Source organism: Sapajus apella, unplaced genomic scaffold (assembly GCF_009761245.1).
Source record: "Sapajus apella isolate SASKATOON/1434 unplaced genomic scaffold, GSC_monkey_1.0 scaffold64, whole genome shotgun sequence".
NCBI classification, from domain to species: domain Eukaryota; kingdom Metazoa; phylum Chordata; class Mammalia; order Primates; family Cebidae; genus Sapajus; species Sapajus apella.
The window spans coordinates 8290766-8407690 of record NW_022437004.1 but is presented as its reverse complement, the minus strand read 5'-3'; the positions used below and the strand labels follow the sequence as shown (position 1 = coordinate 8407690).

The window sequence follows — 116925 nt, the reverse complement described above, 5'->3', positions numbered from 1 at the left end:
AAACTTCATATGGAACCAAAAGAGAGCCCGCATAGCCAAGTCAATTCTAAGCAAAAAGAACAAAGCGGGAGGCATCACACTACCAGACTTCAAACTATACTGCAAGGCTACAGTAATCAAAACAGCATGGTACTGGTACCAAAACAGAGATATAGACCAATGGAACAGAACAGAGGTCTCGGAGGCAACACAACATATCTACAACCATCTGATCTTTGACAAACCAGACAAAAACAAGGATGGGGAAAGGATTCCCTGTTCAATAAATGGTGTTGGGAAAGCTGGCTAGCCATGTGCAGAAAGCAGAAACTGGACCCCTTCCTGACACCTTACACTAAAATTAACTCCAGATGGATCAAAGACTTAAACATAAGACCTAACACCATAAAAACCCTAGAAGAAAATCTAGGCAAAACCATTCAGGACATAGGTGTAGGCAAGGACTTCATGACTAAAACACCAAAAGCATTGACAACAAAAGCCAAAATAGACAAATGGGACCTAATCAAACTCCACAGCTTCTGCACAGCAAAAGAAACAGCCATTAGAGTGAATCGGCAACCAACAGATTGGGAAAAAATTTTTGCAGTTTACCCATCAAACAAAGGGCTGATATCCAGAATTTGCAAAGAACTAAAACAGATTTACAAGAAAAAAAGTAACAAGCCCATTCAAAAGTGGGCAAAGGATACGAACAGACACTTTACAAAAGAAGACATACATGAGGCCAACAGACATATGAAAAAATGCTCATCCTCACTGGTCATCAGAGAAATGCAAATCAAAACAACATTGAGATACCATCTCACGCCAGTTAGAATGGCTATCATTAAAAAATCTGGAGACAACAGATGCTGGAGAGGATGTGGAGAAATAGGAACACTTTTCACTGTTGGTGGGAGTGTAAATTAGTTCAACCATTGTGGAAGACAGTGTGGTGATTCCTCAAGGACCTAGAAATAGAAATTCCATTTGACCCAGCAATCCCATTACTGGGTATATATCCAAAGGATTACAAATCGTTCTACTATAAGGACACGTGCACACGAATGTTCATTGCAGCACTGTTTACAATAGCAAAGACCTGGAACCAACCCAAATGCCCATCGATGATAGACTGGATAGGGAAAATGTGGCACATATACACCATGGAATATTATGCAGCCATCAAAAACAATGAGTTTGGGTCATTTGTAGGGACATGGATGAACCTGGAAACCATCATTCTCAGCAAACTGACAGAAGAGCAGAAGATCAAACACCACATGTTCTCACTCATAGTCGGGTGTTGAACAATGAGAACACATGGACACAGGGAGGGGAGCACTACACACTGGGGTCAGTTGGGGGGAAATAGGGGAGGGACGGTGGGGGGTGGGGAGCTGAGGAAAGATAGCAAGGGGAAAAATGCCAGATGTAGGTGATGGGGAGGAAGGCAGCAAATCACACTGCCACGTGTGTACCTATGCAACAATTTTGCATGCTCTTCACATGTACCCCAAAACATAAAATGCAATAAAATAAATAAATGGGGAAAAAAAAAAAGAAAGTCATGTGGTAGGTAAATCTATATAGTGTTTATGTCCCAAACATGAGACACCCCATGGTACCTGATCCAGGCTGGCTAGAAATCTATATTTCCACCCAAATAAGTGAGTAGGGCATAATGTTTTGTTGCTATACAAGTTACTATTAATCATTTTTAAAATAACTACCTCACTCAAAGATAGGCGAGTGATGTAGAACAAGGTAACCATAGTAAATAAAATTAAGAAGAGGCTCTCAGACATCTTACTCCATAAGTCATGATCTCTTAAGTAGTTTCTTTTTCTTTTCTAGTATTTTATTTTTCTGATGCTTCTCCTTTTATTTTTCTGAGGCTTCAATATATTGTTGACCCTGGCTTAAATTAATACATCAGATTATGTTGAAGAAGGCAGAGATTTACTGGAGAGGGACTTAAGGAAACTTTTTATTGTTGATTAAAATGCTCTATTTCTTAATTGGGGTGGTAGTTACATGAGTTTAAGCCATTTAACTGTACTTTTAAGATCTGTACAAGTTACTTTATGTAAATCTCATTTTTTAAAAAGTATTGGGAGAAAAAGACAGGTTAGCAAGTTCATAATATTTTCATAAGATTCCTGGGATTTTTCTGAATTTGAGCTGAATATGCTCTCAGCTTAAAGATTGAAGGGAATTTATTCTTTTATAAAATATGTAAGCCTTGTTACTGCTTTATTTGTATAACAACAAATATTGGCAAGGAAAAAATATAGGTTTCAAGTGTCTTCAAATGGCACCAACCTGTCTCTGTGAATGAAATGATAACAGAATGGAAGAAAACCAAATCTTCACTTAGGAAAAATTATTTTTAGCCTAAAAGCTCAGCCTACCATTGTCTGTTAATATTAGCCAAAAGAAAAAAAAATGATCAATAATTCAAGTACATCTCATTTTATACAGAGTGAGTAGTTACTCAAATATATATATATTTTTTGAAACGGAGTCTCACTGTTGCCTAGGCTGGAGTGCAATGATGTGATTTCAGCTCACTGCAACCTCCACCTCCTGGGTTCCAGTGATTCTCTTGCCTCAGCCTCCTGAGTAGCTGGGACTACAGGCATGTGCCACCACGCTTAGCTAACTTTTTGTATTTTTAGTAAACACAGGGTTTCACCATGTTGGCCAGGCTGGTCTTGAACCCCTGACCTCAAGTGATCCGCCCATATCAGCCTTCCAAAGTGCTAGAATTTCAGGCATGAGCCACTGAGGCCAGCCGTTATTCAAATAATTTTTAATGACTAAACAAACTCACTATTTCAAATAATTTTATGATGATATTTATTTTTGGCAAAGTGAGGGACCTGTAGTGATAGGGGCAGTCTAGTATTCTTTATATATCACTTTTATTTTATTATTATTATTTGTAGAAACAGCGTCTTGCTATGTTGCCCAGGCTGGTCTCAAACTCCTGGCCTTGAATAATCCTCCTGTCAGCGTCCCAAAGTGCTGGGTTTACAGGTGAGCCACCATCCCCAGACTGTATATCACTTTTTAGATGCACATTTTTAAAAATATTGTAACATCTCTGAAATCAAGATGCTCCATACCATCAATGGCATCTTACCTTGGCATTAGCCAGGCAGCAGACAGGATGGCTTGCATATGCATTATTTCATCATTTTCCTTGATGACTTGATTTCTGAGATCATGAAGGCCCCAGCATGAAATCTTATAGAGTGGCAGAATGACTATTAACATCTTGGAAAGAAGTCCTGGAGGTATTAGTAGAGTTTTTGGGGGCAGTTGTTTATTTGTTTGTTTGTTTCTTAAAAAAAGCAGTTTCACCAATGCTGTCAAAGAAACAAAGGATATACATATGGAATAATACGGACACCCATGCCTCTGAGCTGAAACGTGGTTCACAGACATGGAATGTTAACAAGTTTTGATAATACTTTAGCTAAGTATTTGACTGATATCTTCCTTTCTATGTATCAATAATAATGCCATTTGATCAAATACATCTAAATAAATCTAAAAGAGATTTTTCAAGAAGTATAAAATAAAAATTTCAAATGATAAATAAGCCAGAGTATAATCGACAGCTATTTTCTTTTGTAGAGCTATATAATATAGTGGTCCATCTCACAATTGATGGCATCTTAGATTATATGAAAACTTACATTTGTCAGTTGGCTTTGTGTCTGTTGGCTTTTCAGCCAGGGCTATGGTGAAAGAGTAGGGAGGAAAAACTTGTAATTAAATAATATCTTAAATGTCTAACAATAACAGTACCATTTATTGAGTAGTTCCTATAGGTCAAGTTATGCTAAGAGCATTATGTACATTATTGCATGTTATTCTCCCCAAAAACCCTGAAAGGCAGTTATTATTGAAACTTTATTCCTTGAGGGACATTCAATAGCATGTTCAAGGTAAAGTTGCAAAGAAGAATTTGAATGTAGTTTTGAGTGACCCCCCCCAAAGCTCTTAATTTCTGTACAGTAACTTCCCTTACCCCACCACCAACATTCCTAGTAGTTCAGTGAAAGCTTAAAGAAGGTGCTAAGAGCTAGAAAGAGATAGAGAGAATGAGAACCCCAGCAACGCTCTGTCACTGTTCAGGTTGTTCTTAAAGTCAGCTTTATCCTTGATTTGGTGGTGCAGCTCTTTCTTCAATTATGTGAGATACGTTAGAATCCTAATATCAAAGCATCCTCTTTTTTTTGCCTTAGCGAGTTCTATTTGGGATTTTATCCCTTGCAACCAAAAGCATATCATTGTAATCATTCACAGTTTTAATACATCTATATATTTTACTAGTAATAATAAAATATTACTTTTCACACACCTCTAACAGCCAGATTTGAGCCCTGCTGTATCAATTCTTTAAAAGTGCAGAATGAAGCTGGCTATTTCCGTTACAAGTCTGTGGCTTTGGAAGCATCTGATTCTCCGAAGGATTAAACTTGCCCTAATCAAAACTGGGAAAGAAGCAGTAAAATAAGCACAAAGAACTTGGACCATGAGTCAGCTCAGTTTTCCCGAGCAGCTCTGTTTTAGTGCAAATTGCTTAACTTTGATGGAACTCAGTTTCCTCCATTGTAAAAGATGTAAAAGATGCAAATTGCACAATGATTTCTGAGAACCTTCCTGGTTTTTAAAATTCTTTCCTCGTGCACAGACTAAAGTCATCCAGACATTGCATGTGTTACATGTGAGTATATCCGGTGGATTTCATGGTCCATTTCACTCCCAGCTTGTTTGATCATATGTATTTTCTCCTTAATAGAATTCAAATTCAGTATTATCTAGTGATATGTTTAACAAAATTAAATGAAGACAATGCCATTTTGCTCAGTGGTGAGAATTTCTAAGAACTACAAAACACCTATGGATGAAATAAAAGAATAAACTGATGTTTTAAATCTTATCTCCAGGAACTACCTCATGGTAGTTTTTCTACTACAAGACTTGTGACTGGGGAAAGGAAAAATCGCTAAGTTCTGAAATGGTGCAGAGAGTTTCTGTTCTTACCCCAGAATAACAACATATTTCCCTGCAGTTGAAGTCAGGTCTTCAAAGCTAGACAATGAGAAGGAAACTGAAATGTTCTTGTTTTTCCTTATGGACTATGGATTTTAATTTTTTTTGTTTTGTTTGTTTTGTTTTGTTTTTTGAAATGGAGTCTCGTTCTGTTGCCCAGGCTGGAGTACAGTGGCACAATCTCAGCTCACTGCAATCTTCCCCTTCCAGGTTCAAGCAATCTCATCTCTCAGACACCTGAGTAGCTGGGATTACAGGCATACACCACCATGCCCACTAATTTTTGTGTTTTTTGTAGAGACAGGGTTTTGCTATGTTGGCCAGGCTGGTCTCAAACTCCTGACCTCAGGTGATCTGCCTGCCTCTCAAAGTGCTGGGATTACATCAGGCGTGAGCCATAGCACCCAGCTTGATTTTAACTTTTATTACCAAATCGGATGTGTGATTGCTTTTGTCACTAAAATAATGACCTTTTTTAGGCCCACATTATAAGTAATTTGAAATTATACAAAATGTTTGTGTACTCAATCTTAGCCAATTGATACAATTTTACAAATCAAAAACTAGATTCCTTAGCTAAAATGTTGACTTGGAAAAACAAAGCATAGGATGCAATTTGGAAATTATTATATTATTGTTTCTCTCAAAAGCACAAATCATTTTTTCCAACAAAAGTAGAATTGATTCAATAAAGTACCTTAAAGTTATAATTTATTTGAGGAGATATGACTCAATATATTTTTATATTTAATGGTATCATGTAATTTACTGAAAGAACCATTTCCAAAGTCAGTAACAAATAGGGCTTGGAGTTTTTTATAGCTTTGTATTATAACCTACTTATAAGATGTTTAACCTACTTATACTCAAGCAGATATTCAGGGGTATGATTTCCGTCATGTGTTCATTACTTTGGGTAACACTTTAAGAAAGGGAAAGCAAGGAAAATACAAAACTACATTTACTGAATGCTAATTATGTCCACTGTTTTAACTGTTTGCACCAGCAGATGGGCGTCCACAGAATGAATACAGGAATGTCTGTCTGTCTGTGTATACTCTGTGAAGGGATACACCAGCATTACCTGCTGATTCAGGATAGCCAGTATGCCTTCTGTAAGAGGAAAGTTTGCATTTCAAAATCCACCGTGGTAAATCCTTGGCTGCCCACACTCATATCCTCAGACATCAGGGAATGTTCGTCATCCACATGTAGTGAGTCCTGGCTATGGTGCTAGTTCCAACAGTATGTACATGGCTGTGACTGCCGGGAGAAAGCTGACTCAGCATGGCTCTCCAGTCGCTAGCAGTGGTGATATTCACAATATTGAACAGCGAATGCAGCTTGGGGCCTGACCAATCTAACAAACAGAGGTATAAACATCTCTGCCGGCTGCCGGAGTGCACCCTGGCTGAGTGTCAGCCCCAGCAATTGCATGTCAGCTTGAGCAACCAGTGCAACTTTAGAGTTTACAAATACACTTAAAAGCATATTATCTCAATTAGTGCCCCAGAATTCTATTATATAGGTATTATTACTTTTCTCAATTTATGGATGAGAAAATTGAGGCTTACAGAGCTCAAGTAATTTGCCCTAGGGTCACACAACTAGTAAGTGGTAGAACGTACATGGACCATGGCTGACCAGCACAACCAATTTGTTTTCTTCTGCAGTTTCTCTTCCATTCACAATGCTAATTATAGAGAAAAGAAACTCTATACTACCTATTCAGAAGTCAGAAAATGAAAAGTCACAATTAGACCAGGTGCAATGGCTCATGCCTATAATCCAGCATTTTGGGGGGCTGATGAAGGAGGATCACTTGAGCCAAGAAGTTCAAGACCAGCCTGAGCAACACAGCAAGACTCTGTTTCTAAAAAAAAAAAAAAATATTAAAAATACACATACACCTGTGGTCTCAGCTATTCAAGAGGCTGAGTTGGGAGAATCACTTGAGCCCCAAAGGTTGAGACTGTAGTGAGCTGTCCTCACACCACTACTCTCCAGCTTAGCTGGCAGAGCAAGACCCTGTCTCAAAAATAAAAAATAAAATAAAATGTTGATCCAGTACTTCAGCTTTGTGTTATTCAAATCACTCAGTTACGAGGAGTTTCCACTATATGACTTTTTACTTGGCCTGTGGAAATGTTAATGACTGTGCAAAGAAATATGTGAATAAGGCACTTTCAGTATTATTTTTGTGAGGCTCTTCTCTGCTCTCAACTTCTGCTGCTGTCAGCATGTTAATCTGTATTGAAAAAAATGAACCAAATAGCTAGCTTCCTGGATAAAATTTATCCTATGAGTTTAATCTTAGTAAGCAAGGCGTGAAGTCATTCAGTCTTTTTAAGGATTAAAAATCCATTTATCCTGAGGAGACAACATAAAACTCTGATGCATAAATATTCCAAATAATTTATGTAGAACCTCACCCTCAAGGAGGTCGAGTACAATTGTCCACTCCTTAAGGACAGGCTTTACATGGTGGCTTCCATCCATGAGGACAGTATGAAAGGAGAAGGAGGAAGGGAGAGTAACTTCACAGTGGAGAAACCTGACAAACAGTACGTCGGCCATGTGATCAAGGTCAACATCAACAGTTGTAAGTCATGTTGGCAGTATGTACCCTTGATGTGAGGGGATTAAAGTGATACTTCCGTGGTCTTCCTTGCCCAAACCCATAACCGCAGTTTAATTGTGAGAAAAGCGTCAGACAAATTCCAGTTCAGATACATTCTACAAAGTGCCTGACCAGTTCTCCTCCAAGCTATCAAGGTTATCAAAAACAAGAATAATCAGAGAAATTGTCACAGTAAAGAGGAGACCATGAAAAGATAAACTTAGGCACATGATAATTTCAGAGTTTATTTGAGCAGTCAGCGATTCATGAATCAGGCAGCACCATACCACATGTGGCTGGGCTCCATAGAGGGGATATGAGGGGAACGCGTTTATGAAATGTTCACAGAAGCAACACAAAGAAAACGTTTGACTGGTTAAAGTGAGACAGTAGCCTTCAAGTCCCTAGTTGGCAGTTTCTGATGAGTAAAATTACTCTGAGTTGGGTTTCAAGGTTTGCTTAGATAGAAACCCAGAACAAAGATCCCTCTGAGCCTAATGGCTTCCCAGTGACATTTTTTAACATAACTAAATGTTATGTATCCTGGATGGGATCCTGTAATAAGGAAAGAATATTAGGTAAAAACTAAGAAAATCTGAATACAGTGTACATTTTAGTTAATAATAACGTATGAATATTGCTTCATTAATTATAACAAATGTATCATATTAATGTTAAAATATTAATAGAAGGGGAAATTGGGTGCAAGGTGTATTAGAATTCTCTGTACTGACTCTGCAACTTTTCTGTAAATCTAAAATTGTTTTGAGATATAAAATTTATTTTTAAAATGATTCACTTAGCATTTTGGCATTTCAATAGTTGATCGTGATATACTTGTCCCTTGGTTAACCCAAAATTCTTAAAGAGACAGATAATAAAAGTTAGGCTGGAATTCCTCAGAGCCACACTTTCTTCTGAGGAAGCCTACCTGCGACATCATCACTCCCCCCCCCCCCCCCCTCCTCCCAGCCCCCCCCCCCCCACAGTATCGCCTCACAGTATCCTTTCACAGCCAAGGTTCCCACAAGACAAGTACAGCTGTTCCTCCCTATCTCTGGAGGACACTGGTTCCAGGACCTTCCTGTGATACCAAACTCCAGGAGTGCTCAAATCCGTGATATAAAATGGCATAGTATTTGCATATAACCTGTGCACATCCTCCCATATATTTTAAATCACCTCCAGGTTACTTATAATGGCTAATACAATGTAAATGCTATGTAAATAGTTGTTATACTGCATTGGTTAGGGAATAATGAAAGAAAAAATGCTGTACATGTTCAATATAAGCACAATTTAAAAAATATTTTCCATCTGAGGTTGGTTGAATACTGAGGACCAACTGCAGTCTCTACTTCACCTCTCACTCACTCTTCAATCCACTGCAGTCATGTATCCACCCAACAAGCACTCAGAGCCCACATCCTCAGTCTTCATTTTACTTAACCTGAGGAAGATTGAAAGTACTGATCACTCACTACTTTAAACTTCCAGTTTCCTTACCACAGTCTCCTTAGTTCTCCTGTTGTCGCTCCTTCTCATTTACTAACATAGCAAGATACTCAGCTTTCACCATTTTTTATTTTTGCCTATTAAAAGGTAATAGAAATTGAGCTTCTTGTTCAGAAGTGTTACATGAATAAACCTCTAAGTTATACAAATAGGTGAGTGTCAGCATAAGAGGACGTTCCCCATGGAATGCCTTCTTCCTTTCTGCCAGAGTAATGGATCCAACTTGTTCAATCACAAGTATGTTCCTGGTGGTCTGTGGCTAGAGAGCGTTGGCAATTTTTGTCCTCTATATAAGTAAAATACTAAACACATTTATTTTATTGCTTATGTGATTAAGTGACTTTAAGTAAGATAAAGAATAAGAGGAAGTCACCTGATATTTGATCTGTACATTGGCACACAGCCAGTACTTACAAAGTAATTAAACATTGCTTTATGTTGCCTATTATCCTGTTGAATCGTTTCAGCATGTTTTTTGATATTACTTATGCTATTGCATATTAAACATTTACACTAAACAAGGGATTTCTCCAGGCAGAAGGAAGATTTTGCCTTGTTTTAAGAGAGTGCAAATAGGGGTCTGATTAGATGTAGCTCAGGGGCTGCTCACACATACATTTTGGAAGTCTGAGCTTAGGGATCGCATTTACAGTGTGTATTGCAGGATGCATACAGCGCTTCAGACAGTGAGAAGATACAGATACTGAGCTAATCTGTGGAAGCAAGAGCCCATGGTTCCTTTCAGAGGGGTTTGCCCCGGTTACATCAACTCTTCCTTTATCATCTTCTACCTCAGTAAGTCTACAAATAAATATAGACAGCATCTTTGTGCAGGTGGGTTTTCTGTGGAAATTAGAGAAGGACAAAGTTTCACCTCTGGGTTCTTTCGACAAACTGGGAAAGTCTGGATTTTTGTAGGCTATTGAACTGGGGTTGTGTTTCAAGCCAATTCTGTCTAGATCTTAAAAGAAGGGAGAAATTCCAGGTTGGCATCTGTGTTGTTCATGTCATCTGAAAATCAATGGAAACTTTTTTGAACTCAAGTGGAGAATGGAAGTGGCTGCAACTTGACTATGAACTCTTGGAGGAGGAACTCTTCTGGTATAGTTCTGCTCTGTGTCCCCACCCAAATCTCATGTTGAATTGTAATCCCCAAGTGTCAGAAGAGGTACCTGGTGGAAAGTCATTGGATCATGGGGGCAAATTTCTCCCATGCTGTTCTTATGATAGTGAGTGAGTTCTCACAGATCTGATGGTTTAAAAGTGTGTGGCAGTTCTCCGCTTGCTCTCTCTCATGCTACGTCATGGTAAGATATGGCAGCTCCCCCTTTGCCTTCCGCCATGATTGTAAGTCTCCTGTGGCCTCCTAGCCATGCTTCCTGTACAGCCTGTGGAACTGTGAGTCAATTAAGCCTCCTTTCTTCATAAATTACCTGGTCTCGGGTAGTTCTTTGTAGCAGTGTGAGAACAGACTAATATATCTTCCCAATCCTTGCTATTCAAATTCTAGTCCAAGGTGCCACAGGCTTGGCATCACCTGGCAGTGTATTAGAAACACAGATTTCCAGGATCAACCACAGACCTACTGAATGAGAAGCTACGTTGAATAAAATCCTCAATGCACCTTGAGAAGCACTGCAAGTCCCTCACTGCACCTTACTCACTGAGGAGGAGAAAAGACAGAAGGAGAGAAAGAAGGAGGCAATCTTATTTAAAAACTCTTACATTAGTGTTGTAAATAAATATTTTAAGTATTATTATTTTAGTAAATAAGTACTGATTTTAATGAGTAGTTTAAGACTTCATAAACAAGAAAATATTTTGAAAATTTTAAAAATTTTATGTAGTACACATGTTCCTTTTCTGTTCATTTCATTTGTTCTTTAATATATCATTGTCCCAAAATTTCTCCCAACCAATTGTGTAACCTAAGTAGAAGTACGGATAAAGTAGCATATAAAATTATTCCTTTTTTATTACTTAATTAAGTTGACATAGAAATCCTGTCAGCTTTGACCTAAAGATAAGAGCATTCGTATTTTCTCTTAACTAGCTGCTCAGAGAGCACTGCAGTGTTAATATATTATTTTCCTTTTATTTACATTTCAGGGTGTTTCTGTTGTTTGTTATCATTGTTGTTTTTAGTATTCTCCACCAGAGCTGAGTGCTAGCTTTAATTCATTTTGTTTGGTAGGAAATAAGTTGTCAAAAATCAAATTGTGTTAAGTCCATACCCAACTTTATAATTTGAGCTCCCTTTGAATCCTCCAAAACTTTTTTCACCCTTAGGTAAGCTTAAAGAAAAACTAGAGGTCAGAATTATATGTGATAATGAAGCTTGTGAGGAAATAATCTGGTTGATATAAGTACTTTGGGAATTCTAAGTACTGGGTTGGCCCTTATCCTTCTTGGCAAAGATAAGTGAACGTTTGAGGTGCTCACATGCCTGTGACCTCAAAAACACAATAAACAAAGGGCACAAAGCTGGAAGGGTAAAGAACTTATTGAAATTTAATTGAAGTTCTCCTTAACGTTTGCTGAAGAGCAAGAATTTTTCCAAGATATTCAACTATTATCTACATATTTTTACTTTCAGGAAATCAAAAATTATGTGAGGACTTCACATCTTATAAAACATATTTGTCATAGAAAATTCTACTTTTCATTGAAACTGTTAAATATTTTTATTTAAATAGATATTACATAAATCACTGAATCTGGACACTCTTTAATATATAAATTGTTCAGCATTCTGTAAATGAATTCATCAGCCTTGTACAAATTATCCTGCCACAGTATTTGGTGTGAAGGGTCTCATTAGTTAGACTTTGGGCTTAGCATTCCACTTGCAGCCTGCATAAAATAAAGAGTGCCCCTAGTAGAGACAATTCCAAACACACCGGAAAGCCTTGTTCTTCCTTCCACAGAATCATTACTAGGCAATTGTTATTTATCCTTAACTTACAAAGACTTCCTTTCCAACCTAGATTACTTACCCACAATTAAATAATATTTTTAAACACTAGCTTGAAAATTATTGTGTCTTGGAGGCAGAGAGGTTAATAAGTAGACACATAAAACAAGTGTTTCAAATATATTTTAGGACAAAATTTTATATCCAATATTCTAAAGCCATGGAGAATTGTTGGCTCTCCTTTTGGGCAGTGGATCCAGAAGGACCCAGCAGGGGATTTTGCTCATTGCTTTCCTTCTACAAGGTCATATTCTTTAGGTCAAGCTATCGTGAGTACCACCATTCGGATCAAACACATTCATACAATTTTAAGTAACATTTTTATTGCTATATAACATGCAGAAGTTTGTACAATTAATATGAATTTCCACAAAGTAAACTCACCCATATATCCAGCACAGATCAAGAAATACAACATTGCCAGTGTCCCAAAGGTCTCCATCTGCCCTCTCCCAGTCCTTACTGAGCCCCCACCCCTGTCCAAGGCAACTTTTAACATCATAGATTAGTTTTGCCTATTTTTGAACTTTTTGTAAATGCAGTCATATAGCATTAACTCTTTTGTATCCAGCTTTTTTCCAGCAACAATGACATGAGTTCAAGCAATTCATCAACATTACTGCATGCAACTGTAGTTTATACATTCTCGTTGCTGTGTAATATTGCAGAAATATATAACAATTTCTTTTCCTACTCTATTATTGATGATACTTGGGCTGTTTCCAGTTTAAGGCTATCATGAATCATGCTGCTACATATATAGTTTGAAAACAAAGTAATCTCACCAGTTTAAGTAAGAAAAAGTTTGGTAGATACTTTTTTCATCATTAATTTCAACTTAAAAAAAAGAAGCTACTGGATTAGACAGAACAGAGATGAACCTTTAAATCTAACAGTCTATACTGCTACAATATCTAAATACCGCATCTTTCTTCTCATAAAAAGTAGTCTCTACAGAGCCAGCTCATTAGTTTCCTATTTCTGCTGTAACAAATTACCACAAATTTAGTGGCTTCAAACAACACAGATTTGTTCGCTCATCCTTTTGGAGGTCAGAAGTCCAGAATGGATCTTATGGACCAAAATCAAAGCATTGGCCAGGCTGCATTCCTTCTAGAAGCTCTCAGAGAGAATCTGTATCTTGCCTTTCCCAGCCTGTAGAGGCTGCCCACGTTTCTTGTCTCCTGGCCTCCAGCCAACAATCCCATCACACTGCCAGCTGCATCTCTAGCCACATCTCCTCTGACTCTCCTGCCTCCCTCCTTCCTTTATAAGGACTCCTGCGGTTACACTGGGCAAGTGTCATGAAGATCCTTAATCACATCTTCAAGGTCCTTTTTGCCATGTAAAGTAACATATTCACAGATTCTAGGGATTAGGACATGGACCCATCTTTGGGGGTCATTATTCAGCCCACCACTCCAACTCTCTGAAATTACATTCTGCTCCTATTCCCCAGTGCACTCTGCCCTTGACACCTCACCAAAGTAACATGGTAACTCAGTGTCCTTTTATTCTGTGATCCCAACTCCCATTTACAACATAAGCTCCTTGAGGAGAGGAACTGGCCAGGCTCCATGCTGTTTCCCCACCACCAGCACAATCACTGATATTCAGTGTTTACTCAGTAAATGTTGGTTGGTTGAGCGGAGGGATAGCATTCCCCACATCCTCATATCTTCTCCCTGGTAGATGAGAAGCAGCAGCATGTGACATTCAGTGACCTGGGACAGCTGCCTGCAAGTACAGTTTTTTTCCACATTCTGGTTATAACCAAACCACTTGAGAACTCTCTGTGCCTCAGTTTCCTCAGCCGAAAAATGAGATGACTGGCAAAGGTAATATCTAGAGTGCCTTGCCAGCATTAATATCCGTTTTAAATGGAAACCAAGCTTATGATACATTGTAAAGTGAAAAGGACAGAATTCAAAATTCTGTAAATTTTATGATTTAAACTGACTATAAAGTTATACACCAAACAAACCTAAGATGTTAACCAAAGGAGAAACTGAGGGTATGTAGGGTATTCTGGCACTCTGTACTAGCTTCCCAATTTTTCTGTAACTTTAAAACAGCTGTAAAATAAAAAGGTTATTTTTTAAAAGTTGCTTGGCAACAAGCCTAGATTATAAACTCTTTGAGTGCAGGCCTCATGTTCTCTCTCATATGTGTTTACATAGAACCTACAATAATACTTCACACAGTGTCCAATAAGCATTGACATATTAAAAAAAAAAAAAATTTCTGTGGATTTTAGATTAGTGCAGACCCAGTTTCTAACACTTTTCTTGGAAATGTGAAATAAGTTTTGCTGTATGTAAAAGTAAAGGCCCACTGGGCTTGATGAAATCACTGGTCATCAAGGAATGAGATCACGATTATAAAAAGATGCCACAGAAGAGGAGTGAAAGGGACCAGAAAGGAAACATGTAGTTTGGACAGGCATATTTCATCATTTTTTATATATTTGAAAAATGAAAATAAAATGTATTCATGATTCTCAGTGGGGTCAGGATGGATGTGGAAGGCATGTATATGGAGTGCATATGTATGTCTGGGTGCATATCCAAAACTGGTTGGAAATTATGGCATTATCATTTGCGTGGATTTTTAAAGTTTGAAAAACATTTGATTAAATTATTGAGTTCTCCAGTAAAACCAATTACTTAAAAAATTAAGCTACCTATTAAGCAGCAATGATTATGAATTTCACTGTCTCTAGATCCACTGATCATCTCTAAACTGTTTGCTATGGTCTTAATGTCACTGTTCCTGACAAAATTCACATGTTGAAACCCTACCCCACAAGGTTGGTAGGATGGGATTAGGAGACGGGGCCTTTGGGAAGTGATGAGGAAGACGACCTCGTGAATAAGATTACTGCTCTTTTAAAATAGGCCCACAAAGGCTCATTCACCCCTTCGGCCATGTGAGGATGCAGTAAGACATCTTCTGTAAACCAGGATGTGACACCTGGAAGCAGGTCTTCACCAGACAGTGAATGTGCCAGCCCCTTAATCTTGGACTTCCCAACCTCCAGAACTGTGATAAGTAAATGTCTATGGTTTATAAACTACTCAGTCTAAGGTATTTTGTTATAGAAGTCCAAACAGACCAAGACAGTGTTTATATAATCTCAGTCCTAATAAATTAACTTTATAAATGCTTAGGTAATGATTAAAGAATTATGCATAGAAAAAGTTACATTAAGAAGACATTGAACAACTAAGCATCATCATATTTGTGTGGCAACCATGGATCGCATTTCTTTCTCTTTTATTTCAGTAAGCAAGTTGTATCTCTATGATGAAAATAAAATTAACATTTAAGATCTATTTAAGAGTCTATATATAAATATTTTTTATAGTTGGCTTGCAGTTTGAGCAATTAATATTATAAATTTGTATGCATAATAACATATATATAAGATTTTTAAACAGTATTTAGAGAAGATTTCTTGATTTCTCCTCCACCCCTCCCTTCAAAGCTGCTTCTTGGTCTTTCCCATGTTAGGACCACCATTCTCCCATTTGCTCAAGCCAAAATCATAAAAAATCATCATTTATTGAGCCTTTTCCCTCACTTCCCTGTAAGCAGTCTATCAACAACTACTGTCTACTCTACCTGTAAAATGTGTCCTGAATCCATCCATCTCTCTTCATCCTACAGTCACCAATTCTGTTTGAACCAATGTTTTACAAACTGTAAATTGCCACTCATTGCTGAGTTACAAAATCAGTTTTGTGAGTGACAACCAGCATTTCTTCTCTTACAGTGAAAAAGAACAGAAAAATTCAGAGGGCATCATTCATGGTAAGGATATTGTCTCATTAAATTTTTGCTATGTATAATGTGTTCATGTGTGGAGTCACCACACAAAACATGTTTCCTCCTGTGGATTGTGGAACAAAATGTTTGAATCCCTAAATTGAGGCCCACATCATTTCTCACCAGGACTGCTTAAAACCTGGAATGTTTATTCTTGGCACAATAAGAAGCCAAACACTTTACAATGGCCTAACGACCCAACATAATCTTAACGCTCTTTCCTCTCCATCCACGTCTCCATCTCTCATCCTCCTCACTCATGCTCCAGTCACACAGCCTCCTCTTCATTGAACACACCTGTCTCCCCACCTCCAGGACTCTGTACTTGCTATTTCCTCTGCATAGATTGTTCTTCACAATACTTGCAGATGCCTCCTGCCCAGTCTTAGCACAAGTGTCATCTCCACAAAATGACCTGTTTAAATGCCCCAATTTGCACTTTCTTCTATTTATTTCATGTTACCTATTATTATCTGGAATTGCATTATGTTTATTTCCTTTTTCAGGCTTCTTTACTGCCCATCTCTCTTTGCTAGAATATTTAAGTTCAAAGAGAGCAAAGTCTTCCTTGTCTGCCTCCTTCACTGATAAATATTCAGAGCCTAAAATAAAGCCTGGTACATAGTACATGCTGAATAAATATTTATTTTTTGCTTTTTATTATTGAATAAATATTTTTGATTGACTTCCTCTCTGGTGACTCACTAAATGTGAAACACTATGCCATACCTAAGGATTGAAGATGAAAGACACACTCTGCAGAATCATTTGATTTGCTTTTCCTTGTTCCTGTGTTCGGGCTGCTATCATAAACTATCATTAAATGGGTGCTCATAAATAATAAGCAGCAGAAATGTCTCACAGTTCTGGACGTCGAGAAGTCCAACATCAAGCCTCCGGCCAATTTGTTGTCTGAGGACTCATTTCCTGGTTCACAGACAGCTGTCTTCTCACTATAATCTCATGGGGCAGAAGGGGTGAGGGATCCCTCTAAGGTATCTTTTATAAGGGCACTAATCCCATTCACGAGCACTCATCCTCATGACGTAATCATCTCCCCAAAGCCCTGTCTCCTAATATCATTATCATGACAGTTAGAATTTAATATATGAATTTGGGGGAGATATAAACATTCAGTTAATTGCAACCTCTATTCCCTGCCAGACGCTAAGCTCCCTGTGGGCAAAGACCCTGACAGTTCATCATTTATACCCTTTCCCTTGCATGGTGCCTGGTACCTAGGAGGTTAATTTTTTTTTTAAATGAATGACATCTTGAATTTGTGGTGGCCCCAATACAGAGTTGAATAATGTTCCAGCAGGTCTCTGTATCCTGGTTTAAGCATAGAAAATGTAAATATTTGCTTTGATCTAGGGTAAGGATATTTAGGAGTTGAGCTAAAGGTTAGAAAGTCACTAAAGGGGTAGACAATGGAATGTAGACTTCTGGCTTCACTTTTTAAATAAACAGCTTAGATTCCTTTTAACAAATAATGGTTCAAAAATTGCATTTGGAGTAGCAATTTTTAAAGAAAAAATTACAATATCGTTACATCTATTTTTTCACTCCATTCTTTAGGACATAAATCCTAATTAGTATTTAGTTTTGCTTATTACAAAGCTAAGAAATCATCTACATTTTTCCCTAGAACGTGCAGACATCTTACTTTCCTTCACGCTATGGTGCCTTAGAACAGGGGTCCCAAAACACCAGGCCAATTCGTGGCCTGTTAGGAACTGAACCACACAGCAGGAGATGAGCAGTGGGCCAAAGCGCATTACCACTTGAGCTGTGCCTCCTGTCAGATCAGCGGAGAGTTAGATTCTCATAGGAGTGCGAACCCTACTGTGAACAGCACATACGAGAGATCTAGGTTGCGTGCTCTTTGTGAGAGTCTAACGCCTGATGATCTGAGGTGGAACAGTTTCATCCTGAAATCATCCTCCCTATCCTGTCCCATGGAAAAATTGTCTTCCCCGAAACTGGCCCCTGGTGCCAAAAAAGGTTGGGAACTGCAGCCTTAGAGAGTCAATTGTAAAAATCAGGAATGGATCTACTATAGATAATTATCGCCAATCAGCTAAAGACCAATAATGTTACAGGAAACAAGTATACCAGCCAAGTCACCCACAATAAACATTGTCATAATAACGTGCCCATCTGATTTCATCCTGGCCTTGACTCTCCACAAAGCCCACCAAATAATCCCAGCAGCATACACATAGGATCACAAAGAACCCAGACATCTTATAAAAAAAGTCCTGATCTCATGGAAAATCCTAATACTGAGTCAATCCAGGTAATTGACCCATAAGTGATGGACTGGCTTCTCAAGATAATTAGAGGATTCAGATTGGTTTTGGTGAGAGGGGGCTAAATAACATCATTTACATTTCTGTTAATCATCTATTTTCTGATGATTATATTTAATTGTGGGAAACAAAGAAAATGAGTTCTATATTTGGATACCATGAGGAAGTTTACATCTTTTAAAGGTTAACACTAGGGAGAATATTAAAAAATTCAACTTGGCTGCAAGTACTGTGGGAAAGCACATCATTAAAACTTTATCTCTTTCCCCTAAGAATGTTAAAGCCGGAGCAAATATTATAGCCTTTTTGGCTAGGTTCATTGACTGCAACTGATACTGTCTCCTCTTGCAAGTGAGACAGATGGAGTCATAAACAAGTGGCCTCATCAAGGGCATACGGTCACAATCAAAATTGGGATTTACACCACCTCCAAAAACGTACACACTTGAAATTAGTATTCTAGAATTGGCTGATAGGAATTTGCTCATAGCCTACCATACCCTGGGCTACATGCCCTAACCTTGATTCTAATTACCATAACTTTTTCTTTTCTTTTTTTTTTTTTTTGAGATGGAGTCTTGTTCTGTCACGCAGGCTGGAGTGCAGTGGTGTGATCTTGCCTCACTGCAACCTCCGCCTCTCGTGTTCAAGTGATTCTCCCGCCTCAGCCTCCTGAGTAGCTGGGACTACAGGTGCCTGCCACCCCACCCAGCTAATTTCTTGTTTTTTAGTAGAGACGAGGTTTCACTGTGTTGCCCAGGCCAGTCACAGACTCCTGAGCTTAGGCAATCCACACTTCTTGGCCTCCCAAAATGCTAGAATTGTAGGCATGAACCAGCCCGTAATTATTGAATGATAGAATTTGAAAGAAAAGTGCCCTTCAATTCAACCAGTTCAACTCCTCATTTTCCAGATCCAAAAGCAAAAGCCAGCAAGGTGAAAGCACTTGCCTAAAATGCCTACTAGGAGGTAATAAAACCAGAACTGGGATCCAGGTTTCTAGAGTCCCAGATGAAAAGACTTTCTATGTTCTTATTCAAACATCAAAGTCTGTTCTAAAGCCTGTAGTGGGCTCTGCACCCACTACTTGCCCTGTTCAATGAGGGTGAGAGGAACTAATTTCTTTGACCTCTGGGCTGAAAGAAAACACAGCAGCTTGGCCATGGCCCTACTTATTTGGGACAGGAAGTTCTGAGATCCAGGTTGCCAATAAATAATGAATTTATTTATCCTGGTGGTTCCAGGAATTCATGTGATGATCTAACAGGTAAGTACTCAATAAATGTTAAAATAATTTAATGAGAGCTTTTTTCTCTCAATTCTATCTGAACATTTTTGTTTCATTTTTAGTGAAAAAAAAAAAGAACCAATTCCCTTACCATGTGGTCTTGAGAATGAATAGAATACAGATCAGAAGGAAAGAGCCTCTAGGCCAAATCACAGCAAACACAAGTGCCTGCAGCTGGATGAACACGAAGTCGACAATGGCACCCATCTGGGAGAACTTTCGGGTGAACCATGAGATTGAATAGATAGGGTAGGGTTATAGATATCAAGAACCTTAGATGTGGCTTAAGGAATTTAGACTTGAGAGTGGAGTACTGAAAGTTTTCAGCAGTACTCCTAGACTTGAGAGTGGAGTACTGGAAGTTTTCAGCAGTACTCCTAGACTTGAGAGTGGAGTACTGGAAGTTTTCAGCAGTACATCTAAAAATTTCAGATGCATTCTAAAATAATGACACCATTGGTAGCATATGTGATGGAGGGAAGACCAATTAAAGTTGAAGACCAATTAAAAGACTGCATGGGGCCAGGTGCAGTGGCTCACGCCTGTAATCCCAGCATTCTGAAAGGCTGAGGCCAGCAGATCATTTGAGGCCAGGAGTTCGAGACCAGACTAGCCAACATAGTGAAGCCCCGTCTCTACTAAAAATAACAAAAATTAGCCAGGTGTGGTAGCATGCACCTATAGTCCCAGCTACTCAGTGGCTGAGGCAGGCGAATCTCTTGAACCAAGGAAGCTGAGTTTGCAGTGAGCCAAGATCATGCCACTGCACTCCAGCCTGGGAGACAGAGCGAGACCCTGCCTCAAAAAACAAAAACAAAAATCCAGCATGGTTGTCCAAGAGGGAATGTTTCAAAGTGCCTCTCCCTCTCCATTTCTCCTAATTCATAAACTGAAACTGCGAGCCTAACAGAGTCCCTGCAGCCTCCACCCCTGCTCCAGGATCACAGTTGCTTCTGCTCCACCCTTTAAGCTTCTGCCCTTTCTTGCACTATCCAAAGACCACCTCGTGGGATTTCCAGCTCTCTGGAATCCCCTCCCACATAGTGGGAGCTCTGTTTCCCTCCTAGATTTCCCCTCTGGGGTCCCACTTCCATATACTCTCTTGTGGAAGCTTTCTCTCTTCTTCTCCTATTTCTCTCTCTATATATATAAATCACTTTTTTGCAAACAAACAAAAAACAAAGACCATGTCACACAGGGAGCCAATCCCACTGAAAGGCTGGGGTCTCTCCACTCCACGGTAGCCTCTAGCTACTGGACTTCGGAGAAAGGCCTTATTCTTTGGGCCTCTTACTATCATCTCTAGACCTTTCTCTAGCTCCGTGACTTGACAGGGCTGAGCTGGGGAACAATGAATCATGGGATCAGCTCATTGGAACCTGAAAGGGTGGTGAGGAAACCATGGGTGAGCAACCAGTCAAGAACCCAGAATATCCAGATGCAAGGGGTCAAGGCAAGACATTGGGTCAGAAATCCGAAAAGTAATAAAAACCCCAACAGTGTGGCACTTGGAGAGAGCTTTTTCTTTCTTCCAGATTCTTTCTCTCTGGGAGAAACTGCACAACACTGCCATTATGTTAAAAGTCTATCACAGGCTCCACCATTCTTCTGATTACGATGCCTTCTCTTTTCTCATTCATGGCAAATGACTGCAGCTCCCCACATTCCAACATCACAGCCCAGTGGCAACTGTCCCCTCTCCATGCCACAGCCTTATTCATTAGATTGTTTTTCTAAATCTCTTTGCCTCTCTCTCTCTGGTATTTCTCAGGTCAGCCCTTTTATTTATCTTCCTTGTCCCAGGCCAGCCATCAGGCTTAACTACTTTGCAGGTCCTTGGCAGTTTCTCCATCACTTAACCTCTTCTGTACTCTCATTCACTTAATTGGACACTGAGAATCTTCCTTGAATGTCATTTAAAACATATTACTAAGCCTTCAAAGCTACACTTGTTCCTTCCTTAATTGCCTTTCAAACTAAAGCTCTTGCTAATAGGATGGGAGAGCTGGAAGGAATGTCAGAGGTTATTTTACAGATAACAAAACTAAGACTCAGATTAACATGCTTCTTCATGGTTACGGTAGGCTTTTAGGCACCTCACTCTTTCCAAATTGCTCTTTTCTAATTTACAATTCAACCTAAATCCTACCCTCTTGTGCCTCTTCCATCCGTACATCCCTTCTCCACAACACAGTGTACTTCAGAAACTGTTCATCCTCTACACCCTCTCATGACGAGCCTGCTACCAGCACAGATCATGCCAGGTAGCAACTGTTGGGCAGTTTGGTTTTTGGTACCTTCATTAAATCAGGACTTGGACTCTCCTACAAGCTCATGCCCACCAGGACTACTGCTCTGTTAATGCTGCCTCCTCATGCCCGTCTCTGCATAGAGGCATCTGACCTTTGGCAGGGTAGGTGAAACACTGGTAAAACATGCTCTTTCTCAGATAGAACTTATTCTGAAACTGTAACTAAAATCATGTTCCCTACAGGTGTTTGTTCACGTGCATACAGACAGGTGTATGTATATATGCATATACACCCACCTACATACTTACACATACAGAGAAGCATATATAATGAATATGTACATATTGCATTTTAACACATAAAAGTCATAAAACATTTTTTCCTTAGAGATAGGGTCTTGCTATGCTGCTCAGGCTGAACTGAAACTCCTGGGCTCAAGTGGTCCTCCCACTTCAGCCTCCCAAATAGCAGGGGCTACAGGCACTTGCTACCACGCCTGGCTCTCAGAAAAGTTGTAACTTTTTACACTCTTGACATCATCTATAGGAATTTTACTATATTCATTTTTTCCCTGATAAGTTCCTGTCACCCAAAATGCAATGTATATATACATAACAATTTCTTATTTTTCCTGTTCTCTGAAGTTCTTTCCTCTTTCCTTTGGTATCATTCTTTCCAAATTTCCACCTGTCCTTTATCCTCAACAGAAATACAGCGCATCATCCAGCCTATCATCCCTCTTGCCTTTTTCTTTTCTGTACAAGTCCATTTTGAAAGTTCTCCACAGGTAATTTCTGTGATACAATCCACGATCTGGTAAGATAACAAGACTAGATATGGTAACTGAATTTAGCTGGAGGTAGATGAAAAGAGGAAGGGACTATCTAGCAATGGCAGAAGGATCTAGCAGCACCTTGCCAAAATTGACAATGGGCATAGCTACTCAAGCGAGGGTGATATGCACCACCCTTAGATGAAGAGTCCAATTTGGGGGGAGCATCCAGGAACATCTGTCAGATAACCAGTTACTAGCATAGGGAAGCTACAGATTTGTCAAATCACTTATTTTGTGCATGCTGAAGGACCATCAAAAGGGAGGGAAAGCTGTAAGCAGACTTTTAGAAAAAGACTAGAGAATAGAAGAAAACATGGACTGTGTTTGAGACAGCCTGAGGTGTGGCAGAGACCCCATTTACGCTTGCTTCGAGTAGCTCTGAATACTTGTAATATCACCTGTGGTGTATCTCCACTGACAGCTGTGACTGCTATTTTCCTTTTGAAATTCAGCTGTTCCTTTGCAAATCTGGACACAACATTTTAGGCATGTTCTGAAGCGTGACTCATGGTACTCTCCATAAGCCAAACCTCTTCAGTATTCTATTCAGTTAGTGCTCTGCTTCCTAACCTACTGGATATTCTCAGACCAAGATGCAAGATTAAGACCACAGGCAATTTGAGAAGGTAGGAATCCCAGCTAAGACATTCAGTAAAAAGCACTACAACCACGAGAGGCCTAGGGAGAAAGGTAAGGAGATTAAAAACACAAGTGCCAAAAGTTTTACTTAATATAAAAGAACATATCAATTAGCTTTCCTTTCATTAACGAGCATGACTAAAATGTTTGCAACTCCTGCTGGTTTGCTACCAAGCTGGGACCTCAACGGGGATAAAGGGAAGGAAGGAAATACGTAAGCTCTGCAAGCATCCTGAGAAATAAAAATTTACCTTCAGGATGAAGGTGCTAGATCATTTGATTTGCAGAATATAATTTTATCATTAATTACTTACTATTAAAGTATACACCTTGTAGACAAACTTTTGCACTAAATAATTGTGATTTTATTGTTTTCTTCCACAAATACAAAGCTTTGCACCACACTGTGGTAGTGTTCTAGCACAAGAAAAATCCCAAGGTTTTCATGGAGGGGAGGCGGAGAAGGGTGATTTATAGGGTGTTGATTTCATCATTCTTAAAATATTAAATAAAAATTTCATGACAAAGTATGCCAACCTTGTATAACATGCAGATTATTGCTTAGAACTTGCATATACTTTAAAATGGCACACATAAAGTATACAAACATTTCAAAAATGTTAATGGAAATAACTTAGACATTTATTATCCCTCCAAATAAAACAACCAGGAAACAAAATACAGAATGCAAAGTTGCTATTTTAAGAACTGATAAGTCCTAGTAACACTGATTCATAAATTAGTCATACATTTTGTAAATAAAAGTTCTTCAGCCTTATGGAAACAAATTTGAAAGTATGTTCTCAAAATATGATTAAGTATACTTTAAAAGACTTCCAAAAATCTTTGACAATTATATATTATACATTCTCAGAAAAAAGTATTTATCTATATATATATATCACTATAGCTCTATTTACTGGTTTCCAAGTAACTTTTTCAAATAAAATCTAAATGTCATTATTACAAATTCTAATACCAAAAAAATCTCATAACTTATCCTATTTACAAGTTAGTGAGAGTATTATCTATACAAAATTCGTCAAGTAAAAAGTGGACACAGTCATACCAGAAACAAACCAAGCAGGAAACAGAAAAACAGAGCACATTCCATGTACAGCTATACCTTCAGGCTTGTTAAGTAACCGATAACCCTAATGTACACTTAATTACAGAAAGAATTACATAAAGATAGAAAGAAAAAATATACAGAGGATGTTTAACGAGTTTTCAGCCAGAGGTACTATACTTATAAATCTTTGAGATTTAGAAATACTTCTGGTTTTGGTCTTATGTATAGGGCCTGATATCAAAACCGTCTGCTGCTGAGAGTGAATAAGTGTCAATGTTTTCAATGCAAACAAACCAATCTTTAGGAGCTGCCTTCAGTTCTCCACTGCTATCCAAAATATCTACCAATAAAGGTATGAATTATTATCAAAGCAAGTAGAAGCTGGCCTAGTCTGGCCTAGAAAGGGGTAGGGTTCAAGTCCTTGGGTGTTGTACTTTGGAAAACACCAAGCAACGCAGTGGCTGGTAAATTTGTTTTCAAAGAAACATTACCAGAGCAAAGTTTTTCCTGAAGAGCAGGACTCTAAAGTACTTCTGCCACAAGCCAGCACCCACCCTCCCATAACACAGCGTTATCTCCATTCCTCTGTGCTTCCGTCATGCGGTCTAAAAAGAACATTTAGATAATTTACAAGCCTATAATAAATCTTCAGCTGAAACACATTATTACAAAGCTCTGATTGTTAAACCAGTTTAAGAAAAAGAGAGATGACAGATGTCTCTTAATAAAACCATAACATTATTAGCTTTGCCTCATGTTGTAAACAGGTATTATTGAATGCTGAATGGCTTCCTGTAGTCTCTTAGTAAGTCATGGTTGGTCTGAGTTCTACTTAAACTGTGTTTTTTTTCAAGGAGAGAACCTATTTATAAACTTTTAAATTTGCCATGAGACTGGGAAGCTTACAGATATATGGGGAGGTCACAAAAGAAGGGTGTTAGCATAAAAGAGGGAGATGCAGATGAAGTCATCTGGGGTATTAGGAGGAACAGATGGGAGGATTCAAAGAGAAAACTTCTAGATCGAGGGAAGACTATCAGGGCGTTTCAGGGAAAAGCACTCTCAATGCCTCCTCTAACTCTAGGTCCTCTAGCTTTTCATTGTTCCCACACACAGTACATGTGTTTTGCAGCAGAACTCACTTTCAGTAGCTTTTGTATTTCAATGAGCTGTTTAGGGTTGGGAAGCTCTATGTGCACCCGGAGACACAGGCAGGCTCTCGCTGTATGCTGGCTCGCACTTGCTGAGAAACACTGTGCTACTTTTGATAAAATTATCTAAGTTCATGTCTTATGGAATCCAAAACACATAAAAATACATAAACTTTTATTAAGTATTATTGATGTTTCCATTTCAGCTAATAGACTAAACCACTTAAAGCCATTTAAATGCACATCTATTTAAATGTCTGGAATTAAGAGCAACCTAGAAACAGAAAAGTTGTTCAAATATTTATTTTAATAGCATCTTTTGGAACATGTTTATTTCCCTTCAAAATGACACAGAGGAAACATGTACACTGCAACGACACTTTCCCCTCTGTTTCTCCAGAAGAAAAATGTGTCTGCAAGCCTGATAACAGATGGTACAACCAATAGTAAACCTGGCCCTCCACACTAGTGAAGAACCATTCTCCAAATGCCCAGTGTGCCTTAGAGGAAGTATACAATTTAAAAGTTGACCCTGTCGCAAAAACTGTGAGTCAAATTATTAAAATTTAAAAAAGAACTGGATTCAAATACTTACAAACTAGGCGGTTTTTAAAACTAGACCTTTAAGACAGTCCTGGGTCATCGATAATATATCAGAGTCACTCTTAAGGGTGGTAACAACATAACTATTATTTCATTTAACATAAGGCTAGTCCATGAAACAACAACAACAAAAAACAATTGGGATAAAAATTTAATTCAACTTACTAGAGGGTATCAAAACATACTTGAGCAGAAGTTAATTTCTTTGCACTCATATATAACTCCATTTCAAGTTTTATATAAATGCAAATAATCCTTCAAAAGACTTTAGACATACATAAGAAGGCAAACTTTATAAGCTAAAGCTCATAATTTTTAATATTTCACAAATAAAAATTTAATGCAGGATCTATGATCTTGCATGCTATTAGTTGGTTTTCATTCATTTTTAAGTTTCACAAGAACTTTTATTTTCTAGGATACTACACATTCAAAGAACTTTATAATTATAGGTTGTCATTTTTTTTCTACAAAAATAGAATTGCTTAAAAATTTATATCAATTTGCTTTAATTTTTCTACAAATATTTTAAGTTGTTAAATAGCAGAATGCCTGATAGAATCATTTAATCTGTGTAGTCAAAATACTTAATATTTAAAATGTCTAGCAAAAGTTTTTAATAAATGAAAAATTCATCGTTTAGTAAATGATATGTTCTGTCTTCATGTGTATTTTAGGTAGGTGAATACAATCATAGAACAGCAAAGTGTATCTCTTGCAAAGGTCAGACTTAAAGTAGCAGGGCAATTTGTAGTGGCATTTCCATTCCATGTCTGTTATATGAGGAAATATATAGAACCCACTTTAGGATATTTAATCTGGATTTTGAATTAACTGTCATGCGGCCAGCATAAGACAAAGATTGCTGAATAAGGGAATCACAAACTTTGGTTCAAAATTTTGATATTTTAAAGATACGTATTTTGTGAGTAGCTATACCAGTGAAGGGTAATGTTAATGAATGTAAGAATAAAGTTTTAAGCATGAAACGGTAACTATAAAAATAAATTGTTACATGGAGACTCACTAATATTATAGCTTTATATTGTCTTTATTTTGATAGTGGGTTTAAAACCTGTTCAGAACTATAGAAAAATCCACAGTCAAAAAATATTTATCTCAAGGTCTCTTTCTAAAAGAATGGATTTCCAAAACAGCTTTATTATATAAATATTTTCCTTTTTTTAAAAGCCACTTTTCCTGCAAAAAGGTAAGAACAAGATAAAATCACTTGCTTTCCTACCCCCCTCTAGATAGCCAGTACATATTTAAGCGCCTATGATGTGGACAGCACTATTATCAGTGTACTATTGGCGGCTTTAAAAATAACTATATTTTACACCAATTCTTTCACAAATAAATGTACCTAGTATAAGCCAATCAATCTCATTTTATCATCCTCATTTAGTTATTGACTGAGATTTCAATCCTCTTTAAACATTTTAAAACTTATCAGGCTCTATCTTGATTGGGTAATCAAATCAAAAGTCTTGATTATATTCGGCTAGCATGAACAAGGAAAGTGAGTCAAACATTCTCCTTCAAACTGAGAAACTGAATGGATTAGATCTTTTGGTATGAGTTCAATTAATTTCAAGTATTCATCACTGGTTGAATTAAATTTCTTTCTCAGGTAAGAATAATCATTAAAGTCAAGTGCTTAAAAAATAAATAAAGGCAATAATAGATAAATATATAATTCTATATTTGGATTGCAAGAACCAAAGTAAAAGCAAAACGCATACACACATGAGAGTCGCCATTTATCTTCATATAATCAGATGATAATTTTTGATGATAGGATACTTGGATTAAATGACCTTATTTTTTTATGTGCTTTAAGATAGACAGAAATTCAAAGCACTAAAATGCCAACTAAGCAAGCACGGGAGTAAATTGTGAGTAAAATATGAATACTGATTTTTTTGTCATAGTTAGGGTCTCATCAAGAAGAGGGCTATTTCAGAAGCATAATAAATATGTATTGCATAAGACTTTGGTACTGATGATGCTGGGTTCAGAACTCAGGGAAGATTGTGCAAACAGAAAAGGTTTTTCACAGAAAAAGTGCAAGGAAAGCAGATAGGGACAGTGTTAAAGCTTTCTTCCTTAATGATTTCTTCTATAAGCCTAAATAGTCCACTATCGACATGCATTTTTAGAAGAAGAAATTCATCTCTTAAGGAGGTTTCTAATCTGTCTTAAGCCTGACTATAAAAGAAAAAAGCAATAATTTGATAAAATGCTAAAATAGAAATAAGAAAGTGATATTTGAAAAATCTTAAAATGCAGGAAGTATTTTCCATGACTAATTAAATATTCCCAAAGTGGTAAAATATTTCATCATTAATAGGTGATTGCATGTCTGAAATGAAAAATGTTATTACTTCTGAATAGCCTGAGAAGAAGAACATGCCAACAATTTATAGAAATTAAACCCCACACAGGTGTTGGCAGCCAAAGTAAGAAAAGAGTGCATACAACAAATGTTAAGAGCTATTTACAGATTTAAAAGCAGTTCCCATTCTTTCAGCAAAATTGGTGACATAAAACCAACTGTACCAGATTATCATAGTCATCTTTCACAGAGAAAAATACCAATGCAGGTTAAGAGGTTTCTCAAAAGATTCACCACAATATTTATCATTTTTATTTAAGCCTTTAGGATTTTTACCCATGCTTATAAATTAAGCAAAAGAAAGGCAGAAAAGACATCTTGGGATGAAAAGTAAATTTCAGTTTCTCTTTTCTAAAAGTTAAAAAAATGACACTGAAATCCTGAATAACAATTATAATTAATAAAGATACACAAGAACATGCCAAGAATTCATCCCATCAGCAGTAATAATGCTGGGTAGTAACAAAGTTTACTTATCAGTAGCACTCCTTTAATCAAGTTTTCCATTCTGAAGACTATTTTTGGCCTTCTCTTGTCTGATGAGAGAGATGACTTTGATGCAACCTTTTGAAATTTTGATCATCCACATGACATTCATCACATCCAAAACAACACAACTAATGATCCAGGAACACTGGATTAAAAGTCCAAGCCTTATGTAGGGTTCCGTTCCATACACAGAATACATGAGGCTGTAAAGAGGAGGCATTGACGCAATCCGCACGATGAAGAACACTACTGTCATGAGTATTCCATTGATAACATTAGCTTTGGAAAACTTGGGATACTTCAGAGCTTCAAAGAACCACCTGAAAAATGAATTAAAGAACATCATATTTATACTGCATCTCTGAGGATTAACCATTTTTATTTTAGTTTTTAATTTATAAAATTCAGTAGAGGAGCAAAGGGCCTAGAATAGCACATACAATACTGAAAAAGAACAAAGTTGGAGGACTCACACTACCTATTTCCAAGACTTACTATAAAGCGACAGTAATCAAGTCAGCATGGTGTTGGCGAAAGAATCAATAAACCAATGGAAGAGAAAAGAGCTCAGAAATAGACCCACACAAGTATACTCAAGTGATTTTTGACAAAAGTATATATAATAATTCAGTGGAGAAAGAAAGTCTTTTCAACAAGCTGTGCAAAATTGTATATCCACATGCAGAAAAATAAAGTTAAGCAAAGATCTCACACCTTACACAAAAATTAACTCAAAATGGATCATAGACCTAAATGTAAAATGCGAAGCTATAAAACTTCCAGAAGAAAACAGGAAAAAAAATCTGCATGATCTTGCATTTGGTGGTGGTATTTTAGATAAAACACCAAAAGCATTATTCATGGAAGAAAAAGTTGGTAAGCTGGACTTCATTTAAATTAAAACTTGCTCTGTGAAAGACACGGTTAAAGAAAAGACAACCACACATTGGGAAAAAAATATTTAAAGTATATATAATAAAGTACATGTATGCTAAGTACACAAAGAATTCTTAAAAATCCACAATAAGAAAACAACCCAATTAAAACACTGGTAAAAGAGCATAACACCTCAACAGAAAACATATACAGATGAAAAATAAGCATACAGAAAGATGTTCGATACTGTCATTAAGAAAGTGTAGTCTGGGCGCAGTGGCTCACACCTGTAATCCCAGCACTTTGGGAGGCTGAGGCAGGCAGATCACAAGGTCAGGAGTTAGAGGCCAGTCTGGCCAACATGGTGAAATCCCATCTCTGCTACAAATACAAAAATTAGCCAGGCATGGTGGTGGGCACCTGTAATCCCAGCTACTAAGGAGACTGAGGCAGGGGAATCGCTTGAACCCAGGAGGCAGAGGCTGCAGTGAACTGAGATCGTGCCACTGCACTCCAGCATGGGCAACAAGAGCAAAACTCTGTCTCAAAAAAAAAAAAAAAAAAAAAAAAAGTGTAAATTTCAGTGGCTCATGCCTGTAATCCCAGCACATTGGGAGGCTAAGGCAGGTGGATCATGAGGTCAGGAGTTCAAGACCAGCCTGGCCAAAATGGTGAAACCCCGTCTGTACTAAAATTACAAATATTACCCAGGTGTGGTAGTAGGTTCCTGTAATCCCAGCTACTCAGGAGGCTGAGGCAGAGAATTGTTTGAACCCAGGAGGTGGAGGTTGCAGTGAGCTGAGATCATGCCACTGCACTCCAGTCTGGGAGACAGAGTGAGATTCCGTCTCAAAAAAAAAAAAAGAGAGAGAGAGAAAAGAAAAGAAACCAGCCTGGCTAAGACGGCGAAACCCCATCTCTACTACAAATACAAAAATTAGCTGGGCGTGGTAGCCCATGCCTGTAATTCCAGCTACTTGGGAGGCTGAGGCAGGAGAATCTCTTCAACCTGAGAGGCAGAGGTTGCAGTGAGATGAAATTGTGCCATTGCATTCCAGCCTGGGAAACAAGAGCTAGAGTCCATCTCAAAAAGAAAAAAAAAGAAAGAACGTACAAATTTTAGCGATGGGATATTACTACGCACCTATTAAAATAGTTAAAATCCCAAAAAACAGACAATAAGAATTGCTGGTAAGGATATGGAACAAGAAGAACACTCATTCATTGCTGGCAGGAATGCAAAATGGTACAACCACTTTAGAAGGCATTTTAGTGGCATAAAACTAAACATATTCATAGTACACAAACCAGCAATCACATTCCTAGGTATTTTTCCAACTGATTAAAAAAATTTATGTCTGCACGAAAGCTGCACAAATGTTTATACCAGCTTTATTCCTAGCTACCAATAACTACAAGCCATGAAGATGGATAAACATTGTAGTACATCCATACCATGGAATACTATTTAGCAATAAAAATAAACTATGAATTCATGTAATGGCAAGGATGAATCTAAAGTGATAAGTAAATGAAACTGGTCTGAAAATCCCATATACTGTAGATTCCATTTACAGACATTCTAGAAAAAGCAAAAGTATCAAGACAGGAAACAGAGCAGTGGTTGCCAGAGTTTCAGAAAGTGGGAGAGGGCTGAGTCGGGATATTTTAGGGTGGTGAAACTATTCTGCCTAATATTATAGTGGTGGACACATGACATTATGCACTTATCAAAACCCACACACGTACACAAAAAGTGAACCTGATATAAACAAAACTTTAAAAAAATTCAATTAGGAGGTTGGGGGATGCCAGGATGCAATGCAGACTGTGACAATAGATTGTTAACTATTACAAATGCATGACATAACATCCCTGAAAGAAGTAAGGTAAAAAGAGGTGCTGACCTAAGTGACTTCGAAGATGAATGGAACTGTAAGACAAAGGCAAAAGAAACTGTATACAGGCATGCACTCTAGCTCATGGCAAAAACAATTAATTCTGAAACCATTATACATATGTATCAGGACGAAAAAATAAATAAATTTGATGAAAAATAGTGGGAACCAGATTTCTCATTGTTGGAGTAAAAAGTTTCAGATAAGCAAGCAGAAGAGCCTAGAATATTTCCATGAGATACTGGATTAGATTTGGAAACAGTAGACTCATTTTAGCTTGATATAGCTATAGATGCATACATACAGAAATAATTATGGATACATGTATACACACAGGTTAACATATTTTCAAGTTCTGTCAGCTAGGAGGCCATAGAAACAATGATGCCTCAGTAACAATGAGCAGACACAGCGTCCACATGTTGGCTTCTAATACCATTCTCCAATAAAAGAAACTAGGGCTCCTTGAGAAATGGCTGATTTTAGGGCTGGGAACAGAGAATACACAATATACAATATGAACCTGTTGGAGTATCATTTAAGGCCAGAGATTCAGAAAGTATTCAAAAAACAAAATTACATTTCTTTATGTCAAAGGAACACAGAAACCAACTGAATGAGCTCTCTAGGTCCAAAACTCACAATTTGAACAAGAAAACAGATAATGTTGTATCAGATTATAACCTAAAGCATAAAATAAATATCCAGAAGTCAATATTGACAGGAATGAATGAATGAATGGGAGAGAGGAAACAAATCTGTTCAGAATAACTGCTAATAATTTAAGTAGAAAACATACCTTCAGCAAGGTAAAGCATAAACCCCTACTCCTCAAGTGTGGGCTATGTATACTGTAGTGTGTTGAACTGCTTCCCCCTAAATTCTTATGTTGAAGCCCTAAGGCCACAAAGTGACTGTATTTGGAGATAGGTCCTTTAAGAAGGCAATTAAGGTTAAATAAAGTCACAAAGGTCAAGCCCTAATCCAATAGGACCAGTGCCCTTAAAAGAAGGGAATGAGAAACCAAAGTTCTCCCTGTTTCTCTCCATGCACACACAGAAGAGGCCATGTGAAGACACAGAGAGAAGTTGCCTTCTGCAAGAGGAGAGGTGCCTCACCAGGAGCCCTGCTAGCACCTTGATCTTGGACTTCCAGCTTCCAGCCCTGTGCAAAAATACATTTATTTAAGCCACCCAGACTGTGACATTTTTTATGGCAGCTCCCAGCAAACTAATATACACAGTGACTTCCTCCCAAAGAGTACCATATAGAAGGGGAAGGGGAAGGGCAGGTGTAAATCTGACAAATACTACCTCAGTCAGGTAAACACACTTAACATCAACAATCATAAGTCACGTTCACAGCAAGCAGTCCTAATATGTATGATGAGAATGGTACTGTCCCTTGGTGGTCTTCCTCTTCAAACCCCATAACCCTAGTGTAATCGCGAGAAAAACATCAGACACACCCAAATTGAGGGACAGTCTACAAAACACCTGATCAGTACTCCTCAAAACCATCAAGGTCACCAAAGACAAGGGACATCTGAGAAACGATCACAGCCAACAGTAGCCTAAGCAGACATGAAACTAAATGTAGTGTGGCATTCTGGAAGGGAACCTGGGACAGAAAAAGGGGACCTGGGAAAAAACTAAGGAAATCCACATAAAGTATGGACTTTAGTTGGCAATAAGATATCAACACTGGTTTGCTAATTGAAACAACTGCACCATACTGATCTACAATGCTAACAATAGGGGAAGCCAGGTGTGGGGTACACGAGGACCCTCTGTATCATCCTTCCGATTTTTCCGTAAAACTATTCTAAAGATAAAAAGGTTTTTAAAAAGTTCAGTGAATGTTTGCTGTATTCTACTTTCTCTTCCTTAAAAAAACTGCCTTGCCTAATTTTACATCGTTTTAGAGATCAAATTGCAAAGGCAGTAAAACACATCCATGTATCTTAAAATTCAACTTAACTGAATTAGTCATGATTACGCTAAAATTGTTCAACCTAAGAAACTAAAAATTAACAGTCAAAAAGCCTAAAAATATTTTATTGAGTAAAATATTAAATACAAATAATTTATATAGGATGAGAGATGTATTACATTTTGTAAATTTATGTAGGATAAAAAGGGCTAAATTATCCGACACAATTAAAAGAGACTATTTAGACAGCAATAGCCAAATTAATGAAATAATATTGAAAATAGAAAAAACTTCACTAAAACAGTAATATCCACATTCTTTGGTCTATAATCCAGGTCTCTTGTCCTCCAGCCTTCTCTTCTCCAAAGACTTACCTTCTCCTTCAGCCATTCATTCCTTTGACTACATGGCAGCCTTGGAGTATCATACCTCAACGAACACATTCCTCTCTAATTGTAAGCCTTCCATATTTCTCTTTACCCAATCTCACCTAAACTACTTCTTTGACCTTCAAATCCTCAAATCCCTCTCTATTGGCCTCCATGTTTTCACTTCCTTCCCTACCTAATCCAAACTCCAAGTTAACTTCAGAACACACATCAGCACCCTCCGTTCTCTTGCTACTTCATCTAACCCACGATTTCCAATGTTTCATCAAGTCAGCTTTCCTTAGGCAATACAGAATAATGTGACGAGTACGTAGGGTGCTCTGCATTCAGGCCACCTGGGTTCAAAGCCTGGTTCTGCCATGGAGCAACTGTGTGGTCTTAGATCTCTGCTATTGACCTCTATGTTTGTTTTATCTCTATAAATGGGGATAAATGAAATTACTCCCTTTGTGCTATGAAGCTGCCATGACACAGGTAAGAACTTATTACCCGCCAATCTTGATATATTAAGATAAATAGCACAAATGTAATTTTAAAAGATTTGAACTTCAGCAGAATTCTCAAATTGACTTAACATTCCTCTAACTCCATAGTTCCCATATAATTGTTTCCAAACCTGTCCTGTCATTCAATTCCCTTCCTCATTCACTTCTGTCTCTCAATCCCATCAGGGTACCTGGTTTCTTCTATTACTGAGATACAGTTAATTCTTGAACACCACCAGGGTTAGGGGTGCTGACTCCCCACACAGTTGAAAATTGCTTAACGTTTGACTCACCCAAACTTATCTACTAGTAGCTGTTGACCAGAAGCCTAACCAATAACATAAAGTCAGTTAACAATATTTTATGTCATTTGCATTATATAGTGTATTCTTACAATAGAGTAAGCTAGAGAAAAGAAAATGTTATTTTCTAGAAAAAAGAAAATTATAAATAAGAGAAAATATATGTACTACTACTAAGTGAAAGTGGATCTTTGTAAAGGTCTTCACTCTCATCATCTTCACGTTCACTAGCCCTGAGTAAGTGGAAGGGTTGGTCTTGCTGTCTCAGGGGTGGCTGAGGTGGAAGAGGAGAAGTTGGAAGGGAAGGAAGGAAAGGCAGGTACCATGAGTTCAAATTTTATTGAAAAATATCCATGTGTCAGTGGACTCATACAGTTCGAACCCAGGTTGTTCAGGGGTCAACTGCATTAGAGTCCATCAACCATGAATTCCTTCCACTGTGACCTCAAGATCTCAACACTTCTTCTCAGGCACCTTTACCTTTCAACTCAGAGGAAGAGTCCTCACCTTCTAGGATTTATTCAATAAACTACCCACCTTTCCCTTGCTCTGACAAGCTCCCCATCTATGAATTGATTCTTTCTTCTTTTACCAACATGCTCACTTCCTCCTAATCCAAAAACCTCCCTTCCACTGCTTCTCTTCTCTGCCAATTTTTTGAAAGGGGAATCAGACATATTCACAGACATTCTTACTACACTCCCAAACCCAATACAATATGACTGCAACTCTACAAAAGAAACCGGTCACCTGTAGCTTCCTCATAACCACAGGGTTAGCTTCTGCCAATTTTTCCATCTGATCAGTGTCTCATCTTTAAAGCAGTTTCTTTCAAAGGAAAGAACCCAAATATTAATTCAAGGTGAACTAATAACATAACTGTCCTCCTTACCTTCCTCTTCCATGGCAGAAGGATCACTTATTTTTTTTGGAATCCACCTCTTCTTACCTAACTAGAACATTCTTTCATTCCAACAAATAAAGGGTAACAGTTTGTGAAGATGTGTACTGAATCTGAGACGAAAGAGAGGAAGGGAGGAAAACATGCATGTGGGAAGAAGGACGGAGGAGAACAACACTTGCTTTTACCCACCATCTACTGTTATTACTAAGACAGCCATAAAAGGCAGCAAATTATATGTATTTATTACTATAATCCTACCTCGACTCCAAAGAGAAAATCCTAACTTTGGTCAATCAGCAGTTCTTCCTCCTACCCATCTAAAGAAATTTGAACCTTCCCATTAAGGTTACTGGGAGTTAATTGTGTAGAGGTATCGTACTCACTAAAAAAAAAATTGTGTAAAAACTATAAATAGTGTAAAAACTAGGAATTATTTGCTGTAATTCACATTTGGGAAAAAAAGAGGGCTATTTTCAGGTACAGAAAAAAAGAAAAAAGAGAAAACAGGACAGGGACGAATAATTTATCCTTGATGGCAGTGGTTTGTTGAGTTTTAGAGGAGTTGAGAGTCAGAAGTTTGAGAGCGTCTTGGGAAAGCTGTGGGGTCCAGGAGAGATTGTGTGTCCAAGAGGAATGAAGGGAATTTTAAGAAGTACTCTTGTGAGTAACAAACTGGATCTTTGTTGACATCCTTGGAAAAACTCCAATAAGGATTTGGATGCTGTACTGTTTCTGGGACTCCGTGCAGGGACTGGGCTGTGAGCTGACCCTACTTACATCTTAGTTGCAAATATAATTCCTTCAGACATTTAAACATTTGTACTTAATAAATATTAACCCTGGAAGATTAGGAATTTAAGAACTGAATTTTAGACAAGTTTCACTCCAGCTCCATATTACTTTGGTTCTCCTACTACTCCTAAATTATTCCTGCCTTTATCTACTCTTCTTTCGCTGATTCCTCAACCTTTTTTTTTTTTTTTTTTTTTGGAGACGGAGTCTCGCTCTGTCGTCAGGCTGGAGTGCAGTGGCACAATCTCTGCTCACTGCAAACTCTGTCTCCCAGGTTCAAGCGATTCTCCTGCATCAGCCTCCCAAGTAGCTGGGAATACAGGAGCATGCCACAACGCTAGCTAATTTTCTTGTACTTTTAGTAGAGACAGGGTTTCACCATGTTGATCAGGATGGTCTTGATCTCCTGACCTCGTGATCCACCTGCCTCGGCCTCCCAAAGTGCTGTGATTACAGGCATGAGCCACTGCACCCGGCCAATTTTCCAATCTTAAACATTTAACAGTAATCTTCTAAATACCATCTTTTCTCACAGGTTAAAATATCACCTCTATTCTGATCATTCCAACATTCCTCTCTCTAGCTCTTACTAAATTTCCACTCAGATGCACCATTTGTCCTCTTATCCGCTATCTCCAAACCAAATTCATCACCTTCCCTCTGAGTCTTCCTAATTCCCTGTCACTTTTAATGGGCACATTTCTCTGGATCCAATATAGGATTTGTCTTAAACTTGTCCATATTCTTTATCTCTAATTTTTTATCTATTCATTGCTAATTTCATTTTCTTTCTTTAAAATCTCTCTTTTGTCATCTCTCTAGTCCTACAGCCTAATGGACTCTTATTTACTTTCTGAACTAATAAAATTATACTGTTCATTCACACAACTAAGAACTGGATAACCTAATCCAAACTTTTGTCTCCAGTGTTACAATCTATCCTACAAATATCAAAACTTATAATCAGTCAATGCTCTTTCCAGGATGTCTTTCTCCACTATAATCTCAGCATCCACTGGGTCAAGTTCATTCAGCTCTCCCAGGCACTCAACACCCTCTGTCTATCCACCCTCCTCCTAAGACATACTCTTTGATCCTACCAGTCCTATACACTTTCTCTTTCCCATAGCATGTTTATTTCACTTTTCAAAATCCTATGTTTCTTCTTTTCTTCTTGAAGGCCCTTCCCTCTCCATCTACTTCTTAAAACATTTTAAGAATGTGTGCCACATTCTCTGTGAAGACTTACATGACAAATAACAATCAATGATAGGTCTTAAAATGTGGTCTATGGACCCCTGAGTCCTTTTTGGGAGGTCTTCAAGATAAAATGTTATTTGCCTTTTTCATTGTGCTGACTTTTGTACTGACAGTGCAACGCACTAGTAACTAAAACTGCTGGCATCTTAGCACAAATAAAGAAACAGTATCAGTAGCCACTGTAACCTTGCCCACCACAGGCTTGAAGTTAAAAATAAAACCAGAAAAAGAAAAAGTTTCTGTTAGAAATACCCTTAATGAAGCAGTAAGAATTATTAATTTTATTATTTTTATTAAATGACCTCTAAGTTATGTGTCTTTTTAATATTCTATATGGTAAAATGGGAAGTACACACAAGGCATCTCTGCTGCAAAGTAAAATGGTTGTCTTGAGGAAAAACCCTCAAGTGATGGTTTGAACTCTAAGCTAAACTACCACATTCTTCCATAGAATGCCATTTTTACTTGGAAAAAAAACAAAACAAAACAATAAACTATGATTGCTTGAGCCATCTGGTAGGCACTCTCAAAAATAAAAGAAGTGGGCTTGTCACATAAAGAAAAGCAACTGACGGTTTTGATGCCAACAACAAAATTTGAACTTTCAAATGAAAACCAGAATATTGGAAAATTTGTGTCTGCAACTGTGAGCCTGATGGCCTTTCAATACTTAAAGACTTTTCTAATGAGATCTGCAGTGATATTAAATAATGTGGGTTATTTTAAATGTCATCTAATAAATGTTCAAGATTTAGAAGACCTACAAAACTCAATGAGCCAATGTTTCCCCAATAACCAAAACATGATGTATCAAAATTATGCACATGTAAAAGATTGAAAGCAGGCCGGGCACAATGGCTCACACCTATAATCCCAACACTTTGGGAGGCCAAGGCAGGTGGATCACAAGGTCAGGAGTTCAAGACTAGCCTGGCCAACATAGTGAAACCCCATCTCTAATAAAAATACAAAAAATTAGCCGGGTGTGGTGGTGCATGCCTGTAATCCCAGCTACTAAAGAGGCTGAGGCACGAGAATCACTTGAACCTGGGAGGCAGAGGTTGCAGTGAGCCAAGATCACGCCACTGTATTCCAGCCTGGGTGACAGAGTAAGACTCCATCTCAAAAAACAAAATTAACTCATTGAATACTAACAGTATTACATGTTAACATAATATTTGTTAGCATGTAATATTATTTATATATATAGTTTCTCAAAAACAGTTAAGAGCATTTAGGCAAGAAAGAAGTTAGCACCATTAAATTACTTTATACAAAAGCAACCTTAGGCAAGAAAGAAGTTAGCACCATTAAATTACTTTATACAAAAGCAACCTTTATACAAAGGTTGCTTTTGTATAAAGTAATTTACAAATTATAAAGTTTTAAAGTATTATAAAGTTATGTGGGCATAACTCAGCAGCACAAATTTCACTGAAGCCCAGGTGTCTAAACTACTTCAGACCTTTTTCACTCTGTACCCCAGCACATGCATGCCATGTGCCTTCTTAAATTACACAAAGCTCTAAAACAAAGACAAGATAAAAATACCACAAACTATAAAGAAAACAACTTAACTATGGAAACTCTGACAGTGATTAAGAAGCTGTGCTCAATCTCTTTACTGCCCAATGATACCATTTCTTATTCATATTTTAACCCCAGTTCTCATTTTCTTAACTTAGGATTCAAAGCTTTTAGATAAAGGTATAATATAACTTTTGCTATAAAATTATAAAATTAAACTACCTCTAATTTTATAATTTCTCTAAAAGAGTTTCAAACAAGAACAAATAGAAGTTCCTATTAGTGTCAAAGGTAGCTTTCTCCTACTGCAAAATCTCATAATCAGAATTAGTGTCAAAGGTAGCTTTCTCCTGCTTCAAAATCTCATAATCAGAATCATATCAAGAGAATTTGCTGAAGCTTAACTCATCACCTCTTGGGAGTCATTCATTCAAAAAGCAATCAAATGGCTACTACATGCCAGATGAACACTGGACCGTGCAAAGTTTAACAAAATTTGGCCCTTGACCTAATGAAATGTAAAGATAAATAGGAACATAAAAAAGAGAGAGAACTCTGCAATAAAATACAGTAAGTATAGTAATATAAACATATGTTGTCATTTTGAAAGCATACATAAGAGGCACCCAACTCTGCCTGGAAAGAGATGGCGTTTAGTGATGGAATGATCTCTGCATTGAGTCCTAAATAACAAGCAAGAAGACAAAGGCGTTGCCAGCAAATGGACAAGTTGGTGTGACACGAGAGTCTGAGGGGACATGTGGCAGAAGGAGATAAGACAGCTCTTCTTGCAGAGCTTTCTGTGTCACACTGAAGAGCTCATATTTTATCCTGTAAGCAGCCAGAGCCACTGAGAGGTTTTAACCAAGGAAGCTACATATATTCTTTTTCTTCTTAAGCTATGTTGTAGGTTCCTACAAAGCCATATATTACATTTACTATGGAAGATAAAAATATGGAAGAGAGATGAAAGGGGAACAGGATGGTAGGCAGGAGATGGTCTATGACAAGGGCTGGAAAACTATTCGCATTAAGAGCCAGATAGTGAGCATTAAAGCAGTAGCTGCTGGAGGCCATCTGTTCTGTCAGAACTGCACAATTCTGCCATGGTAGAGTTAAAGCAATCAGCAGACAAGTGAGCATGGCTGTGCTCCAGTAAAACTTTGTTTACAAAAACAGGCAGCGGGTCTGGCCATGAGCCATGCATGGTTTGCCCACGTGGCCTAGAGCAGCACTGCCCAAAAGAACTTCCCATAATAACGTATGTGGCTCACACACATCTGTAGTTTCTGTGTATGGCCACGTGGAGCCATAAAGCACTAGAAATGCCAAAAGTTAAACAAGGAATTGAGTCTTAAATTTTATTTCCTTTTAAATGATTTAAATGAAACAGTCATATGTGACTTGTGGTTACCCTACCAAACAGTACAGAGTTAGAAGCTGGTAAGGTAGCCAGGAAGAGATGGTGAACCAGGGCACTGAAGGTAGAGAAGAGGTGGCAAAGGCAAGAAATATTTAGGAGGTGATATGGTAGGACCTAAGGCTGGACTAAATATAGTGAGGGAGAAACAGTAAGAAACACTTCACCCATGCTGGGCAGGAGTAACCAAGTGGACAGCTGGGCCAGGCACTGAATATAGAGGGAAACACGTTGTGTTACTTTAGACATGTTGATTCAACGTGCCACCTGAGAGAAGAAAACACTTGACTACAATACAAAGAAGTAGGCAGTATTAAATAGGTTGTTTTTATAGAGACAATGACTGTAATACAGGGATATTAAGTAACTTGTCCAGGGTCACAGGAAGTAAGTGCAAAGTTGAATTGCTACTTGAGTTTATCTGATTCCAAAACTAAGGCATAGTGCCTTCCACCAAGATGAGTAAATAGTTAAGAGCTGAAACCTTGGGAGGGAAGAACTCACCCAGAGAGAAGCAGGGAGAAGATCAGCGAGACTGTCTCAAAAAAAGAAAAAGAAAAAAGGGCCAGGCACAGTGGGTCAGGCCTGTAATCCCAGCACTTTGGGAGGCCAGGGCGGGTGGATCACCTGAGATCAGGAGTCCAAGACCAGCCTGGCCAACATGGTAAAATGCCATCTCTACTAAAAATATAAAAATTAGCTGGGTGTAGTGGTGGACAACTGTAATCCCAGCTACTCAGGAGGCTGAGGCAGGAGAATTGCTTGAAGCTGGGAGGCGGAGGTTGCAGTGAGCTGAGATAACACTACTGCACTCCAGCCTGGGCGACAAAGGGAGACTCCATCTCCAAAAAACGAAAAAAAAAAAAAAAAAAGAAGAAAAGACAGCTGATCCAGGCTAATCACCTGGTAAACACACTAATGCCAGACCTCTTGATAAAGAGACTAATAAAGTTTGTAGCACGAGAGTCTTCATCTGTGGGATGCTTTTAGAAGAACATGCTTAGTCTAGGATTGCTTATGGTAAATGACTCAGGAATGGATGGATTTATGAGATCTGACCCCCTCAAGAATGCCACATAAGCTATGTAACTCAAGATTAAGTGGAGGTGTTTTGTCACCAAGAGAGCTCGTTCTATGTCAATGATATGAACTGCACACATCACTTAGAGACCTCACAGGTTCCCAGGTGGTCTAGTGGTTCAACAAAAATTTTAATAAAAAATAATTTTTAAAAAGAGACCTCACAAGTAATCTTGTTCCAGAATGTACCCTATGCACACAGACCTAGCGATCCCGTCAGTGGCCCTGAATGTATTTCTTCCTGCTTTGCCTGTGCCTCCGATGGCCAGTATCTTTGAAATTTTTCATGAGGCTTGATTCATGGTAAGCACTCTAACTCATGTGTCTCTCTGATGTGAAATACTCCCAATTTTCTGTGTTATCCCTATACTAAGTAACAAAAGACAACATATAATCATAGAAGCCTTCCCTGGGTTTTAGATTTTGACTAAGACTTGAAGGATACATAAATTTTTCAAAGATGGAGAGAAAATGGAGGATATAAATTAAGGAAGAAATATGAGAAAAACCCAAAGGAACTTAAGACAGTAAGAATACAAAACTGATTCTAATGAATGGTTTAAAAAAAGAGGCTGAAGACATATGGAGCACATCACAGGAAACTTCAGAAGTCAGAGAGAGATGTGTATAAACAGGATTTAGTTTTTAGTGAAAAATAAGGTACTGAAAGTGGAATGTAAGAAAGATGATTCTGGTAACACTGTGAGGAAAGGACTCAGAGGACTGGAATTAGGGAAGTCAGTTAGAAAGCTGTTGTAGAAATCAAACCCTGGCACGTACGGCCAAATGACTTAACAAGAGTACCAAGACTATACAATGGGGAAAAGATAGTCTCTTCAACAAATGTGCTGGAAAAACTAGATAGCCACATTCTAAGAATGAAGCTGGACCCTATACCATATACAAAAATTAATTCAAAATGAATTAAAGACATACACATAAGACCAAACTATGAAACTCCTAGAAAGAAATATAGGGGGAAGGCTTCAGGACATTAGACTTAGCAATGATCTTTTGGATACAATACCAAAAGCACAGGCAACAAAAACAAAACCAGACAAATGGGACTTCATAAACTTTAAAACTTCTTCATGTCAAAGGAAACAATCAGCAGAGTGGAAAAGCAACCTATGCTTTTTTTCATATATTTGATAAAGGATTAATATTCAGAATATAGAAGGAACTAATACAACAAAACAACGCAATTTAAAAGTGAGCAAAGGGCCAGGTGCAGTGACTCATGCCTGTAATCCCAGCACTTTTGGGAGGTCAAGGTGGGAGGATCACTTGAGGTCAGGAGTTGAAGACCAGCCTGGCCAACATGGCAAAACCCCATCTCTGCTAAAAATACAAAATTAGCTTTGCATGGTGGTGTACGCCTGTAATCCCAGCTTCTCAGGAGGCTGAGGTACAAGAATCACTGGAACCCAGGAGGTGAAGGTTGCAGTGAGCCGAGATTGCGCCACTGCACTCCAGACGGGACAACAAAGCAAAACTGCATTTAAAAAAAAAAAAAAGGAAAAAACGGGCGAAGAACTTGAACAGGCAATTCTTCAAAGATATACAAATAGCCAACAAATACATGAAAAGATGCTCCCCATCATGAATCAAAGTAAAATGTAAATCAAAACCACATGACCAGCTGGGCACAGTGGCTCAAACCTGTAATCCCAGCATTTTGGGAGGCCAAAGTGGGGGGACTACTTGAGCCCAGGAGTTGAGACCAGCCTGGGCAACATAGCGAAACTCTTATCTCTACAAAAAATACAAAAATTAGCCAGGTGTGGTGGCTAATTTTCTAAGTAGCTGGCCTATAGTCCCAGCTACTTAGAAGGCTGAGGTGGGAGGATCCTTTCAGCCTGAGAGGTTGAGGCTACAGTGAGCCAAGATCATGCCACTATACTCCAGCCTAGGAACCAGAGACCCTGTCTCAAAAAAAAAAAAAAACAAAACAAAACAAAACAAAAAAAACCACTAAAGAAAAGAAAAAAACCACATGAGCTATCACCTCCACCCATTAGAATGGCTACTATCAGAATAACAGAAAACAGCAAGTGCTGATGAGGATGTGAAGAAATCAGAACCCTTGTGCACTGTTGGTGGGAATGTAAAAAGATATACACATTATGGAAAACAGTATGAAGCTTCATCAAAAAATTAAGAGGGCCATCATATGATCCAGAAGTCACACTTCTAGAAATATATCCAAAAGAATTCAAAGCAGGGTCTCAAAAATTATTTGTATGTCCATGTCCATTCCAGCATTATTCACAACAGCCAACGGGTGCAAGTAATCTCAATGTCCATGGATGGATGAATAAGGAAATGTGTTATGCATACAACAGCCTTTAAAATGAAGAAAATCCTGTCACATGTTACAACATGATGAACTTCAAGGATATTAGAGTAAGCAAAATAAGCCAGGCACAAAAGGATAAACACTGTATGATTTCATTCATGTGAATTATTTAATCAAAATCATAGAAACAGAAAGTGCAAAGGTGGTTGTCTAGGGCTTGCAGGAGAGGGATTTAGTATTTAATGGGGGTAGAGTTTCAATTTTGTGAAATGAAAAAGTTCTAAAGATCTGTTGCACAACAATGTGAATATACTTAACACAACTGCACTATATTCTTAAAAATGGTTGAGATGGGCCAGGTGCGGTGCCTCATGCCTGTAATCCCAGTACTTTGGAAGGCCAAGATGGGCAGATAACCTGAGCTCAGGAATTCAAGACCAGCCTGGCCAACATGGCGAAAACCCGTTTCTACTAAAAATACAAATATTAGCCAGGTGTGGTGACGGGCACCTGTAATCCCAGATACTTGAGACACTGAGGAAGGAAAATCACTTGAACCTGGGAAGTGGAGGTTGCAGTGAGCTAAGATTGTGCCACTGCACTCCAGCCTGGGCGACAGAGTGAGACTCCATCTCAAAAATAATAATAATTCCCTAACGATGGCTATCAATATTACAAATTGTTAGTTATTTACATTGTTGTATATTTAAATTAAAACTAGTCTTTTTAAAAAATAATTTTTTACAGATAGGGTTTCTCTGTTTTGCCCAAGCAGGATCTCAGCTCAAACTCCTGGACTAACCACTCACTCTCTTGGACTCATGCAATCCTTCCGCCTTAGCCTCCCAAACAGCTAGGACTACAGGCATGCACCATCACAACCAGCTAATTTTCTTTCTTTTTTTTTTTTTTTTTTTTTTTTGTAGGGATGGTATCTCACAATGTTACCCAAGCTAGTCTCAAACTCCTGGCCTCAGGCGATCCTCCTGCCTCAACCTCCCAAAGTGCTGGGATTTAGAGATGTAAGCCCCTGAGCCCAGCCAAAAGTACCCTTTTACATTTAAAAAATAAAAATATTATGTTTTTCAATGAGGCACTAAGGTAATCTCAGTATAAGAATTTGGGGACAGGAGGAAGTTAGTGTTAGGGATATGAACTGGACCCAAAATGAGCCAGAGTGATATTTATCCTTTTCCATAAACAAAATTCTAAGATTCAGTGTGTACCATTCATCTTGAAGTGTACAACATGGAGGGTGAAAGAATGCACTGGAAGCAGGCATCATAAAGCATCACTGTCCTGCAAAGAGCAGGGTTTAAAAGGTAGCACCACCACTTCCTAGCTAGGGAAACTTGGGTAAGTTACTCTAACTTTTCCAAGGCTCACTTTCGTCATTTGTATGATGGTGATAACAATTCATATCACAGATTCACAGATCGCATCTTTTTTTTTTTAAGAGACCGAGTCTCACTCTGTCACCCAGGCTGGAGTGCAGTGGCGCAATCTCGGCTCACTGCAACCTCCGCCTCCCAGGTTCAAGTATTCTCCTGCCTCAGCCTCCCAAGTAGCTGGGACTACAGGTGCATGCTGCCACATCCATCAAACTTATTTTGTATTTTAGTAGAGACAGGGTTTCACCGTGTTGCCCAGGCTGGTCTAGAACTCCTGAGCACAAGGCAATCCGCCTGCCTCAGTCTCCCAAAGTGTTAGGATTACAGGCGTGAGCCACTGCGCCCGGCCTCCGCATCTTTTATATAGTAAATTTAGGATCACAGAAAAGGATCTGCCCAAACTGAAAATAAACAGCATGACTTTTAAGATAATCAATTAATATCAATATCATACCGCTGATTCACAAAAGGGCTGGAAAGCTCTGCAAGCAGGCGAAAATTCCCAACGTATGCCAGCACTCCATCTTTCTGGATGATAAACATAAAACACAATGTCAAGGACAACGGTTTAAACAAAATTCCCAAATACCACAGAAATATCCAATAGCTTCTCAGCATTATATAACAATCAATACCAAAACAGATCAAGAAGTTTTCTACCTTTTACTGTCAAACTGATTTTCGTCATGAGAATACAGAAAGACCCTTAGAATTCTACAGTATTTTTAAAAAACAGTAAATTATACACTTCCGTTCACTTATGTATATAGTGTCCATTTGTAAAAATAGGCTTCAAGCAGTTGTTTCATGTTAAACAAGTTAACTCTGTAAATAACCACTAGTGATAGCATTTTCAAATTACTGTAGAAAAGAATGATCACAAAGTACTGTGAATTTCAGAAGGTGAGGAGTTTTAAAACAATTCAATACCTGATAAGAACTCACTTATATCCATTACTAAGTGGAAGCACCTTAAAAATCTCAAAAAAGCACTTAAGCTAAATAACAATACATAAGCCTGTGGGCAGAGGCATATTTGCCCACTATGACAACATATGCCACCATGTTTGTTCTAGAAGATCCTAGAGCTAAATTTAGGATCTTTGGGATCTTTCTAAATTTAAGCATAATACCCAATACATCCCACCAATTTAATAATATGAAAAGTTTAGCACAGTTAGTAAACAAGGGAAAGAAAACCAAACGTATACACTCTAAAAATTTTACTTAATACACTTAAAAATTTGCTGCTAGGTAAATGGAGTCACTCTAGCACTTGCAATTAAATCAGAATTATGATTACATGCCAAAGAAAATAGTCCTCCCTATCCCAATACATTAGATATACATGAAAGTTTGGCAACTATTTTTCTACTGGCTATGTCATGCTGCCTTCCAAATGAGAAGAATATGAAACATTTTTTTTTAAAACAGGTGAACTTTTTAATTGATGATTTTTAATATTTATCCATGAAAATTGTTTTAGGGATTCAAAATTCTAAGCTAGATTCTAAGAGCTACCTTTAACAAGGTTAATCTAAAACTTTTTATAATCACAAATTCATTATCCTTAGCAATACTGGAATGTGTGATGAGGCAGAAGGAAGGAGGGATGGCCAAAGACAGAGACAGCAGGCGGGAGGAGTACTGTATGCACAGGGGGTGACCAACTTTTCAGAGTCAACTGGGGCACAGCCCATACCAGTCCAGAGACATAACAATGTATGAGAAAGAACTGTGCACAGGTTTTATTACTTTAACACAGAGATATGAAGAATAGGTATTTATTTGAAATTATTATTCTATACTAGTTTTCTGTTATAATACATGCTTTTATTTAAACAAGATGGAAGGAGTGCAGATCAATTTAGATGTGCTTGCCTGTCTTATTCTAGACTTGTGAGACACAGTCTCCTTAGGTGCTCACACATCTCTTCCACCAAGCCTATATTAGTTTGCTAGGGCTGTCATAACAAAGTACCAAAAACTGGGTGGCTTAAACAAAGAAATGTATTGTCCCACAATTATGGAGGCTAGAAGTCCAAGATCAAGTGGTTGACAGGGTCATGCGCTCTCTGCAGGCACTAGGGAAGAATCTGTTCCAGGACTCTCTGCCAGCCTCCTGCAGTTCCTTGGCTTGTGGCAGCCTAACTCCAATCTCCATGTGGCATTATCCCTATGTGCATGTCTGTGTCCAAATTTCCCCTTTTCGTAAGACCAGTCAACGTGGATTAGCGGCCCACCATATTTTAATACAAACTCATCTTAACTGACTACATCTACAATGACCCTATTTCCAACTGAGGTTACATTCTAAGGTATCAGAAGTTAGGACTTCAACCTGTGATTTTGGAGGGGACACAATTCAACCCGTAACAATGCCCAATCCCAAATTCTTTCCTGTCTGTTGTGCAGTATGTTCTGTTTTGCTTATCTATCTCCCTAATTTAATTTTCTGTCTTTCCATCTGTCTATCACATATCATTATATACTAATATATATAAAACAACAGATAGATTTCCATATACAATAACTTTCCTTGTAAGTAATGTCTGGGACACTCTGGTGTTGATATCATAACTGTTCTTATTTTCATTATCTGAACTCTCAGAAAATGCAGTCACAGTATTCACAGTGTGGAAAGTTAAACTAACACTATGTCAATACAAATCACAGCAGTTAATGCAATGGGCAAAGTCAATGATAGACTGTTACTGCTCACAATTACATCACACTTGCATTGCATCAGTGGATGATCCACTATTGTAAACTGCAAATCATAGCTGCCATGATTTTTTCTATGCCACAGGAAGGGGTCTCCTGGGCTGCAGGATTTTCAGTGGTAAAAATGGTACAACCAGGAAAGCTCTAAACAGGCCGCTCTCATCTTTGTTTTACTATGAATGCATTTAGGCTGGGCATGGTGGCTCACACAGGTAATCCCAGAACATTGGGAGGCTGAGGCAAGAGGATTGCGTGAGCCTAGAGGGTCGAGACCAGCCTGGGCAACACAGAGAAACTGCATCTCTATAAAAAACTTAAAAATAATAAATAATTCATTTTAATATATTTTAGAAATCATATTTGCAGCTAAAAAAAAAACAGAGGGATGAGAAAAGCACAAATGTCTGACCCCTCTAATTTATTCAGCATAATGAAGCACTTTAAAGATAATAAGGAACAAATTTCCATTTACATTTCAAATTCCTTAGGTATTTGGGTGCTTTTTTAATTTAAAAATTTGGTGATTTGTTCAAAGTTTAGGTGAGTTTTCTCAAAAGAATTGCTTGGAATATTTAATAAGAAGTTAAAATAACAAGTAATTATGTTCAATTATAGACAATCCAAGTAAAGTAAGAGAAATAAAATATTCTGTTTTTTGCCACCTCTAGTTAAATTCGGTAGTGAATTAGGGCAAGGTAGAACTCTGAATATAGTACACAACTAGATATGACTCGAGGGAACAAAAAAAATGCAAGGAAAAGGTTATTTTAATGAGATTCTTACTTGAGCCAGACGTAAACATCTTAGAAATATTTGTATTATAATCCCTCACTAAGATAGATTCATGTATGTAGTAAACATCAAGCATTAAAAAAAAAAAGGTGAACTTTTTATTCCTTAAGTATAAATTCTCTCATTCATAACATTGACTTTCTCTCCTCAAAGGTGATTTTTCTTCTGATCTATTTTTCCTAACAATTCTCTTTAGTTGTTCTAAGTCTGTGGCATTCTACATAACTATGTTCAATGTTTAGAGAACATGACAGACCAGACTACTGCAAAATGTTATGAGTTAATATGTCCCTAAGGTCAGCCAAAATCCTTGTTAAATTTCTTACCGTATCCTTCAAATAAATAGTTTTTCCAAAGATGAGACCAAATACCAAAATTTATTTTTATACAACTTATAAAGTATTTTAAAGCAGACTCCCAAAAGTCATGTAAAATATCAAAGTAATATAGCAGCAACAGCCTTAGCGTTAAATTTCAAAAACCATTTTAGGCTGGGTGCAATGGTGCACACCTATAGTCTGACTCAGCTACTCAGAAGGCTAAGGCAGAAAGATCACCTGAACCCAGGAGTTTCAGGTTGTTTCTGTGAGCACTGCACACCAGCCTGGGTGACACAGCATGGCCCTGTTTCTTAAAACAAAATTTTTAAAAATTCTAAAAATTTCTCTCTAGTTAGTATTAACTTTAAAAATAAAAAAAATCATGAAATAGAAAAGATTACTTCTTCCAACTCCTTAAAAGGTAAAGAATTAAAAGTAACTATAACTATTAACCAGAGTACCAAATTAATAACAGATAAAACCTGACTTTATGATTTTAAGTATCAAAAGAATCACTGTAAAAATGATAAATTTGATGTTATGTTCATCTAAACAACTTTGGACAAAGTACAAATCTTCCATGCTTTGAGGAAATTGTCTCTTGAATTAAAAAAAAAAATTGGGCATAACATCCTGGTCCTTCTCATTCCTCTCTCCTCTTCCCAAAGAGAATGGTTAGTTCTAGTATTTCTAGCCCAGTGGTTTTCTATGTGTAGTTCCCAGATGAGCAGCATCCGCTTGACTTGGAAACTTGCTAGATATAGATATTCCTGGGCCCCATCCAAGACATAATGAATGGGAAACCATGAGGAGCGGGACCAGCAACTGTATTTTGCAGGCCTTCCAGGTGATTCCAAGGTCTATTAAAGTGGAAGAAGTGATTTCCTAGCCTACAAATGGCCAGTGATCACTCAGCCACAAAGAGCTAGAAACTGTGCTGAGCAAAGGTTTACAAACACCCACCTCGGACTGCACAGCATTCTTAACGTGGACCTGCTACATTCCTCTAGAAAAGTTTTTCCTGACCCCTTAACTCTTAGCTGAGAGAACACCCAGTTAAGTGTCTCTGCAATCTCTGTGCTTATCTGTTAGAGTACTTAGCTCCTTGCAAATATCTACATTTCATCTGCCTTATTCACTATTATACCCATAAAGCCTAGCACAGCGCCTGCCCCATGTTTCCTGAGTTGAACCTTGCCTTCCCAGTGCTGTTAAACAAGCACATCACCTCTAAAGTCAAAATCCCAAGAATCCTTCAGGCCTATTTCTGAATGGCTGAGAGGATTATGAGAATATTAGCCTTTGGCTGGACGTGGTGGTACACGCCTATAATCCCAGCACTTTAGGAGGCTGAAACAGGAGGATCACTTGAGCCCAGCCAGGGCAATATTAGTGAGACCCTGTCTCTTACAGAAAAAAACAAAAACAAAAACTCACACTTCATTCCAAAAGAAAAGGAGAAAACCATCCAGATTTTAATGTCATAAAGATATTAGTGGAACAGAATTAGAGGTTATCAAATTTGTTATGAGAAAAAAAGTCTGAAGTTTTAATCTCCAACACCGATACATTTAGATTAGTGAAGCAAGGCTGGTAAAAGTGGATATGCAAGTAGAAGAGGTAGGGGAATGTGGGGCCTGCGTAACAGAGGTAAAACGTCTGAAAGCAGGCGGTTAGCGAGCACACTGGCAAACTAAGGAGCAACAGGATGTAGCGTAAAAAAAAGACAAACCAGGGTTATAGCTCTGCCCTTACTGGCCATGTGACCTTGTGCCTATTACTGAATTCCTTTGATCCTATCCCAAGAAATCTATAACAAATGGTTAATACATTTAAATATGGCCACCATTACTACCATCATCTTCATCACTTTATAAAATATAAAATGAGAGAATTAAAATTAACCAATAGATGGATGCATCTAGGAATGCCATTTGATACCACTACTATATCCCAATGCTGACGGTAGAACTTCCAGAAATATTTATTGGAAAACTGACTAGTGTAAGTCTTTTTAAAACTTTGGCCAGGCGCAGTGGCTCATACCTGTAATCCCAGCACTTTGGAGGCCAAGTTGGCTGGATCACAAGGTCAGGAGTTTGAGACCAGCCTGGCCAAGATGGTGAAACCCTATCTCTAATAAAAAAACAAAAATTAGCCGGGCGTGGTGTTAGGCGCCTATAATCCCAGCTACTCGGGAGGCTGAGGTTGGAGAATCGCTTGAACCCGGGAAGTGGAGGTTGCAGTGAGCCAAGATGGTGCCACTGCACTCTAGCCTGGGCGACACAGCAAGATGCCATCTCAAAAAAAAAAAAACTTACTCTATTTGAGCAATTCAGTATTATAATTAAGCAATTACATCTCAGGTGGTGGGGAAAGTTAAAAGCAATTAAGTTTTGAGAGGCAGAGACAGTTAATGACCATAGGCCTGTGGTATGGAGGACAGGATTTGAATCCTAGCTCTGTGGCAACTTTGGGCAACGCTATAATTTCAGTTTCTCCATTTGTAAAATGGGCAAAATTCCATCTTTATAGCAAGACTGCCGTGAAAATAAAATGTGATGCATCCTGATGGCAATCAGGAAAAAGACTAAAACAGAAAGGGCACTCAAAAGAGGGAAAAGGACTAGGTGCAGTGGCTCACACATATAATTCCAGCACTTTAGGAGGTTGAGGCAGGAGGATCACTTGAAATCAGGAGTTCCAGGCCAGCCTGGTCAACAAAGTAAGACCCCACAGCTACAAAAAAATATATTTTTTTAATTAGCCAGGCATGGTGGCATGTGTCTATAATCTACTTAGGAGGCTGAGGCAAGAGGATCACTTGAGCCCAGGAGTTAAGGCTGTAGCAAGCTATGATTGCACCGCTGCACTCCAGCCTGTGTGACAGAGTATCTGTCTCTAAAAAACAAGTGAACCAGGTAAATGTTCTTATTACAATTATAAAGAAAAGACTTAAACGGGCCTATTCCTTCCTGCCTAGGTATAATCATTCACATCTAGTTACCGACACAGGGGTGACCACACAGTCTCTATGAGTCAGGCCTGGGTGATGGGAAGGAATGGATGATTAGACAGATCATTACAGTCAGGAAGGATCAGATGCACTACTAATGAACACTGCTAAATATTTTACTAGAAAAGATAACTTACGTGAGCAAATGACCTCAAAAAGCAGTTAATATTGCTTTCTACTTGTTGCAGAAAAACACTCGGGATGAAAAGGAAAATGAATACTTCTAAGGGTAAACTAAACTGTTTTATTGACCTCATGGTTTTTGTCAGCTTTGCATCTCATTTTGCACAGCTGTATTTCACCAACACGAATTTAGTTGTGTTCAGAATGACTTTATGTTCATCATACCACAGTGTGGCATGGTTGAAATGGCCTCTGAAAATTACCTAGTTTCTATTACCAATAGATTTTTAAATCCCATCCACAAAAGCTCTTCCAGTTTGCTTTAAACTTAGGGTGGATCACCCCATGGTGAGGAGCACAAACAGCTCACTGCATCGTGGGATTGCTATTCAAAAGTCCCAAAACTACACCGCTCTCTCAGGTTTCCACCTGCCTGTCCTACTTCTGATCCTCGCAACCCAAAAAACTTAATTGGATCCAATCTCTTTTTCATATAAACCTTCTGATATTTGTAGACAGTCATATGTTGATCATTTTCACATTGCTCAGGTAAAGATGCTTCTAGCCAACCCTTTTCAGAGTTCCTGAGACCTATTAACTACAGTCTTCACAAAATAAAAACAAAACAAACAACAGAAATCAATGAGCCTCTTGATTAAACGAACCATTTACACAATGGTTCTCTGAAGACAATTTTGGCAGAATGAATCAATATCCTTAAAAAATACATAGATATTTGCCCAAGAATTCCACTCAACAAAATTATTCTTTGAAAATAATTATTCATGTGCACAAATGGGAAGATATATGGGTATTCACTCAAAGTTACCTATGTCACTGAAACACATAACAACAGGGCATTGGTTAAATGTTATTACATATCCATATGCCACCAATAGAGACAATGATACCACCAATAGTCTGAGAATGAAAACATCTTCAGAACTTGCAAAAGACTCAGAGTTTACCTCCTTCACTTTCTTAGATACCATTTGAGGATATGCTGCAGCAAAATAAGTGAATAAACAAGAAAGTCAAATACATTGGATTGAGGAAACAGTGACTTCAGCCCAGGACTGGAATGACAGGGAGCCCCAGGACACTGGCAGCAGCCCAGAGAGCAATCTGTTCAGACTGCAGCAGAATAGCAAGCTCCTGGAGCAGGTACGTGGGAGCTGGGAAAAGATGGTTGCAGAGATTTAGTAGTATCCTTGAGTATGAAACTACTCAAATATGCAGTAAAGGCAAGTGATGGAGGAAAAAAAAAGGAAGGCAATTAAAACTCCAAAAATATGACACAGGAAATGTAATCCAGGTCCTGCAGCAAACTATTTTAATGCAATCATAATAAATACTTTACTGATTTTCTATGTGTAGATCAACTGGCTGCAAAGAAAACCTTATATGATTACAGAATACAAAGTAGATATTTTTAAATCTCAGCAATACACAAGTACAAGTGATAAAAACTGAGAAGCAACGCAGAAGTTAGAGAAGTAGAAGAAAAAATAGGGGCACTAATATCTTCATTTTTAAAAGTACCAAGAGGCCAGGGGTGGTGGTTCATGCCTGTAATCTTAGCATTTTGGGAGGCTGAGGCAGGAGGATCACTTGAGCCCAGCAGTTTCGGACCAGGCTGAGCAATGCAAGGAGACCCCATCTCTACAGAAAATTTTTTTTAAGTTAGCTGTGGTGGGGAGAGAGGTCCAAGATGGCTGATTACTAGCAGCTCAGGATTGTAGCTCCCAGCGAAAACACAGAGAACGAGAGGACGCCACACTTTCAGATGAATTTTTGTTGCTCACAGACCAGGAGATTCCCAGCAGAAGAGCCCCACAGGTCACCAGTGTGACTCTTGTGGCCAGCACAGCGGTTTGGCCAGCGCAGAGGTTTTGCCGGCGCCCCGCATGGCGGTTCTTGGTACAGAGTAAATGGGACTGGGTCCCCTTTTGGTCGATGTTTGGAGCTCCAGGAAGGCAGAGTCGCCTATTCAGCTGATTGAAAAAGGGACTCAAGAAGGAAGCCAGACCAGAGATTGCTGGGCAGAAAAGCACCACAAATCTTAACGCTGCTGTTTTGGCTGACACAGTGGGTTGCTCAGATTCCGGCGCTGGGAATCAACAAGTTGGATATCCACTCAGAGACCTGATTTGAAAGTCGGTAATTACAAAGACGACAGGTGGATAAATTTACAACGATGGGAAGAAACCAGCGTAAAAAGGCTGAGAAGACCCAAAATCAGAATGCCTCTGCCTCTACAGGGGATCACAGTTCCTCATCAAGGGACCAAGGCCTGATGGAGAACGAGTGCGTTCCATTAACAAATTTAGGCTTCAGAAGGTGGATAATAAGAAACTTCTGTGAGTCAAAAGAACATGTTCTAGCCCAATGTAAAGAAACTAAGAACTTTGAAAAAAGGTTTGATGAAATCCTAACGAGAATAGACAATCTAGAGAGGAATATAAGTGAATTAATGGAACTGAAGAATACAATAAGAGAACTCCGCGAAGTATGCACAGGTTTTAACAGTCGAATTGATCAAGCAGAAGAAAGGATATCAGAGGTTGAAGACCAACTTAATGAAATGAAACGAGAAGACAAGATTAGAGAAGAAAGAGTAAAAAGGACTGAGCAAGTCTCCAAGAAATATGGGACTATGTGAAAAGACCTAATTTACATTTGATAGATGCACCTGAATGTCATGAAGAGAATGAATCCAAGCTGGAAAATATTCTTCAGGATATTATTCAGGAAAACTCTCCTAACCTAGTAAGGCAGGAAAATACTCAACTTCAGGTAATACAGAGACCACCACAAAGATATTGCTCAAGGAGAGCAACCCCAAGACACATAATCGTTAGATTCACCAGGGTTGAAATAAAGGAGAAAATTCTAAGGGCAGCTAGAGAGAAAGGTCAGGCTACCCATAAAGGGAAGCCTATCAGACTCACAGCAGATCTCTCAGCTGAAACCTTACAAACTAGAAGAGAGTGGGGGTCAATATTTAATATCCTCAAAGAAAAGAATTTTCAACCCAGAATCTCATATCCAGCCAAATTAAGCTTCATAAATGAAGGAAAAATAAAATTTTTCACGAATAAGCAAGCACTCAGAGATTTCATCACCACCAGGCCTGCTTCACAAGAGCTTCTGAAGGAAGCACTGTACACAGAAAGGAACAACCAGTATCAGTCAGCCCAAAAACTTACCAAAAGGTAAAGAGTATCTCCATGATGAAGAATCTATATCAACTAATGGGCAAAATAGCCAGCTAGCATTAAATGACAATATTAAACTCAGAAATATCAATATTAATCTTAAATTTAAATGGATTAAATGCCCCAATCAGAGACAGACAGGCAAATTCAATGAAAAGTCAAATCCCATTGGTTCACTGTATCCAGATCCATCTCATAAGCAAGGACGCACAGAGACTCAAAGGGTTGGTGGAAGACTTACCAATCAAATGGAGAGCAAAAAAAAAAAGAAAACAGGAGTTGCAACTTTTGTCTCTGACAAAACAGACTTTAATAGTAACAAAGACTGAAAGAAACAAAGAAGGACATTACATAATGGTAAAAGGATCAATGCAACAACAGGAGTCAATGATCATAAATATATATGCACCCAATATAGGAACACCCAGTTACATAAGATAAGTTCTTAATGACTTATAAAGAGACTTGGACTCCTGCACAATAATAGCGGGAGACTTTGACACCACATTGTTAATATTTGACAGATCAATGAGATAGAAAATTAACAGGGACATCTATGATTTGAACTCAGACCTGGAACAAGTAAACTCAGTGAATATTTATAGAATTCTTCACTCCAGGTCCACAGAACATACATTTTTCTCAGTATCATATTACACCTATTTTGAAAGTGACCACATAATTGGAAGTAAATCACTCTTCAGCATTTGCATAGCATTTCACAGACTTAAATGAAATATTGGTTGGCTGTTTGTTTGTTATTTTCTTCCCTTATTCCTTCCTGTCTCCACTGTTAAGCACAATTATCGGCATAAAAGAGGTTTTTAATACCCATTTTTAGATTGCATTCCAGCCTGGGCAATAGAGCAAGACTCCTGTTCTCTCTCCCCCTTTCTCTTTCTCTTTCTTTCAAAAATAATAATAATAATAATTCTAACTCAATTAAAAAAATTAGCTGTGGTGGTAAATGTCTGTGGTCCCAGCTACTCAGGAGGCTGAGGCAGGAGGATTGGTTGGCCCTGGGAGGTCAAGGTTACAGTAAGCCCTGATAGTACCACTGCACTCCAGTGTGGGTAACAGAACGAGACTCTGCCTCGAAAAAAAAAAAATTTTGTTTAAAGTATCAAGGGATGCTGTAGGACCAGAAATAAGAATACTAAAAGTTTTAAAAGGAACTGAGAGACAAGTAGCATTCCCTAACTACATTGGGAGGAAGAAGGAAAGGCAAATTGGGGTATGAAAGTTAAATTCTTGTCCACCATAGCAAGAAAATACTATCTAACATTATTTATTATCCAACATTAACAAATCAAGATGTGGATAGTCTCTGAACATGGCCACATCAATTCCTTCCCTCACTGTATGTGCAAAAAGTTCCTCATATCAAGAGGAGGTCTTATTTCCCACCCCTTAAATCTGAACTGCCCTTAACAACTCACTTGATGAATAGAACATACTGGAATTATCTATGTAGTAAGTCTTCTGAAGCCAGGTTCTAATAAGCCTTGCAGCTTCCTCCTGGGTCACTTGGAACAATCACTCTTGAAATGTTCTTCAGAACACAATGACAAAGTTGTGAGAAGCCCAAGCTACAAGGAAGGACCACATACAGATGCTCTCCCACTGAACTCCCACCAATGAGCCCTTCTTAGACATTCAACCCTGTCGAGCTTTTAGATGATCCCAAACTCCACTGCCATTTAATAGCATCCACATGAGACATCAAGCAAGACTGTCCAGCTGGCTTGCTTTCTCCCTTCATTTTTTAAAAATATTATTAAGAACTCATGAGTCAATGGATTTCAATCAACCACAGTCATTATTCTAATTGATGATCAAAGTGTCACATTTTAAGCCAACAGAAGAGCCTTCACATTGGATCTTATGTCTTTTTGACATAGTCCCATTAATCTTCGATAGGTTCCTTGCTTTCTGACCCAAGATTGCCAGAACCACTTCAATACATAAAATGAAATTTTAAATTTTAGTTTTGGCCAGATGCAGTGGCTCATGGTGTAATCCCAATACTTTGGGAGGCCGAGGTGGGTGGATTACTTGAGGTCAGGAGTTCAAAACCAGCCTGGCCAACATCTGTATTTTAGTTTCTACTAAAAATACAGAACAATAAACTGGGTGTGGTGGTGGGTGCCTGTAATCCCAGCTACTTGGGAGGCCGAAGCAGAGAACTGCTGGAATCTGGGAGGTGGAGGTTGCACTGAGCCGAGATCGTGCCACTGCACTCCAGCCTGGGCAACAGAGCAAGACTCCTTCTCAAAAAAAAATAAAATAAAATAAAATTTTTTTAGTTTTGATCACATTTTTATAATACACATATATGAGAAATGCTGTTTTTGACTTATGCATTTTGACTTATACACGTATGCATATAGGAAAAAAGCACATTCCTAAATGTAAATGTTAAGTAAGTAAATAATATAATAGTTATATAGGCTGTGAGATTGGGGCATCATTTTTTCTTTTTGCTTGTCAATGTTTCCTAATCCTTAAATAAAAATGAATTACCTAAATAACTTTTAAAATATTTATCACAGCTTTTTATTTACAATGTTGCTTTTAGGGAATAATGCTTCCAATATTGCTTTTGGAAACCACTGAATTCCCAATGTATGCCTTTATGGTTCTCTTTCTACCTTCTGAGTTGCCTGATCATCCTTCTTCTGGTCCCTGACCCTGACTGACTGCACTGTCCTTTAAGCGAAGCTTCATTTCTAATGGCATATGGGCCACTTTCCCCTGGGACAGCCATACATCTCCAAAAACCTCTTACCATCTAAAAGTATCTCTCTAAACTGCTTCTCCCATTTCCTTCCACGGTGTCATCTTCCTCTAGTGCTCTGGATCATTTGGTCTCTTCTTTCCCTTCCTTCTCTGAAATCCAAATTAGATACTGTGCTCTACTCACTGCAAAATGACTCAGATTTGTTTCTTCCTCATTAATATAACCACTGCTATAACCATTAAAATTAACTTCTTTGTAATCTGTCACCTATATTACTTCAATCACCTCCTAAAAGATATCCTCCCCCCCCCCACCAATCAGATTTTTTTCTGCATATCATCATCGGTTTTATCCTTCTAACATGCCAGTTGTATCAAGTTATTTTCTGGCTAAATATCCTACATCTATTCTGTGAAAAGCAAAAATGCAAGGCTAGTAAGTGTGAATTTTCACTCCACCTATCAGGTGGACCCATCTTACTCATCCAAATGTATAACCATCACCCATGTCTACACAAATCCCATTCCCCGACAGCCCAAGTCCTCAATATCACCCATGAAGATCTGGCATCTCCCCAGTGACTTTGCTCAAAATGTGTTCTGACCTAGGAAGCTTTCCCTACTTTTTTTTCCAATACAAATATGCATATTTTTGAAGGCTTAGTTTAAATCCAGCCTAGCTCAAAAGCTCTCTTAGAAAATTTAAAGGCATTAATACACATATGAACATTTATGTGAAACTCCGAGAATCTACATCAAGTACTATCAGCAGTTATCTCTGGAGAATCAGACCTAGAAAACATTCTACTTACTAAGCCCTATATTTCTACAAACTCAATTTTTTTTTTTTTTACTAATGCCTATATTCAAAAAAAAATTAATGAATTAACACAATGATCCTTCCATTCCTTAAATTACTATGGTATTACTGATTGATCCCTGGATGACATTTTAATTTTTACATAGTATCTTATATTTAAATCTTAAATCCCTAATTGAAAGCACAGGTTCTATCCTATCATCAATCCCTACCTCCCACCTGCCTTAGTTCACAACCTCTGTAATACCTGGTTGATCCGGCCAGTAGGGAAAAAAAAGAAAAAGAAAAAAAACTTAAAAAAAAAAAAAATCCTGTGAGTTTGATTGGGAAAAAAAAAAAAAGAAGTTAAAAACCCTCTGTGAGTCACACTGGGGTGTAGAACTGTGCTTCAGTAATCTTGCTTCTGTATTTTCTAATCCTGTACACTATCAATATATCAATGACTCTGGGCTCATTTAATCTAATACACCCATGACAGATAGCATCATATGTGACATACACTTCCATCGGCATAGGTGGCCATTAGATAAGATTCCGGTTATGCGTAATTCCTCGTTACTTTATCCTTTTCTCTCCTATTCAAGAAAACCTGCTAAAATACAATTGAGATAGATGCTATTAAAGCAGTAAGATTAAATCTTTCTATAATATTTTTAAATAATTACAAATTCTGATACTTTATTGTTGGTAAATTATGACAAAACTCACAACTGACTCATGGTCAGTGTGGTGTTTCTGCTCTGTCATCTACCTTTAAGGAGCTTTGCATAGACTAAAATCTACATTTACCATGGCCTCTGCATGACTATGAGGGAAAACAAAACAGGATTTGTCGGATCCCTTCTGAAGCTTAAAAGAAAACTCTCCTTTTGGCAAGTAATTATGGAAGTCTGGATTTTCTTACTATGGGAATTTTTCCTACCAGCTAAGAGTAGCTAAGACCAGAGGTTTACAAGGTAGAGGGAAAAGAGAACTAAATCATGCACCTACTATTGCTAGTATAGTGCTAAATACTGTTCTACCACCAAAGGCGTGGACAAAGATGGGCACCCTTTCCCTACTACACCACACTATATTACACCACACTACACTACCCCACACTATACTATGACTATATGTTGGTAGGAAATAAGTTCAGGGCCTCCCAAATTGGAATCCTGTGTAAAAATATGACTGTGTTCTACAGTGGCAATGATGGGGCATTTTTAAATAGGTAATAGACTGAGCCAGAGTCTCAGCACAATGGAAATGTGGCCAGTCTATTACCTATTAATGGAAACCATTTCAGAGTATCATCAACCTAGAATTGAGGTTTGGAAACAAAATCTATTACTATATTTAATAACTATTCGCTTAATTCTAATCATTCAAGGTTTTTGATTATTATAAAACAGAGATGAAGGTTTGAGCTAACACACAGGCGTGGACTGTCAAATCAGACTCATGTGAAACAGTGTTCTTATCTAGCATTAATTAAGCTCTACTAAATGTTACAAAGATAGAGATGATCAGATAATTCAAGTGAAGCAGAGAGAGGTCTGGGACATCAAGGGCCCCTGGCAGCCCAGGTCTTTCTTTCCTTGCTGTGTGCCTACATGACCTTCTCCCAGGAACTGTGCCTTATAGATACTGGGTTCTCTTTACTATAGGTAATCCTTACCCAAGGACACCCTGCTAAGGTCATTTTAAAGTTTCTTCTTCCTAACACACATCAGTACTCTATTTATCCTAAGTCCTGTTGACAAGGAGATTAGATTGGGCCACATGCCTTGTTTTTCTCCCCTTCTGTCCCCCAAAGAAGTGAATGGATTGCCAGGCCAGCTGCTTTCACCCCTTCCTCCTAGGGTTACTTAAGAACCTGGTGACAGAACTTAGCTTATTGTTAATTCCCCCATTGCCTAGTTCTCTTGCATTAGTACTAAATCAAATCGTTTCAACAAAACAATTGCATCACAGAATCTCAGAATAAGAATAGAAGCTTTAAGACTATTTAATGCAAGCTCCTACCTAAAACTTCTGCTTATTGTACCTACTTTTATATCTATCCAATTAAAGCTATCTTACAGTAGAATTGCCACTCCAAAAGGCCTTTCTATTGTTATAATCTTCCAATCACTGAGGATGCCTTTCTTCTATAAAAGAGAAGTCTCCCTTACCTCTCTTTACCACCGCATTGGTCCTAGTCCCAACATTTTAATTAATCTAGAGTAAGTCTACTCCCCCTTCCACTCAGTAGTCCTTTCACATTTCCAGGAACATTTCAAAGCCATCATGTCCTAGTTCTTAGCTTTTCTAGGCTGACATCTCTAGGTCCTTCAGCTGTTTGTTATAAAACAATAGCTACATAATCTAGTATCTCCTCTCTATGGTTAACTGGCAGCTCTCTTACAGAAGTTTAGGGACTTCAGATGATGATGGTCCTGGATGTGGTCTGACCAGGCAAGCTATGTGTGAATTGGATATCATGGCTCCCATAACAGAATCTAAATTTGAAACAGCTTTCTGTTTTAGCAGATGTGATATACTATTGGCATAACTGAGATGCAGTCATCTACCACCTCCAGGTCATTCTTTATTCTTATGCTTCATTGAACCTAAATGCAAAACTTAACATTTATCACTATTAAGTTCCACCCATTTGTTTCAGTTTACAGTGCCAATATGAAGACTTTTTAAAAATGTAATACATTGTCCAATATGTTATTAGTTTTCCTACCTTTGTTTCAGTTATCTGATAAGCTTGCTTTAACTTTTTTATTATGGTAAAGTATATATGACATAAGATTTATCCTTTTGACAGCTTTTAAGCGTACAATTCAGTGGCATTAAGTGCATTCATTTTGTTAAACAACCACCATCACCATCCATCTCCAGAACTTTCCATATTCCCAAATGGAAACTCAGTACCATTAAACAATAATTCCCCATTATCCCTTCCGCCCTGTCCCTGGCAACAACTATTCTATTTCCTGTCTTTATGAATTTGATTATTCTAGTTACCTGATATAAAAAGATTCATATGATATGCTTGTTTTTAAAAATCTATTTAAGAACAAAATATTGACTTGGGTGGACATGACGATCTTCTTAGCTAACATCTATCTTATTGCACACCAAATCTAATCTACAACCTATTTTCTTTCCTGGCATTGAAAGGAAAATAGGATTCAAAAAGCAAACAAGATTAGAGGAAAAAAAGCGAAACAGCTTTGCTAAGGTAATTCCACCACACATATCCGAGAAGACACCCTGTGCCCCTAGAGGAACACGAAACAGTAACCACAGGACAAGGAAGGTAGGTAGAGCCAGACTGGAACTCCTCCTACACCAACAATGAGGAAGGCCTTACAGGAGTTTGTTACATTTGGAAATTATGGGAATGGTCACATCAGATATTTTATATCAAAAAATAAATTTTTAAAAATTTAAATTTTAATTACAAAACAAAAAACCACACATACATGTATGTATGTATGTGTATATAAACACATAACATATATTTTGTTGTAAATATATAACACATATATATATATTTGACACTGACCACTTAACAGTTTTGCCATGCTAATCCCTCCATTAGTAGTAAGAGTTACAAACTAACTGTACATTTGTGCTTTTATATAGACTTCTGTAAGTGAGCTATAGAAATACTAACAAAATAATTAATTATCAACAATTCTGCCAGTGTTTTGCTCATTACTGTATAAGAAAGTTGAAAATCTTTTGTTTCAGGAAGAAAAGGATTGCTTGTTGAGTTTTTAAAATATTTTTCAGTAATTAATATTTAACATGTTTTATTAAATGTAAAATTAGTGGTAATTAGAAATCATACAGACCTGAATATCAAATCTTGCTTTAGTAAGCTATATTAGGTGGCTATTTTTAAATCTACCTAGTTAATTTTTGAAATTTTGTTATCTTCTGAGATATTGCTATAACAGTTAATATAGTTACCTAAAATTTATTTTTAAGGCTATCTGAATGGAAGAAAAGGAGGAAATACAGTAGTTGTATGTAACTGCAAATAGTCAATGCTATTAAAATCTTTTTAAAACAAGAGAGTTTTTTTAATACTGTTAATAATTAAAATGTCAGCAAGTCATGGCATTTGTTTTATGGCATTTCTATGGAGAGTTTCCTTTAAACTAAACATAAGGCCAATATTTTTCTAATTCTTGTCTCCTGTTAATTACAACTTTGCTGAATCTAAAATGACAAATCTTTCATTTTTAATACTGCTTCATACATGTCTGCTCGTAAAATGTTTTTAAAATATAGATATTGGGGTAAAGCATTAAACAAGAAACAGAAATCTCACCTTTAAGGCATCACAGTGCTCCTAATAACCCTAAACAAATGCACTAAGAACCATTTGAACCAAGTTTTTTCCTAACTTGCAGCAGAATGATTTAATGCTCAGATTCAAGGGTGGTGTAATAATACAGCGGACTTGGAAATGGAAGCATATTGAGTGACTTTCAAGTTTAAATGTTTTCCAAATATATTCTAACTCATTATCTAAAGGCATGGTTCAATTGGAGATAGAACATGATTCACAAGGAATACACACACAAAAAAACGAAAGCTACCAAAGCAGTCAGAAAGGATGTACAAAGGATGGTAGTTTGTCCTTAAAACTTGGAGATTAAAGCATAAATGTGTTCATTTCTCCTAGAATAAGAGATCAGCTTGTCATGCTTTCCTTGATAATTAGTATCCTGCTCCAGGGGTGAAAGGTGAATATCAGGGAAAAAATGCTGTAGGATTTGTACCTCTCTCTATAGACAGAAGAAAATTCCTTAAGCTCTAAATTACTCTGCCAGAGAATTTTAAAACTTCAATAAATATAGAGAGATACAAAAATAGCAATCAAGACATTATATAACCTATAATACCTTAAACTCCAAAGAATCTTACTTTGCAACTATTTCTTCAGTAGGGATACATTTTGAACCTACAGAGAACTTGCTTCTATTTGTCACTTTAAGTTTTACTTTGTTCTAATAACAAAATCATTTAAGAAAAAAAAAGCTTCCTGCAAATAGCTTAAACGGTTACATAAGTATTAAGTCAAAGCGCTTTCCAAATACAAGTTCTCATTATTACATAAGTGATAAGAATTTCATGACCATTTGCCCCTAAAAATTATAATTATTATTATTTTTGTTAGACTTACATAGAATAACAAAATGCACAAAGTGACCTGGGAATTCACTGCATGGAAAAAAAAACCTTCTTATAGTCAATGAGTAACTACCGTTAAGATTGGTAAATAACATGGGATCTTTAGAGCATCTATTAACATTCATCATTTCACCTAATTCTTCCTGTTTAGTTTCCCTATGAATAGATTCACCTTAAAAGATAAATTTTAGACTATAACAATGGAACATATAATGACATATCAAAAATGCAACCATCTTTAGGAAAAAAATTGCAGTTGCAATATCTATGTTGAGCTTGTTGTTTTATCTATGTTGAAAAATAACTGATTCTAGAGAAACCTAACAAACATGTAAGGAACATAAAGTTGCTACTTTATAAATGTATATGTAGAAAATTTTTTAGATATACAATTTAATATGTTTTATTGCCTGAGATCTGTTAGAGGAATCCTCTAATAACCTTGGTCTTAGAATTCTGATAAAGTCCCCACTGCTCCAACCTACTTAAATGTAATTATGGATATACATGTAATTGCACATGGAATTAAGCAGAAAAGAAATATTTTCACTGGCTCATCTCCCTGGCAATTAAATTGTAAATGCATCTAGAAAGAGACAAATATCTATAGCTACACAACCCTGAAGGTTTTAAATTAAAATTCAAGGAATTAGAGTCATCTGCCTGTCTCAAAATCTATGAATACAGACAGATACACCAACACAGACACACATAAAGTTATTATTTTAGTTAATACACAAGATAGCATATCACAAAAGCAATCCCTGAATGCATCTGGAGAGGGTCATTAAAAACTAAGAATTGTATGTTTAGATTTGTGTTCACCCATACATCACAATTCCCAATCTTGTCTGCTAGTTAGGCTACAGAAAATCCTGAAACTTACCAGTATAAAGTAGTATGCATACAGGGCTGCACAATGATGTATTATAAAAAATTTGTCACCAATCACTTTCCAATACAAAATTATAATGGACAAATCTGTAAGAAAAAAAAAGTGAGTAAGGTATTACATAAGAAAGTTGCACTGTTTTTCAAGTATATTGAACTCTTTCTCCTGCCAACTCATCACGGTCCACTCTGAGCCCAGAGCACTTTGTTCATGCCTCAGTCAGTCTAATATCTACTTTGCCATAAAATTTCAGCTCCTATATGCCTGTCTCACCCACTCTCTTGTGGCTCCTCCAGAACAAGAACTAGGTTATGAGCATCTTTATACTCTCAGAATCTAGCACAAGGCCTGGCATATAGGTTGGTGCAAAAGTAATTACGATTTTTGCCATTATTTTTAATGACAAAAACTGCAATTACTTTGTACCAACTTAATTATATGTAATACAATATTCGTTAAAAACATAAATGAATAACTTGCTTCCAGAGTAAAAATAAACAAAAAATAGTATTGAATAGAAATAATTTTAAATAAGCTTAAATGACTGATTTTTGTCACTACAATAATTCAAACAGAGATAAGATGGTCATAGGGAAGGTACAAAATGATAAACTCATTTATAAAACAAATTCTACAAAAAAATACTTTAAAAATAAAAAAGAATGCAACTAAATATTAATTGAAAATAGTGATGCCACCAAGAACTATAACTACTAAAAAGAAAAACAAAGAAAAAGGTTCTGAAGTTAAACACTATTACTCAGAAAGTAATTTGTTTCCTTTAATAAAATAGAAATTGTTCCATAAGGCAGAACATGGTGGCTCACACCTGTAACCCCAGCGCTTTGGGAAGATGAGGTGGGTGGATCACTTGAGGTCAGGAATTCAAGACCAGCCTGGCTAACATGGTAAAACCCTGTCTCTACTTAAAAAAAAAGTACAAAAATTAGGTGGGTGTGGTGGCACGTGCCTGTAATCCCAGTACTCTGGAGGCTGAGGCAGGAGAATTGCTTGAACCCGAGAGGCAAAGATTGCAGTGAGCTGAGATTGCGCCACTGCACTCCAGCCTGGGCGCCAGAGCTAGACTCCATCTCAAAAAAAAAAAAAAAGAAAAGAAATTCCTCAATGTTAACAAAACTATTTTTTTTTTTAACCAAATAGTTAAACATAAAATGTAGACATGGAAACAAATAGCTATCATGAATGGATATCAGGAGAGGATTCAGGTTTTGTGGGGTCAGAGCTTATATGAGGACCTTCTCATTACTAATACAAGCCTAGACATGAATATTTAGAAAGAGAAATCATCAAGATTTTCTTTTAGAAAGAAAAAAGAAAACCTGCAAATGTGATTTTAGAAGTAAGAAAACCTGCAAATGTGAAAAATCAAGAAAAGTAATATAACATTATTAGTAATTAACTGCCTGATACATCCTCTCTAAATATATTTATGTACATATTTTGGCTGTATATATTTTGGTCACCAATTTATAAGATAATGATTTTGTAATATGTTCTACACAAAGAATTTTTAAAATTTTCATTCAGCTTCATTTAGAAAAGTTTGTTTCAGTGCAGAACTCTTATTTCTAAGTTTTTGGGGATTATTATCTTATCTGAGAAACCTTAAGTTTCTTTCAGACAAGATTTTCTGGGGACTAACTGGGGACTATCAATTCTCTGAATTGATAATACTTATTAACCAGTGTATGTGACATATTATGAGTATTGTGTTGTCCTTGGCAATGACAGCGTTTTGTATCAAATGAGCAAATCTTTTCCCAATGTGTTCACATGATTCACTCTCCTTTTAATTGGTCTAACAAATAACCCAACAGCCTTTTCCTTATTTGATTTATTCATTTACTCACTTACATATTTATTTAGAGACAGCTCTCATTCTGTTGCCTAGGCTGGAATGCAGTGACACAGTCTCAGCTCACTGCAGCCTCTACAGCCTGAGCTCAAGCAATCCTCCCACCTCAGCCTCATGAGTACCTGAGGCTACAGGCATGCATCACTACACTTGGCTAATTTTTTAACCAATTACTGTGTTTTAGTATAATTTAATTTTTTGTTATAATTCATTGCTTGATGGCAGGCAATTAACATGTTTAAAAATTATAAAATAGGGTTCCCTATAAAAATGTCCAAATCAGGGATCTGCTATTTCTCATGTTTTACTGAAACAATCCAAAATGTCTTTTCAAATTCCACTTAAAATAACATATTCTTAACTTCTCCTTTACCTCGTTGTTAAAAAAAAAAAAAAAAAAAAAGGCAACTCCAACCCCATCCAACATGAGGTAAAATAAGAGGGGAATGTGGAGTAGAAAAAGTCCATCCCCTTAACTGACTACAGCTGAAACAGCTTACTTTTGCAAATGTTACCAAAACACAAAACCATGACTACTGGAACACATTTCAAGAACTCTTGCAAGCGAGGGATCCTAAAAGATAAACTTTGTTAGCCTCACAGTCACTGCACTTGAAAGCCTTGTTAAGACAAAAGGGGACCATGTCCTTGCTGATAAAAAATGTCCAGGCCTCAGTTGTTTGAGGCCTCACTCTGTAACTCTGATCTTAATTGAGAACCAGAAAGCCATTTCATGAAAAGACATTTCATGTTCTACCATCAAGGCAAGTACTTTTTCCTCTGCTTGTGTCCTAAAAGCTATGTCTCAAATAAACCAAAAGCACAGACTCTGTATTCTTTGTATAATTCTGTGAGTAGCTTAAAAAGAATTAGGCAATAAAACAACAACTCACATACCAGAAATGAGGTAGCCTGAAGCAACAGCAATATTTGCGTTTGCAAGTGATGGACCACCCCTGGAAAAAAAAAAAAAAAAAAGGTTCCTTTATTAAGTATATAGGTTATAGATAACTGATACTTCTTTTTTCTATAGAGATTTAAATATAATGAAATTGCTTTCTATAGATTCTCGAATGGTAAGCTGACATTTTCAAAAAACATTGGAAAACACACAATGACAGTTTAACCGAACCGTGACGCATCCTGTGCTACTGGTGTTAGGAGAAAGATGCTGTTCCCAGGAAATCTAGTAGCCTTTTTGTCCAAGATGAACTGTTTTAATCAAGAGATCTTCTAGAGCCCATGCCTTCCATGAATTTTACTCTGGCACTAAGCTAGTCTCCAAATTTTCCTTGAGGATAAATCTTCAACTCAGAATTCAAACTAGGCTGAAATCTTCTAAAGTATCTAAAGTCAATCCATATTGAGGTCCCCAATATTAGGAACAGACCTCTTGGGGATGACTAATAGTACCCAGTGCATTTTCCAAACTTAAGTTTTTAAAACTATTCCCAGAATCCCTAAATCCAGGGTACAGCATAGCATCTGTTTTGTTTTAAATTGGGAGGTCATCCTTCATACCACCAGTGGCATTTATAATGGATTTAGAGTACACCTAAGGGCCAACTACAGTGGACACTCCAATGTATTAAGTTACCTAAGACATGTCTCCTATCAATTCTGGATCCTATTCTAAACCTGTCAATGCACAAAGTATTGTTTTAACTATGATAATGCTTCTAACCACATGGTTACCATAATTTCTTACAAATATTATCTAAAAGTTTTACTAAAATAATTTTACCAGGCTGGGCACAGTGGCTCACACCTGTTGGGGGGCTGAGGCAGGTGGATCACGAGGTCAAATGATTGAGACCATCCTGGCCAACGTGGTGAAACCCTGTCTCTACTAAAAAATACAAAAATTAGCTCGGCGTGGTGGTGCGTGCCTGTAGTCCCAACTACTCGGGAGCAGGAGAATTGCTTGAATCCGGGAGGCGAAGGTTGCAGTGAGCCAAGATCGCACCACTGCACTCCAGCCTGGCGCCTGGCAACAGAGCAAGACTCTGTCTCATAAATAAATAAATAAATAAATAAATAAAAAGAAAAAAAAGAAAAACAGCATCCCAATGAAAATGTATCAATCCTGATATAATTCTTATGGGAATAATTTTATATTTTTGAATTTAAAAAGTCCTTGCAGTCAAATGATGGTGGTCAAAAGACCAGGCTAAATCACCCTACATCCCCGAGCCCACAACAACCACATCTCAATGCAGTGCTTCTTCAAATATGCCTCCTGTCTCAAACTAAGCTGAACTAAGCCTTCTCATATAACACCAGGAAACAGTTTGCAAAATGTCTGCCATTGGAATGACATTTAAGTTTTTCTAAAAGAACCATCTTACATGTTAACCTATTACTGCTGAACATAGTTATTAGTGCATGTGCTTCAAATCTTGGGGTACTAAATTCCTCTCACACGGCCATCTGTAACTCTCATCTCTTTGATATCAAATGATGAGTCAAACATAAATTGGAGGCAAAAAAGTCTTAAGTAGACATTATCCAAGTTGACTATCCTATCTCAATAATTTATTTTTCTTCAGAACCGTGATTACAATAACTTTGCTTTACTCATTAACACAGTAAAAATGTTTAAATTATCATCATATTCTCCTTGTTTGGGATAACAATTGCTACACTGAGGCAAAATGGCCTTCACTTGTATTCAAATCTAAAATAAATCATTTAAATGCACTTTGCTGAAATGTCTGAACGCAAGCATTTTAATAACGCATACGCCATCGATATATTTTCTGTTTTAAAGTAAGTGATGTTCTTATAAATAATTAATATCAAAACATAAATCAAATTGGCAATCTTAGAAAAAGAAACGGCTTACCAAAGTGGATCAGCTTTAGTAGCCTCATCGAATAAGAAAATGTACAGGCCAAAAATACCAACCACCAAAGAATGGCATGTGGATACTACCCTGAAATGAAACACAAAGATTTTACCTTCTTTGCAATAAAATTTAACTAATTCTGACAAGACATAGAACATTCTGAACAAGTTACACCTTGGAGCATTTATATACCAGAGTGAGTATAACGGAGAGTATAATGCAAAATTGCCATTTAGAAAGCCAAGGGCCACAGCTTTACTTTGGAATAAAGGAGAAAGATAACGAGGCCTACAATCTCCTGCTGGAGAATAGGTGAATCACTTCTTGGTTAAAAGTTCTAAGACAGATGCATACAGGATGATGCAGCTGACAGACTTCTGTGCGGACAGATGGCAACTGGCAAGGCCACTACCCTGTACCCTGCTCCAAGCTCCAGCCCCAACAGCATCAATGCAGGATAAGTTTCCTGCTCCAATCAGCTTCCAATCTACTGACCTTAACAAACTCCGTATCCTTAAAACAATTCAAATGGATCATAATATGAAGATTTATTTCTTGGGAGACTTCAGTTTTTAAAGTACATTGACCTAAACTATTGTACTTGATTCTTGCAACAATTTGTAAGAAAGCGAGGGAATTATTAGTGCCTCTTTATCATTATTATGAAAGCACTTCTAAATAGAGAAATTGAGGACCATGAATTTATACAGAAAATTTGTTTTTAAAAAAAAACACCCAAGTAAAAGCACAACATTCTCAAGATCCAGGTCAAGTTTTCTTTTATAGAAGGAATAAGTTTAACATAAAAACCATCAGTTTCTATGAATATATCTTGTTAATAAATTTAATGACGTGACCAATTCTCAAGCTCTATATTATGTTACTTAAAGAACTATATTCAGGAAACTGTATTTATCCATACAATGAAGTTTTTTACCCAAGAATTTCAGATTTCTCTCATCTTTATAAAGAAGCTCACAGGTAACAAAGCTTCTTTTCTCTTCATTAGGATAAAAGATGAGAGGAACAGCAAAGTTTTCTTTCTAAAAATTACTGGTATGCAATAAATTTTTCTCTACAATATGATCCCAGATCTTTAAAAGTAAGTAAAATATATCAACTAATATTAGGCTTGGTATCAGAAAATTTCATTGTAACTTGAAAAACCAATATACTTGACCTAATAGATGACGTGTTACAAAAATAGACCTATCATGCTAAATCAAGCCATATTTTAAATATGGAAAGATTCTCACTAATTTAAAGGCATTGACCAAGTAACATTTAAATACCTAAGAATCATTTTGAAACGTGAATAATTAATCCAATTTATCTGATTTACAAGTCTGTAATTTTCATGCCAAGCACTCCAGTATTACATTTGAACACAGGATAATAATGTAAATTCCTTGGCCAAATGTGGTGGCTCACGCCTATAATCCCAGCACTTTGGGAGGCCAAAGCAGGCAGGTCATCTGAGGTCAGGAGTTTGAGACCAGCCTAGCCAACAAGGCGAAATTCCGTCTCTACCAAAAATACAAAAATTAGCTGGGTGTGGTGGTACACGCCTGTAATCCCAGCTACTTGGGAGGCTGAGGCACAAGAATTGCTTGAACCTGGGAGGGAGGGGTTTCAGTGAGCAAAGATCACACCATTGTACTTCAGCCAGGGTGACAAGAGTGAGACTCTGTCTCAAAAAAAAAAAAAAAAAAAAAAGTTAAGTTCCTTGATATCAAACAAAACACTCCATCTAAATGATCATACAGCCAGCTCTCTATTGTTATTCAAAAGTTCTATAAAAGAAAAAATATATAACCTCTCTCACTACCTTGTTTTACTGTTTTGTAACCATAGTCAGAAAGCTCCCTTTTAAAAAAAAGACCTAACTTTTAATTTCTGACACTCAGGCCTCAGATTCACTTCTCTTTTGAGAAGCTATGTGGTAAATGAAAAGCATTCTAGGCCCTTAGCTGACAGAAATGGATATTCAGGATAGAAAAGTTAAATGTTACTTAGTCCAGTCAAATACCTCCCTCTACAATGAAGAGGAAAAACAAATACCCTGTTCTCACTCATACACTATCCGTATTAAAAGTCTATACTATATTTTCAGAAACTTCTGTTAAAAAATTTTATATTTTATTATTTAAGATCAGATTCCTAGCAAATGAAATATTAGATTCCTTAGTATCTAAAAAGAAATTCCAAGATACTACCCAAGATAAAATATTTCAATTTTTTTCAAAGAGGTTAGAAATGTTTTTACACATAAAGAGACAACACTCTAAAGAAATGATTAATGACCATTTTAGAAGAGCAATTTTAAGTTACTGATTTAATCAAGAGTAGTGTAAATAATGCCAACAGAAATTATATAGCTCAGTCAAAAAGAGTTCAATTTTAGAGAAAGATTAAAAAATTAGTAGTATTTCAACACAATAAGACTTTTGATGTGATAGGTAACAAACTGGATATAAATAATTAATATTTTTTTATTTTATAAGATCTAACACCTGTAAGTATATACGTTTTCAGAAAAAGTTGCAAGTAAGTACAGAAATTTCTCACTTTTAATCACACTGCTGTCTCTCAAGTGAGCACTTCCAGTAGCTGATTTTCCTCCAGTTCTTTGTGTACTAGATGGCTCAGACCACTCATTGTTCAGAGACTCTTTCCTGATTACTAGAAAGAATTATGTGTGTTTATCTATACTTTTCAAACTGGAGGCTGATTTTTAAGACATTTATACATACTTTACACAAAATATAGCCTCCTTTTCCTACTTTGGACTCCACCTCACAGCTTAAGTCCTATGTAAACAAAGCTGGAGTGAGAAGCAGGAGCAACCTTCAGAGAAAGAGAAAACGCCATTGAATACCTAAATGAATTTTATATAATCCCAGACTCCTTTTTCAAATAGAAACTCAGTTTCCCAAATGGTATTTCCCATATCATAGAATGGCAGTGGTAAATATTTTTTCAATTTCATTTCATTTTCATCTTGGCTTCTATCTCTCCGTACCGTCCCTATTTCTTTGACTTGCAGCTACCTAACATTCAAATACCTTTCCCTGTCCTAACCACAGTAAAAAGGAAGTCAAAATAGTTCAAAATTTAATCAGAGAATTTATGTATCCCCTTCTCCTTGCTACCATTCCATCTATCTTCATATGTTAGGAAATATTTTTTAAAGTAATGGTATCTCTAGTATAACACATTTGAACAATATTTTTGTGCTAGTCTTCAGACAAAATAATCATACTGCTTTTTTTTGAAAATAAGTGAAGAAATAATTTTTGCTTTCTGGCTGAAAAGAACTTTAGCATGTATGAACCTGATATATCATTGTAAAGTGCAAAAGAAAACAGCTAGAGTCTTCTTAAATTCACAGTCTGAGTTATAAAAATAGATGCCTGCAAACCAATTTGGTTCAAAAAAAGGGAATTTCAAGTCAAATATGACCATTCTCAAATAAATATTCAGACATTAACAATTTCTTGAATTGTAAAAGGAAATTTCAATGAAAGATAATTATAGCAAACTTTAGAGACTTGCATTTTATGGTTAGTATTAACTTCAACTAAATAGCAACAAAAAAAATATATGGCCACAGCTCCTCCACCTCACCGAAGTTTACAAATGGGCAGCAATGTTTGGGCACATAAAATGCTCTAAAGCAAGTGAAGCAGTCATCTGAGCCATTTTGTGTTGGAAATCTTGTGAGATTAACGAGTCATACACACACAAAAATATTGCAACCAACTTTTTAAAACTCTGGCAGAGTGTGGTGACTCATGCCTGTAATCCCAGCACTTTGGGAGGGTAAGGCGGGTGGATCACCAGAGGTCAGGAGTTCGAGACCAGCCTGGCCAACATAGTAAAACCCTGTCTCTACTAAAAATACAAAAATCAGCTGAGCATGATGGTGCATGCCTGTTGTCCTAGCAACTCAGAAGGCTGAGGCAGGAGAATCGCTTGAACCCAGGAGGTAGAAGCTGCAGTGAGCCAAGATTGCGCCACTGCACTCTAGCGTGAGCGACAGGGCAAGACTCTGTCTCAAAAAAAACATAAAATAAAAATAAAAACTAAAGCTCCAGCAGATTTCTGTATGAATAGATGTCTAATTCTTTCTCCATTTACTTTTTTGTTTTAAAATAAATCTTAAAAGCAATTTTTACTTTAAAATTATGTAACAAAATAAATGCTGGAAGGCTCTAAATCATAATGCAAAGTTCATGAGAAGATTCATATGTACTGACTGCACACGTTGGTCTCTGGTGTGTAGAGTTTAATTGCCCCAGGCCTGGCTAAGTTGGCCAATGCTATATGGTATAAGTTACTCAAAAGTACAACTAACTTTTTCTTCCATCATCATTTTCAAAGGAGATGTTTGTTACAAATATTCCAAAGAACACAAAAGTGCTAGTACTCATCCACAGTCAGCTGGAGTCTAGTTCATCTTCACACACCTCCCCAGAAACTTAAATACATTTCTCCTAACATCTTTCAATATAAGAATTCTTAAACTAGTTTGTATGAGATCATCTATTTGTTTTTTCTTTTACTCCTAAGATCAAATAAAAATTTGGCCTTACATTTTATTAGATCCTAAATGAAAGACTTTTCAAAATATTTTAAATAATTTTATCCAATAAACTAGTTTCTTTTCATCAATTACATTTTCATATGCTTTACCTTGAGTTCCATTCAATCTTCTTTTCAAAGCTGAGACTATTGAAACCTGGGGAAACTTTTGCTGAAAACCAGTAACTTACAAAGTAGAAGAGAAGCTGAAAGGTGAAAAAGCTTGTACAAATAATGCTGATGAACAATTTCGTGTTGACATCCATATTTCTTCAACCTGTTAAGATAAATGGCAGCTATAAATTGTCATCTCATGATAAACCTAGAATAAATTCTTTTTAAGAAATATGTCTTGTAATTTTAGTAATTTTCAAAATTTGGAACAAATGTTAAGAATACAAAGAAACTATAAGAATTCTTGGCCTTTTGTATATTTCTTCACCTTTACCATCTGTCATGTATCTTATGTTTGTATTCAGAATAAAAGAAAAAAAACTATCTTAAAGATCTCAATATTATAGGTGTCATTTATAATTTTAGCATCATGATAGTCAAAATTATCTGTCTCAGAGTTTAACATAAACAGAGAATTTCAAACAGTGTTAAGTGAAAAGTATTCTTTCAATAATATTTTAACTAAATTTAGGACAAATCACCTGCTTTCTTTTTTATTTTTTTTTTCTTTTTTGAGACAGTGCTTCACAATTGTTGCCCAAGCTGGAGTGCAATGGCGCAATCTCAGCTCATAGCAACCTCCACCTCCCAGGTTCAAGCGATTATCCTGCCTCAGCCTCCCAATTAGCTGGGATTACAGGCATGCACCACCAGCCTCGCTAATTCTGTATTTTTAGTAGAGACACGCTTTCTCCATGTTGGTCAGGCTGGTCTCAAACTCCCAACCTCAAATTCCCACCTCAGCCTCCCAAAGTGCTGGGATTACAGGCATGAGCCACCACACCCAGCCACACCTGACTTTTTTAATCCCTCAATCTCTCATTTATGAAATAAAAGACTTGGTTAGATAATTTCTAAGAAACAAGCCAAAAATCATAGAACATTGCCTGCAATAACAAAATATAATTACATAATTAAAAACAAAACAAAACGAATTTTGCAGCAGGACAAAGAACATTTAAAACAAAATTAAAATCTTAAGAAGAACACAGTCTTAGAAAAGGGTCATACCACTGTTGAGGCAAGAGAATGGAGTCTTGAAGCAGGGAACCTAAAGCCAATTCATGCTGACTTCCTAAAACTAAATCAAAGGGAAAACCCCAACTTTCCACACCTAAGTAATAAAAGAATTGGAAGTTACTCCCTTTGCAAACCCCTCGCACTTTGCTGAGTGGCAAATGAAAAATTGAAAGTACCTATGATTGGCTGCTTTTCTCAACCAATCAAATGTTTACATAGGAATGTAAGTTTATAACTTCATTTCAGCCTCTAATTGATTGCTTTCTCCAATCAATCTGACCAACTGCCAGCTAAGCCTTTGTTTGCGTACAAGTGTAGCTTTTTTTTTTTCCAAGATAGAGTCTTGCTCTGTCGCCCAGGCTGGAGCTCACTGCAACATTCCACGTTCAAGCAGTTCTCCTGCCTCAGCCTCCCAAGCAACTGGGATTACAGACACGTGCCACCAGGCGGCTGATTTTTGTATTTTTAGTAGAGACAGGGTTTCACTATGTTAGCCAGACCAGTCTGGAACGCCTGAACTCGTAATCCGCCCCACCCGGGCCTCCCAAACTGCTGGGATTATAAGTGTGAACCACCACACCTGGCATACAAGTGTAATTTTGTAACTTCAGCCTCTGATTGGTTTTCCTCAACCAACCAGTCTGATTTTGGGGCACCACTTCATTTGCATGGGGTGTTCGCCAAGTGACCAATGGGAAACCTCTAGAGGGTATTTAAACCCCAGAAAATTCTGTAACCAGGCTCTTGAGCCCCTATGGTAGGACCCCTCTCCCACCCTGTGGAGTGTACTTTCATTTTTTAATGAATCTCTGCTTTTGTTGCTTCTTTCCTTGCTTTATTTGTGCATTTTGTCCAATTCTGTGTTCAAAACGCCAAAAACCTGAATACCCTCCACAGCTAACACTGTCACTGCATAAATGAGAATTTAACTTTAAAAACATGTTCTTCAATCACACATATTCTTGGAGCAAAAGGCCTGCAGGACTTTTTATCCCTTTAAAAAAAAAAGATTTTTATAAAAGAGCTTCAAGTCTTAACAATAGAGTTGGTAGAGAGAATAGTACTACACATATATGCACAAAGTGAGTTTTCTATCTCATTGAGCTGAACTTTATTTGGCTCCTAAAAATCTTATGAACATTCAGACAAAAAAAAAAAAGGCACTAAAGCATTTGCTCATATCTAGCAAATATAACATTTCTATGGCTCCATCTTTGATAGAGCTGATCCTCCAATGAAAAGGAAATAAATCAATACACATTTCCAGCTGCCTAATGTGAAGAAATAAAGTCACCTACTGAAGTCAATTCACCAGAGAAAAGGCAAATCATTGACTGCACTAGCAATAACCCCACTTCATTCCCTTCCAACCAGGATATGGTAATAAGAATCAGTCTCCCACAGGGCCCCTTCTGACAGAATTCATATGTCTATAATGAATTCTTTCCTCATTCTTTGTGTCTGTGCTGGATAAAAATATTGATATTACAATTCCTCTCTATGAGACTCCATTAACTTTATTGCTCCTTTACTTCTTTTTAATAACATATGTTTACTGAGTATTAAAATTTTAATTTGTGACCTTTTAGTCTAGGTTTAATATTAACCAAATAATACATAAAAGTTTTATATATAAATTAAGCATCACCATAATTTGCTAAGTGGGATGTAAGGAGAATAATGCTTTTCTAAGATTAAAGCAAGTAGGAAGCCAGATAGATACAAAGTTGGAAAAATATATATATAATCAGAAGAGAATGGAGATCTAATCTTCAATGTGAGGAGGTTTGCCCTGAAAACTTTTGTACGCTCTCTGCTGGTCCTAGAGCAGTAGGTGGGTATGGGCTGCTCATTTAGTTTTGTTAAAATTAAATGTATACAAGCCATTTATTTCATGAATGTGGAAAGCTGTCATAAAACATTTATATCATACCTCATCCATTTTATGAATTGTTCATTTAACTAATATATTTAAAAGCACTCAAACAATTCTCCATTAAAAAATGTACTTCATCTCCCCTGCCAAAATCAAGTTTTTAAGTCTTTGTTATACTGGATGAATACTATTATTGTCAACAGAATTATTTTCAGGTAAGACTTTGGGATATACATTGGGAGTCTCCCCTTGCAAAAATGTTTCATTTAAAACTAAATAAAGAGCTCCATATATTCAAGCTGTGGCTTCCATTTAAGGCTTGATAGAAGCTAATTAAATTGTTCTACTCTCAGCTGTGCCTCTTAGTAAACAGCTGCTTGCTTAATCAGTCATGCCAAATCAAGAACTAATCTAGAGATCTTTACAAATTTCCCCAGAAAACCAAGGCTTCTGGTAGAAAGCAACTGGCCCTGTTCATTCACTTTAGTGCATGAATCAGGCAAGAAAATGGTAAAAAGTGATAAAACCAAAAGATGTTCATTACTAACATATATTAAGGGCCTGCGAGAGTTTGGTGATTATTAAGTATAGGAACATACAGAAACAGTGGAAAGCCTAAGATCTACTTCATATACCTCTACATGTAACTAGTAGCTGGCAGAAGGCTGGGATACTAGTTGGCCTAGAGAGGAGCAGTTGAAACAGATAAGGGAAATACTGCTGCAACAATTTTCAAGAGTGTCTAGACATGAGCTCAAAAATATAATTAGTCCATCTTGATTCACAGGAATTGTGGACATCAAAGAAACTTTTCCAGAGACCTGTTGAATGAAATAATGTTTATACTTTTCACTCAAAATGGTTTACATAAACTTTAATTGATGTTGATTTCTTAGTAGGGAAAAACATGAAAAAGTCAGAAGTACAGTCATGCACTGCATAATGATGTTTCAGTTAATGACAGACCAGATACACAATGATGGTCCCATAAGATTAAAATGGAGCTGAAAATTCCTATCACCTAGAGACACTATAGCCATCATAACACCATAGCACAACACACTACTCATGTGTTTGTGGTGATGTTTGTGTAAATAAACCTACTGCAGTGACGGTCATATAAAAGTCTAGCACATACAATTATGTGCAGTACATAATAGTTGATTATGATAATAAACAACTATGTTACTGGCTTATGCATTTACTATACTATACTTTACATCATGATTTCACAGTGTATCCCTTCTATTTATTAAAAAAAAAAAATACACACACACAATTAACTGTAAAACAGCCCCAGGAAAGTCCTTCAGGAGGTATTCCAGAAGAAGGATTGTTCTCATAGGAGATGACAGCTCCATGTGTGTTATTGCCCCTGAAGACCTTGCAGTGAAATAAGATGTGGAGGTGAAAGACAGTGATATTGATGGTTCTGACCCTATGCAGACCTAGGCTAATGTGTGTGTTGAGTCTGTTTTTAACAAAAGTAAAAAAAAAAAAAATTTAATTTTAAAAATAGAAAGTTTGTAAAATAAAGATATAAAGAAAATCTTTTTCTTTAGCTGTACAACATGTTTGTTTTCAGACAAGTTTTATTAGAAGAATCAAAGGCCAGGTGCGGTGGCTCACCCCTGTAATCCCAGAACTTTGAAAGGCCAAGGCAGGCAGATCACCTGAGGTCAGGAGTTTGAGACCAGACTGGTCAATGTGGCGAAACCCTGTCTCTACTGAAAATACAAAAAATTAGCCAGGCATGGTGGTGCGTGCCTATAATCCCAACAACTGGAGAGGCTGAGGCAGAAGAATCGCTTGAACCTGGGAGGTAGAGGTTGGAATGAGCCACGATCACACCACTGCACTCCAGTCTAGGTTACAAGAGCGAAACTGTCTTAAAAAAAAAAAAAATCAAAAGTTTAAAAAGTTTATAAAATAAAAAACTAAGGCTAATTTATTGAATAAAATTTTTAAATAAATTTAGTGTAGCCTAAGTCTAAAGTGTTTATAAAGTCTTCAGCAGTGTTCAGTAATGTCCTAGCCCTCCACATTCACTGACCGCTCACTGATAACCCAGAGCAACTTCTAGTCCTGCAAGTTCCATTCACAGTAATTGCTCCACACAGGTGGTGTACAATTTTTATCTTTTTTTTTTCTTTTATTTGGACACAAGCTCTGTGTCATCCAGGCTGGGGTGCACTGGCACAATCATACTTCACTGTAACCTCAAATTTCTAGGCTCAAGTGACCCTCCCACCTCAGCCTCCCATGTAGCTAGGACTACAGGCACATACCACCACGTCCAGTTTTTTGTTGTTGTTGTTGTTGTTGTCATTGTTGTTGAGATGGAGTTTCACTCTTGTTGCCCAGGCTGGAGTGCAATGGCGCAATCTCGGCTCACCACAACCTCCACCTCCCAGGTTCAAGTTATTCTCTTGCTTCAGCCTCCTGAGTAGCTGGGACTATAGGCACGTACCACCATGCCCAGTTAATTTTTATATTTTTAGTAGAGACAGGGTTTCACCATGTTGGCCAGGATAGTCTCAATCTCTTGACCTCATGATCTGTCCACCTCGGCCTCCGAAAGTGCTGGGATTACAGGTGTGAGCCACCGTGCCCGGCCTTTTTTATTTTATTTTTTGCAGTGACTGGGTCTCACTATGTTGCCCAGGATGGTCTCAAAGACCTGGCCTCAACTAATCCTCCCACCTCGGCCTCCCAAACCACTGGGATTACAGGTATGAGCCACTGTGCCTAGTCCAATTTTTAATGTTTTATAGTATATTTTTAACTGTACCTTTTCTATGTTTAGATATACAAATACTTGCTATTGTATAGCAACTGCCTACAGTATTCAGTACAGTAAATACAGGTTTGTAGCCTAGGAGCAAAAGGTTATGCCATATAGCCTAGGTGTGTGGTAGGCTATTCCATCTAGGTTTGTGTTAAGTGCACTCTATAATGTTCACGCAATAATAAAATTGTGTTAAGGACACATTTCTTGGAATGTATCCCCATTGTTAAGCAATGCATGACGGTACATGTCTTAACTATCAGCTATGAGAGCCCTTCTCTTCCAGCAGGAGGACTCCCAGAGGCAGAGCCCCAGGAAACAGCACTGCAAGGACTGATTCAGTCTTCACATCAAAAAACAGTCCATCCATCTGTCTCTGGTCCACCATGAGCCAGGCACTGTGCTGGTGCTTGGAATACAAAATAGGATGACGTGCTTACAGCCAGTAGGGTTACAAAGAAACTGATCCTCACCATACAAAATGGGAAGTGCAGGGTATTAAGGGAATGTTTCCTACTTTCCAAGGAATAAAAACCCAGGAGAGGTGACACATAACAGTGAGGAGGTATCCAAAAGTATTTGAGATGAACCATGAGGACATCTTCTCTTCCGTTGAAATCCCAGCAAGATGCTTTCAGACTGGAGCACAAAATACTCAGTTCTCTGCCAGGCTCATGCCTGTAATTCCGGCACTTTGGGAGGCCCAGGTGGGAAGATCGCTTCAGGCCAGGAGTTCAAGACCAGCCTGGACAACATTAATGCGACCCTGTCTCTACAAAAAATAGAAAAATTTGCTGGATGTGGTAGCACATTCCTGAAGTCCCAACTACTCAGGAAGCAGAGATGGGAGGATCATTTGAGCCCAGGAGATTGAGACTACAGTGAGCTATGACTGCGTACCATAGCACTCCGGCCTGGGCAACTGTGCAAGACCTGTTTCAGAAAGAAAGAGAAGAAAGAAAGGGAGGGAAGGAAAGAAGAAAGTAGAGGAGGAGGGAAAGAAGGAAGGACAGGAGGAGGGAAGGAAGGGAGGAAAGGTCAATTTTAAAGGAAATTGACTTTTAAAAAAAAAGACTCAGTTCTACTAGGTGAGGTTAGGATTACCAGCCTTTCCCCATCAAAACACAATCAAAACACTCTCATTTTCCCCATTTGTGATTCCTTTGTAAATACAGATATTCCTTAGAGAGTATCTCAAAATCACCAGTGCCACTTTCATGCACATACACAACCCCACTCCTTCATTTTCTGATATAATCACCCAGTGAGAAACACTGCTGTGGTGTTTTGCGGTTAAAATCCTTAAAAAGAAGGGGAAGAGGTCTGTGTGTTTGTCTTTAAGGGCAGCAAAGAAGGCGGAAGCTGGGAAGAATGCCCCACTTACACTTAGCATTCCTTTTCCCGTCTCTGGCAAGCTCCCTTTCCTATTCCCCACATTGATTCCAAATATTCACTGCTCTCAAATCTCTAGTTCTCCCTCTTAAAACAGATGAGGTTTCTTCCCATTTCACAAAGAAAATGAAGGTTATCAGGCATAAATACCTTTAACTTGGCAAGGTTTACTACCTCCCTCCTACCCCCACTACCTAAGCCTCTTCTCTGCCTTGCCACATGCCCTGCACCTTCAATAGTGCTTATAGTGTGTGCAACTAGATTCCACCACCTGCCATGCACCAGCCCTGAATGGTCAGCCACCCTCTGGATGGGCTCCATTTGGGCATCCCAGAGGCTCTGCAAGTTCTACTTGGCCCAAGCTGAACTTAACCTCAACCAGCCCTTCTTTGTGGTGCCATACCTCAGTGAATGACATGGACATCCACAACACTGCCCCATCTTCCAACCTGGAACAGTTCAGTCATCCTTGATTCCTTCCTATACCTCACCTCCACAAATAACTGATCAACAAATCCTGATAGATCAAAGGATACCAAGTGATGGACAGCTTGATTCCAGCGAAGCTCTGAAAGTTTCTTATGAAAGCCTTATCAATAATACCAAAAAAAGTGGCTAGATTAACAAAGTTAGTGAACCCCAGAGCTAGCTGAAAAACTAGAAGCAGCATGTACATCAATGATCCAAAGTAGAAATGAGAAATATCTGTTGATATTTTATACGGTTTTCTCTTTTTGGTCCTGTTTTAGTAAATATTTTTTGTAAATATTTGTATGTTTACTTAAGCTGCATATAACACAGAGCTAGGAAAGACAGCTAATACATTAGATTAACAAAAATCAGGTTTCAATATTATCTTTATTAGCTAAAATAATGAATCCCAATCATAAAAGCAAAGTATAATAATTTTTTAAAAGGCAATACCAAAGTATAGGACTTGGCACAACAGCCATACACACAAGACCATAGCATTGTAAGTGACAGAAATCAATGAAAGACAACAGTAAAATGAAGATATTAAACACACACACCAAAAAAAAAAAATAACAAACAAACAAATTTCAGGCTCATTTATACTCAGATAGTGTGAAAGTACATCCTTTGATCAAGTATCAGTCCCACTTACTCCCAATTAATCACATACCAAAGTACCTTTAAAGTAGGATAAACATGGTAATCTTTAGAAATGGTATCATATCACAAAGAGCCAAGAGGCCAAGTAATGCTAGCTTGGGAACAAGATTTCTTTAAAAAAAAAAAAGAAAAAGAAAAAGAAAAAAAAAACAAAACTTGAGAGCAGGCCAGGCTCCATGGGTCATTTCTATAATTTCAGCACTTTGGGAAGTCAAGGCCACTGGATCACCTGAGCCCAAGAATTCAAGACTTCAAGACCAGTCTTTTGCAACATGGTGAAACCCTGTCTCTGCAACGTATACAAAAAGTAACCAAGTGTGGTGGTACAGACCTGTAATCCCAGCTACCTGGAGGCTGAGATGAGAGGATCACTTGAGCCCAGGAGGCGGAAGTTGTAGTGAGCTGGGGTCACACCACCGCATTCCAGCCTGGTGACAGAGTGAGACCCTGTCTCAAAAACAAAACAAAGCAAGCATTCCTTGAACATTTAAAGAAGTGTTGTGGCTGGGCATGTAGCTCACACCTGTAATCCCAGCACTTCAGGAGGCCAAGGCCGGAGGGTCACTTGAGATCAGGAGTTCAAGACCAGCCTGGCCAACATGGTGAAATCCCATCTCTAGTGAAAATATGAAAATTAGCAGGCGTGGTGGTACGCACCTGTTGTCCCAGCTACTTGGGAAGCTGAGGCACAAGAATCACTTGAACCCAAAAGATGGAGGATGCAGTAAGCCAACATCATGCCACTGCACTCCAGTCTGGGCAACGGAGCAAGACTCTGTCTCAAAAAAAAAAAAAAAAAGTGTACAGAAAAATGAGAGCAGGAACTTACTCCACATCACTCAAATTGGCACAAGTGGGCAATTTAATTTAAAGAACCACCTTCTAACCCTTTGGAAGTGTCCAACCATCTAACATGGAAGTGGTAAAAGCACAGCTGGGAGGGTTGCCTGCAGAAGGTGGGGTTCTAGTCTAACCTTCAGAGGACTCTGGAAACAAGATTTGAGGCCTAGAATTCAGAAAGGCAATTTCTTATTCCATTAACTTCTCAACATTCTATCAATTATGTTAAAAATCAAAATCTCACAGGGAAGGAAATGTTAAGAAGATAAACCATGATGGAAAGTACACAGGCCCATTGAAGTCTTGATTTTGAGTCTGAGTTCTACCATTTGCTAGCTGTATGACCTTGGAAAAATTACTAAACTTGCCTTAACAGAACCTCAGTTTCTTCATCTGTAAGGTAGAAATAACAATAGTACTAACCTGACACGATTGTAATAGGAAATAAATGATATAATGTTTCTTGGGCACTTAGTACTCTGCATATGGTTTGCACCCAGTCTCTGCCTCTACCATCATCTACCTCCAGCAGCACACAGGACATACAGTCTCTGGGCCTGTGGTCTCTCTAGTCAGGGAAAACAAAATCATCCTACAGCCACCAGGTCCTAGACCCCTAACTCATGCCTGTTTTCATCAGTCAACACTTAAAATGTAGAGTGCCCACTGCAGAAATCCATCCTCTACCATGTGAGTACCTCTTGTGCTTCGAAGTTCTTTCCCAGCGCATCACCCTCTCCACTTCCCACAACCTTCCACTAGGCCCCTTGGAAATGCTGCTCCACAACCAAAAAGTACTGCCATATCCTTGGTCTCTCCTCTGAGCATTCTGAAGACACCCGTCGTCTCCTGAAACTCTCTCAAGTAGCAGCTGCCTAGCCTCTCATACTTTAGAGTCAGGAAATGGTCCGAGTACCTCTTCCCCCTCAGGCCTTATTCCTCCATTCCCCTACCCACTGCAAACACCCATATTCTTTTTTAGTCCTGCCATTCAGTTACACCACCCTTCTCTTTTCCTGTTATCATATTCTAACTTCCCAATCACTTCTGCTTATTCAAAGATGGCCCTGCCATAATCCTGAATAACTTCCTGCCCATTTGATGGCTCTGCATCTCCTAGACAGCTCAGTCCATTATCTTCACCTGGAATGGCGCATCTTCCATGCCACCTTACCCACCCACGAACTTTTACTGTCCCCTACGCATCATTTTTCTGCCTCCAAAATATCATTTCAAGTATCCCCTTAGTTGACCAGGGCCTTCTTTCCTTCAAGCTTGTGCAGTATTACAACATTCTCTGCCTGCTGACCTCTCAGCTTCTTCCCAACCCATTAGCCCTATTCTCTTGGTACATCCCTCTTTAATCGGCTTACATCCCAATGCCCATCATTTCCACAGCTCTCTAACACTCAAATTCCCTTTCCACTGCCAAGAGCTGGCAAAATCCTAATCCTGGATGTGCCCAACATTTACTCAGCAATGAGTCTGGAACAATCAGAGCTCTGTTGCAGAAAGTCACACGCCAGAAGAGATTGAAGCCAGTGTGTGTGAATTACAGAGGGATCAGACAGCCCTCAACACCACCCTGCACTCCAACCATTTGCCACTCCAAAAACCCTCTCAGAGTTCACAATAAAATTCCCAAATTGTCCTTATTCTTTTCAAAACACCATCCATCTACCCCATTCTCAGCAAATGATCCCCATCCTACTTCACCAAAAAGTAGAATGTTGGATATGAAAACACTCAATATCCCACACTACCAACTACACAAACTACCTCCACCTGTAACCATCTGTCTTCCCATCTAAGATCAATCTCTCTAACTTGTGCACTTTAGATCCACCCTTTGTGACATTCTTGGGAATCTTCTGCTGCACATAATCCTTTACTCGCTCCCTCTCAAATGGCTCCTTCTATTGGTTCTTAAACAGGCTGAAGTTCTCAGAAAAAAACAAAAATCAACAGATTTACCACCTCTTCTTCAATCCTCTTTTTTCATAGTTTCTCTCTCTTGCTTGAACTTTTACACTTGCGCACTCTCTCTCTCCACTCCTTTACAAAGTTCTAGAAATATCTGCCTGTATTCTGTCATCATTTATCACCTGACGCTTCATCACACTCCACTGTTGTCCCCATCCTCATCACTCTCCTGGAATAGCTGTTGCTAAGGTCAGCAATGACTTCCATGTGCAGCTTTCATGTTACCTGACCTCTCCACAACATCAGATGCTGACCATTTTCTCCTCGAAATGCTTGCTTCCTGTACTTCCATAACGCCACATTTCCTCTACCAACCACTAAATAATAGAGTTCTTTAAGACTCCAGATCATCTTCTATCTACTTGTTTCCTATGTAATTTCAATTATATTTGTGGCTTCAGTTACCACTTAGATGTAGAAAAATCTAAAGTTCAAATTTTCATCCTTGATCTCTCCCCTGAGCTAATGTATACAGCCTACTGCTACTTGATACTACTACATGGCGTCTCAAAGGCATCTCAAACCAAGCTTATAACCTGACCCCTAAACTTGGTCCTCAGCCAGATTCTTCAACTCAGTGAATGGTTATCACCAATTGTCTTAGTCTGTTTTGTGTTGCTATAACAGAACATCTGAGATTGCATAATTTATTTTTGTTTGCTTTTACATGCAGTCTCACTTTGTTACCCAGGCTAGAGTGCAATGGTGCAATCTTGGCTCGCTGAAACCTCCGCCACCTGGGTTCAAGTGATTCTCATGCCTCAGCCTCCAGCATAGCTGGGATTATAGGCGCATGCCACCATGCCAGGCTAATTTTTTGTATTTTTGGTAGAGATAGGGGTTTGCTATGTTGGCCAGACTGGTTTTGAACTCCTGGACTCTAGTGATCCACCCGCCTTGGCTTCCCAAATTTCTGGGATTACAGATGTAAGGCATCACACCCATCCTGGACTGCATAGTTTGTACAGAAAACAGGCTTATTTAGCTCATGAGTCTGCAAGTTGAGAAGTTCAAGGGCATGGCCCAGGCTTTTGGCAAAACTTTTGTGCTAAGTCATAATATAGTGGATAAGGTCAAAGAGGAAGCAGGCATGCGTGAAAAGACAAAACCTGGGTGGCATCCTGGCTTTCTAATAACCTACTCTCAAAGGAACTAATCCACTCTTGCCAGAATGAGAACTCACTAGTGTAAGAACAGCATCAAGCCACTCATGAGGGATCTGCCCCAGGATTCTAACACCTCCCACTAGGCCCCACCTCCCAACATCAATACACTGCGGATCAAATTTCAACATGAGTTTTGATGGGGAGAAACCATAGCCAAACCATAGCACCATACATTCAGATCTGACAGCCAGAAACCCAGGAGTCACCATTGATAATCTGCTTCCTGCACCTTCCTGCTCTGCCACCATATCCAATCTACTACTAAGTCCAGTGAATTATACTTCTTAAATCACTGTCAAAAAGATGCATTTTCTTCTCAAGCTACTACCATCACACTTCTGGACTGTCTCCAAACTGGTCTCCTTAGAGTGGAGAACAGACCGGAGGGCTCCAGGGAAATCTTTTCTAAAAGCTGTCTCTGATCATGTCACTTCCTTACCTACCCTCAACTTAAAACCTTCATTGATTTCTGAATGCTCTTAGAAGAAGGGCTCCACCTTCTCCAGCCTCAGTTGGCACCTCCCCTCACTTAGTGCATTCCAGCTAACATGGCCTTCTTTCTCTTCCTAAAAGATGCCATGTTCCCTTCCTCCACCTCCACAAGGCCTGTGCACATCCTATTCTCTGACTCCCATCCATACCCCTCCACTCCCAAGTTAACACCCATGCTTCTTCAGTTCTCTGAGCTCTGTCAACAGGTCAATTCCCCCATTCTCTTCCCTCATGCTGCATGTCCCTCTCCTTTACAGGTGCAACCTACACAGATGTTTCCTTCCCACAGTGGAGTGATGTCCCATAAGGGTGGGAAAATGTGGCCACTTTTCCCCTCACCATTAAATCCCCATGCCCGACACAGTGTCTTCCATGTAATTTATGCTCAATAAATATGTTAAATAAAACAGTTATAACAACACACATACTCTTACATGTGCTTTCCATTCTATCAGTGTCTCATCAGTTATAGATTCCTTGTTCTACCAGTGTAATCACGATAGAGAAAAAGAATTTTCTGAACTGACAACTATAGTATTACAGCATGAAAGTATATTGACCTCAAAAGTATTCTCACCTCCAAATATGTCCAAAAGCAAAAAGTTTTCAGTATTTATCTATTATAAACTCCTTTTAACATGATACATATTCAAAAGTTTCATGTATAACATGTATTTGTACTTTGACATTCTTATCAACTATGGAAGTACTGATTTATTGACTTATTTACCACCATCAGTAGCCCTAACGCTCTAGGATGTAAAAGTCTCTAGATGCAGGGCCGGGCGCCGTGGCTCACACCTGTAATCCCAGCACTTTGGGAGGCCGAGGCGGGTGGATCACGAGGTCAAGAGATCGAGACCATCCTGGTCAACATGGTGAAACCCCGTCTCTACTAAAACTACAAAAAATCAGCTGGGCATGGTGGCGCGTGCCTGTAATCCCAGCTACTCAGGAGGCTGAGGCAGGAGAATTGCCTGAACCCAGGAGGCGGAGGTTGCGGTGAGCCGAGATGGCGCCATTGCACTCCAGCCTGGGTAACAAGAGCGAAACCCCGTCTCAAAAAAAAAAAAAAAAAAAAAAAAAAGTCTCTAGATGCAAACTCTAAGACATTTGTAAAGAAGCACATTACTGCAGAAGATGAGCTATTTACCAAGCCAAACAAACAAAAAACCCTAGCCAAAAAAGGCATACCATCCCACACTCATTCTGAGTTTTGTCTGCATTTTCTTATAGGTAGTACACTGTAATTATCTATCTCAATGTTGATAAAATGTCAAAAAATGACCAAAGACATTGAAAGTAAAGAATAACTGTCACATGACTCACTTTTGACTTTTCAATCATGTAAAAATTGTAAAGCATCTGAAGGAATGTATATAAAGCTCTCAGCTAACTGCAGATATAGTTTTTGCTTTTTGTTGTTTTAACTGTATGTGAAGAGATATACAGGGAAAAATAATTAGGAGGATAAAATGAAGGGAACACTCTACCTCTTTTTCTTTCCTGAGCATCAAGTTCAAGAACCATTAGCCTAAGTGTAAAAGTCTACAGGAAGCCAGCTGCAAAAAAGTCAACTCAACTTCTATAAATCCTCTAATATTCATGGCACTGAATAGGCCTTTATTTTTCTAATAGGCCTTTATTTTTCTCATAATTGTATATAATTATTATAACCACAGCACATTAGATTAGGAAGGAGGCTAACCCCTGTTCTCTAAACTGGGCTCTGTAAGTGTCATCCATTCTCGGCAAAAAAGTATCCATACTCAAAGGCTGGGGGTGGCCCCACCTTGCTACCAAAGCTCAGAGAACCGCTCTGACAGTTGAGTCACAACTCTGCTACACATTTCTTTAATCTAAGACTTCTCTTTAGTATAGGATGCACAAGAAAAGATGTACCTATGCCTTCGAGGAATCTTTCTCTGATCCAATTCAGTGCTTTTCAAATTTTCATATCCCAGGCTCCCCACCACCCCCACCACACACACACATTCTGCTTATTCCTACAAGTAGGGAAGACTTTGTAGTCCTTCTATAGTTTGTTTTGTGAGGGCAAAATAGTTCCTTTGATATAGATTTTTCAAACAACCCAGAGTCCCCACACCAAGAGATTCTGACACACCAAGGGTAAGAGGCTATCCCACCTCTTTAACAGCTCCCTGAAAATTTCTGCTCTTCCAATAAATCATTTCTCCCACTGGTATCCACAACACCTAACTAGTTCTCCCTTCCATTATAGGTACAGTAATTTAACAAAACTTTTATTCCTATTTTCCTAGCTTACATTTACATGGTCTAGCTTTTAACTTAAAAATAAATGAAATCTAATATAATTCATCTATTTTGCATTTTCATCAACTTTTTATCTTTTGTCTTATTTTAAATATTTTATTTTATTTCATTTTACATTTATTCCTTTACTTGGGGTTTGTTTTTATAATGCTTAACAAGCAGGAGACCAACAAAAGAAAAAGGCCTTCTCTGCCGGGCACGGTGGCTCACGCCTGTAATCCCAGCACTTTGGGAGGCCAAGGCGGGCAGATCACAAGGTAAAGAGATCGAGAACATCCTGGCCAACATGGTGAAACCTCGTCTCTACTAAAAATACAAAAAAATTAGCTGGGTGTGGTGGCACGCCTGTAGTCCCAGCTACTCGGGAAGCTGAGGCAGGAGAAGTGCTTGAACCCGGGAGGTGGAGGTTGCAGTGAGCTGAGGTCACACCACTGCACTCCAGCCTGGCGCCTGGTGATGGAGTGAGACTGTCTCCAAAAAAAAAAAAAAAAGGAAAAAGAAAAAGGCCTTCTCCATCTCTCCCTTCAGCTCCTCTGCTTCTCAATTCCTAACTTATTGAAGAAAATACCCTTGGAAATTCAGGTCATTTTCTAGGCTTTATGGCTCAGAGTACACATGTGATTTACCCGACAAATGTTGCTTTCTAGCATCTCCACTTAAAGCTTTTTTTTTTTTTTTTTTTGAGATAGAGTTTGCTCAGTCACACAGGCTAGAGTGGTGCGGTGGCATGATCTCAGCTCACTACAACCTCCACTTCCCAGGTTTAACCAATTCTCTTGCCTCAGCCTTCCTAGTAGCTGGGATTACAGGCTCACTTAAAACACTTTTATAAAGATGTCTTTGTTTTTAAACCTATGAGTTACAATTACAGCCACTGAATTTTGGATAAATCAGAATGCCTTCAGCCAGTAGACAATAGTAATTGGGAGGTCTCATTAATATAGTAACTGGCGCAAACAAAAAGTAAAGGTTTTGAAGCTTATACAACTTGAGAGCCCACCTTCGAGGAAATCAGCATTTCAAACACAACAGTGGACTCCAGCCTTGGAAGGAGTCTATGCTAGGAAGAGTCCCTGAAGCTGAAGCAGGAACCAAGTGGTTCTCTACTGTCTGGGGAGACTCGGGAAAGAAGAGAGAAGTTCTGCAGCCCGCCTTTTCTACTTATAAGCATCTAATGTACTTATTTCCGTATCGATGCTCTTCCCTTCCTGGAGGGATCCCAAAGGAGCTCTTGGCTGGGAACATCTCTTGGCTTTTTGACCAAGTATGATTTTCCCCAAATATATTTTGTTCTTTTTTTTAAGGGATCACTCAGTCACCTGCCAAGCTACTTAGGAAGTAAGAACCTACAGAGTCAGGGAAGTGCTTCTCACCTTCAAATCATGGATCTCATTACCCTGGAAAGTCCTTAGGATAAGGGAAGGGACTAAGGTAGGGCTTTGCCTGCTGCCTTCTATTTTCTTTTCCTTCTTGTGCCTGTTCCCCACAGGAAACAGGGTGGTATTAAATGGGTTAGAGGGGCTGAAGAACAAGTTAGCCTATTTCTCCCATTTGTTGGGTTCTCAAGATGAATTTCACTCAGCTAGACAGAGACCTAGAATCAAAACCCAGTTCCAATACTTACCAGGTAGGCTTAAGCAAGAACAACACAACCTCTGTGACCTGCAGGTGCTTTAAAATGGGGATGTGAATACCTGATGGAAAGACAGTTATGTGCCTTAAGTGAGATAATCTGTTAAATGCACCTAGCACAGTTGCTGGAACATGTAGTCACTTGTGGTAAACCATTTAGTGGCCATAAATTACTTTGCCACAGTGACACTGCCACTCCAATCCCCCAATCCAGGGGTGGAGTCTATGTCTCTGCGCTGTGAATCTGGGCTGGCCTTGCCAGCTGCTGACAAACAGAAGTCAACAGAAGAGAGGCTTGAAGGGTTCTAGAGCCCAGGTGGGACTTTAAAGACTCTTGGAAAACTGCCCTGAGACCGTCATGTCAGGAGCCTCTCTAGTCTACGGGAGGATGAAGGCCACAGTGAGAAAACTGAGGTTGCCCAGCTGACAGCCAACACTCAATGTCAACTACCAGCCATGCTGGCAAGCCATCTTGGATTCTTCAGCCCAGCTAACCCTCTATCTGAAGGCACCCACTTGAGTGAACCTGTAACCAACACAGTAATTCCCCAGCCAACCCACATAAGCACAAGAAATAATAAATCACTGTTTTAAGCTACTAGGGTCTAGGGATGGTTTATTTGGCAACAGATTAACATACCACTCAATAAAGAATAGTTTTTGATATTACCAGCCCCTCCCCTCTTTTTTTTCTTGAGACAGAGTCTCGTTCTCTCACCCAGGCTGGAGTGCAATGGAGTGATCTCGGCTCACTGCAACCTCTGCCTCCCAGGTTCAAGCAATTATCCTGCCTCAGCCTCCCGAGTAGCTGGGACTACAGGCATGCACCACCATGCCTGGCTAATTTTTGTATTTTTTGGTAGAGATGGGGTTTTGCCATGTTGGCCAGGCTGGTCTTGAACTCCTGACTTCAAGTGATCCACTTGCCCCAGCGTCTCCCAAAGTGCTGGGATTAGAGGTGTGAGCCATCACATCTGGCCTTGTTTTTTTTTTTTTTTTAATAGAGATGGGGTCTCGCTATGTTGTCCAGGCAGTCTCAAACTACTGAACTCAAGTGATCCTTCTGTCTCAGCCTCCCAAAGTGCTGGGATTACAGGTCTGAACCACCATGGCTGGCCTACTAGCCCTTTCTTAACTAAGAAATGTTACACCTATTTAATATTTCTCCAACGGTGCCAAATCATACAGGGATATAATATTCTATATTTGAAGGAATGTGATCATTTCCGTCTTCATTTAATCCTTGACCTAAAGGCCCTGCAGGTTGTCTATACTTACAATGTAACTGGACAATTTGGTGGCTAAAATGAGAAGACAGCCAAGGAGTTTCTAAATTCTCTAGGTGGCCTTTTATCTTCTTACCTAGAGTCCACTCTACCCAAGGGCTAGTCTGAAGGTAGCAAGTTGTCTCCATTGACTGCTCACAGTCACAAATGGAACTCCTTGATCTACTCTCTCCCTCCTTCTCTTGACTAGTCTTAAAAAATAAAAATGCTACTCAAACTACTTTCACAGTGGTTCCTTTTCTAAGCTCTTCCCATAAGACTGTCATTGCCTAAAACTAGTTCCAACTGCACTACTTCCTAATAAACATCATACTTATCTACCTGATTCAGATTTGATACTGCCAGATAGTACAAAAATCTAAATATGGTGACACGTTTCCTTGAACTACTTCACAGCCACATTAGGTAACGTGCAAAACAAATCAGATGAGCTTTCATCACATCACAAACTTCAGGTGGCCTCAACCTCATGTTTAAATTCAGGTGTAGTAAGTCACATAAAAGAACCTAAGCTTATCCCATAGACTTTACAATTAAGAACTATTTTTGGGTAACATTCCAAGAATTTGGTGAATGCGGTCATGGAAGTTCAGAGCCAGATGACTCATGGGAAATGAACTTTCACTGGCTTTATGAAACAGTCAAGCTGGCCCAACTTGGAGACCTCTAAGCCCTGGTGACATTCTCATATTGTACAATCTATTAACAAGTTTAGGCCAGGTGTGGTGGCTCACACCTGTAATCCCAACGCTTTGGGAGGCCAAGGCGGGCAGATCACAAGGTCAGAAGTTCGAGACCAGCCTGACCATTATGGTGAAACCCTGCCTCTGCTAAAAATCCAAAAATTAGCCGGGCATGGTGGTACGTGCCTGTAGTCCCAGCTACTAGGGAGGCTGAGGCAGGAGAATCACTTGAACCTGGGAGGCACAGAGGTTGCAGTGAGCCAAGATCGCACCACTGCACTCCAGCCCGGGTAAAAAAAAAAAAAAGCAACCTTAACTTCTCAAGACTTCTTAGCATGATGGCTCTGATTCTTTCTAACTTAATGGGATTGATCAATGTGAACAAGTACCATCCTTGTGTGGAACAAGTATAGGGTGGTGTTTTCGGTTTTTTTGGGTTGTTTTTTTTTTTTAGGAAAATATTTTGCCCAGCCATTATCATAATTCTATTAAGTTAACACCATCTAAAACATCCTCATTTCTGATTTCAAAAGTTACAGGCCTAGTATTCTGTAGGTTTTACCTATAGCAATTCCACTAAACTTGTATATTCTGTACTACTTTGCGGAAAAAATATCCAGAAACAAGATCACATTGCTGTTTTTCATTGGCCATGTGTCCCTTTAGGTCTTACAGCTATTTCTGGATTAAACCCATGAACCTACACCTCACCCTACTGACCTTTCACTGAGCAGTGCCCAAGCATGATACCCCTGGCTAGCACTGAGCAACCTGATATGAGGTGGCATCGAATAGCAAAATCACTGGGTTTTATTGTAAGATACTGGGAAGATTGTTTAGATGCTGGCCATTGCAAATGCAGTGTTTTCTTAATGAAAACCCAAAAGAGAATTTTTTTCTCACCTCCTGGAATCAGGAATAGGTGGGCTTCTCTGATGTGGTTTCTCTTTTGAATACCTGAAACTTGTTATGGATCATTTGCCTCTTCTTTTTGCTGCTGGAAAGCTTATAGCCAGAACTTTTAGCAAGGAGAAATCAGGACTTCAAAATACACTGACCAACCTCACTTACACTTCCATCTGCTTTTTCTTCTTTATACCAAATACACTTTATCTTGTCATCCTATGCATCTTTGTAAACAATTCCAAATCCTGTTTGAAACAAAGGGGAATATGCCTGTAATCCAAGCACTTTGGAGGCCAGGGCGGGTGGATCACCTGAGGACAGGAGTTCAAGACCAGCCTGACCAACACTGTGAAACCACATCTAAAAAAAAAAAAAGAAAAAGAAACAAAGGGGAATATAAATAAAACCAAAGCTATTGTAGTCAATGCGCATGCCTAATCGCCCTATCAGACAGTGACCTCTGGTAAGCAAGAAGGATGCATTGCCCAACCTTGAAATCCCTATAACATCCACTGCTGCATTTTCACTGCTGAGTGACTATTTGGGGGATCAAATAGCAGAATATGTAAATGTTGATAACACTGTGTTACTTGAATTATAAAATAAGCAGTATACTAACGAATTGGCATCTTTTACCCTCAAAATTTCACACAAGTTTGAAAAGATGTACCATACTTACAAGAGTGTTTATTAAAGCATCATTAGAAATAATCTCAAGGCCCACCAATAGAAATATGGTTAACTATACATATACTATCACATTATTGATATTTAAATGAAAAAGGTGATAAAGAAGCAAGCTGCAAAATAATAATTTTTTCAAAACTAAATAACTCTGGACACATTTTGCCATTTGTAGAGAAAAAGTCTGGAGGCCCTAACCCCCAAAACTGATAACTACACGTGTTTAGGAGTGAAACCAGCCAGGGTGGGAGCTGGAGGAGGAGGCAGAGATGAATTTTCATTCTCTTAAATATTGACTGTTTATAATTTTTTAAATAATGAGCTAGTCTTACCTTTGCAATTAAAAAAAAAAACACTACAGAAAACATTTAGAGACTTGTGGCTATAAAGTGTTCTCAAATCTTCAAAATGCCAAATGTCTTGAGGTTTGGTTGTTTCTTCTGGCTCCAGGTGATCAAGCCTTCCTCTTGGCCTCACCCTTTCATCCTTATCTTGCCCTGGATTCCTTCCCTTTTCCATACGCTATGTAAGAAATTGATGTTTGGGATCACTCACGCAGGTTTTAAAAATATGAAAAGGGCCAGGTGTGGTGGCTCACAACCATAATCCAGCACTTTGGGAAGTGGGCAGATCACCTGAATTCAGGAGTTCGAGACCAGCCTGACCAACATGGAGAAACCCCGACTCTACTAAAAATACAAAATGAGCTGGGCATCATGGTATATGCCTGTAACCCCAGCTGCGAGGGAGGCTGAGGCAGGAGAATCACTTGAACCAGGGAGGTGGAGGTTGCAGTGAGCTGAGATCACGCCACTGCACTCCAGCCTGGGCAACAAGAATGAAACTCCATCTCAAAAATATAAAAATAAAAATATGAAAAGGGAAGGAAACCTCATTCTAAACAAAGTTGTAGTCTTAATAAGTCCTTACATGTAACAAATTATAAAGCATTTAAATTCATAACTGTCTCAATATTTTTACATGTAATGGAGGAAAACATGTTAATTGAGCAAGACTAGTTTTAAGAATCATGTCCCAGGCTAGACACAGTGGCTCAGGCCTGTAATCCCAGCATTTTGGGAGGCTAAGGCAGGAGGATCACTTGAGCCCAGGAATTCAAGACCAGCCCAGGGCAACATACTAAGACCCTATTTCTTTTTTTTTTTTTTTTTTTTTTAGAGACAGGGTCTCGCTCTGTTGCCCAGGCTGGAGTGCAGTGGCCATTCACAGGCACAATCCCACTATTGATCAGCATGGGAGTTTTGACCTGCTCCCTTTCCAACCTGGGCCAGTTCACCCCCACTTAGGCAACCTGGTGGTCCCCCGCTCCTGGGAGGTCACCATATTAATGCCGAATTTAGTGCGGACATCTGATCAGCATAGTGCACTACAGCCCAGAACTCCTGGGCTCAAGCGATCCTTCAACCTCAGCCTCCCGAGTAGCTGGAACTACAGGCATGCACCACTGCACCTGGCTCTTTTTTTTTTTTTTTTTTTTAAAGAATCATGTCCCTAAACACTTTGTAAAGAGAACTTTTAAATTTGTCCAAATTTTTTCATCAAATGAAAATTCCTTCTTCCTCCCATTCCACTAAATACATATACACCAAATAGGGAGTTTAATTTTCAAAGACTTTTTAAGCCTATTTTAAGCCTATTTTGAGAAAACTAATTAATTTGACCAAGAAAGTTTCTCCATGTCCCCAAAATTTTAAAGTTAAATTAAAATAAATGTATAAACTCCTCAGTGGCATACCATTTGCCACGGCAGAATTCAATGAACAGTAACATGGCACAAGCCAGGACCCAGAATTGAGCTCCATGGACTCAGGTGGACACCACAAAACAACTGGTGGGGGACGAGGGTGTGGGAGGACTCAGGGGAGAATGGGGCTTGTCAGAGATAAAGAGAAACCAGAGTTGAAAGCATTAAATAAACACCAAGGTGAAGAAGGGTGAAGTCAAACACTGAAAACATCAACTAAGATAAGAAAATCCGACAAGGCAGGGTCAAGGGGAGGCTCCAACTAGGTCAGAATATCAATGATAAAGGCAAGCAGTCATTAAGCAACTCTGATACCTGTACACTTTTTTTGTTTGTTGTTTTTTTTTAGACAGATACTCTATTGCCCATGCAATGATGCGATCTCGGCTCACTACAACCTCTGCTCCCCAGATTCAAGCAATTCTCTGGCCTTAGCCTCCCAAATAGCCGGGACTATAGGCACATGCCACCACTTCCAGCTAATTTTTGTATTTTTTTCAGTAGAGACAGGATTTTACCATGTGGGTGGGCCAAGCTGGTCTCAAACTCCTGACCTCAGGTGACATGCCTGCCTCAGCCCCCCAAAGTGCTGGTATAGACGTGAGCCAACTCGCCCACCCACCTGTGTACTTTTCCTCCAGGCTTTGTTTTACTTGCTGCTAGGAATGTTAGGTGTTGTAGCCAGATGTTGATAATTATAAAAAGGAAATCAAAAGCACGCAGGTAGACTCTGCCCTTGATTAACTCCTGGGCAAATACTGGAATTAACTCACAATTGCTGGTTGCCTCACCACTTTCTCCAAGAAGCTGTTTAGGTGACCCCAAAGGCTATGAATGATGATTGGAATTTGATCACAGATCTTGAAACACACTTCTAAGGATGTCCTGAAAGTCTAACCCTTTTATAAAATGTAATAAGAATATTTTTCAGGCTGGATGCAGTGGCTCACAACTGTAATCCCAACACTGGGAGGCTGAGTCGGGCAGACCACAGGAGTTCAAGACCAGCCTGGCCAACATGGTGAAACTGTCCCTACTAAAAATACAAAAATTAGCCAGGGGATGGAGGGGGGGCCGCAGGTGCCTGTAATCCCAGCTACTTGGGAGGCTGAAGCAGGAGAATCGCTTGAAGCCAGGAGGCAGAAGTTGCAGTGAGCCAAGATTGTGCCACTGCACTCCAGCCTGGGCAACTGAGTGAGACCCTGTCTCAAAAAAAAAAAAAAAAAAGAAAGAAAAAATACTTTGCAAATTCTCTGAGAAGCAAGCAGCAGCCAACTTACTAATGAGTTTGATCAGCAAATGGGATTTCAAAACACATTCCATCTGCTGCTCTCTACTCAAACTTCTCAAAGCTGTAAGAAGAGGTGTGGGTCTCCTCACTGCCTCCTGCACTATGAGCCCCTCTGCTCCTCATCCAGCCATGAAAGCGGACATGACCTAAATTCATCAGCCAAATTGGTCTGGCTCCATTTGTCTCCTCATTAAACCTACAGAGAAAGATCTTACTGCTCTTAAGAAATCTGCTTACATATCCAAGTTTACTCCTTGTACATTTCCTCTTCCTTAAAACCAATCATTTTGCTTTGAAGTGCATATAACTGGTGGAAAGTCCCCTCTTCTGCATCTGTCCCATCATTTCAACTGTGTGAGTTCTGCACCTGTCAGAAACAAAATGAGTCTCCATGTTCCCCTCTGTCCCACCGACAGGTGTCCAGGTAGTGCTCAATCAATTCTATGCCTCCCACACCTCCTCCAGTATCCAATCCCCCACCCAGCCTGCTCCACTGCAACCTGTTTTTCCACCCATTGGACAAGTGGTTTCCAAACAGTGAACTGTGATCCACTAACACGTTATGAGTTTTTAAGAACACAGACTAGAAACAAATAGAATAGAAACTAGTTTCACATACACATATTCTTGCTACATCCTGGGTCTCAGTGTAAAAATGAATTTTGTACTGTTGTAGTCTGAAAAATGTTTGAGACACTGCTTTAGACAAGCCTTTGTCCACCTAGTCAAACTCCACCCATGATATTGGTCCCGCTGTCCTGGACTCCGTTCCTCCAGTGTTGGCCCAAGCTCTGAACAGCCTTCCGTGTGTCTTCCTCATTAGCTGTTTTCAAAAGCTTTGGCCTTTTGCACTGGTTCAGAAGCTCCTTCTTATCTATCCACAGGATTGCCTTCTCCTTGAACAGACCACTGTTCTGAACAAAGGAACACCTTTTGCTATTCCTGCCTTATCCTGCCTGATCAAATCTGGGATCTGCTTGCAGCACATCTAACTGTCTCACCAGGAATAACAAGCCTCAGAGCAGTAGGCCTCCATTTCTTTGTGTGCAACCTTTCATCCTCAAGAAAAAAATACCACCAGAGTCACTCTGAAAATACCTTAGACTTTCTTACAAAATTAGCCTTTCTCTCCTGCTGTAATGTAGTCTCTGGTGTAATCCATCCAGCGCCTGATACCAATCAATGCCAGGTGAATACAGCTCATCCCTGATGTTCAGTTAAAGTCTGTTTCCCATCCTTGAGAACAGATGGTGACTCCACCTCCATACTGCTATCTTCTTCTTCTCACAAGGCAAATGGAAGAAGAAAAAGCACAACAAGGTGACTGCACTAGTTTGGTGGTACCCTTTCCTCTCTCAAGGACGAGGGCACAAGCTGTCCAGCACAACTCCACCCCCAGTTTTGCCCTTTGTCCAAATGCCCACAACTCTCACCCAACTAATTATCTTCCTCAACAGAAAAGCTAGCTTTTCATATCTTTGTGTAGACTGTTCAGCTTACTCTTCTTAAACTGAGTATCCCAGTTTGAGATAATGAAGCCTAAATGAATCTTTAATCTGTAAGATGCGGGATTAATTTGGAAAGGGTGAGGAGAGACACTGAAGTCTAAAAAGTTTCTCACAAACTAAACAGCTTGTTTTCCTCTAATACGTGTAAGGACAGCTTTGAGAGAGGAACACGAATGCTGGGCCTCCCCTAGAGCGCCAAGGAGGACGGTAAACAGGTCTGAAACTGTTAGCACAGCTGTGCTTGACTGAGGAGCCAGAAACACTCTCCAGAAGAAAGAGGGAGAAGGGCCCATCCAACCTCAGGTATGTTCCCAAACCTGCTATAAGCTGTATCACTTCCCTTTTGAAACCCAGCCCCTTTCCCATTTCTCAATTGGGAATCTAGGGATCCTTCACTTCCTTCTACTTACCTGGTTACAGGGAGGACTCTCCAACACCTACAAAGCCACTACTTCTTTCTCCTCACTCCTTTGCAGGGCAGGCTCTTAATCAGTCTAACACTCAGATTTCTGATAGCTCCCTGCTCCCAAGACTTCCCTTGGCAATGAAACAAATTTACCCAGTGGAGACCAGAAAATCAAGGAAGACAGGCCAACTCTTGCATCTGTACTCCAGGACCTATTCAAAAGACTCCAGTGAAGACCCCGCTTCCCTGGAGCTTGCATTAGTCTCAGCCCCTTGAACATGCCATTCCTAGTCACCTCCAAGTATACAGCATTAGTAGCAAAGACCCATTATTCTTCACACCAGGGTAAAGGCGGCTTACAGTGAAATGAATAGAAATGGAAATCTAATACTGTAAATAAATAATGACTGATTGGGCAGCTGGGTCAGAGGCACCCAGCCTAGACAGGTAAAACTCATGCAAAATCACACAGTAAAGATTCAAACTCCAGGGAGAGGTAATGGGACAAAAGGGGTGGCAGGTGTAGAAAAAAAAGGCACCCTAAAATAATTATTCTCTGGGTCACCAGATGGCACAGGAGGGGCGTGGCAAATAAACTAAAATCCATGGTTCCTCAGCCATTCTTTCAAATTTTCTAACACGGCAGGAATACACTTTTCTAATTTAGTTTCACCCATACAATTTAAGGAAAAGATAAGCAAGGATAAAAATTCCTCATATATAGCACACTTAAAAGGGATCTGGGATTCTCTAACTTATTACCTTAATCGGCTATACAAAGATGAAGTTACACTGGAATCCACATCATGTGCTCTCAAGGGAGTATCTCAAAAACATCACAATCCAAGGTCCATTTTTTCTCAACTCTCCATTGGTGACTGCATAAAGATTTTACTAAAATGACAGTTTTTTTCCTATTTCACACGTCAATTCCTAACATCCACACCATCTCTTCCATCTTCTCCAAACTGGCATTTGGATTAAACATTATCCAAGATTAGTGTTTAAGGTCAATTTCATAATTTCACATAAAGGTGTGCACCACATTAACACTCAAGTGTGTTTACAATTAAAAATATACAGACCAGCAACAATATCTCGTAAATGAACTTAGACTCAAAGTGTTGTCACAGAGGTTATCCTGCCGTCTTGGAGGGGTAGGAAAATGCTGGCATTACGAATCCCATTTCATGGCTGGGTAAACCGAGGCACTTAGTTTAATAAACTTACCAGGGGTTACAGTGGTGGAGCTGGAAATAGAAACGAATCCCTCCCTCTGACTCTCCACCTGGTCCCTTCCTACTAGACTTTGCAGTGCTCGGTGGCTAAAAATGGGACCCACTTGAGAACTGCAAGGGTAAACAGGAGCTACTTGTTTCAGAAGGTGGCGGCGGGGGAGGCGGACTTACCCACTTGATGCGCCTAATTGTGTGTGGGCTCTAACAAGAAAGCTCTCCCTGCATGCCCAAAGGTTTGCCCCCACCCGCTTTAAGCTCAGACCCGGGAGGCACCGCCAGGCAGACAGGGCAGCCCGAACTGTGCAGCCCGAGAAACGCTAGAGGAACGCAGGGCGCCCAGGCGGCGCGGGGGCTGGGGGCCCCGGGACACCATCTGCTCCCGGAGCGACGCCGTGGCCCGCCGGGCGGGGACGATGCTGCGCCTGCCGCACACACCTGCCGGAGCCCGCCCCGCAGCCCCGGGCCGCCTCCCGCGCGCCGGACGCCCACCCAGCCTCCCAGCGCAGGAGCCCTCGGCCGCGCTAGGCCAGGGGCGGGAAGCCGCGGCGCCCCGCTCTGCGGGCTGCGCTGGGCGGCCGGCGCGGGGGAGCCGCGGAGCGACGCGAGCCCGCCCTCCTCCCCAGCCCCCCTCCAAACGGCGTCACCTGTGCCGAGTCCCGGGGCGAGTGGCGCGCGGGCGGCGGCTGCGCGGAGCCGGGAGAGGCGGCGGGTGGCTACAGGCGTCTGGTCATCCGGCCCGGCCCGAGGGCTGGCGCCGGCCAGTGCCGCCCGGCGAGATGCTGGCGGGAGCCAGGGAAGCCGCGAGCTCCGGGCCGCTTGGAGGTGCAGTCGCCGAGGCTCCAGCTACCGCCGCGGCCGCCGCGCCCGCCTGGACTGCGGGCTCGGGTTACCGCAGAGCGGCTCCTTAAAGGGGCCGCTGCCGCTCGGGCTCCGGCTCCCACTCCGGGCGGCTCAGACCCTGGCCAAAGTGGGCGGGGCCCCGAGGCCGGCCGCCGGGCCGACCTTCGTGTGCTGGGACTTGGGTCCCGGAAAGAGCCCGAAAACGCTAACACCCGAAGTCGCAGTGGAGAGATCCTTGCCAAGGGCATAGGGTGCAGTTCCCGGGTTTGCCAAAGCAAGTCACAAAACTTACCAGTGGGGAAACTGTGCGAGCCCGCCCCCGCAGCGGTCAGTACCTGGGCTAGCCACGTAACCAAAAATCTTCTTAGATTATGAATTTACATTCTGCCTTAAATGCTCAAATACTGCGTAAGTGTACTTCATGGTTAGATCATCAGAAAAGAGATGAAAAGGCAACTGCTGGTTTTTCTTGCCACGTCTGACACGGCCACACTCGAGTCCCGCCAGTTCTTGTTTGGGGCTGCAGGTGCTTACCAAAACTGGGTAGGGGGCGTGTGTGGAAGAAGCGTGTTCTCTGGAGCACCACCTCCGGAATTCCTGAAAAACACCCTTATGGGTGCACCAGCACTCCACCTACACCCGGAACCCCTCTGCTGTTGGGGTGTGGAAATTGGATTTGAATATTTGGTGCTGGCTGAGAATTCCAAGTTGCCTAATAGATAAAGTTTGACATTAAATAGATCTTCTGACCTGTTATATACAGCCTCAAAAGCTTCTGCATTAACTAGATATAATTGTTTGAAACAAAATAATGAAGAGGTACATTCAGTCTATTATAATTCGCAGAAAGCAATCACAAAGGCTTTTCTTGAAAAGAAGTTCTAAATAAATAATTTGTAAACACTATCATTGATGACAGGATATTTAAATGTAAGAAATATCCATAGAGCTAACATATTTGACCTACTATATACATGCACAGAAAGACACACATATGTGCTGCAGATTTAGACCAGAAAATACACACAAGCGCATATAAGCTGTCCCTGTATTTTCAAAGGAGAGCAATAGAATTTAAATCAGAACCTGGAATTCTGTCAGTTTATTAAAGTCGTGTGCCTTTCACTAACAACCTCACTGAGGCTCAATTTCTTCATCTATAAAATGGGAATAATAATTCATAGTGACTCTGAAGACCTGGACTGACATGGAAAAGACAAAATCTATACCACGGAACAGGGAGGGACAGAAAATGCCCTGTAGTCAAGCAGAGAGAAAGATCCTGTACGTCCCCAAGTGCATGTTCCCCTTTTCCTCCTCAAAACTCTCAGGACTTACTGGGCACCAGTGCCCTTTGACCACACCCTGTCCCATCATAATTCCTTCACGATATGTGCAGTACCTGACAACTTTGGTTTGCCCAATAGCTACGTTGTGCACTCACATAGCTATTTCATAACTCTCCGTGGGCAGGATGGGTATATGGGAACATCTATGGAGTCAACCCAGAAACTACAGATTTCACAGTGTCATCTAAAGACTGCATCAACACTACCTCCTATAGAAACTCTCCCATGCTTGTCTCTGGTGGCCGATAATAGCTCTGTTCTTTCCTGATAAATGCACCATCATTATCTTTGATATGCATAATTCTCTAACATCAAGAGCAGTAACCAAGGCCAAGTAAACCCACAGAAATCCACTATACTCTATTTCCCAGTATATTTCTTCATGTTAGGCCTCTACAAATGCATCAGGAAATCTGTAAGATTGTTTTTGAGATTATACAGAACCTGTAAGTGAATATATCAAGGACAAGGCTTGCGTTACGAGAGGAATTCAGTAAATAGTAATTGAATGTTGAAACTTTTACACTAATTAAAACTGAGTGACCTTAGGAGGCAAAAATATACATTAAATGTATATTTTTCCTGAAAATTTTAGGGTAGCTTAATCTCTGTAAAAATATCCAGTTCAGGCCAGGCAAGGTGGCTCATGCCTGTAATCCCAGCACTTTGGGAGGCCGAGGTGGGTGGATCACCTGAGGTCAGGAGTTCAAGACCAGCCTGGCCAACAGGGTGAAACCCCATCTCTTTTAAAAAATAAAAAAAGGAAAAAAAAATCCAGTTCATTATTAACATTTAAATCTTTATTATTAATTGTTTCACCAGTATTCCCTTTCCAAGGATACATTCTCAAAATTGTGTATTTACCATACGAAGTTTTTCTGCATTTTAAATGGGATAAAGACTGAATTGCACTTTTCATATTTTTATTCACTGAAACAGTTCAAGCAGATATATCAGAGAAATATAAGCATTTATCTACACTTGAAATGGGAAAAAATACATAAACACCACTATGCTTGGTTAATTTTTGTATGCACTTTTTGCATATTTTATTATCTGTGATATCTTTTCTATAATGTATGTATATTGTTTTTGTTTGCATTTTTATTTTTAGTGAAAGTAATATACAAAAGTGAAAAATCAAATGATTCTTAAAGGCTTATAACAAAAAACATCAATGAGTACCATCAGCCCCCTGCCCTGCTTCTCCCCACCTGTCTTCACCCTACATTCCACACAATCCTACCAGGTTCTTCATCTCCTAAATGGTAACCTTATAACAATATTTCTTGATTTTCAGTTTTACACGTTATTTATTGACAACTTACGGTATTTGAGGATTTAGGTCTTTTACCCACCACCACGACGACTTTGCCGTCATGCTTCCTTCCAACATAAGCATATTACAATGTTTACTCAAATCAACAACTAGGGGGCAGGTGCAGTGGCTCACGCCTATAATCCCAGCACTTTGGGAGGCTGAGGTGGGCACATCTCCTGAAGTCAGGAGTTTCAGACCAGGCTGGCCAACATGGTGAAACCCGGTCTCTACTAAAAATACAAAAATTAGCCAGGTGTAGTGGCACACACCTGTAATCCCAGCTACACGGGAGGCTGAGGCAGGAGAATTGCTTGAATCCAGGAGGAGGAGATTGCAGTGGGCCGAGATCACACCACTGCACTCCAGCCTGGGAGACAGAGCAAGACTCCATCTCAAAAAAAAAAAAAAAATTAGGGTTTATATCATCCTGCCAATGTAAATATAATGCATTACTGAATCAAATAATATGCCATAATAACACTTTTTTAAAAATCTCCTGTTCTTCCTGGAGTTAATAATTGCCTGCTTTTTTGCTTTTTGAAAATGTAGCTAAGGTTGGATGCAGTGGCTTATAACTGTATTCCCAACACTTTGGGAGGCCAAGGCAGGAGGATTGCTTGAGGTCAGGAGTTTAAGACCAGCCTGGGCAACCTAGTAAGACTACATCTATACATACATACATACATACATACATACATACATAAGTATCTAACCTGAATTTTAGATACAAATGCTTCACAGCTGGGTAAAATGGCTCATGCCTGTAATCCCAGCACTTTGGGAAGCCGAGGTGGGCGGATCACGAGGTCAGGAGTTTGAGACCAGGCTGACCAACATGGTGAAACCCCATCTCTACTAAAAATACAAAAATTAGCCAGGCATGGTAGCATGTGCCTGTAATCCCAGCTACTCAGGAGGCTGAGGCAGGAGAATCGCTTGAATGCGAGGCTGAGGTTGCAGTGAGCCAAGATTGCGCCACTGTACTCTAGCCTGGGTGACAAAGCAAAACTCAGTCTCAAAAAAAAAAAATGCTTCAACATATCTATCAAATGCCCATCAATAATATCTTTCAATGCCCAAACACACAACTTTTTTTTTTTTTTTGAGACAGTTTTGCTCTTATTGCCCAGGCTGGAGTGCAATGACGTGATCTCGGCTCACCGCAACCTCCGCCTAGCCTCCCAGGTTCAAGCAATTCTCTGGGCTCACCGCAACCTCCACCTCACAGGCAATTCTCCTGCCTCAGCCTCCGGAGTAGCTGGGATCACAAGCGTGTGCTACCACGCTTGGCTAATTCTGTATTTTTAATAGAGACAGGGTTTCTCCATGTTGGTCAGGCTGATCTCGAACTCCGGACCTCAGGTGATCCACCCGTGTGGGCCTCCCAAAGTGCTGGAATTACAGGTATGAGCCCCAGCCCCCGGCCACAGCTTTCAGTTTACTCTTATTTTGCTGGAGCGCAGATTCCAGTAGCTTACTCAGAAGAGGTTCATAGAGGGTAAATTGCTGGAGTACTTGCATGTCTGAAAATGTATTAATTCTATTTTTATTCCTGACTGATAATTTAGATGGATTGAAAATCATTTTCTCTCGGCATCTTGAAAGCATTTTTCCAGTGCTGCCGTTGAAATGTCTAATGCCTTTCTAGTTCCCACTCCTCTGTATCTGATCTATATTTCTTTCTAGAATCTTCCATTTTCCCTAGTAGTCTGAAATGTCATATTGATGTACTTTACAATGGGTCTTTTACAGTGATTGTGCTGGATACCAAGGGGTCTTTTTAATCTCATTAGCAAATTTTTTCTTTCATTTATTTGCTATTTTCCTCCCTTCCATTTTCTCTATTCTTTTTGTGAATTCTTGTTAGTAGGTTATTGGAACATCTATATTATTCTCTAAATTTATTGTCCTTTTATCCTATTGATCATCTCTGAATCTTTCTTGTCTATTTTCTGAGACAGGGGTTCTCAAACGGGGAAGAAGGGAGAGAGGGTTCTGCCCTCTGGATATTCCCCTGCCCCAGGAGACATGTGACAATGTCTGGAAATATTTTTGGTTGCCACCACAGGAAAGAAGGGATTGCTCTGTCATCTAGTGAGTAGAAGCCATGGATGCCGCTAACGAGCATACAACACACAGAGCAACTTTTCACACAAAGGATTTCCAGCCCAGACGGCAATTGTGCCAAGATTGAGACATCTTTGACCAAAATAATTCCTTAACCTGATCTTCCACTACTAAAGGTTCTATTTCAAACACATTTTTCATTTCCAAGGGTTCCTTCCCATTCTCTGGTTAGACATTTTGTTTATGGGAACTCTTCATCAAGGATAAACTCCTTTTTTCTGGGAAGAAACTTGTAACCTCATAGAGGGATTGCACTGATGGTGGTAGTGTTAGGGTGGAGAGCATGAGTGCAGCCTGGCTGAATGAGATGGAGAAGGGACCGAGAAGTCCAAGAGCCTAGTGAACCGTTGTAGGACAATCTTTCTTTTTCAGCCTGTGCCCTGCCCCTGCCTTCCACAGTATACTGCACGACCAAGCGCTAAGTTTCCTCCAAGCACTGAGGCTAGCCCCTCTTCCATTTCGCCAAGTCAATTATCACTACTCCATCCAATTTCTGGCTTTTAAAACTTACTGTAATCTCTTATATGTTGCAGACTTTTCTCCTATTCTCTTTTTCCTTGTGGCTTATATCTTGTAAACATCTTTCTACACTACCATTTTCATGTCATTTTGCAAAGAATACATGACAAATACCACTGATCATTCCATTATTAAACAGGAGGGGCTTATTTTTGCATTATGAAAAAAATTAATAACAGAAAGGGATCTAGAACAAAGAACACAGTTCTTATTTTGTACATGTCTTTCTTTTCTCTTTTTTCTTGTTTTGTTTTAAGAGACAGAATCTGTTTCCCAGGCTGGAGTGCAATGGTGTGAGCATAGTTCACTGTAACATTGAGCTCCAGGGCTCAAGCAGTCCTCCCACGTCAGCCTCCTGAGTAGCTGGGTAGGTGCATATTACCACATCCAGCTATTTTTTTTTTTTCTTTTTTGTAAAGACAGTCTTGCTATGTTTCCCAGGCTGGTCTCAAACACCTTGCCTTGAGCAATCCTCCTGTTTTGGCCTCCCAAAGCACTGAGATTACAGGAATGAGCCACAACACCTGGCCAAATTTTCATAAATCTCTAACATTTTTAAATAATGCTAAAATATTATCATGGATTTTTTTAGATTTTATAAATCAGTTAAAATTTATGTTACCAGTCACCAATTTATATGCTTATCACTTTTAGATCCATTTTTTTAACTTTTCTTTTGAGATAGAATCTTACTCTGTTGCCCAGGCTAGAGTGCATGGGGCAATCTCAGCTCACTGCAACCTCCACCTTTAGGAGGCATGCACTACAGGCATGCACCACCATGCCTGGCTAATTTTTTTTAATCTTTTGTAGAGACAGAGTCTTGCCATGTTGCGCAGGATGGTCAGGAACTCTTGGATTCAAGCCATCTGCCCATCTTGGCTCACTGCAACCTCCTGGCCACCACACCTGGCCTAGATCCATTTATTGAATATCCCCCTAGATATTTTTCCATGCATACTTGCGTGTACTTTGGGTTTTATTTCAAAGACAAAAAGATTAAAACTACATATTTTGTAAATGCTCTGTTATAGTCAATGAATTTAACATAATGTATTTAACCAATCCCTTGTTGTTGGACATTTAGAGATCTTACTGTTGAACGAATTTTCCATTTCTCACATAAAGCAAAGTAGTAATGTCCAACTAGAAATTAATTTTAAAATTCAAAGCCAGCTTCAAATTTAGCAGGGAAATGTGAAGGATTCCTGCTCAGCTCAACAGGAGGACAAAAGGGTTGCTCACTATTCCCCTACTAATTAATGTAGTACTGAAAGTGTCAGTCAAAGGAACTAGAGGAAAGAGAAGGTAAAGCTATAACTATTGGAAAAAAACACTGTAAAGTTGTCATTTCTATATTATATGAAAATCAAGTTATATATATATATATATATTTTAATATTTATACATTTTTTTCGGTTGATTTTTTGGTATACATAAATATCCTCACATGTATGTATATATGTATACCCAAAATATCAGCTCAAAAAATAAATAAAAAATTTAAGTGCGGGAGCAGGAAATAAAATTAATTTACTAAAATCGTGTTTGTGTACATATATATATATATATATACACATACACCTACACACATTATGTGTATGTATTACAAAACACACAGATAAACAATACTCTTACAAAATAAAAGAAGAAAAAGACCCACATAATCGCAACAAAAAGTGTGTAGGGATGTTTAACAAAAAATATACAAAACTGGCTGGGCGTGGTGGCTCACACCTGTAATCCCAAATCCTTGGCCTCTTTGGGAGGCCAAGGCCAGTGAATCACTTGAGGTCAGGAGTTCAAGATCAGCCTGACCAACATGGTGAAATCCTGTCTCTCCTAAAAATACAAAAAATTAGCCCGGTGTAGGGGTGCACGTCTGCAATCCCAGCTACTTGGGAGGCTGAGGTGAGAGAATCCCTTGAACCCAGGAGGTGAAGGTGGCAGTGAGCCAAGATCATGCCTCTGCACTCCAGCCTGTGGGACAGAGTGAGACTCCATCTCAAAAAAAAAAAAAAAGCAAAACTTACATGAGAAAAACATTAAAACACTCCTGCAGGACCCAGGAGTAGACTTGAACAAATGAAAATCAGACCATGTTTTTGGATAGAAAAAGTCAATATATGTAAATTCTCCCTAAGTTTTAATTTTATTTATTTATTTAAAGGCAGAGTCTCACTCTATCGCCGAGGCTGGAGAGCAATGGCACAATTTCAGCCTAAATGAGATCTCCCTCCCTGTGGCCTCAGTCTCCTGGGCCCAAACGACCCTCCTACCTCAGCTTCCCAAGTAGCTGGAACTACAGGCACACTGGCCAGGCCTGGCTAGTTTTTGTATTTTTTGTATAGATGGGGTTTGCTGTGTTGCCCAGGCTGGTCTCAAACTCCTAAGCTCAAGCTGTCTGCCTGCCTCAGCCTCCCAAAGTGCTGGAATTACAGGCATGAGCCACTGTACCTGCCCCTAATTTTTAAATGTATTACAATGTCCATTAAAACACTAACTGGCAATTTTCTGGAATAGGACAAACTGATTCCAAAGTCTATGTGAGAATATAAACAAACAAGAATTACCAGAGGAACTATGTTTAAAAGATCAGTAAGGAAGGAATAACCTTCTATATATTAAAAAATACTACAGAATCTCAATAATTAGTACTTTGGAATTTCCATAAGAATATAGATAAACTAATGGAATTAAATAGAAAGCCCAGAAATAGACCCAAATAGGCAGTATTTCAAGTCAATGGGGGTAAGATGGACACTTCAATAAATGGATAGCATCTAGAAAAAATAAAGTTAAATCATATTTCATTCTGTACACTAGGATAAATTCCAAGTGGGCCAAGATAATTTCACTAATGTAAAATATGAATACACAAATGCATTACAAAGTCCAGGGGCAGTGGCTCACACCTATAATGCCAGCATTTGGGAAGGCCAAGACAGGCAGATTGCTTAAGCACAGGAGTTTAAGACCAGCCTGACCAACATAGTGAGACCTCCTCTCTACAAAATAATCAAAATATGAGGCAGGAGAATGGCTGAGCCCAGAAGATCAAGGCCAGAGCGAGCCGTGATTGCACCACTGCACTCCCACCTAGGTGACAGAGCAAAACAAAAACAAAAACAAATAAATGCATTCCAAGAAAATATAGAAGAATTCTTTCCTTACCTTGGAATGGGTAAAAAGGAATGGGAAGACCTGTGACTCAAAATCTAAAAGCCATAAAAGATTAATAAATTTGACTAATTAAAAAATCAGAAACTACTACCTGGCAAAAATAACAATAATAGCATAAGCAAGGTTGAGAGACAAATTACAAACTGGAAAAAAAAAACTGATATTCAAATCACAGTTAAAGGGCTAACCTCTTTAATATATAAGAAGCTTATATATCAAGAAGGAAAAGACCAGAAACTTGAGAGAAAATTAGAAAACATGAACAGATATCAAAGAAAAAATATATATAAAGAATCTTTACAAATTATAAATGGCCTTAATTCATAAAATGATATGCAAATTAAAACCAACAAACCTCATCCCATAAACATATTGTTATTCTACTTCCTCACTACTCTCTGACTTTAGAACATTTATCTCCCACTACAGCCTCTTCATATTGGCTCTCCCCACCATCATTTTTTGAAAAAGAGGGAAATTTACAAAGCTATATCTTTTTTAAAAATTCTAGATCTGGCCGGGCGCGGTGGCTCAAGCCTGTAATCCCAGCACTTTGGGAGGCCGAGGCGGGTGGATCACGAGGTCAAGAGATCGAGACCATCCTGGTCAACATGGTGAAACCCCGTCTCTACTAAAAATACAAAAAGTTAGCTGGGCATGGTGGCGCGTGCCTGTAATCCCAGCTCCTCAGGAGGCTGAGGCAGGAGAATTGCCTGAACCCAGGAGGCGGAGGTTGCGGTGAGCCGAGATCGCGCCATTGCACTCCAGCCTGGGTAACATGAGTGAAACTCCGTCTCAAAAAAAAAAAAAAAATTCTAGATCTAAAATGCCTTGTTAACAAGGCATATAGACCTTGCCTGGATAACACCAGAGTATCACTGTTTATTGGCATATAAAAATTCATGCTTACTGTTTTGAAACATGAAGAACTCATACATCAGTATGATTAAATTCAGAACTAACGTGTTCCCTATCCTGTTCCTATGAACAAATATTTTTAAATTAAGTTGATAATTATTCCTAAGTAGTTTACTCACAGACCTTATAGCTAAATACAACTTCAGAATTTAGAAATATTCCTTGGTATAAACAGCCTCTGCTCTACTGCTAACCCCTGCTAAAACAGTCAATTCCAAAAGAATCATATTTTTGTAGTGATATAAACCAACCACTTCATAGAGACAAAAAAAAAACTACCCTAAAAATAATTAAAAATAAAAGCAATTTTTATGACTATTGTTAAATATGCGAATATATTATCTGCCTTACTAATTTTTTATCTCCCAATCAGATTTACCTAATGTCATTGCAACTATCCTTCCTGCAATGGTGTTACTATAAGCAGCTCAACCCATACATATGAACCATGTGCATCGCTAACTGAAGTCCCTGTTTCAGACATTCTATATGAGAAGTCAGAAGCATCAAAAATGACGTTATTATTTACATGGAAAACGCATATTCTACATTCAGATCTCCCACTAAATCTTGACCTGCGTCCTGTACATTTTAATTAAAAAGCGTTTTTTATTCTCCAGCAAGTAAGGGTTTTGAAAATTTACCCATTGCCCTCCCTTTTCAAAATATTTTTGTTATACTTTTCAGTATACTAAGAAGTTTTTCATTTGTTTTTTGTTGTTGTTGTTTTGTTTGTTTGTGTTGAGATGGGTCTCACTCTGTCACCCAGGTTGGAGTGCAGGGTTGCCTTCTCGGCTCATGGCAACTTCCACCTCCCAGGTTCAAGCAATCCTCCCACCTCAGCTTCTCCAGTAGCTTGGACCATAGGCACGCACTACTACTGCCATGCCCAGTTAATTTTTTGGTAGATACAGGATTTCATCATGTTGCTCAAGCTGTTCTCGAACTCCTGAGCTCAAGCAATACACCTGTCTTGACCTCCCAAAGTGCTAGGATTACAGGCACAAGCCACCACACACAGCCCCTTTTTTATTTTAAAAAGAAAACAATCTAGTTTTAGGGAAAAGGATATTTTATGGGGATTTATTTACAATAAGGAAAATTATGTTTCAAGTCTCAGATTTTAAAATTCTCTGTGGTAGAAAATACAAGATAACTTCACAAACGTATCAAATTGAAATGAAGTTGAAGTACCTGTCAGAATTTTTGCATTGCAATTGTTTCTTCTGCCACAGGTAAGAAACTCACTTTACCTTTTAATCTTTACAGATAGAAGTTGAAGTCTTCAGAATTTGAGCCTTTTTCAATAACCAGTTCTTAAATGGAATATTGTCTACAGTGATTCTCTAACTCACCACATGGCTACAAGATCCACTAAGCCATCAGAAAGGCCTAGGAGTCATGACTGACTTCTTCCCGGTCCCACAGAAGCATTCAGCGTCTGCATTGGCACAACTGCCTCCAAACTAGTCTTCTTTGCTGCAGTCTTCTTTCTGCACTCGTCCTTTCTAATTAGTCTCTCTCTGTTGTTGCCACCAATAGCAAATAATAAATATTTTCTGAATTTAGAAACAAATGAAGTAATATATTCATCCAAAACCCAGCTTTTCTGGACAAGTGCCTAATTATCAAAACCCACCACCCATAGAGGAGGCAACATTATGGTACATTAGAGTCCAAGTCTAAGTCTCACAACTGTTCACTGAAAACACCTGATTATAAATTACCTGAAGACAATCTAGTTTTAGGGAAAAGGATATTTTAGGGGATTTATTTTCAATAAATCTGTCTTATGCAGATAGTCCCTGATTTACAATAGTGCAGCTTAACAATTTTCCTACTTTACAATGTAGTGAAATGCATTTCTTCAAGATTTTTCTACCGAATGCATTTCGCTGCATTGTAAAGTTGATCTTTTCCCAGGCTGGTGATATGTGGTACAATTATGCTCTCTCCTGATGCTGGGCGAAATCATCTAACACAAAGCCTATTTTATAATAAAGTACTGAATATCTTGTATAATTTATTGAATACTGTACTGAAAGTATTTTTTTTTATTGAGTCAGAATCTCACTCTGTCACCCAGGCTGGAGTACAGTGGCGTGATCGGGGCTCACGGCAGCCTTGACCATCTGGAATCAGTCAACCCACGCCTGCCTCAGCCTCCCAAGTAGCTGCGCCACCAGATGCTCCCCCACCATGCCCAGTTAATTTTTTGTTAAGATGGGGTTTCACCATGTTGACCAGGCTCGTCTCAAACTCCTGGGCTCAAGCAATCCACCCACATCAGCCCCCAAAAGTGCTGGGATTATAGGTGTAAGCCATGCTAAAAATGTTCTGAGAATGTTTAAAGTAGGCTAGGCTAAGCTATGATGGTCAGTAGATTAGGTATATTAAATGCATTTTTGACTTAGTGTATTTTCCATTTATGATGAGTTTAGCAGGACACACCATCCTAAGTAAAGGAGCATCTGTACACCTTGCAACTTAACACTGCACCCTACATAGGGTGATAGCTATGGGTTCCCACTGTTCTCAGTTTGCCAAGGAACGCGTTTAGGGAGCTCAAAGTTCTGTGGCTTGGGGAGAGTCTTATCTGATAACCTACATTCTGGAGAGAATGATATGTTTCCCCTCTTTTTTTATCCTGAGCAATTACCTAAAGTTAATAATAAAAGACAGCCAAGTGATGTAAAGGGGTGCTCTGCCTCTCATTTTATGGCTCCTACAAAGCCCTCTGGTTTGTTGATAAAATCCTCTACCAGATGATATTTTAAGATCTATCAGGATCTGGCTTTTTAACACTGTTTTAGGCACACAGTGTTCTGTTAGTACAGAAAGAGAAAGTTGTCCTCTTAATGTACCAACATGGAGATGAAATGAACTTGATTTCAATTCACTTTGTCTTAATTATTAATTCTTTTAACAAAGCATGCATGTTATAAGAGTATCATGGGAAATTTTGAAAACAATTGTGTAATTTCTGATTGCTTGTCATACAAGACATTCTTGAGAAATAAATGACTATAACCAATAGCTAAATACACCAACTGTCGAATTTCGACACTTGTCATATTGATTTGTGGGGAGTGGGATGAACAAACAGAGATGAGGTTCAAAATCATGCCTCCTAAATAATTTAGATGTGGTTTTAGTAATTTTGGTCTTCTCTGGATTGTACCATTAAAACAGTAAAGCCCAATCATTCTATAGAAAGTCAATATAAAAATGACTCACTGATATCCTTCTTATTGCTTCATCTCTCCAAGACAGAATTCAGCCCTTCCTCTGGTTTCTATAGGAAATTATCTCTAAACATTTCATGATTCTCCCCAACTTTACATAAGAGTAAGGGGTTCCTGAGAAGTTGAGTAGAACTCCTACCAGCTCTATCTTCTAATCCCATTCCTTTCCTACATAGGCATTGAAGAAGCATCTACACAGTGGCTTAAATCCAATGGAGTTTTCACTGCCTACCTAAAGCAGTTCTTCTGGCCTAGTGCAGTGGCTCACGCCTGTAATCCCAGCACTTTGGGAGGCTGAGGTGAGTGCATCACCTGAGGTCAGCAGTTCGAGAACAGACTGGCCAATGTGGTGAAACCTTATCTCTACTAAAAGTACAAAAATTAGACAGGCATGGTGATGCATGCCTGTAATCTCAGCTACGCGGGAGGCTGAGGCAGGAGAATCTCTTGAACCTGGGAGGCGGAGGTTGCAGTGAGCCAAGATCACATTACCGCACTCCAGCCTGGGCAACAGAGCAAGAATCCATCTCAAAAAAATAACAATTAAAAAAAAAAGTAGTTCTTCCAAACGAGTACAGTACTCTCACTAAAAGGAGTTCTGCAAATATATATATGTGTATGTGTATATATATACTACTTTGCCCACTGCTGTTGCTCTCATTCCTCAGTTAGCTCTTGCTGCCTTCCCCTGGGCCTTGAGCTTTCCATCTCAAAGTTTTGATAACTCCTTGAATCTAAAAACATACCGGATTTTCTGCTTCGATTCTTAGCTCTAAATTTTGCAATTAACATTTTGCTCAGTTAACTTCTGCCTACTCCAGGTGCTTACCTACTTTGAAGTCCGTCTTAGCTTTGGCTTAACCCTGTCCTCCCTGTTCCCCTAATCCTCTAAGGCGTATCTGGTGTCAGTTCCATTTATGCCATCTAAAACTCTCATTCTTGAGCTTCTGACCTATATTCCCAAGATTCTACTATGTCTTCCCAGGTTCTTCAAATGATAAAATATATAACTCATCATCCCTCCTCCTTTCCATACTCTTCTTTCTCCGAGTTCATGAAGTCATCACGTCTCTAATCACCCAACCTAGAGACCCCCATTTTTCTAGACTCCTCCCTCTTGCTCAGCTCTTTATATGCAAGCACATGCCAAATTCTGTCAGTTGGACTCCCTACTCAATTTTCACTTACTTACTTCCTCTACCCTTACTCTCACTCACCGAATTCAGACCTGTATACCATCCTTTTCCTCTTATGTCTCCCTGGCATCGTACCAGGTTAATAATTTCCCTTCCATCTTCTCCCATTGCTCAGTCACGTTTCACGCAAAATAGACCCTCAATAAATATACATTGGTTATAGAAGAGCCTTCAAATCTTGTGATCTCATATCTCTTCTTGTCATTCACAAGTTGCCTCTCTCTCTGCTACTTCATGCCTCCTGAGAATTCTTCTGACCTGCTGCAGCTGTTGGTTATCTTATTTTCACCTCAAATCAAAATCATTCTATTACTCTTTATTGCTTATTAACTAAATGTGTTAATGTCTACCATTCTAGCTCAAACCTACATTTCCAGTCTTACTGTTCATACTCTTTACTCAGCCTCGCCAAATCCAACTACTAGTCATTCTTCAAAATATGCTGTGTTTTCTTGTATCTCTGCCTTTGCTCATGTTGCCCCCAACACACACACGCTGTCTTTTCCTCACATCTTTTCCGGTCAAAACTTTCCTAGTTAAGGCTGAGAATTTCTCTCTCCTTCTTTTCTCCTCTGAGAGTTTGAGCAAGTTCATAGCTTGCTTTGTACAAGTAATTTATTTCTCCTACTAGGAACAGTATCATAGAGTTGTTCAAAGTGGTGTTTTTCAGACAACCTGCAACAGAATAACTGGAGTCTTGTTAAAAAGACAAAAACAAAATTAAAAAACCTTCTAAATCAGAGTCTCTTGAGGTAGAACTCAGAAATCTGCACTTTAAAAAGAAGCTCCTGGCTGGGCACTATGGCTCCCAAAACCTTGGGAGGCCGAGGTGGAAGTATCTTTTAAAGCCAGGAGTGGCAGGGCACGGTGGCTCATGCCTGTAATCTCAGCACTTTGGGAGGCCAAGGTGGGCAGATCATCTGAGGTCAGGAGTTCGAGACCAGCCTGG

At 38.9% G+C, this 116925-nt stretch overlaps 1 protein-coding gene across 5 annotated transcripts; it reads right to left on the bottom strand.

Annotated features, from left to right (window-relative positions):
• Positions 1–25829: 25829 nt before the first annotated feature.
• LOC116529996 (TLC domain-containing protein 4) lies at positions 25830–102242 on the bottom strand. 5 transcript variants are annotated; one of them, XM_032247941.1, is made up of 7 exons: positions 101923–102242; positions 74831–74996; positions 70133–70222; positions 68185–68243; positions 65406–65500; positions 46038–46111; positions 25830–29348 (listed from the first exon to the last, which is right to left on the bottom strand). In XM_032247941.1, the coding sequence occupies exons 2-7, from the start codon at positions 74983–74985 to the stop codon at positions 29030–29032; spliced, it is 792 nt and encodes a 263-aa protein (XP_032103832.1). In that variant the 5' UTR covers positions 74986–74996; positions 101923–102242; the 3' UTR covers positions 25830–29029. The 5 variants fall into 5 exon arrangements, with proteins under 5 accessions (XP_032103832.1, XP_032103833.1, XP_032103835.1 ...); XM_032247942.1 differs by lacking the exon at positions 101923–102242 and adding an exon at positions 101450–101668; XM_032247944.1 differs by lacking the exon at positions 101923–102242 and adding an exon at positions 101271–101426.
• Positions 102243–116925: the final 14683 nt, after the last annotated feature.

Bases quoted from the DNA above. Each gene is read 5' to 3' on its own strand.
- LOC116529996 (XM_032247941.1), bottom strand. From the start codon at position 74,985: ATGGATGTCAACACGAAATTGTTCATCAGCATTATTTGTACAAGCTTT. The intron at 70,223-74,830 runs GTAAAGCATATG...GTTTCATTTCAG, and splicing joins AAGATTGAATGGAACTCAAG to GGTAGTATCCACATGCCATT. The intron at 46,112-65,405 runs GTAAGTTTCAGG...TTTATCATCCAG, and splicing joins ATGCATACTACTTTATACTG to AAAGATGGAGTGCTGGCATA.